Consider the following 125,805-nt stretch of genomic DNA (forward strand, 5'->3'; position numbering starts at 1 on the left):
AAATTGTATTTAGACAGGATTGTTTTCAGTTTTTATTAATTTTTTTCTTCCATCCAGTTTATGGATAGATATGTACATTTGGAGAGTTTTTCCAAAACAGCTCGGGCTATAGTTTGGAATCTTTAAATCCCATTGAGATATAGTGATATAGTGTTATACAAATCAACTCAATTTCCTCTAAGTTATGTGATGAATGTTGTTATGTAACCTTAATCATTCTTGTAATCAGTCGGTAAAACAGATGAACCCTCTTGGATGTGTAAAGATCTTCAAGATAAAAACAGCAGGTCCAATTGACTTTCATGTATTACTAATTTAGTTTTCTCACTGCGAAAAGAACTTCATGTGACCTCTTTAAGAGCCAATAAAGACACTTGAATGAACAGCACATGTAGTTCTCTTTGAGGTAGTAATTATCGATGTAAGATAGCAGGAGATCCATTGTGTTAAAACCTGCTATGTCACTTATGGTACAAAAGCTGAAGGCTAATACTGTTGTTATGAGGGCCACAGAGTATAATATATTTTTAAAATTCATTAGAAATGCAATTTTAATAAAGAATTTTTCAACACTGTAGGGAACTGAAAACAAAAGTTGTTTTTTTTTACTCTTAGAGGCCCTCCTGTCTTTGTCTTTGCACAGCTTGACATTATTGGTTTGAGAACATGGCAGATGGAAGGGGCCATGGTAACCAATCTGTTTTCCCCCTCCATGTGTGTTTTCTCCATCCATGTTCGAGCAGTTCTGCAAAAAATGGGGGATGGTTGATTAACCCCACAAGGAAATGTTTGCACCCCCCACCTCACATCTATTGCAGCTATATTGAATGGAAAGCTGTTTTGGCATGTAAACTAATCAATTTCAACCTTAGAGGTATCTTGCATTAAATCGACTGATTAAAGTGAAGAATAAAACAGAATCCCTTCATTCTTCCTTTTTTATATTGTACTGCCGATTACAGTACATGTTTTCTTCTTATCACGCACCCTTTTAGACCCTGACAGACCACTTAAAATAAGGTTACTGGAGAAGTGGGCTACTGTGAGCCTATTGAATGTTTCAATCAAACTATTACCTTAACCTGGTTATGCTTTGTATTCTTAGCTTTGGTTATGTCATACTGAATGTTATAGTGCTACATTCACCCTGGTGAGGCAGAGGTTACATAGAGGTTGTTGAATGAATACTGAATTGAAAGCTTGAAATAATGAACTCAGTGTTATCAAGTAATCTCCTTTCCTCTCCAACTGTGACATTGCATGCATCTTTTCAGCTCCTGTGGATAAACAAAAACATAAATGTTTAAGAAATGGATTGACTGACTGTCACTCTCAGTCATGCATGCACACGAATACACACACACACACACACACACACACACACACACACACACACACACACACACACACAGGGCAGATGTATTGTGGTATGTATTTGACCCTTTACTGTAATTCCACCTCCATATTTTTAAGGTGATAATATGTTTACAAATGATTTCCTGTTTCTTCATTTGCATATCTGCCAGTCAAAGCAGGGGTCGCGCTGTGCTGCTGTCAACAAATCAGCACTCCATGGTACAATTACATCATGTTTATTTTTGCATTGCTTATGATAAAAAAGCCACACTTCTTTATTTTCTGTTCTAAAAGGGCAGCATATTTTCAAATCCCCAATTTCTACTACTGCATGTATCCAACTCACTGCTAACAGAAATCCTTAGGAAAAACATAAACGTAAATGCACATGTAATAAATGCCACACTTACACCTTGGTCAAGTAGAAAATGTACAATGGATAAACAAGAAAAAAGGTCTTCGTCATAGTAGCAGAGGTTGAGCAGTTATTTGATATACCTTGTGGTGCAACTTAGACACATTGCCACATCTTGAAGAACCTTTGGTCATCAGATGATTCAGGTCTTGACATCAGACACCCTTACCCATATGACCCCACCAGGGATAATCAAACCCCAACTTGTGTCTAGGTACCAGAGACCAGAGACAACAGGAAGCCTTTTGAATGACTTCCAAGATGTTCCCAATGACTTTTTTCTTTGCAGCCTTCATGTCCCCAAGAGTCCCAGGATCCAGTTTAGAGACTGGTCTCCTATAAAGGAGCCTGAAAACAACTCTATGTTGGCAGCAGACCAAAAAACCTGTCAATGTTACGATCTGCTGGTTCTTGGATGTTCTGGGCCTAGCTCCTCCTCTGTTTCACCAAGTGCTGTATCAGATAAGGACACTGTGCATTGCACCATTTGCTCCTTCCTCAAGCAACCCATCTTGGTCTGGTGGATTTTTAAGACCTCTTGGGTTTTTGCCAACCTTGCTGCATCTACACTCGTAGTCATTTGCTCATTAGCTTGAGTTGTTACCAGTATATCTGTCTGTTTGGGGTGTTAATCCTGTCCTCCTCTTATCAGGCACCCTAGGTGGTAATTCCCTCAAGAGCTGCAGCTGGGTTGCTTACCCTCCTTAACCTGGATGCTGTCTCTCCAGTCATCACCACACGGTTTGTGGTTGTCATCCAGCCTTTTCCTGGATGTCATTGGCATTGCCATGCTGAGTTACATTTACTTGTGTTCATACACCTTATATGATGAACATTATAACAAAGATAAAATAATTAAGAAGAATACACATCATAGACAAGGACAAGGATACATGAGTTACAGATAAAATGTGAAAAATACATGAAAAACACCTTTTATTTATCTGTGTTTCTTCTATATGGAGCAAAGCTGCATAGATCTATCTATACCCAACAGGAGTTCACATTGTACTCATTTCAATATGGCCTGTCACACAAACTGTTGATGATCACCTCCCATAATATTTGTCAGCCTGTGCTTCATGAATAGATTGTGACAGGCAGTGTGTGGGATGTCCCTTTGATGAATCTGGACTTGTGTTCTCCCAGCAACCGCTTATTACTGCCAGAGTAAAAAGGGTGACAATACATTACGGTTTCTATTTTATCACATTTGGTGATCTGCAGTGTTTCTGGCTGAATTGGTAGTCACCTGAGTCATATTGTCATTAGAACAAAACAAATATAGCTGGTAGATAAATATTTATTAATCTATGACATAGCAAAGAATTAATATGTTATAATATTTAACAACCTCGCATATACATTAACCTCTTGACCACTTTAAAATCAGACTTTCTAACTGTGGACATTTTGAGTTGTTGTTAATCTAATTAGTGACACCTGTACCTCTCTTGCTATGACAAGTTAAAATGTTGAACAAGAGAAATCTCTCTGCAAATGCACCAAGATCAGTAAGGTTACATTTTGAGATACAGTAGTGAACAGTAGGCTAATGGCAGAGATGAATCAGTATTAAAAAGAATATTCAAAGATATCTGAGCGACACAAGTGACTCACTGCCATGGCTTACTGATTCCAACAGAGCCATCATTAGTGCTATTTGTTGCATCCATGCAAAATGTCCAAGAAATGACTCTTAACAGTGTTGCTGTGGTCATTATCATAGCAATCTCTTTCCTTAACATAACATCCATTTTATCTGGAGTACAAAATAGGAGCAGAGAAAAAGTCCAAATGAAATGTTCACAGGCGTAGGTACAAGTAATTACTGGCTTTTTGAAGTGTTTTGTTTTAATTACGTTGCTGTAAGTACGATGAAAAAGGTGCATGCATGATTGCTCTGCTGTTTGGTGTAATTTGCATCTCAACAAAGACAATAATCTATCATAAAGTTTATGTTAATGTTTTGTGGTAATTGTCATACTTGCTGTTGGATTGTCACATTAAGATTTTATATATTGACCATACTGACATCATTTTTTTTTACCAATAGTTTCAATGGCATACTTACATGTGGCTCATACAGTATACTAGACAAACCTGTCTAGGGTCTCTCTACAAGTTGTGTCATGCTGGAAAGGCTGAGTGCACCCACATTTCAAAGGTCTATGTTAATCTCCATAGCACAGGTTACTAGTGTTTACTGAAGTTATCAGACCATTTGTTTTTCTGCTGAATTTACGTTGTAGGTGTATTCTGACAGGACGAACATGATTGGCTGATATTTACCCTTGCCCTGTTTAACTAAGAAAGACCACCAGTGTGATGTAAAATGACAACAAGGCTTTATAAACATGCCAGCGTTAACCTGACAGGGGGGCTCTGGTGTTAACATGAGCTGTGGGCCCTTACTGACTTGACTGTTCTGCCCATTTTCTCTACATTATATATGAACCTGTCAAGTGCAGTCCATACAGCAGAAACATACCAACCAGAGCTCCTATTCTTGAACACCACCTAGTTTCATTCATTGATGTCTGTCATTATTTTTGCTGTCATTTTGTTGGAGTCAGAATCATCTTTATTGACCAAGTATATTTACAGATGCAAAGAAATGTTTAGTGGCTCTCAATGATTACTTACATACAATAACAATGCAACAATCTTCAGAAAGATACAAAAGGAGTGGCTATACACAAGTGAAAGTGTTTCTGTGCACTGAAAACAGGATACAAATAGTGCAAAGAGTTGCATATAGGCTAGTAGGTGGTTATTTGCAGATAATGCTTGTTGAGATACAAGAGTAGTGAGTGAAATGTATTGCACATTTTGTTGTTAACAGGCCCACATAAAGAACAAACTTGACACAGGGCTGTTGTACATGCTGCGCCACTATATTGGAAAATAATAACACGACTTTATAAAAAGTCTATAAACCAAACCATAAAAACGCCCTATTTATCTAAATAAACCATTTTCGGACTAGTTTCCCAACGGAGTGCTTTTTAGTTACACGGGAAGTGAGTATGTTACCAAGCAACGCCACCGTTGCCATGACAACAGCTCTTGTCTCCAAGCAAGTTTGAAGTTGGAGTAAAGATGGGCGTCGGTGTTTGGAACAATAAATATAGCTGAACTGTAAGCGATACTGTAGTAAATCAGTTAGCATCTTTTTTAAACAGCGGAATTTAAGTTGGGGTCAAGACTGTGTTCAAGTGTTTTTTTTTTCAGCGTCCGACGTCGCTCTCAGCTGTTCTGCTAACATTAGCTAAATGGAGTCGGAGCAGGGTGCGGGCAGAACAATGCATAAACACAACAACAACAGTGGGAACCATAAATGGCTGTTTCTCACCCCCATGGTAAATACCACTTATTATAGTCTTTTATCATTGCTTCAGTATAATGGGCTAACTTAGCTACAGTAACTTGAAAAATGTAGTGGGGGAAAAGTTTACGTTAATGTTAGTTGAAGTTTGTAGGCCAGCTGTGTTTTGATGTTTGAGCAGGATGTTTGTGCCTTGTTTATTTCAACACAGTTGACCAATTAGTAAAATATCTCTGCAGGTTAACAGCTGCAAGTTGCACCTTACAACTGTCAAATCATTAGCACCAGAGAAAGGCCAGAGGATGGTGAGTCATGGCCAGGACCACAGTGGAAGAAAAGCTAGTTAACGCTAATTGCTTACAGTTTTCAAATGGATAAGTTTTATCATGTTCACCGTTTTACAGACGGACTCTCATGATTTTGTAAAAGAAACAAATGCGTGTACAACCCAAACAATAAATCCTTCTCACCCAGGTAAGTTTGACCCTCACTCAGTCACTATCATATAGTCTACATATATGTTTCCTCATCTATACACCTCTTCAAATATTTGTGTATACATTTTTGAATTGATATTTATGCTTTGTTTTAACTCCTCATCCAGGCCACTTATCTTAAATTATAACCCCCTCACAGAACAGTTTTTGTATATTGCTCGGAAGTTAATTATTTATTGCTTTAGACATAATTGGTGCAGTCCTAAATTTGACTAGATCCACAAACCTCAAAGAATGTGTCTATATAGATATAGATGTTCATTATTTTTGGGGAACACAGAGGGAATATGAACAAACAACCAAACATGGCACCTGCATGATTTTAATAATAATCACAGTCTTATATAAAATATTTTTTATTTAAAGAGTGCAAAAGTGATTATACGTAGTTAAAAAAAGAATATATACAGCAAGGTGCTTTACATTGGACACAACACATTGGTCCACACCCTAAAAAAAAAAAATCAGTATGAGGGCCCAAAAGGCAAACTCATCTCCTCTTCCTTCATTATAAAATCTCAGTCTCTCCAGGTATAATGTGTTTGACATCTCTCTCAACTACAAATTATACATGGGTACAGAGTTCATTTTCCACACTTGCAAGATTAACTTCTGAGCAATTACCACTCCAAACCAAACAACCATATTTTCATACTTATTGGCCAAACATAAGAAGCTTGTTGTGCCAAGGATGGCTTTAAGAGGATCAGGTTCCCAAAGCTTCCCAAAAGCCTCAGCAAAACAATGAAAGATGCTTTTCCCAATATGAGTAAAGTTTACTGCATTACAAGAAAGAATGTGTTTAATTACTGATCATCACTGACAGGTGGTGCTCCAAGTCTTTCTGCGCATGAAGCTAGGGACAAATCCAAGAGACCAACCCACAGTGCAGGGGGCTCATGCTACCGTAATTCCTTAAACCTTCATAAACCAGCAGGTAAATATAGAAATATCACATGGTTGATGTTTAATTGGTTTTCTTGCTCACAAATTTAAAGCATTGCTTTTTATGCAATACACTATGATATTTCATGTATACTGAGTTCAGTGTGTTATGTCCATGTCAGGTGGCTCTGGAGTACATAAGTACAATGCAGTTCCTGGTTCTCTCCTCACTCGTTTGCAATGTGACAGTTTTGCATCCAATTTTCAACGAATGGACTTCGACAGGTACCCTTTCCCTCTTATACATTCACGTCCTTGACTGTGACTTTAAGAACTGTATCTGTATTAGTATAAAGCATGTTGGTTCAGCTGAATGTCAATATAAATTGTATGATAGACATGAGGTTTGTCATGGCAGGTCTATGTAAGCTTGCTTGCAATTTCTTTCTTATGTCTTCCATATGTCATTAAGTGTTGTTGGTTTCATGAACTCTGCCTGACCTTCACAGTATTTGTAGTAGACAAAATAAAACTTTCATTTAAAATGGTAAGTGCTTCAGATTACCACCAGGGAGCAGTAAAGTCCCTTAAAACACCCACCCCTTCCTCCAGAGATAAGTGCTTACTTAACAGTGGCAGAGCAATCAATATTTATATTGAAGCACTAAATCAGTCTTTTGCAATAAAATTAGCATGGCTTTAAAATTACATACACTTGTTATGTCATGAATTATTTAAGTGTAGAACTTTATAATTCATATTAAGCCCAAATCTTTTAAAATGTTTTTTTAATTATCCAGGCACAGTCTAGAAGAATGCCCCCAGCTTGGCTTTATGGATGAACTGCAACTTCTCAACCTCCAACACAATCTGATCACAAGGATCCAGCATCTGTCACATTTGCAACAGCTCGTTTTCCTGAACTTGTATGACAATCACATCTCTGAAATGACTGGCATTGAAGCTCTAAGCTCTCTCAGGATCCTTATGCTGGGGAAGAACAGGTTAGTAGTCGTCACCAAATTCACAAGCAAACAAACACATGAATGTGTCACATTTCTCTGAATGCCTGTGTTACATACAAGCTGCTCAGGCCACATTTGTAGAGCAAATATTGATTGAAAATATATTCAAGAATCCTGCTATTTGCATGTAGCATTTTATAGATTTTATACACCAGCCTGCTGCTAAATGGCAGGTTGCAGAGATGTGTGTCTTCAACTAGGTCCCTACTTTAATATGAAAACTATTAATCTTAAGACTATTAAGAAGCTTAAAGTTACAAATTACAGAATTTCATTAAGAAAATAGGCAAAATCTGGCATTTGTTTCATGCTTTAACATGATTGATGTCTTTTTAGACCCATTTCCAGGACCATGTGTGGTTTCTAAAGAATAAAGGTTACTTATGATTTAGATTTCCATTAGTATTGTCAAGAAGCTGCAGCCTTTCATCCTGAAGTGTAATTTGATCTAACTCCATATGCACAGACCTGAACAGTAAGTCACTGTAGACTACTATATGTTCACTATCCCCAGGTGAGGAATATAACCTTGAATATGCTTGTTGGTCACTTGGCTATCACTCTGCTTGGTAAAAAAAGATGAGTTATGCAGTTAATTAATTATATAATTGCAATTGGTACTTTCAGTAATGGGCACATGTGTTGTTAAGGGTTGACATAGTTTGTGACAGTCATCATTTACATTTTTTATCATATTTTTTTATTTCCAATTGTGTCACTTCTTTTTTCTTCATAGAATCCACAATATATGCTGCCTTGGAGGACTGTCCAAACTGAATATCCTGGATTTGCATGACAATCAGGTACCGCTTCCCTCTAATAATCCATCCCTCACTATCCTCCCACTTGCAGCTTCTAAATATTTAGTTGTGTTAATTTGGCCGCTCAAACTAAAACCAAATGAAGATCATGATTCAACTGTAGTTCAGCAGCAGGAGTGAACTGGCTTTTCTACCTCCTCCACACTGTTGATAACTAGTGGTTTTCTCTGTGTGATGCTGCACTCTAAAAGCTTGAGTCAAACAGACATGACAGCAGGAGGCCAGGCATGAGCATTCATGTACTCATGCTTGTTCTATCTTAATTCACTGGCCTAAAAATGGATGCCTACTCAAAGCACTCATTGTGGCCAAATTATACTGTTGTTACTGTCTAACATCCTCTTTAATGCTGTTGCTTGACTGTCCTAAACAGTGTCAGGAACAAACAGGTAATATTGAGAAATTAATCCAGAATCCTGATGGATGTTATGATCCTGATTTTTCTTTCCTCAGTTTTTAGTAACCTAACTTCAGAGTTTGTTTTAGTTCCCACCATCGTTAGAGAACAAAAGACTGAAAATCATCAAAACCCACAAGCTCTTGTCTAGGGTCCACTCCCACATCCATCTCCTCAGTGACCCTAGTATAATTTGTTCAGCAGACACAACAGTGTCTATGTTTTCTAGCTTTGGGAATGGGTTTGTGCTGTAGCAGATAAATGCTGTTCTTCGATTAATTTGAGTCTAAATCTATTATTGGGGACTGTTTAGTCAGCCTCCACAACAGAGCGTGGCTGAGAAATCCAATGATGTAAGATGAGGATTTTCACAGATCCTAGAAAGAGAAGATAAAATAGAATGGCCTCCTTTGGTCAAATTAGTGTTTTGCCAGCATGCCGCCCACACCGCTCCTCGGAGAGCTACTCTAGAGCCCTGGAAGGACTCCCTCCCTCTCTGATGTTGGCTGCTCTTTACATGAGCTGGAGTCCAAATTACTATTCAATTACAGCTACAGTGTTATGTCATTTTTTCTGATAGAGGTTACTTTTTTGTACAAACTACTGTCTATTTGTCATGTTTTCTTACCAGGTCTCTCAATTTACTCTAAACAATTTGTGACAAAAAAAATTCTTTCCTTTCTTGTACTATCCTTGTTGGTAAAAAGTACATTTCATTTTGCGGTAGCTGTTTGTTGGCAGGCAGCTATTGGAGAGCAGATGATAAATCTATTATTCCTACTGGTACAGGTTGTTTTTCAATCACTGACCTTAAAACCTTCTGTTTTGTGAGCTTAAATGACTGTTAACCTTTCTTCAACGTTTTCCAAACTCACCAGAGACCTGACCACCCAGATGTAATGTAAATTGCTTCCCAATGATAAAATAAGATGACAAATTTAATGAATGAAGCAAGCAATTTAATGGGTGAATTAATTAACCGTGAAACTACACGGCCATGGTTATTTTACCTAGACAAGTTGTTGTTTATTCACCACTGAACATTCATCACAGAACAGCAGATGCTTGTCCTCTTTCTTTATTGTATGTGCATGCCTTAACCACGATCAGTAAATCACTGTCATCATTTCTTTCTTACTGCCCTTTCACTTCCAACCTATCTTTTTACCCCTTTGTTTCTGTAGCAGGATGTTGTTTCATTTCCAGATAGCTGGAACTGTTCAAAAGGAGATATTCTCATTGGGAGTGTAACATCCAACCCACACTCAGTCTCAGTGACAAAGTGTGTAAAAAATGTCTAAAATGTGACCTGACACTGTTGAATAAGCGGTTAGTTAGTCAGACGGGGATGCTTTCCACTTGGGCAGTTCACAGGAGACAGTGGAGATTGCCTTACAGGGTCTATTAAACAAAAGGAAAAGTATCACCCAGTTAGAGAAGTTGGTGAAGTTCACATCCATGGTGGAAATCGTACGCCTTCTATAATTGGAGATGATGTTTTTAATCAAATTTGATTGAATCTGTCATACATGGTAAGCTTGGTTAGGGTTAACCTGGTACGGAGGACAGCTTCACTGTCATTAATGCCACCGCTAACGCAAGGTTAGTTGTGTCCTCTTCTTTGACAATGCAGGCCATTGTATGAATTATTTAAAATATGATTACTGTATTGCTTACAGGGAACATACCAAGAGCTGATGTTACTATCTCCTCTTCTTGGCATGTCCCTCTTAACAATGTCCTACTTCACATATCTCAAGTGTTAAAATGATATATTATTATTGTAGCATAGTAAAACCACCATACCATGTTCTAGGTGTGTGACCTGCATTGACAGGAAACACCTAATTTATGGTGTGTAACACAAGTTCCCAAATGTTAAATACAAATTAAGTCATCCATAGTGTAGAGATACTGTGTCTTTGTGTTGACAGGTGTCTAATATAGAGACGCCTCTCTTGCTTAGGTCACAGATTCCGAAGTCTGGGCCTGGGATAATGTTAACCTAGTGAGGAAATAGTATTATGTTCTTTTCTTTAGTTTTTTTTATACCTTTTTCCATCCACATTACATTCATTCACTTCATTTTGTATACTTGAACCTTCCTCTCACAAACCTTCACCTATAACCTTTGAGCTACCATTGTCAGTGTGATAGTGTGTTATAATTATCTGTTGACTGAGGGTATTCACTCCATTGGTGAGACACATCTATTGTGAAGGCCTTTGAATGCAGCACGATGACCTCACTCTCTCATATCCATCAACAGACGTATTTGGAGCGGACCTGACGAACTGTGTTTATTGTCATTTTCTTTTTACTTTGCTGCCACCTCTCCACCCACACACACTGTTAGTACACTTGGACAGTGACCTCAGACACTTCTTTAGTTAAAGCTGGCATCTGTAATGTAAAGTCTTTTCCTTTTAGGGAGACCAGTAAGCCTGCTTATTTCTATAGATGATGGAAATGTACCTGAACTTTAGTTGAATGTGGCTTACATTTTAACTCAACATTTGAATGGTTAGTGCTGCACAGTGTAGACTGAAAATGTACTTTTTTTCCATATCTACCTCTTACGCCGGCTTTATTTCCAGTTGACCTATTTGTGCATTTCATGGGTATTGTATTTGATGAAATCCTTGAACCCCTGGTTCCCTATAAACTCTTTATTCACATGTAAAGTGTGTACTAAAGGGGGAAACACATCATTCTCCTGATGTATTTAAAGTGTAACTTTTACATGGGCCCCTAAATACTCTTCACAGAAAGAAGGGTAAGATTTCACCATTGACTGACCCTCAACTATGTGTTTGTCATCATGATATCGGAGGTCAAAAAGGAGTCACAGCTTGATGTGGCCAACTGCATATTGTCATTCAAGATGCTCATAAGTGGTAGAGATTGTTGCTGTGAAATAGTTCACTCTGGGGTACATGAGATTAATGGAAATACCATTTTTCAGTTTTAGAGTCTATTTACAAAATGTCTAGCGTCAGGCATTGCAAAGAAATTTGAACCCACTGCTTTTTTTGCCCTCTTGCACCCCAAAAAATAGCTGTGTGCAGGGTAAGGAATTCTGAGTAGGTGAAGCATTGATGATTTTAAAATACAGGGTTGAATGGCAGAATGGACATTGAATGCCTCTCCTTCCTCTGTGTTTTTTTCCATATGCAGAACAGGATTATCTAGACTGCTGTTTTACATAATTCATCTTTGTCCTACTGTGCTTTCATCCAGATCTGCAGAATAGAAAACGTGTCACATCTGAGCGAGCTGCGGGTGTTGAACCTGGCAGGAAACAGGATCTCAAGAGTGGAAAACCTACAGGGCCTGGACTGTTTAAATGAGCTCAACCTACGACACAACTGCATCTCTATTGTGGTGAGGGGCCCCTTTTCAATTAGCGACGACTTAAACATTGTATTTAGTGCATGCTTCAGTCACCTAAAGAAAAAGGCAGTAACTGTTCACAGTGAAGAAAATCTCTTTGTCAACCTAGGCTTAAGTTTCTGAAGCCTTTTCAGTTTGTGCAGAATTAGCGCTCCTCTGTTTTCATCAGTTTGAATGTGCAAGTGGGAGTAAGAAATATCGTTAGAATGTGCTAGAAGATTTTTTTCTACTTGAAATGATTGCAATAATAGTGGCAGGATGTAATAATTTTTGTTTATGCGACTGCCATTGCATTGTGCCTCTAGTGTATGCACTCCATGGTCTAACAAATTGAGGCATCTGTGCTGTGTTTCATCTGTAGACATTTTACTGCATCATACAGATGTATCTCCTCAGGCTTGTAATTATCAAAACCTCCAAACATAGTGTAAACACTGAGCTGCCCTGTGGTTTGTAAGAGTTGAGAATGGAGTTCAGCTCAGGTGTTTAATGTCACCTGCACTGCTCAAGTTACAGCTGCCAATGATAATATGCAGCATGAATATTTTTCTGCATACTGATTAACACACGCGCACACACTGATAACTATTCCGCACTTGAAGCTAGTACCATGCTTTATCTTTCATCATCATATCATCCAGAATCAGTTTCCTCTGTTATGAAACCACATGTAGCAGTTTTTACTGTCATAAAATAACAAACAAAAATTACATCAATAGAATCTTTGTAAGAAAGTCCGTGGTGAAATATATCTTGTTGGCGTTACCTAGGGAGACGTAACTCATTACCCACAACCTCCCACCGTCTTTCTGGCTCAGTGAAAGAGAAACTGGATATTCTAAACACGGAAATTCACTCCCCTTGGTTTCTATAGTTTTAATCTGATAAACAGAACAGTGCATGCCAAAACAGGCCCCTTCATTTGTATGCAAATCCCCTAAGCCCTTTCCTGCTTTTTTGGGTAGAAAATACGAACGGAATCCAACATTGTGTTGTATGAAACCCCTTCCCATCACTCACTCTGTCCTCTGGCTGCAAACTCTGATCAAGAACCACTTCCAGTGCTAATTATCAGATGAGATGTTTTATTTGATACACAGGAGAGGAAAAATGCATCCTCTCAGCAGATTCTCCAGTCTCTGTCATTAGTTGTGTTTGCTGCCAAGTGGTTATAACAGGCACAAAGTAAATAACCATCTTCCAGGTGTCCAAGTCTACCTTTGATTCAAGGCAGATGAAAAGTGGAATTCTGGACCAGAAAAAAAGGCTGTGAGTGAATTTAAAAGTGAGTTTAAAACCTGTGTATGTGTTATTTTCGGTAGTCCACATCCACAATTGACATAAATCTCTCACATTCATTACATTTTCACAAAAAGTACAGTTTTGTCACTCTCTAATGCTGACAACACAACGGTGAGTCATCCTAAAGTGACTTCTGAAAACCTTTGCATTTTACACTTACTCCCAGGTTGGTCTTTCCTTTGAAGAAATCCTGTGGCAGTCTGTAAGTGATGCATTTTACATTTTTGGCAGCAGCAACAGTGGTTTGTTTGGAAGAGATGAACAAGGATAAAACAGACAAAGCAAAAAGGCATCACCCAGAGGCAGGCTGGCTTTATGGATTAGCAAGAAATTTTCCAATGGACTTGTCTTCATGTGAGGCCTATAATGAGTTAAGCCTCACTACAGTTGAAAACGTAAAAAAAAAAATACAATGCTGTTTGGTAGCTCTGCAGTAGATGAATCAGCTTTGTAGTCTGTGTATGTGTGTGTGATCGGATCTTAAGTTTCACTTGAATCCTTGATATCTCTCTGTACTAACATTACGTAGGTCTGTTCTATCTTTTCTCTATTTGAAATTTGAGACTCAGTGGATCTAATAAATATCCACAATGTGAAATTTACATCCAGAAAGCAGAGAAACGTTGTCATCTGATAAAACTGTACTTCATTGACAAGTGATTTATATTAAGTGCAGTGAAAACACAACACAGCAATGACCACTTGGAACACCAGATTTTATTCTCAAGTTGTGTACTTGTATACTGCACACCATCTATAGTTGCACAATACCTAAAGCTAGATGTGTGCCAAGCTCACATCTCCATGTCCATGCTATTGAAAGAACAGCCGCAAAACCCAACAGTTTATAATCTCTGAAAACTCAGCATCCACATGTACCTGTGTTTTGATCGAGCAGCTGTCAAGCTCTTTTGTGGCGTGTGTTGGTGCATGCAACAGAGACAGCGGTGATGAGAGGTAATTCTGTGTTTGTTGAGAAATGCCTCTGCCAGAGCTCAGAGTGTGAAAAATGAAGACACGCAAGCTGTCAGTGAGGGGAGGGTGGATCCAGGATAAAGAGGTGAAGGGAGGGGCAAGGCACGGGCACACACAGACACAAATAAATACACCTCCAGAAGCATACAGGCACACAACCTCACATCATCCTGTCAGCCTATTGGCTCTGATCAATTTTTTTTTGTTTTTTCTTTTGAAAAAGAGACCACATTGGTGGGCAGTTGTTATGCAGCACATCAGCTCAGTGATGACATCATTCTGTCTGAGGCAGGGCTATATTTAGTTTCAGACAGCGTGCAGTGGCTGCTGCTTCACTATCATCCATGCAGGGACTGGCAGAGAGACTCTGGGAGTGTGGTGGAGGATCAGTATTAGCTAGTACTGGATAGCATGACTTGCAATTTTGATTAAAGAACGAAACAGAACAAAATAACAACAACATTACACTACAAATATAATGAAAAATCCTCACCCATTCTTAGTCTCAATACAAATTTTGTATTTATTCAATATATCAATATGTTGTCGTCATAAGAACTCTAATGTGCTTCTCCATACATCGGAAATTACTTCTAAAGTCATTTTGTTTTCGCCTAAGGAGCAAAAAGACTCCAAAATCATAACAGCAGGTCCCTGATGTATTATTGGCAAATCAAGTGCTCATGGCAAACATATTGACATACAGTTGTATATTACGTTCATCAGAACGACATTAGCACCACATTTTATTTGTGTATCAAGCCATTTGAAAAATATAATTCCAATATTTTTTACTTGACATTAATCTCAGGTTCGGTTGATCTCCACCGACTCCTGAGATAAATGTTAGTCCTCTTCCATTTACCATCACTTTGTGCTGCATAGGTAGTTTGTATCAAAAATATAGCTTATTGGCATTAAATAGATGGAAAATAGCCAATTATGTTGTTGACACACATTAGCATACTGCAAAGTATCCCTGTCAGATTTATTAGTTACTCCATGAGAGTAGTACTTAGCATTTTTTTCTTGTTTCATACTGCAGAGAACTGAGGAGCAGTAGATTAAATGTACTGAAAACACCTTTCATCAAAACTAATCTCTTAAACAGTGTAGGAGAAAGATAGAGAAAGAATGCTTAGTTGGATATCAACTCTGTCTTTCTTATTTGAAGATTGATTGTATTTTAAATTCTGCTAATTTGCCTGTCTACCTGTCTACTGACTCACTGTGAAGATGCTCATTTTACTAATGACTCTGAGCTGCACCACTTAAAAGTTAACCTACATTTTTTTGTGTGTGGCTTCATTATTCTATATGCTTCCAAAAAATATCAGAGGGGCAGAGCTGCTCAAAACATTATACACCACAAAAAAGTTTGCATAAATCTCATTCAGTGTTGCGTGTGATGCCAGAGATGTGCCTGGACTGTCTCATAAAATAAACAACTAATCAAGGAAACTCATAACAACATTACCCCGATGAATCATTCCTAGTCAGCGCAGCCCAGATTCAGTAAATAGATAGTCTAGAATGATAGTTTAAATAGCAGGGGAGCAAAGCTTTCTCATTTCCATTGATGCCCTGCAAATACACAAAACAACCATATAACAAAACGTGTAAAATCAACAATCCTATACAAAACAGAAACACAACAAAAGACAAATGACTTACAAAACACTAAGAAATGGACAGTTAAATCAGTCAAAATCAAGAGCATTCATTATATAAAACATAGTTCAACAGAATCTTAAAATGTTCTAGGGAAACTTTTTTTTAATTGTTCTGTGTTCATATATGGGATATCCAGGGTAATGGATTCTTGTAAATGAGTGTGGCATTCCATAAGTTTAAAAAGTGATGATAACTAAAAAGGTAGCTTATTTAGCATTGCTTTAGGAGAACTTATATACTGTACAGCATCAAAAGATTTGAGGGTATTGGCAAAGGTATCCATGTAAATTACAACTATATTAGTCAAGCACTGATAAAAATGTCTTTACAATCTACAGTCTACTGCTAAAAGAGTACCACTTATTTCTAGAAAAGAAATCCAATAAAGAAATCCAATTTAAATTTAAGCTTTTAAAGTTAAGTTCCTCAGCATGAGTTTTTAAAAGATTATTTTTCATCTAACCAGATACCCAGGTACTTATAATACTATTTTATACAAGACTATTTTAAGATGGGCCCAAGACATTGTACTTATAGTCAAATAAGAGGGTTTTTCATTTGGGATCTGGAGGATGTCATTATTCTTATCTGGATGTGACAGTGTTTATATGAAACAGCCCCCGCTACCCTCAGACATGGAGCTGAGTGGCTCGCTGGTTGCTTGTTTATTCAAAATGTATTAAACATTCTGTGTGTCCAAATAACTTCACACTTGACACTGCACTTCATTAGATCCTCAGCAGTACACCCGTTAAGTGTGAAGTCAAGTCAGAGCCCTGAAGCCCCACCCTGCTCTGATGGGATGGTCTTTATATTAAACAACCCCCACTGCACTCAGAGCTGAGCGGCTTGCTGTTTGTTTATTTATTCAAAGCTTATTAATATTAAACATGTCGCATGTCCCAATTGTACCAAAATAGCGCATGTCTCCACAGTAAATCACCTGTTGAGTGTTGGATGGTTGTTTATTTGTGCTTTAGGATGTAACTATCAGAATATAATGTTATATTTCTGTCATTCACAGGCTTTCTCTCTCTCAGAGAAAGCTTTCCAGCGCTGTCTCTCTGTTGCTTGTGCACTCAGTTCGCTTGTCCTCTCTCTCTATATTTTTCACTTTTCTTTTTTAGAATAAGTTGGGAAATGGGAAACCCATAACAAAGGCTAACTTTTAAAGTTATCGAACAAAAAGGGTTGTCATCTGCTGGTCTCTTTCATGGCAGTCACAGAGTCCAGAAGCACAGCTCTGCTCCTGCAGACGCACAAGCAGGTATTCCTTCATTTAGTAGATAGATGAATCAGATTGTATCATTTACCATCTTGCATGTTGCTGTCAAAGTGCTCTGTTCTGCTCTGAAACCAGATTGTTGAGAGTTTAAGACTTAGATTAAAAATATGTGTTAAGGGATAAGCTTTTATAGGTGCAGCCAGTAGTAAGAGTCTTGTATTCAAGAGGGCTATTCCAATAGCCTTTTTTTGGGTCAATTGAGCCCAGGCTATCAAAAACCTCTTCAACAAAGAATTGTCTCAGGGAAAGTCTTTCCCCAAAGGGGCTATTATTATTACAATTTCGCCCATCTTCAACTGAGGTAAGTGTAGTTGGTGTTGATTTTCAAACAGGTGACCAGAAGAAATAAAATGGGTATTAAAAATATCACAGATTTGCTCTTTCTCTGAGATAAAGACATAATCTAAAGAAAGATGTTTGGATAGGGAGTAAGCATGACCGTGATTTAGTGACTTAATTGTTTTCCAAAGTTTGGCTGGATTTCCATTATAATTGGATAGGGTATCTATAAAATATCACGACTTTCCACTTCTAACTGCCCTGACATGTTTGCTACTCATCTGCTTAAAGATCCACCAATCCATAAAGGACTTTGAGATTTGTAATTTGCCCACGCTGTATCCCTTTACCTTAACACCTCTGGGATTTCAGGTGTGAGCCAAGGATTTTATCTATTTTTACTCTGTAATTCTCAAAGGGAGCATCCTTATTTTCAAAGGAGTTAAAAACATCTGTGAAATGGCTTAGGGCAAATTCTGAATCAGGAATAATGCATAACCTTTTCATATCACTTAGAAATAAATCACACAGAAAAGGCCTCTCAGCAGAAGCAAAAGTATCTCTTTACAATAATATGTGATGAAATCTTTTTTGTATGGAAAATTGGACAATAATCACTTACATTTAATGCAAACACACCATTGGCTGTGAATTTTCTGGGTTTGTTTGTTCAGATTATATCTATCAGGGTTGACTTTTCTGGATTTCTGGCATCTGGTCGAGTAGTTAAAGAGGTTAGCTGACACTGAGCACAACACATTGACAGCAAAATAGTTTCTCAGAAAAATAACAACCATCTCCTTTTATGGTTCAGTCCACCCTATATATATATCCTAACTATCAAGTGCGACGACATCATTCTTAATTTTTGTCAGAATTAAAATATCTGGGTTGATTTATTGGCCCCCAGATTCTAACGGAGTCCAGTTTTGGTACCAAGCTTCTCACATTCATGTGTATTAACTCAAGACTTCTGGAGTGTAGGAAGTCCAGAAGAGTACCAACCAACTTGATCAGTACTGGTCATAAAACAGGTCACAGGGAATTAGCTTTAGATTGTCTGTATTCATACCATTTTGTCCATGTCTATCATGCCACAAGTTTGCAAGAGGTGATACTAACACTGGTGATAAAAATAGTAAATCTAGTATGAATATTTGCCTATTTTGTTAATCAAGCAGGTAAAGTCCTGCAGATAGACAAAGGCTCTCTAGCATTGCTCCTGACGTCATATTCTGTACTGTGGTCAGCACTTTGGGTACTGGAAAGGATGAAACAAGGATGGCTTATTGTGTACTATATTTATATAATTGTGGGGGTTTTCTAACCGATGAGACTTTGTGCTGCCGTGGTGTACTGTTCTCTGCAGACATGCTAGCATAGCCTTAAGTTTAGGCTAAAATACCATTTGAATGGAGACTGGCAACAGTGCTGGAGGAGGCTGTGAGGCGGTGGCTGCAATATGGGCGGATGCTGACGCAGCTCATTCATACTGCTGCTGGGAGTGTCCTCTCTGCTTTGCTTGCAGCATGTGCAACACCGGCCATCCACACGCATACACACATCCACACGCATAGACGTTGACACTATTCGTCTCCTCCACGCGTTGCCATCTGATTAGCAGAAACTGTTGGAGTTATGACATTGCCTACATCCCTGTTTGTCCTCTCCTGCTTGCCAACCGGCCAGCTGCTGCTCTTCTCCCCACCCCCTCACTACATTCTGCATTGATTTTGATGATGAATACCCAACACCCCCCGTCCTAGTCAGTTTTTATTGAATTTATTCCAGCCATTGTTGTAGCGTGATGAGGCACAGTAGCTAGCTGCTCGATGTGTGTGCGTTAGCCTGGATGTATATGTGTACCAGTGAGCAATCTGAGCTAGCCTCCTGCAGCAGGGGATCTCTGCATTAGCGCAGCACACACTCCTCTCTCCCACCCCTCCCCCATTCCACCTCATGCTCTCTCTCTCAATCTCTCTCTCTCTCTCCTGCCCCTCCTCTCCATGTGCAGTCAAGGCAGCGTGCTGTATGTGTGTGTGTGCATGCGCAGGATGGATGGGGATGCTGTGTGCTGGAGCTGAGAGCTGCAAGGTGACTGAGGGAATGGAGAGGCATAAAGAGCTCTGACGACAGTGACGATGCAGTGCCCTCTTCCCGAGCACCTTCTCTTCTTCACATCCCTCTATCTCTCTCTCTTTCCTTCCCCTCTTTCTCTTTCTCCTTCTAGACTGAGGTGGAACGCCTGCCCTGCTTGCAGCGCCTCTTTCTCAGCTGCAACAACATCACCAGGTAAGAGCTCATACCGCTTAACTCCCTCCTCCCCGCAGGGCAGGGACAGAGAAAGTGGCTGGACAGTGCCACGTCCCCTCCCTTGGCTCTTGGTAGGGCCTGGCCAACAAGCCGCAGACAGAGCACACACATCATGCACATCCACACAAACACACACTGTAGCCTGCACTTTCTGTAACCTAGAAAATAACCTGGATGTGTTCTTTACAGTTAGTAATTAGAATACTTTTACCTAAAAAAATGGGTGTGCCAGTTATTTAAAGTTATTCAGACAACAGAGAAGCAGGGTGAGAGCTGGTAGCTCCCTTCCATGGAAAATGAATGACAGATTTGCAGCTTGAGTGAATTCACGAGCATTATTGTAAGGGTGTGTAGAATGAGCGAGGGGTGTGTTTCGTTGCTTAGTACGAACGTCAACCTACTTTACACACTGTTCCCATTATCTGTGGTCTTGTTTTTTGTTGTTTTTTTGTTTTTTTTTGCTTCTCACTTTCTGAGCCAAGCACTTAATCAAGTTGTCAAGTATTTAATCAAGAGTTAACTTGTTAAAGCAGCATAGCCTTCTTTCTTTGCCTGGAGGAGGGGCCTGCATGTGGGATTCAGGGTGGGACAGTTTTCATTAGCCTCCTTGACGGTACTGAAGTCACCTTGTGCTGTGATAAATCAGACCTGATGTTTCAAGACAGTCCCACTGTTAAAATGTCTGTATGTTTCAGTACCTGACACACTTGTTACAGACACAGTCAAGACAGAGAAATGGGCAAATAATATGTTGACATTCTTAAAACCACTCTAAACCACTCCTTTGAATGTATGCTCATAATGGCAGTGTGAAACCTGGTGTGTGTACCTTTTTGTAGCCCTACAATGCTGATAGGAGAACAGCTGTGCTCTGTTGCTAGGTAGAGGGACAGAACACACTCATCCACTTGAGGCAGCCAGTTTGTCCAGTAGAGGATGTGACAGCAAAAATTATGTCCGTTTTATATTTTAGATTCTTTTTCTGCCTGAAATACATTCAGGCAGCAGGAAGGAGGCAGAACAAATAATGAGAAATCAGTAAACAAATGGTGTAGAGATTTGAATTGGAAGCTCCACAGTCCACATTCTGCACATAGCACACATATATGTTTGATATTCTCCTCTTATTGAACCTTTATATATAGACTTTTCACCACTACCCAACAGTACACTAGGCACTTTAATTATGAATGCAATACTTATGCAAAATGTATAACATGCAGTCCAAGAATTATAGGGATCTTCATGTAGTTTCTCATAATCACTGTGAAAAACACCCTGTCCATTATTACTATAATACATTTGTCTATAAGTTATTATATGGAATGACAGAATGTACTAGACATATATGGGAATTAATAACATATACAAATGACCCAGGTTACCGGTTCCTGTATGTATGTATGTATGACTAATAATAGTCTCAGATTGCCGGACCTACAACAGACTACATTGCAGTACAGAAGAGTCCAGTACAGAAGAGAGAGTCATTCTGAGATAAGAGTAAATACTCTCCCTTGTATCCATTTTTAAAATTGTATGAGTTGAGGATGTGACTCGGGAAATGTTGCATTGCCTTTAGACTTCCAATGCAATTAGCTTTTCTTGTGTGGCGTCTCTCAATTAGCTCTGCAATGCTAATGTTTGTTCCCGAATGGGTATATTTGCTTTAATAGTTGATCTGAGGTTACTATCTGACCCTGTTTTACAGCCAAAGAAACAGTGTACTGTGGTAGGTTCCCAAATAGTTTCAGGCAAATGACTCATCCACATTATTATCTCAAATTAGCAATGATAGAATCTCAACTACCTTATAGAGCATGACTGTGCTTTTTCATGTCTCCTTTTGCCACAGGGTGATTTCAAGAGTGTAGCAGATTTCACAGTTTTCATTGCCCCGAGTAATGTCACACTGCCAGTGTGCCTGTTAAATAGTCAATTTTCTGTCTTGTTTTAGCCTGGCTCCATTCTGTCAACCTGTAATTATGTGTGTGTTGTTTTTGCTCTTGATCTCATTCAAAGTGTTCTTTCTTTGTGTTTAGTTTTAATCAGCTAGCCTGCCTCGGAGAGTCGTGCTCCCTTTCTGAGCTCACCCTGGATGGGAATCCTGTAGCCCTGGAGACATGGTACAAGCAGGCCGTCCTGCGCTGTGTGCTTCATCTGAGACAGCTGGACATGAAGCGCATCACAGTAAGGCCGAACTCTTTAACTGTGTCTGTGTATGTTTACAAGAGGAAAACTGGCCACTGGCTAAATTCTGCTAATTATAGCCATACTTTCAGAATATAGTTATCCTGCGGATATTTTTCTATGCAGAAAATCACTTGTGGACTCATTTAATCCCTTACCATCCTTGTCTGCACTGCACTTTGTATTTACAAAAGCCTGTGTTACCATGGCAAACCTTGATCAGTTATTCACGCTCAGCAAATGACCCAAAAGTTTGTTGTTGTCCAAAATATAGTATATTGGTACTGCACATGTTGATTCATGAGAGTGACTCTGTGTTATCATTAATGCACACTTTATGTTGATTTCAAAACAAACCTTAGATAATACATACATAGACAGTTTTGCATTCACTGTCAGTGGAGCATCTCCAAGCTTTTGTACCTCTCAGTGATTCAATAGTCTCTGTTCACTGGAACTAGTATTGGCATCATTCATCATGTCCATGGTCGTGTATTGGAGGCAAAAACGTAAGGGGTATAATATCATATGCGTATGCATATAATATATGTATAGTTAATCTAACAAAACAATGATTATTCTCAAACGTAAACATGAGAACATTGTATTTATACAGTTTGTCAGAGAGGTGCTACAGTGAAATGTCAGCATGCTTTTAGAGGCTTTCAACCAAGGAGCACCCAGGTCTGAGCTTGTACTTTAAAGGCATCTTTAAGTACCACACACCTTGCCCTCAGAACATACTGCTCATATACTAGGGGAAAAAAGCCTTGTAACTCCAATTTCAACTATTTTCATGTATTTACTTGAATGTTAAGGCACATATGCAGTAGTCTTTAACAGGTTTTCCCAGCTACATGACCTCATTGCCCATTAAACCCCTTCAACAAACTCCTGTCTTGTAGCTGTCAATCCTGACAACAGAGCTTTTTTAAAAATTTCTGAAAGTTTACCTTTGGGAAATGCAAAGTTCTGATTTGACAACAAAGTCTCCATCTTATCAAACTGTGTTATACTAATATTGCTGAGGGGAAAATTCCTAGTAGTCACTGAAGTGAGATTTTTCCCCTCTAACTTAGAAAAAAAATATCCCTGTGCTCCGTGCTGTCACAAGAGGTGAGATCAGATTATTTGAGATAAAATCTCTGACTGCTGGAAGATTGTCCATTATTTATGAATGAAGTGAGAGTCAAGTCTGCAAATGAGGAGTTATAGTATGACTGTTCTGCTTTGAGGTAAATAAATAAATGCTGCTTCTCTGTCTCCTGGGGGGATATTTGTGCCAGAACTGTTTAGATTATTTAAAAAGCTAAGTGAAAAATGTTAAAACAACACATATACTGGAGAGTTTATAATCTTTATGTTTAATTATCATAGCATTTAAAAAAATATATTTTATTGAAGAAGACTGTATGTTTTTGAATATTGTTACTGATACAAGAAATACAGTATTATTTGCTCCTCACTAGCTGACATCAGTCCTTGATTGTATTGTAGTGAGGTTTGTATTTTTCCTCTATTGACCGACAGCTGAATATCCCCCAGCTCTCAGCTGGCACACTCAGATTGTGCTGGCAGCATTGCATTCTGGGAGTTTTGGCTATCCCCAACAGCTGGGCTCAGTTGATCCGAGACTGAAAATCAGACATATAATCCTGTGATGCAGCTGGCTGGTGTGAGAATCTCCCCCAGCCTCCACAGTGGTCCAGTTCTGGTGTACAGAACGGTCTCACTGACGACGTCTTTTGTGGTTCCCTGCTCTCTTGAATAATTCAGAACTCATGAATGGAGCGCCACTCTGATTGCCCTAGCTATCTTTTTCAGGACGAGGATCGGCGCATGGCTGGTGTGCAAGCTCGAAAAGAGGAGGAGAAGAAGAGGGAGAGTCACAAGCAGACCATTCATAAGGTACCACTCTGATCTGATTTACTTTTGTTATCTTCGTCTGCCTGGATTTAGACTTTGAATATGCAGCTAACAAACAATGACGGCCTACAGACAGCAGATGAACAAATGTCCTCTTAAGCCACTGGTGTTCTTTTTCATAAATTGGGTGTTGTATAATCATTATTCTTGGTAGGAAGATAATTAATAGTTGTAAAGGTTTAATGTTGGATTGGAGGTTTGAAAACTGCATAGTGTAGCATTGTAAAATCTTCACATATTAATGATGAAACTAACCTCTTTGGCATAGGTATTATATACTTACTTTATCTTTTGCACAGCTTACTCATTAAAACACCTTATTAGAAAGAACTTTTTATTTTTCTTCTGACTGATTGTTGTGACTGTGTCTTAGAGGGTCACTAAATACACTGTTGTAGCTTGATTTTTCAGCTTTCTACCTGTGTCAACATCAGTGCTGCGCAACATTAGTGCCTTTTGGAAACATTTTTAATTTATGGGTGAGGGATACACTACCCTCAGCAGCTCTATATTTGTAAATGGGTCTGTAAATTATATTTTATTTCTTTAAATGGTCTAAGATGTTCTCTCCCACACAAACAATTAATCTGTTTTGCAGTAAATGTGTTTGTGTGGATGTGCTCCTGCGGTCTCTGCGCTGCAGTGGTGTCTTTTGCTGAGAGATGGTCTCTGTGCAGAACTCATTCTCTCTCAGTAACCCAACTCCTGCTAACCGCTGGTGTTGAGAAAATGTTATATTGAATGCCTCAGCCAAGGGTTCACAAGGGCGTAGGATTCACCCTGAATCGATACTGACTCACTCCGGCATCAAGGAGTGGCACATTCCATAACCAAGCATATTGAAACTACAGCTTGACAAGTGAAAGACAGCAGGACTCCTCTCTCTTGCAGGGTTTGAATGTCATGTGTACTGCTGTAAGAGCCCAGATTTAAATCTGAGGTACCAGATGTAAATATATTGGGCTTACAAATTCAAATGCAATTTCAGATCTAGCTTAAGTCAGGTGGGGCATCTGGCATTAAAGCCAGTAAGTAGTTTTCATATACTGTTCAACATAAAATTGCAGCAAGGCAGGAGGTATCAGTTTGCCTCTGATTAGGTTAAGATAGACAGAGAGGTCCCATTAGCTTATATGCCCCCTGCATCTTGCTCAGGAGAATTGTCACTTGAAACCTTCTCTGTTCTCTGTTTGTGTTTGTGTGTGTTTGTGTGTGTGTGTGTGTGTGTGTGTGTGTGTGTGTGTGTGTGTGTGTGTGTGTGTGTGTGTGTGTCTTGCGATCATCAAGGAGAAACGGCGTCTGGCAATCCGTAATGCAGCACAGCAGTGGGAGGGTGTCAGGGCCTGCCTGGAACTGCCACCAACAAACGGAGCTAAAGACGATGTTAGTCCAGAAAACAGCCCTGCCCACACCCCTGCCCAGACCAACGGCCTTGTACAGGAGCCTTCTCCAGATGAGCCTAGGTACACACCACATCAGCCCATGGTTAAGTCACAATTATAGTAAATGTGTCACCAACTGGTATGTTACCAGCCTTTTTTGGGATTTATGTTCCTGTTGGTCCAAAGAGAATTACGGGTCTACATCTGCTGTACACATTGAATGAATACAGTAAATCAGTAGGACTCTGATGTAGCTCAAATGCGAATCTGAAAACATGAAGGATTACTGTATTTTACACTGGATTCGGATTACAGGGGATTTGATTTGGTATACTCCCGACTCTGTTGAAGAAGAGTAGATAAAATTGGAGCTGTTGACAGATTAATCTGAGGCACCCTGATAATTCTAAATTTACGAAAATATTGACAATTATGCCAGGGCTTTGCAAATGAATGCACAGTTGCCAATGAAATACAAGGTTATAAGGTCAAGGGATATAACGTTTAGATTAACAACCATGATGAGTCAGATGAGATGGAGAGAAGGAAATATGTCTTTCAATGTACACACCAAACACTTTATTGGGAACACCTGTGCAGTCTAATGAAATCCAATACAACAGCTCTGCCATAAATTCTACTTTTATGAAGCTTCTACATTTTCCCATTTTTGTTGACATTGTCAGAGAGGTGATAATTCTACTTTATGTTTATTAGTGAGGTCATCGTGGGTTGTGGTGGTGTACTGCAGTGCATTATATTGAAAAGTGTTTGTCCACCACGTTAACATACAATACCAGTCCAGTCAAATGTTTGGACACTTCCCATTTGAAACAGAACGTGTTCAGACTTTTGACTGCTACTGTACATGAGGAAGAACGATCCCCTGACTGACAATTCGAACAAAAACTGAAAAAAAAAAAAAAAAAAAAGCTTTGTGAAAGTAGAATTTATGCCTGAACTACTGTATTGGATTACATTGGAATGCACAGGAGTACTGTTTCTGATAAAGTGGTTGGTGAATGTATACCATAATTGTACGCATAAAAGGAAGATCTGGTGGAAAATCCATACCAACTAATAGTGAGAAAGCTATTTTGTGTTTGTGAGAGAGAGACAGTGGAGTGGGAGTGAGAGATAGAGAGGCATATATGAGGATGACATGAGTGTGTACTTTTCTCGTAAGATAATCTTTATGTTTTTAGTGTCTGATGATGGAGTTATTTCTAATCCTTGAGTAGGAGTATGTTTGTATTTAGAAAGCATTCAGGCGCCAGCTTTAAAGGGTTGTTTTCATAATCTGAGAGTTTTGAAGTGCTCTGTTGCTTTATGTTTTTTATCAGACGGGTAAGCCCAGGTTCTGGACCAGAAAGGCCACCAGGGGGAACAGAGAACAGACTCCGCACCAACAGCCGTCCAAACAGCCCACGAGATCCTAAGTAAGACCAAAATACACCACCAACTTGATGAATTTGTAACATTGTCTATATTGAATTTATAGTAACTTTATGAGACACATGCGATTGCTTTGCTGATGATGATTTAGAACTTGAGCTGAGCAATCCCCACTTCATCATTTAATCATAATTTTGCTCCTTTAAACGTTGCGTGAAGTAACATTAAAAAAGTTTTTACAAACATGCCAACAAGCAACCGACTAGAATTCTTAAAGTTTGAAGTTCAACAAGTTATTGATGACGTTCATTATGTTTAAAAATCAACTTCTTTCATTGACAAACGAGGCATGGAAACTGGCCCTCTATCATTCTGACACCGTTCCCAAGAAACAATTAGTTTCAGTTGAGCCTTGATTTAAGACTGAGCACAAAATAGACCAAGTCATCCATATCTGTCTGTTAGATCAGAGGTTAGCAGCTTCTCACTGCATCAGATAGGAATCTGAAAGATCTTTCACACATGTCTGACACTGCTGTTGCACAAAGCTGCTGCTGAATTTTCCAGTGTAATTTTTTGAGTGTTATGGTCATCAGTCTCTAACTATTTATCTTACAGTGCACTCACAGTTTCACCCCCACCTGCTCGAAAAAAAAACATTCATCCAGGCTGTCAGTTGGCTACCTGACCTCTTTGTCGTTTAAGCTGCACTACCCTATTTCTTTATTTATTGGTTGGCAGAGTGGCCTAGATTGTACACGCAAGATCACAACGACACGTGAGATCATCGAGGGTACAGATTTGATCCCTGCAGCAACTAGTGCATCAAACCAATCTTAAAATATCCTTGAACAAGACAGTGACCCCCTTACTTACTCTAGGGGCGTGAGTCTTGACTGCTCCTGAGCTCTCTGCTAAATCAGTAGGTCTAAGATGAACTTTCTTCTTCCACTGTTTATGATATGACTATGCAGAGTCTAATGTGACTCTGATAGATTCTCCTAGACAGCATGTGAAGCAGGTCTGGATGAGTTATGAGGAGGTGTGCAAGATGAAAGTCGGGGGAGGTTATGTCAAGGACTATTATTACATGTTTCAAAGACGGCCTTTCCTTCCTGCATCAGGATATGCAAATGCCCCGAAGCACAATCCTTCAATGGCTATGGCTTTCCTTTACAGGGTCTATTATAACTTCAGCTATGTGGCTTAACAGGTAATGCTGATGAACAGGACTCACGCAATTCAATCTCCAAGACTCTTAAAATGCGTTCAGATAAAAGGCAAGGCACATTTTAACCTCATGTTTACTCACCCCAAATAGCTAAAATACATTACTGTTCATTAGCTGTAAACTACCTAGCAACGGACATGTCTGTGGGTGTGTGCCCATGTATTTGTGTTAAGTTCAGCCTCTGACTGAACTGGCACAACCTAGGTATTTGCATGAGTGTGTCTGTCTGTCACCCTCCCTTCATCTATACTATATATTCTTTTAGAGTGTATCGTTCATCAGTGTGTGGGTTTATAGAAGGCTTTTAATTCCTACACAGTGTAGCCCAGATAACCTCACATAGGTGCTGAAGTACTACATGCTGAAGAAAATTGCACCATCCTCCCCCATGGTGAGCGTAAGGGGGCGGATGATGGATGAACTTGCCTCTCTTTTTTGAGGCCTGGGAATCAACACTCTTGCCTCACTATTGCTTGACATCACACATCAGGTCCTTGGGGGTGTGAATTCCCAGGAAATACTGACAGCAGGTGGAAGTTTCTTCTTTTTCATCCTGAAGAAACAGTGTATGGTTTGTTATAGGTCATTCATAATCCTGTTACTGCAGAATCTCAACAGATTCTTGGTTTCCCAGCCAGGTCACAGGCTAAACCTGGCCGGTCCATACATCTGGATCTGATGTATGGGAGCCAGGGAAGCATGGCAACATCTGTGTGTTTGTGTGTGTGTGTTTTCTCCCAGAACACAAACTGGGGACTGCCCTCCACATCTGTAACACTAATCCTGTTGTTGTTGTTCAATCAGAGAAGGCGGAAGAGTAAAACACAACTGCAGTTGATTAAGTTTATGGTTGTCAGAACAATGTGATTATTCTCAAGTTCAGAAAAATCTGGAAATGGAGAAAATGTTGTTGTGAGACTACATTAGACAACACAAGGTTAGACTTTTAAATAAGGTTTGTAGGAAGGTTTAACAAAGCATGAAATTAAGGAATTGTGTAAAGATGGAAAGCTTGTCAAATTCAGATATAAACTACATATACATTTCCAATTGCATGTGACACACAGTAATAACTTTAACTTAAAATTTCTAAATACAGAAATGTTGTTTCTATAATTCTTTTATGAACAGTGTTTGAATGGTTGGTATTCTTAAAATTCTACCTTTTAAAACTGCCAGTATTTAGACACTTTGCAATAGAAATAGTAATACTTAAATTACAAAAAACAAAACAAAAACAATCATAACAGTAAAACTAAATATTTTGTTACAGACAAGACTGCAAGGATTTAAAAACAGTTAAAGCCCAAATACACTGCCTCAGAATAATTGTATGAAATGAAGGATAAGGAAAAGGATGAATCTGCACTAATAAGTGTATTAATTGAATCAGTTAATTTCCAAAAAAGCTTGGAAGTTCACCAGTCTCTCTGAAATGTGGCCATTTGAATTCATGTTCCTCACTATTTCACAGTCCTTGTCAGAGCAGGATAAACCTTGGCTAACTTTTCTCACTTACATCAAGACTTTAAAACTTTCACAGTTGATATATAATACAAGTGAATGAGATGTGCACAATGACACTTTCTGGTTTTCTGTTCATCAGCATTAATTTCTAGAGTGGTAGATGCGGTATATTGGCTGGCCGTATATTAAATAAAACGCGTGATGTCATCTCTGGTCGGCATTGGCAGCTCAAGTTTGGTGACAAATTAGAGTGAGTGTGAAGTGAATGTTGACAGCAGATCCAGTTTGATATTATCCATATGCTATAGTTTGTATCTGTGCCACAGTATGACTTTGATGCAGTTCCAAGTTTAACAATTTAAGATTTTTCTGACCTCATTTCTCCAGAGAGATGGGAGTTGGGGAGCATGGCAGTGGAAGAGTTATTACTCAGAAATCCTATAGTGGAGTTGGTCACTATATGGCCAGATGGAAAGACCTTTGTGCTATTCATACATTCATTTAATAAAGAGTTGAGCTCAGATCCTGAACAGGTGGTTTGTCAAGCACATAAATCAGCTACATCCATAAGGGAGATAGAGAAGTTTAACAGGCCTCTCGAATGAAACACAAAAATCTAAAACCATCATACATCACAAACCATCACTAGAATCCCACAGCACAACAATCACACACAACACACTGCAAGACTCAACACCCACTATGACCAACATCTGTAACACAGAACCATTTGTTTTCACTTTGTAACAGAGAAATTATGAAACACTGTTTTGTAATGACAGCTCAGATAATAATGTTTCATATTTGACACTACCACACAGCACTTAGGCAATTGGAGACATGTGCATGCTACCAGCCATGTCTCTGTGGGGATTAAGTTGTTGAAAGATGACAGATGTCCTTTTTATAACTCCTGTAGGATTAAGTCAGATAGCCTTAATCAAATTAAGTTCTGAGACTAATAGGCCAGAGCAGGATCTATGTAATTGTGATAGATTCTTTAGTGTATCTTCACTGCCCTTTTCACCTCTTGTCTCAGCGTTGAGTTCATGTTAGGAAAAGATTTAAGGCCACCTGGCAGCCTTTCAGCTGTGATTATGGGAGAACAATATATGACACAGTGCAGAGTGTGTTGATGGCACACTTCCAGGCTTACAGAGGTTACTCCTATTCTTTATGTGACTTATCTACGTGTTTCGCTCCATCTCTTGAACCACTCTCCAGCTCCTGCTGATTTGCTGCCTTTGGCAATCTTAAATCTTGGAGGCGTGGCATGTACTGATGATTAAACTGCCTTTCAGTGTCTGGCGCCTCCCCGTCTATTGCTGGCCAAGTCCCATGTTTGTGCCTTTCTGTGTGATGGCTAATGGTTGATACTTTCATATCACACCTGCTGTCAGTCAATGTGGTTTTCAATTGAATATATTCTTTATTTTCTGGCATACTTACACTTAAACATTGATATTATAGTCACACCTGCTTGAGGCTTTCTGTGATTTCAGGTGATTTTTTTAGTTGCAGTTTGGTGACTGGTCACTGGGAATTATTGGCAGCACAGTTGCCACTTCTCTTAATATATTCATGGGATCCCATCTACTCTCTACCATGACCATCCGAATGGCTGTCATACTCGGTGCATGATGGATTATCCTCTGCAACATGTAAGAGTAATATGTCTGGATATAAATGCGATCATTGAGTGGGACATTCCCTGCCAGTCACTGGTCTGTTAGAAGAGGCTCAGACTGTATTACATGATTAATCTGGTATCAGGCTTACTGGCAAAAATAATTTGTGCGTTTTTTGTCAGGTTGTAGCTTTCTCAGAGCTTATTTAAAAGTAACTGAACTAATTAAAACTGAACTACGAGGCAGACTACGGCCTCAAAGCAAAAAATAACTTTGCATGTGTGTCTGTGTGTGTGTGTATATACACACTGTATACATGCAGCATTGATAGACTCACACAGGCAGACCACACAGACACAAAAAGTTTCCCAAAGGCCTCACAGTCATAGTCTGACCTGGACTTGTGTGTTACTATGTCCTGAGGCATCAGTCACCTGTCTTTTACAAAGGAAAGAGTCAGTGAAAGTAACTTGAGGCCAAAGTATCACCCACTGGGAACCTGATGTCAACATCATGTCACATTCCTCCTCCAACAGCTTAAATATAACAGAAGTGAAGGATGTGGGCTTCCTGGTACTGGTTAGCAATTATACATATTGGCCATGCTTACACCTATCACTTGAATCCAGAGTACTTGACTCTCTTCTCACATTGAATCACACTGGGAAAGGATTTGTGAAAGAAACAACTATGTGCATCTATAGGACAACTGTTTACATACAGTAAACACTGAAAAATGGATCTCACCATGAAGTTTAAAAAAGAAGAAGACCTAAACCTCCTCATTTATCTGGTTAGGTCAACCTATTATACCTCTGGTTTGGAAGATAGCCTTTAATTCTCAAGTTTAACTATTCGCCTTTGATCCCCTTGTTGCTGCTTAGGTAGGGGAGGAGACTGCTCCTTTTCTCAGGTACAGAGAGGAGTCTTCTCTGGGGATCAGGCTTACTGTACTTGCAGAGAAGGTAGCCTTTTCATAGAAGCTTGAGTTACAGTACTCTACAGCTTCACTGTTTCCCTATGTATGTACCTCTTTGTCTACAGTATGTCTGCTGTCCTTTTCTTTTCCTCTCTCTGTCCCTGATGCTCTTTCTCTCTTTATCTTACATCACTACTAAGACACACTTTCTAAAAATCAGTCTCAACAAGAATCTTGGATTAGAGTTCTGTAATCAAAGGATTAGTCCTCCAACCAATGTGGCTTACTCTTGCTGCGAGATTGGGAGGGTGTGAAATATGAATAGGGGTAATTAGTTTGTTGGCGGGCTGAACCCAAATGATCAGTGTTGTGTAGCGTGCAGCCAGTAGCCATCTGATGCCCTGCTATGCTGAAAAGTCCCCTGAGTGTCAGCAGACCCAAAAGGCTGAGCACATGGGCAGGGAGATTATGTCTCCTTGAGACTTGCCCAGATTCTCCACTCTCACGACTCTCTTATCAGGGAAAGGCACTTCAGCTGTTGTACAGGAGAACAGAAAGCAATTAGGTACTACAAGTAGGACATTGACTAGACCACTGAGGGCTCTGTAGCGATGTTGCTTTTTTCTTCTCTCTACACAATGCTGGCTTTTTAGAACAAATGTAACCACAACATTTTTAGCTGAAAGATATTCTTGATAACTCAGTGGCAGTGCTGTCCTCCAGAGGAGGGGTTAGCATCATTGTGTCTCTAATTCTACCCTGTCAATGTAAGTGTGTCTACACATGTAAAGACCCAAGAAACTATTACATCCACATTTGTATATTAGTTAGGTCTGAAGTATCACAAGGCCACACAATCAGGGCAATCATGAAAGACAGTATATAAGGACTGACTTACAAAGGGTGTTTGTGTGTATGTGTGCACTTTGCAGGCTTGTGGAGGCAGGGAGCGGCAGTGTTCAGAGTTTGTCGCTCTCTGACAATCACCTGGCAGAGCTAGATGGAGACACCCTGCGTTTATTTGGCCTGGGAGCCCTGGAGGCCCTGGAGAGGGGCTGGGGAGTTCAGACTGCTGGTGCTGTCACTGTAATAACCTTCCGCTACATCAACTTTGACGCCATTGTACCTACGCTGCCACGAATAAGGGTCAAGTTCCCCAATCTATCGGTGAGGGCTACAGCCACATGCCCTAATGAGCCATGGGACAGAAAGTGTTCGAATTGGCTGTAAATTGAGTTTCAAATTTTGTGATTACATACATTATATACTACATACAGTCAGCAAGTAATATTCTTTATATTTAACATTATAAATTAATAACTTTGCACATGTAATATATAATTAGGTGGACATTTTAATCTGAAGCAACTCACAGTTGCTTGGAGGAATACATGTTTTTATTGATAGACTTTTTTAGCTAAATAGTTGTACCTCACCGAAACCAACTTTTGCCTTCTTCTACAGCACCTAATCTTCTTGGAAACCAACATCAGCCGTCTGCCCCAGCTGGCGGCCCTGGCTCAGGTGAGGCGTCTGGATCAGCTGACCATCCACCCCGAAGGTAACCTAGTGGTCAGCTTGGCTCTGTGGCGCTCCTTTGTCATCTACCGCCTCCACCACCTCAACCTGCAGAGGATCAATGGCCAAGAGGTGAGAAGAACCAGATCAGTGAATTCATGGGGTCCTCCTGGTTTATAAAGGGGGCATCTCCTGCTGCCTCTGTAAGACCATAACTCCTGTATTGACCTACCTGAGGATGTGTCCATTAATTAGAACTCATTTGTGATTGGACGTGAGATACACATTGATTACTATTATATGTATATATGACATGTTTGTTTCTATATTCACGCTAGGTAACCATGAATGATGTGATTGCTGCAGAGCGTGTGTTTGGGACGTTGGGTCACATAGCAGCCACTGAAACTCCACGTTGCCGGCTCCTTCTGCTGCTAGAGGAGTCCAGGTGAGAACTTGATCTCAGACACAATTTACTGAAATTTATCAGGAACTTCCACTTCTTGAGTGTGTCCTGGGTTCTGTATGTTTTAATGTATGGATTATCAAATGTGTATATGTTTGAGTTATAACTCATGATGAGTGTGCAGGCTACATGTACATGCATGCCTGTCTGGAACATTGTGTGTGTACATTTGTATGTGGCAGTGCATGTTTGTGTGAGACAGCGAGACAGAGCCTGGCACCAAAGAGCCAGTGGAATTAGACTGTGTCTCTCAGGGTAAGGGTGGGTACTTGGCACTTGGACACAAACATTCCTCACTCTCCCCAGCCAAAGCTCCTCAGATCTGTCACTCTGGGTCAATGAAAAACATCCTTCCAAAGAAAAAATCTGCTGAATTTTTCATGCACAAGAAGGTTTTTTTCTAGAATGGTTATAATGCTGTGGTTGGTTATGGGCACTGGCTAGACTGTAAATTGTGAAAAGTAAAGCTTCTCGAAAGATTGGAAAACTGGCAGAGGCTGAATCAGATGACTGGCTAAGAGAGCTGTATTACTGTAAGTGCACTTTAGCTCCCATAACAACTGCTGTTATGATGGAGAAAATTATAGAACTGAATTGCTAGTAGTAGGGTAGTAGCAGTTTAACATCATATGAGTCTAGTAATAAAGTTGACCTGCTTCGGTGTCCTCAGTTGCTCCTTCAGAATCATGCTGAAAATGAACTGGTTAACTAACTGGCTCTTGGCTGCATCTCATCCTGATTCATACATATCTTGTTACGAATAGATAATACACAGCAGAATCATTGTCAATTGTATCCATTTGTTACACAAAGTGCTGTCAGATTTGACCTCTGATTTTTCAAAACCTTCCTTCTGTAGACTGTATATCCTATGAATTTTATTTTCTTATTTTGGTTAATTTTCCAGTCAGGTCAGTGTGTAGAGGAAAGCCCTAGCCTTCATGATTTCATTATGCTTAATTGAATTTAGTATAGAAGACTGTCAATTGTAGATTTTGCGACAATCAAACCACATTATAATCATAACTTCTGTTGCAATAATTACCTTATTAAGTGGCATCTAGTGGTGAGGTTGCAGGTTGCAACCAACTGAATACCCCTCCACTGTACCCCCCACCAAGCTTGTTGTTATAAAGGTGTCATTCTAAGGTAACGAAAACACAATTCTTATTTTCAAGTGATTATACACCAATCAAAACATAGCCTACTTGAATATTATCTTCCATTTTTGTTAATAGATGCCTGTAAATCTTACACACTGGTCCTTTGATGGATACATAAGATCCAACAAAAGGATACTTTTTCTGATCCCCACAAGATTCTCACAAACTCAACATGCACACAAATACTGTTTATGCAAAACACACACACATACACTTCTATTTTACTTAAACGTGTTTTTACAGTTCCTTGATAGTCAGCACAATGTGTGACTGACACAAGGCAATGCCTTTCGGCACAGACAAACACACACACGCAGGCACGCACTCACACACACACACAAAAACAGGCTTATCCTATATGGAATGTTTGCCTCCAGCCTCCTCTGCAGAGACTGTGTCAGCGTCCTGGCACTGGCCTGCGGAACATGTTGGTGCAGTAGAGTATCACATCAAATTTCATACTGATCAGTAGCAACATTTGATGTAGTTCCATTTAAAAGTCTCCTGCTGTTGTAAGTGTAAACATCCTGCTGCTGAGTGATATGGGTGAAAAACGCATCTTTCTTTCTTCTTCTCATGGTTCATGGAGAACGTGTAGGAGAAATGGATCTTGTGCTAAGTTGTGTATGATGTATGTGTTTGGACAACTTGCCCTGTAGGGACGTTTTTTGAATTGAAATTAAAACATTGGCATTTGGTGAAATGTATTGAAATTGCCGGGTTGGTAGCTGTCATATCATGAATTATAGTGTTGTAAAGAATTTCATGGCAGCCAGTCCTCTGAGCTGTCTGTGCTGTATCTGCTTTCCATTTAGATGGATTTCTTAATGGTGAAAAGTAAAAGTGTTATTTGATGGACACAGGAACACATGTTTATTACCCTGATGTCATTCACTTGCTGCCATTGTGCCCCTCTCCCCACCTCCTGTGTTGGTCAGTGACTAACTGTTCTCTCTCTTAACCCTGAAGGAAGCGTCAGCTGCAATTCCTATTGGAGGGGCGTGGCCGGCGGGCAGGACTGAGTCCGGAGGAGCTGCGAGACAACGGGAAGCTCCTAGGAGAAGGCCTGAGCAGAGCGTTGTTCAACTATCCAAGCCGAGACTGCAGTGCAGAGAGCCCCGAAGTCAGTTCTCTGTAGTTTTTTTCAAGACAGCTTGCTAAATTTACAGCCTAGTGGTTTCAGAACATGTTTTAAGTAACTGAAACGTTTGAATTTATATTAAAAAAAAACTCTGTCAACATTCACTGCCTAGGCTGACATGGCATATTAACCCTACATCCCTGACAACTGGCTCAATACTAGTTCTGGGATCTCAAAACCAACATCGTCAACAATACAGCTAACATGACCCACACTTACTCCTTGTCCCAAACATTACTTAGTTAAGTCAGAACTCACTCTCAGTATTCTCAACACTAAATTAATGGTATATGGTACGGTACAGCCCATTCAGCAGTTGTGAAGCTTAATTCTGTCAACAAACAATACCAATAATTTAAAGTAGAGCATTACAACATTTTAGGCACCATATGGCATCTGTCATGTTAGTGGTGGAAAGCCTGCAGCAGCACAAATGCAGATACAATTTTAATATGGCAGGCTTCCATAGAATTGCACTCATATTTTTGTTTCATCTTGTTCAGCTATAAATGTGCATCATGGTAACATTTTTAATGTGATTAAAGAAATAGTTTTTTTTTCTTTCTTTTTTCTTCTTACCTTTATACCTGTATAGAATCAAACTGTTTGGTTCCAAAATAATATATTTTCTGCTGTAACAGTCTAAATATCCTGGATCAAAAACCACACATAAACATTCATTTCACATTATGATAGATCTGCTGAGTGCACTCTCTCTGATACCCTACCTCCATAATTCCCAAATCCAATTATCTAGCTCTATATTGGTTCAAAATGTTGCTAAAAATGTAGTGAGCATACTTTACTGTGTCCTTCTGTGATTTTCCTACCTTTGCACATCATCTTAAAGTAATTATTACAGTCAGTTAAACCAAATCAACATAAATTATATTCTCTTCTTTTCCTCACAGGAGGGCACTGTGGAGTCATCAGAGCGTGCTGCCATGATACAGCAGTACCTCCAGGAGTTGGTCCAAAGGGCCTCAGACACCAATCTGAAGGGCGAGGCTCTTCACAAGCTCTGGCCCTCCATGTTTGCAGAGATGGTGAGGGACTGTGTGTTTGAGATGAGGGACCGAACGGCCTTCCGCCAAGCCAGCCTTGCAAAGCTCTCCGAGACCAAGTGAAGAGGACCAAAGGTTCACTCTTACACACACTCATGCACACATATGGACATGGCTTTCCCCGGGGCGCCCCTAGTGCTCCATCTTAAACTTCATCTACAGTATAACACATCATCACTTAGTGACTTTATCAGTTATTAACATCTTTGGAACTGAAGGGTATATTCCTGACTGGGAAGTTCTCTCTAAAGATGGATGTAGACTTATTTTAAAGAAATTCTGATGACAAAGGCATCTTGATTGAATGTAGATTTTCACTGAAAACACGCTGTCTGATTCGTCAATGCTTGGAGCTGTATTGTACTTGAAGAAAGTTAAAGGGACTTGCAGTGCATTGTGGTCCCTACTGAGCATCCTCTGCACTTTAAAAGCCTTCTGAATGACCCCTCTTCACCATCATCAGCTGGAAATGACTAGTGTCTCTTTTCTGGAGACTCTGATGATTTATCTGTGTCTTAAATCTTGTTTCATGCATCGTTCTCTCACTTTCTCCTGCCTGACATTAAAAGAGGGGCACACAAGGACATGGACTTTTCTTTGTTTACCACTGATTTTTCTGTATTGTACTTAGTATTAAAAGATTCTGTATTAACACTCAGTTGGCATACATGGTTTACATGGTTGTGTTCAATAGAAATGTGTCTACAGCAGGAGTGAAGAAGACAGACGTTTCTTTAATCAGTCCACTGTGTGATTGACTGGACCTTCAAATACAGCTTTCAAAAATGAAACTGTAAATGTACTGTCTTCTCTGGGTAGTGTGAACTCAGGAATGTCCCTGAAGGCGTAGATGCTTCGTCGAGTCCTCACCACCTGTTCTTGCTCTGCTCGCTCAGACCGTCCTGCAAAATATGTTTTTAACCCTTATTTAAATAGGCATGCCAGTTGAGAACAGAGCAGCAACCTGGAGGAGTAACTGCAGGGATGGAGTGTCAAAAAGCTCCACACACACACAACAAGAAGCTGATAGGTACTGCTGTCCAATGTCATCCACTGGAGATTAGTGCATTGTTCAATGGTGTTGAGCACTCAATGTAAAGTTGAACATTAAATTAGTTTGTAAATTAGTTTATCCCTTCTAAGAGCTGGGTTGTTTTTCTCCAAGTTTTCAATGACATTAAGACCAATAGTTAATGAGATATTGTTTTAACTTTCAGAGTATTCTTGAGCAGAGAAACTACTGCTTTAATCTTACTCATCCATCCTTTGCTCCACAAGATGCATATGTTTACTATCAAAAAGCTGCAGCGTGTTTATTTTGAGCAGCATCGCTTTGTACCAACACTCCCTGACATTTTTTGTAACAACGGGATGGCTGTCACCATTGTGAAAGGAGTCTAGTCCCAAATGACTGATAGAACTCCAGAACTAGTGACAGCATTCCTGGGAGATGTAGAGACAGAGAGCGACAGTGAGAGCAACGTCTCATCTTTAGGAAAGGAGCTTAGAAGCCCAGACAATGCAGTGCTTCCTGAAGCCCACACAGTCAAGAAGGCTCAACACATGTGTTGGTGAGTAATAACCCAAAATCAATCTGTTGCTTGAATTGAAAATAGTGTTTGTTCTTTATACAGCCTGACACTGACATCATGAATAAACATCTTTTTTTCCTTTTTGGCAGAGAGAAGACACCACATGAGCAACAGCCTCATTCTTATCATCATATTTTTGCTCTGTTAGCAGCAAGATAAGATACTGACAATTTATAGCCAGTTTCCTGTGAAATTAGGTATGAATCATGGTATGTTAGTCGTCAGAGAAGCATTCATATTATTTTAGATGGTCTTGCCTTTGATCCCTGACAGGATTTTGGGGAAAAAAGGCTAGATTTCTATTGAACTTAATTTTCACATTCACCTTTCTCCAGGCCACACAACAACCATCGGGCCAAAATTTCCAGCTGTAAATATCTCAAACCATAATGGTTAGATTGCCATTACATATACCTCACATACATTCATGATTTCTATTTCAGACACTATGAACCTTTTTCTAGTGCTAGCCCTAAAGCCAAAGTGTCAACTTTTGCACTTGATGCTCATATATAGTGATATACTTTGTCCTAGTAATGTGTTCTAATACTAACACTTTGTATGTGCAACTACATCCTAAAGTTCTGTATACAGTTACAGCTTTTTTGTTTTCTAGTCTTTTTACGATCTGTTGCCCGAAGCACCACTGTTTATCTTTAGCTGTTAGTTTATCCATTTCTTGCTTTGCTTATTACATGTTGATTGACACTACTTTTAAGTGAATTTAGTATTGATGCTGACATATTTTGGAAGTTGTTTGTGTTTTTTGATCCTTTTGCAACATCATTTTCGGCTTTGGTTTTGCCAACACACTGTGGAGATCAGCTAAGAGGGGCTCAGGTATTGAAAAGCAAAACAGTGTAATTGTGTTTGTGTGAAAATTGTCCCTTTTTTTCTACATATGCACTTTTTCAGTGATTATCTGCTTGAACGTACACACAGTGCAGCTTCACCCCTAAGTGCCTTTACACTCAACATCTGTAGTGCTTGGTTCATTATGTAACATAATTACATTTTCAGTTCACCCACTTTCCCTCAGTCTGATTTTACTACCTTTAAATTAGTTATACACATTTAACAGAACACTTAGCAATAACTGCCAGAAACATGTCTCAACCTGTTACAAAACATTTACAGTAGCATTAGTTTGCCTTCATCATTTTGCACACATACATATACTTTCATAGGGTAAGAACAGTGGAGTGAACTTAAAGACACATTACTAATTGCACTAAAATTGGACTTAGTAAGAAGCTTAATCCATGCAATATTATGTGTAAAATTTCGGTTTGGGTGAATAAAAAGCAATAAACCAAACCAAAGCACTGGTTTTGAGGCTGCAGTGTTGATGTGCTGGACCCTCTGATAGACTTTTGTGTAGTCTGGAGACAGGGCTGCCAATTTGTTCCACCTCACAGGACCAACTATTAGTTTCTCTTGGAACAAACCAAGTGCATTGTTTATTGTGAGCCATGCACTGCAAAAAATACAACCCTGCTTTCATTTTGGTTGGAGGCTTAAAATCAAGTTTTAATTTTTGCTTGCTTCTGAATTAACAAATTTACTGTGAATCAGATAACATCATCATAGTTATCAGTGCAGTAATCTATCTGGTTTGTTAAAGTATTATTTTAAACAATTAAATTCTCACTGCAAACAAGTGTAAGTTATGAATGCAGGGACACACAGGCAACTGTGCATTTTTGTCAGTGTAGTGTATGTCTAATGGCACATCACTGCACATTTTTGTCCAGTGTCAGACAACAATGACTCCCCTTTCCAAATAATATCTGGAGAGGCCTCCAATGGGTCATGTGTAACAGTAGTGGATTAATAATGCTTTAATTGAAGGCCAAAGACAGAAGGACCAGACAGTATCAGTGGGCGGGTCCTCAACCAGGTGCTGACCAACCAGTGTCAGGGTTCACAATGATATTGAATACATCCCTTGCTCAGTCTGTCATGCTTCCAGTAAGAAGTCCACCATCGTTCCGGTGCCCAAGAAAACAAGACCAGCCTGTATGGTTGCTGTCAAGCATCACTCAAATCTGTAGTAATGAAGTGCTTTTAATTGCTGGTTAAGGATTAAATCTGTTCCTAACTATCCAGCACACTGGACCCACTACACTTTGCTTACTGTCCTAACTGATCAACGGAAGACACCATAGCACATATCTTCCACAAATTATTGTTCATTAACTACAGTTGAGCTTTTAACATTGTAGTTCCCTCTGGGCTTGTCACAAAGCTCAAGGACCTGGAATTAAACACCTCACTGTGCATGTGAGTCCTTGGCTTCCTGACAGGCCCCCTGCTATACACCCTGTACACACACGATTGTGTAGCCACTTTTGACTCAAACACTATCATCAAGTTTGACGACATAGCTATGATGGGCCTGATCACAGATAACAATGAAAGGTCTACCTGAAGACCTGACCAATAGTGAAAAAATGAGCAATAACCATAAACTTTCCATGCAGCACATCAGTTCTATGCTCGGTATTGGAACTATGTCAAATTGCATCCCTATGAAATAAAATAAAAACCCAAATTCTAATTCCCTTCAAATACTAAGGAATTTTTTACTGTTGCACCACAGAGAGGCTCCTAACGGGGAACATTACTGCCTGGTACTGAAACAGCACCAAGGTTCAATTGGCTGAACACACAATAGGCGGTGCTCTACCCTGCCTAAAAGATATTTACACCAGGCGCTGCAAGAATAAGGCTAGCAGAATCATTAAGAATCCCAACACCTGGATAATGGCCTTTTCTCCCTGCTGCGGTCAGTAATAAGGTACCGGATACACCAGGCCAGCACTGAGAGGCTCAGGAATAGTTTCTACCCTCAGGCCACTAGGATCCTAAATCAGGTCACTGCTTAAGACTAAACACTAAGGCTTAACACTTGAACTCTGCCGATCCCCACCACCACCACCATTACCATCTGAATTTACCAAACTGATGGTGGTTGCTTGCAGTAAATTATAGACCAATATGGATGTTCCTCGTTCCCCTTCAGTCGTTTTTTATTTTACTTCTGAGATCATCATCCTTTTAGTGGCACAAAAATATACAGATGTGTTAACCTAGATTCAACACTTCTTGGAAATGTTTTCCTTCAATCTGATCTCAATGCTAATGTCCTATTGAAAAGTGAGGAGTTCTGCCTGCACTTGTGCAGAATCTTTTTTTTTAGTAAACTGACCCTTTAATCTTGCTGAATTTTAATAAATGGAATAGGAAAAAATACAATATTGTATTTTTATTCACGTGATTGCTGCTCTGTTTCTTGTTAAAAAATAATGCAGAATTAATCAAAAGTTACAATGCAAACTATCTTCTTATGTTAAACAGCAGAGATACGATTATTGGCCCCTTTGCCGTCGTGTGGTAGACTGTAAACCACTACAAAGTAGAAAAGTAATGAAGGCAGTTAACTGATCCTTACATAGGATTTTTTTTTTACTTTCTGAAATGCAAAAAAAAGTTGAGCTGCCAGGTGCAGCTTTGAGCTTGAACTGCAGCTGATAAATGAGATCACAATAGCTGCCTGTGGCTCCAATTTAGACATTCAATATGAGATGAACGTAAGAGTCAGTGGGACTGAGTATTTGGGAAAACTAAAACTTTCTCTCTTTCTGTCTTCCACACACACAGCCAAGCGCGCCACACAAGGGTTGGGAAAAGGAGGAGACTCGCACCTACATATTTACATGCCACACACACACACACACACACACACACAGAGAGGGAAAGAGAGCAGTAGTTGCAGCAGGGGGCGCACCAGATGGTGTCGTTTTCCAGCTTTCTGTCATTGTGTCTTTGTGCGTAAAAACAGAACCGCCGGAATCACCATGATGAGGGTCCGGAGTTTCTACTGCGCCAGGATTTGATGCACAGCTCTGGGTACGATATTACCGATTTTCATGGCTGAGCACCAAGTCTCTGGAGGGAAACCCTGCATTTCCACCTGGATTAATGTTTCGAGCATGAGGATACCTGCGCTTGGAAGGGAATCTTGCAGAGTAGGATAAATTGGTTAGAAACTACAGTGAAGTTACCTCTACTTCACCATACCCGCATCAGTGATCTACAGGTATGATGATATCTGGGCTGTGTACGTTGATAAATATTAACACTGTTATTATTAATCACTGTAATTTACACTGAATAGCTGATTTGAAATGAATGGAGAGTTTTGTTAATAATCCATTTGTGTTTACTGTGAAGCTCAAGCTTGTTTTTGTCTTGATTTGGACATTGTAAAATGTGCAGGACTTTTTGACTTTATGATCTTGTTTGGTTCAGTGAGTGAAGTGCAAAGTAGGGCAGAGTTATATGGTCTGAGGTGAGGGGTGAAAGTGTCTCCTCCAACTGGACCTTAGGGCTGCTGTCTAAGGGGGGTGCAATATTTCAGCAGGGGGGCTCCCTCATTAGGAGAGTAGAGGTCAGAGGTCAACACACATGGTCAAGTGGCAAGAAGTCGTTTATTTTTTTCCCTGAGTCGCTGTCTTCAGGGATTGTCAGGCAATTGAATGTAGTGGTAAAGTAAAAAGTGTCAGGATTTTTGACATCCAAGAGATAGCCTCCAGTGATAAAGTTTATATTCTAACACGTTTTGTTGTGTAGATAATTTGTGCCAGACTACAAAAGTGAGACTTTATTCTGTAGATGGGAGTTTATGTGGGTTTTACTCTCCGCTGCCTTGGGAGTTTGGCCACACAGGCGGCTGTTGTGTTGAAAATGTCACTAGCCCTCAGGTGTATGCTAATGTGAACTTCTCTATTTTCACTTCAGTGTCCAACCCGAAGAGTCCAGGAGCTATGCAGCAAAACTGTGTCTGGACTATCAGGTAATTTCAGAGGGATTGTTTCAATGATGGATTTACTAATTTAACAATAGCAGTATTTTAATATAATTACCGATATACATTCTTTGTCATGAACCAATCATGTAATTCGAGTAAAACTGCCAGTATAACCAGTAAACAATCCTGTCTGTTGTATGTAGAGTTTCTGTGCTGCTGCTGTTGCTTTGGCCGGACCCCCTAGACTGCCAACACACAACAGACCACAGGAAGGTAGGTGAGCAGCAGTTGTGTAGCAGGTGGTGTTACTGGAAAAGAACAAACCTTCCAACATGTGTGATCTGTCTGACATCTCTGCTCTCATGATGGCAGACTTCCCTTGAATATTTCCAGGAATTTCTTTCTTTGTCTTTGTTTTATCTATCAGTTTAATCACATGGTTGGCATAGGTTAGGGGAGTGCTTGTTTTCAAAAGTTGGCATGCATGATGGTATCTTGTTAACATAGTCGAATGTCACGATAAGTTATAGACTTTTATTCCTGCTCCTTCTGCCAATGACAATACTCCCAGGGGGAACCTGACCCAGGTGCTAATCTGTTAACTTGTAATGAGAGTGAGAGTGAACAGTTCTGTTGATTGCAGTGAAACAGAGACGGCCAGTGTCAGCTGTCAGCAAACCACCTTTTGAACTTTGGAGCCACAGGAGCCGAGTGGAAGAAACTAGCGGATACACCTAGCGGATGGCGCTGACTGACAGATCAACTCTCCAGTCAGTTTGGAGGGAGTTGGTGCGAGTCGGCTCTATGTGTTTCCACCGGGAGTCCAGCTGTGTGACCTATGGCTGACCCGAGACATGACAGTGGCGTTCAGTTACAAAGGCTGAAGCAGGGTGAAGGGGGTGGGGGGAGGTCTGAGTTCTCTCTGAATAGCTGCACAGGCTGATTGACAAGGAAAGAGTTGCCTGCCAACTCTCCCTACTGCTTCTGTATTCTCTTTCCATCCGCTAAAAGTCAAAGGCAGCTGAGCTTTTACTACAGCCATGTGTTTGCCCAAAGAAGTTGCTGTGAATGGAGACAAAGTGCTCCTTAAAGAGCAGGATTTCCACGCGGCTCCACGGATAAAGCCGGCTTGGCACAGGGCTCCTCCTGGCAGGTTCCTCAAACAGAGAGTGCAGTGATCATTGCTAATACGTCCCTGGCAAAGTTGCACACAGGGATAGAGTCAACAGTGAAAAACTCAGGTAGCCAATAGGGGATAGGCCACTAACAGACATTCACTAATCAGCCAAATCAAGGCTTTATAAATGTGAACAGTGGTCTATTTCATGAACAGTGGAGGGAGGCGGTGGGGCAGGATAGTCATGTTGATGGGATGAGGTCACCGACTTGAGCTTTTGTACAAGGCCATGATCTGGGGAGATTAATGTCTTGCTGATGGAGGTTTTCCACCAATCCTTGGCAATCACTTTTTGTGGCACAACCCTGCGTCTTTGCACTCTGTGGTGTCTCTAATTGAGGTTGTTATGTCTCCATACAGGTTCCTCAGAGGGCAGAGCCCCAACAGGAGTTCAGGGCAGAGCATGGAGAAATTCAGGGCTCCTGGGGCTCCTGGGGTTCCTGGGGTCCCTGGTCAACCTGTTCCCGGACCTGTGGAGGAGGAGTACAAGAGCAGAGCAGGCACTGCCTACCTGTTTACACTCCACCTCAATACCCTTCTGTAAGAGCAGGCATTCACCACCACCAGCCTGGCCATGTCATTTCAGCCCTGCGGCCCACAGTTCCTCTGCACCGTGACACAGTCAGGTCCTCCAACAGCAGCAGCAGCCGTGGAGAGCTGGGGAGAACCAGGCCTGGTGGACGCAGGTACGGACAACTGAAATGTTTAAATCACTGTTTTTACAACTGGAATTCCCAAACTTTACAAGGCTGTATGTTTAGATATATATGTATATACTGTATGTAAAAAACAGGAAAATGAGTGAAGAAAAAGAATGACTGGTTTGATGAATATTAAAAGATGTTGGACTGACCTTTACCACCATCATCAAAACACCAAATGAGTGAAAATCTTTGGAAGAATGATGTTGATCTCTTTAGGAGAGTTGGAGCAGCAGCTCTGCTTGTTCAATACATAATTAAGAGACTTGTATATGTTTTCCTTTCATTTGTCACCCATCTGCAGTAGGATTCTAACGTTTGTTTTCATTATTGAATAATCCCTTGATCACTGTTTCCTAAAGCCCAGGGTGACATCCTCAAATGTCCTCTTTGAGGGTATTCAGAATACTCTCAAAGACAAAATATTTCCATTTGAAAAGCTGGTAGCAGGGAATTCTTCCCTAAAAAAATGACTCAAAAAATCAATTAATCATCAAAATAGCTGCCGCTCCAATCTGTTGCTTACTACAAAAAGTGCTGAGCACATAGGTGCAAAAGAAAAACGTATTTGAATTATTATTATTATTATTATCATAATTCATAATTACTTATTTAACCTGAGTGCTACATTTTTAAGAACTTTTCTAAGAAGAAATACTGTCAAAAAAAGATGTCTACGTCTAATGGAAATAATTAACTGCAATTATGTTCAGTGAAGAACATTCTGTATTTTTTCCGTATCATAGCGCTCATCTTTGTTGAGATCTGGACGTCTTTAAAGAGCCTGTACATCTGTGCTGCATGCTGAGCGGCCTGGTCTAAAAGTTACTCTTTGGAGCCATCACCGTGGGCCATCCGACTGCCCACCAGAGGAAAGACAGTCTTTTATGGATGAAGTCAAAGGCTCGGCTTGTGCTTGGCAGCTTTGTGACCTTCTTCCTGTTGTGCTTGCCTTTAAACAAATAGTGCTGACAGCTGAGTAATGGGGGGTTGTTTGAGTTGGAATCAAGAGGAGCCAAATAACGACAAAAGCTCCCAGAAGTCTGCTACTAGTGCTTCTCAGAAGTCCTAGTTTCAGTTGGAGTGCCTTAATGGATTCCTTAATGAAAGACAACATTTAGCTAAAACATACACAATAAAAGAAGAAATTAATCCAAATGTTCCGGATGACCTTTGTTGTTAAATCGTGGTTTTTGAAGCGTAGGTTGTAAAAATGAGCAGTTGAGACATGCTGTAGCTGGACTCATTTCAAACAAGTAGACATATAGTACCAGTCAAAGGTTTGGACACACTTTCTCATCCAAGTAAATAGGAAAATGTGTCCAGACTTTTGACTGGTACTGTATGTGTGGGTCCAGAGATGGAGGTGATAACTAGTACACCATCTTTACTTCAAATGTTGATCTCCTTATGTTTGTGTCTTGAGGAGGGTCAGTCACATCAGTCCAGGGAGGTACGGCTATGGGAGAGCACCTTATGTTGCTCCGTTGCAGACGGAGGCGGACCAGAGCTCTGGGATGACTCGCCCCCACAGACAGAGACGCTCTGCTGCGGCAGATGCCCATCAACTCACTGCTGGAGGCCACGGTGGCCACAGGTCAAACAACCTGGATCCCTCCAACAACCTCCGCCACTACAGCCGACCCTACATGCAGCCCATAAATAACCAAATCTGGGCCCCCCTCTACCAGCCTGGCTCAGCCCACCAGACTGAGGTACAGCAGGAGGTACCATCAGGTGGCCAGACCTCTGGACCTCAGCAGCACCAAGAGAGACCATACAACCCCCTGCCCACTTCCCACTGTACAGGAGAGCAGGCTCACTACCAAGTCTGCAACAGTAATGTATGCACTTCTTGTTACTCTCAGCTTGCTGGCTGGAGATCAGCTGTTAAAGCATTTTATGATGTCCACATACGTCTGTGATTTTGCTTATTGCTCTGATTTCTCACCGTTTCCTTTATCATCTTTGTTGATCAGTTGGTGAACCAACATGTTGCAAAATTATTAGATTTAAATCTGGAAAAGATTACTCCTTTCAGACACTTTAAACTGTTTGAATATGTATTAACAAATATTATATATGCTCACCACTGAGTGTGAGATACTGAGATACTCTATAGTGGACTCTGGATAACCTTACGTCATCAAGACTAAAAATCAGATATGAGTTGAATAGGAAACCTTAACTTTGTGATGTTAAAATATTAGTTTTGGAGGACAATATAGAACTTGAACATAAACAGTGTGTGTTGTTTATTATAGTGTGATGGACTCAACTTCATGTGTGGCCATTTGTAAAGCTTAGGAAGAAAGCTGACTATTTCGGCAGAGGATTATTGTCCTCCATTACTGTCTTCAAGTTCAGGCTTTCCAACCGTGATGAGAATAAAAATCTGGTGGAAACAGCAGGGTTAGGTTTAGGGTTAACCCTAACACTTTTGAATTATTTTAGATTTAATATTTCTCAGAAGTCACAGCTGTTGAATATTGATATTAAATATTGTCCACTGGTAGCTTCAGAACAAAAATATCAGTAAAGCTATTAGCTTTACTAACCTCAGGAGTTAAACTCCAGCTATAATGTGCGAGGGTGAGGATGGGCTTTGCTTATCTGTGCCAAGGCTATGGAATCTATCCTGTGCATTAAAATAAATTCAAACTGTCTTCTTCTGTATATTGTCTCTGGTGTGCAATGACGCAGGCGTTCAAGCAAAGTAAAGCAGAGCAGGGGCTTGTTTAGACAAAGGAGGTACAGAGAGATGTCAGGAAGGTTGAGTTTCACTGGGGAGCTTTCAGAAATGCTGGAATCTTACTACTTCTGGCGAAAGTGCATGAGCTATAAGCACGAGGTTAAAACAGTTAAAACAGAAGAGGCTGACTCCAGCAGTCAATCAACTGCTACAGAGCATGACAATGAAAAATGTGGGCTCGCTGCAGTCACAAAAAGATTTACCTGTTCTACTCTGTGCCTTCATGGAAAATAAATGTTTGTGTGTGCGTGTGTGTGCGTGTGCGTTTGTGTGTGTGTGTGTGTGTGTGTGTGTGTGTGTGTGTGTGTGTGTGTCTGATCCATCCTCAGGCCTGTCCTCCATTCAGCAGACACATCAGGGCTGTTCAGTGTTCTTCATACAACAACCAGCCTTTCATGGGCAGACTGTACGAGTGGGAGCCTTTCAATGAGGGTAAGACATACACAATTCATACAAAAAAAATTCTAAATTCTAGCACAGTAATTCTATCTGTATATACATTATAAAATGATAAAAATCAAACATGAATTAAAGAGACTCAAAGAATGAATGAAAACAGTAACCGATTATAATATATGAGTGAAAATAGTGTCTGTCTGGATCTTAACCTTAAGGTCTTAAAGTCATGCCATTTCACAATTAATCACGTTTTCACTGTCACGTCTGACCTATGACCTATATAATCTAAGTAATGGTGTGATGTCAGTTCTGCAGTATGTCCCTTGTCTCTAGTCTCCCTGATTAATGTTCATTCATACAAAACCCATTGACCTCCCACACCTTAAGTATCCTGGCAACAGTCAAAACACCTCCCGAAATGCTGTTTCTGGAGGTGTTCTCTCTGAGAACACTAATGGAAACAACAGGCTCCAAATTAATATCCTGTCAAACAGATGTGTATCTGAGATGTCGTCTTTGCGCTGCACCCATGACTGGCGGGTTATGCAGACTTAAAGATTAAATAACCTCTGGTAAATGTACAAGGTTGAAAGTGGATTACTCGACACTCGTCTTGAACAGGGCTTAATCGTGCACTTGTACATCTGTTTAAGAAATGTCTGGCTTTTGGGCTCACAGTATATCAAATTAATAAAGCACTTGAACAAAATGGAAAGAACAGGGATCAAGATCTTTTTTGATCGCTTACTGTCGACTTTGTGGCACAAAATGAAACCTGTCAAAATGAAAGAGCTGGTTTCAAATTGATTTTAGCATGAGATTGTTTTATCCAAATGTTGTGCTAGTATTTAATACATTTCTCATTGCTGAAACTGTAACTTTAAGTAACTTTTGGGTAGTTAAACAGACTTACATTATTTCAAAGTTATTGTTAAGTTGCCAGTTTTAAAGCAGTAGTCTTGTCTCAATGGAGAAAATGCTATTTTTCAACTACTCAAATGCTTTTTAGCATTTTGTTGGGCTAAGATACTAGCTGCTTTGTGTATTGATTATGTTGGTTATAATAAGTCATAATATTGCCCTGTGCCCTGCATGGTGTAGTTATTGCACTGGCCTCTGAACTTTTCATTACTGCCACAATGTTTGAAATCATTATACTCCATAAATTACATATTTTAGGGCCAATGCTTCGGTATTCTTCTGCTACAAAACAGGCCTTTCCACATATACAGTTCTCCTTTGACTAGGCTCTACAAATTTAGCTATTCCCCATCGTTCACATTACTAAATATTGCTTGTTTATGTGAAGTTACATTTAATGAGATTTATCAATTTATACAATTGTAGATCAATTTATACAGTTGCTCAGACACTACATCTTAAGATGTAGATTAAGTTGTATTATGTAGTGTTCATCATATGTCTTTCATTGTGCTGTTGTAGTACTATGTTTTGCCTCTGTGTAAAACTACAATGTTATATGTGTCAATAATATGTTAAGTTTCTGGATACTTCTCACAGTGTTCTCAATCTCCTTCTAGTTAGTGAAGATCAGCACTGTGAACTCAACTGCCGGGCCGTAGGCTTCAGGTTCTACGTGCGACAGTCAGAAAAGGTGATCGATGGGACGCCCTGCGGACAGAACGATACCTCTCTCTGTGTGGTGGGAAAGTGTACGGTAGGCTTAATTTTTTTAATTTTCAGAAAAATAAAATATCCAGGAAATGGTTTTCTTTCATCATGCTTCATGTTAATGCCATTCTGTGTGTTTATTGTAAGAGCTTTTCCACCATAGGTCTAGTTTTCCACCATTAACTTCCTTTACAGAGCTTTACTAAAGCTGTTAGCTGCTGAGCACTTTTTAATGTACATGCTTAATTCATTTTGGGATTTGACCCACTAGCCTTTCATTTATAAGGTAACCTCTTTGCTTCCTTTAGGCTATTGCTGTCCATACCAAAAGTATGGTATTTGTGACAATGAATGTACACCTGAAAATAATACAGCCACATGTTTTGCTGTAAATATACATTATATATAGATATTCTATGAAAAAGTGTAACTTCTGTTTTTGGTATATCTGTACACACTAAGTAAACTCTGACCAAATTCTAATCCAACCTGAACCAGAACTGAGTGTGTGGATCACTGTGAACTATTGTAAAGTACATATTTAATTGGTGTAAAAGAATTTGGTATTTTGGTACATTTTTAGTATGACCATATTGTACACCTCAGGCGGCACACCTGACGTGTTCACAGCTGTGACCAGGAGAGGGCAGCACAGTATCACAGTAAGTTTTCCTATGTGATGTGGAGGAGTGAAGTGGAGGTCAGGAGGAAGTTTTTATCCCCTTGGGCCAAAGCAAGAGATCTGGGATCTCAATGTAGGACATATTTGTACTTCTGACCCCATATTTAATACACACCATGAAAACACACCTGTGAGTACAGAGTTGGAGAGGCATAAGTCGCTGTGTGGGCCTGTAACGTACGGCTGGCTATGTATTCAACTTGCTGGATTCACTTTAGCGCTCTTTTGATCAGGGTTTAACTCTGAGAAATATGTTGAAGTAGGAGCTTGTTTCCAGTTGGCCATGCTGACCTCACTGTGTATTTCCCATGCACTGTAATCCAGCGACAGTCTTTGCAACATTAAGATTTAATCAAGATAGAAAGCCCTCTGATCTCTCGTTTTGGCCTTGATCACATTTCCACTGTTAACACACACGACATGGTGATCTATCACTGTTGAATTATGATAATTAATGATGGGAACTGAACTGTGATCTATGAGTGGAAATCATGCAGTTGCATACATTTAGAAATAGTGAGAAAATATTGATAGATGATAAGTGTTAAGAATTTATTTTCCTGTGCCAGACTTTTTCAACTGATTCTTTTAGGATTCAAACACATTAGTAGTTTTTCAGGGAAGAGAGATTTTTCTCTCATCACTCTCCCCACTGAGATTTTCTCAGCTGGTCCAGCCATTCAAACTGGAGATCCCCCCCAGCTACAAGCCAAGAGATAATGTAAAAACATCTGGATAATTTTATACAAATCAGGGCTGCTCTCATCACTGAAATGAAATAATATTGTGGGAATTGATAAACTCTTGAAGTCAGCACCACAGGTACTTCTCTGCCCTCCAGAGGTAAGAGGACGCGGCAGATACTGTACATACCATAACATATGGAATATACATAATGATCAAAGCAAGAGATGTTTTTGCAAGTACAGTGCATTCAGAAGGTATTCAGACCCCTTCACTTTTTTCACATTTCTTTATGTTGCGGCCTTATGCTGAAATCATTTAAATTAATTTTTCCCACATCAATCTCCCCTCAATGCCTCATAATGACAAAGCAAAAAGAGAATTTTAGGTAAAAATGAAACATCACATTGTATTCAGAGCCTTTGCTATGACACTTGAAATTTGGCTCAGGTGCCCTCCATTTCTCTTGATCATCTTAGATGTTTCTACACCTTGATTGGAAGCCACCTGTGGTAAATTCAATTAATTGGACATGATTTGGAAACACACCTGTCTATAAAGTCTCAAAGCTGACCATGCAAATCAGAGCTGAAACCAAGTCATGAGATCGAAGGAACTGCCTGCAGAGCTCAGAGACAGGATTGTGTCGAGGGACAGATCTGGGAAAGGCTACAAAAACATTTCTGTTGCGTTGAAGGTTCCCAAGAGCACAGTGGCCCCCATAATTCTTATATGGAAGACGTTTGGAACAACCAGGACTCTTCCCGGCCAAACTGAGCAATCGGGGGAGAAGGGCCTTGGTAAGAGAGGTGACCAAGAACCCAATAGTCACTCTGGCTGAGCTTCAGAGATCCTGTGTGGAGATGGTAGAAACTTCCAGAAGGACAACCATCATTGCAACAATCCACCGATTTAGGCTTTATGGCAGAGTGGCCAGACTGAGGCCTCTCCTCAGTGAAAACCACAAAAAGGCCCACTTGGAATTACAAAAAAGCACCTAAAGGACTTTCTCTGGTCCAAGGGAACCAAGATTAAACTGTTTGGCCTCAAGTGTCATGTCTGGAAGAAACCAGGCATCACTCATCACTTGCCCAATACCATCCTATCATTTTTGAGAGGATCTGCAGAGAATAATGGCCAGTCCCCAAATCCAAGTGTGCAAAGCTTGTTGTGTCACACCCAAGAAGATTCAAACTGTAATTGCTGCCAAAGGTGCTTCAGCTAAGCACTGAGTAAAGAGTTAGAATCCTTATGTCAGTGAAATATTTCAGTTTTTCCTTTATTAATTCTCAAAAATGTCTAACATCCAGTTTTCCCTTTGTCATTATGGGGTACTGAGTGAAGATTGATGAGGGAAAATGGATTCAAATGATTTTAGCATAAGGCTGCAGTATAACAAAATCTGAAAAAAGAGAAGGGATTTGAATACTTCTTGAATGCATTGTGTATTAATAAAAAAGACAGTGACAGAAGGAGGCTGGTGCGGTAGAGGGAGTGCACAGCCATTCAGCAGCACGGAGCAGGAAGGAAACACGGGGAAGAACGAGGAGTTGGAAGCTCATACTGATTGTTTGAAGTGTCAGTCATCATTGGTGCCTGTTTTGGATCAGCTGATGGTCAGCTGGTTTGGTGCAGTTTGCTTGACTTAACATGATACTTCATAAGTTGTCAAAATACTATACTAAGGGATGGATCCAATTTTCACAAATGGTGTAAATTTAATCAGTTTTCAGATTATTATTTTTACATTGAAACACTTAATATATTAAAAATATAGGCTATGAATATAATAACTCATTAGAATTTTAAAAAGTAGTTACAACTTCATAGAAATGTGTAATTTCATGTGAATTGTTTGGGCATATTGGATATGAACATACACCTATCAGCCAGAACATTAAAACTACTGACAGGCAAAGTGAATAACATTAATTATCTTGTTACAATGGCACCTGTCAAGAGGTGGGCTATAAAAGGCAGCTCGTAAATAGTCGGTTCTTAAAATTGATGAGTTGATAGCAGGAAAAATGTTAAAGGGAGAGTGAAAGGACCTGAGCAAATTTGGGACTTTGACAAGTGCCAAATTGTGATGACAGAGCATCTCCAACACAGCAGGTCGTGTGGGGTCTTCTTGGTATGCAGTGGTCAGTACCTACCAAATGTAGTCCAAGGAAGGACAATTGATGACCCTCTGACAAACCTTGGGTCCACCAAAATATTGTTACAGACCAAGTGCACCCCTTTAAGTATTACCACGAAGGGGTGTATGTATCTTTTGGAGTCTATGACGAGTCACAGGTGTTTTGGTGGAATGAAGGGAGCCTACACAACATTAGGCAGGTGGTTTTAATGTTATGGCTGATCGGTGTAAATCACATTTTAAACACATTCTCAGATCACACGCCAGCCTCTTTGAGCTTTAGGCTGTTGTTCGTCAGGCTGCAAGTAGAATAAAGTGCACTGTTAAGATGTGGCCTTGTAGTCCTCCAGCTCTGGCCAGCATCTAACCAGCTGTTGAGGTCAGTGGATGAGGAAGGAGTGAAGCACAGTCCACTTGAAAAGTTTCATGGTTTCAAGTGCTGGAATTTTTATTCATATCATTAGTATTTTGACAGCTTTGCTTGGCGCATGCAGAGTGAATTGGCTGAATTCTTTGGGAAAGTCAAGCTGCATGAGTGAATTTTTCAACTGGGTCACTTTACAAGAGTAGTCCAGATTGTGTTTTACAACATGTTTCACACATTCATTATATATGATTGTGGCTTTCAGTTGTTTCTTGATGGTAAGGCCAGCTGTAGTTTACCCCCTTTCTGGCCTTAAAAAACAATAATGACAAACCAAGATGGATATTGTGTTTTAGGTCATTACCCTCCTGTGCAGCTCTGGTCTTCAGACGTTGAGTTTTCATAAGTCACTTTCTTTCTAAAGACTGTGTGTGTTTTATGTGTGTATTTGCTATTTTTATGGGATAATTTCTAGACCCAAATACCAGAGGTAAAAATGTAATGTGAAACTGAAGTGCAATAAACCCAACACTTGTTGATTATAGTCTTATGAAATAAAGCGCTATTACTCTAACTGGACCAGCTGGTATCTCACATACAGTTGCACCTACTTCACAAACGGTGCTGAGAAGTATTAATGATGTACTACCAGGGACTTTAATCCCCCTGATGATGACTATGTACCATATATTGTGAATGTTTTAATACAGTATACATCATTGCTTTGGTTTGTTTTTGACCAGGCCCACTTATTTTTGTCATGTACAGGGAATAAATGGTGTGTTTGATATATAGTCTGAATAAACTTATGCAAATTTTGCCTGCACTACACACTGACATGCTACTGGAGTTTTACTGTGGCCTACATTACCATTGTGACTTCTTTATTAACAACTTTTGAAGACTGACAGAGGTGGAAGTTTGAATTGATGTTACACACACAAATAGCAGCTCACAACTCTTCAGTATTTCCTTTGTGAGTTATTTGACTCAGCAGTGGTGTCTCGGGGTAATTTGAGTTTTGGCTTTCATACTGTATCAGACCCAATTCAGTTTCTTGCAAACTTGAAATAATAATGAAAAATGAACTGAAAACATTTGGACTGTACTTTTGCCTTAGCCATACAGGATGTGTGCCAGCAGTGGGGACACACCAATGCTGATTACAGAGGAAACACTGACACTGCCTACAGTTTGTGTGGTCCCTGATACTTCTTCCTGACACCTTCATGCCACATGAATAACAACCTAGCTCTATCCATTTGACCTTTGGCCCTTGGTGCCACTGCAGGTCTCCATATTTCTGAATCTGACATAGTGACAACCTCAAATTGGTTAGAGGGACACGACTCTATCAGGTTTTACAACCAACACTAATTGAGGTCCTCATCATGTCGTATAGTTTCGTTCTTCAGCAGCACTTTAGCTTTAGTCTTATTGGAGGGACTTATCCTCATCCTGCCTGGATTGTTGACTAACGGAGATTGTCTAGTGTTTTAACACCTGGGTGATTGTCCCCAAGTCTCTGAGATGGGTTTGGTGATGTAGTTGCTAGCCATTTGGACAGAATAAAACAAAGGTTATTGTGGACTGTGACCTGGACTGTGTCCATCAATAGGTCTGAGTCTATCCCCATGTGTAAAGTGCCCTGGGCATTTTGAAAGTACACAACAGAACATGGCAGATTTCAAGGTTACTCCGTTGTTTTTTCCATGTGTGTTCAGTTTGCCCACGCACATTGAAATGACCTGCCAATATTTTCTGGTTCCATTTTAGTGCCTGTGCTTACTCACAGACTGTCTTCATCCTGAATGTAAGAGAGTGCAGACAAGCCAAGCAGTTGCTCAGCGTTCAGAAAACACTCAGCTCTCTTTGTGTTTGCTGCGGGGGCATTGCTTTCCTTCATGATTTGTCCTTTATCTGATGTGAGAGTCTCCTTCCTAACTGCTGAGTAGTACTAAACTCCTAATTGGGGTGGCTCAGCACACATTAGATGAAATGAGTGAATGGGTTTGGACATACAGCCAATGCATTACCTTTTAAAAAATGCTAAAATGAGAACAAACCAAACCTCTTTCTGTCTCTCTCTCACCTCAGGATTGTTAAGAACATTAGATACTTTGGAGTAATTTTGTTGATGTTTGCACTATTGGACAGATCATTTAAAATACTAAAAACTCCAATGAATGGAGTTTCAGACTCTTTGCTTTCTTAATGAAACCATTGTGGAACTAATTGTGGAAATACCCATCCATCTGACACCAACATATAATACGATAAACCATACAAAGATTTAATGTGCCTCAAAAATATATTTATATCCAACTGGACTCCAGGTTAAAACAACTACAGTGTCACTACTTAATTATAATATCTGCATTATGCCACTTGTTGCATGTAAACTAAGAACTAAGAAAATAACTTTTAGAAGTGCAAACACTTCAACATTTTGTATGGATGTGTACACAATCATGTTGAGAAAGCCAGCTTTGAGTGACTGAAACCCCCTTGAATGCGGTCACTCATTTCACATGAACAGTGAAAGAAAGGTCCCTTTATGGTGGGAATTCCATTCAGCTGCGACTTCTCTCCCTTTATACCAAGGAAGTGCATTTGAGAAGGGTGTGTGTATTTTTAAAGGGCGATCACTGACCACACACTTCTCTGCTGGCGGTAGTGGGCCCAGCTGAGGATAAATATCCATCCAGACTGGCCTATTCTAGACACAGTAGTTTGTTGACACAACTTCCTATTGCTCTGCACAGCTAGGTAGGAGATGATGATGAAATAATAGAAAAAACAGTTATGAAAGTAGATGAAGCTGCAGTCTTGTTGATCTTTTCAGATTAAAAATGTGCAGAAGTTAGCCTCTAAAATGTTTGAATTTGGGTTTTACTGGAAGTAATTGCTTGCTGATAACAAATGCAATGCTGAACAGATAGATTTCAGCATGCATTGTGATGTTTTTCTCTCTCCAAATAAAGATGACAGATAAAATGCGGCTACCTCCAACTCACTCACAGCCACAGTCTTCCACCCTGACTGGCACATTTCCCAGCACCCAGAGTGTAGCTCAGGCTCAAACTCATCAAACAACAGCCAGGCCACTCCTCACTTCTCTCCTGTCTGACAGCTGCATCTGTTTTATGCATTCCCTGCTGTGGTGGACAGGCAGACTTGTTAAAAGGGGGATGAGTGCTCTGATATACAGCCTGCCTGGCACAGACTTGAGATACCTCAATCCCATCTCTGTCACGACAAGCCACAGCTGCACGCTCAGTGTGTTCCCCACCATTACCCACTGCAGATGGTTATGGATTCATGTCAGCAGAGCCGGAAAGACACTTTGTTTACAATTAGCACTTGTAATATCAGTCTGCAGATTATAATTTATATTGTGTAATTCTTCTGAACTTATTACTTTTTTAGAGCCATGGTCATATGATGAAGGTTTGTCCACCACTTTTAAATATCTCAACAGCTATTGAATGGATTACCATAAAATGTTGTAGAGACATTCATGGTTCCCAAATGATGAATGCTACGGACTTCTATCCCTTAAGGTCTCGTCTAGTGCAACGAGGTTCACATTTGTGGCTTTGAGTTAAATGACTCAACAACTACCAGATATTTCATGTTCTCCTCAGGATAGACTGTAGTGGCTCCGGTGTTCCTCTGACCCAGTTAACTCAAACATTTTATTTGCCTAGTCCATTTCTGAAATGAATGATACTCCTATTAGCCTCAGGTGTACTTCCTATTTATTACTAATTAGCAGATGTGAGCATGCACATGCTAAACTGAGATGTTGAACGCAGTAACTATTGTACCTGCTAAACGTAAGCATTTTGCCATAGTGGACTCATTAGCATGCTGGTGTTAGCATTTAGCTCCAAACACCACTGTGCAATCTCACAGAGCTCCTAGCATGACTGTAAACTCGTGTTAAATTGTCAAACCTACACTTTAACAGTTTGTCTGCAAACATACAAACTCACTTACAAAAGGCACTTTTTTTGAAACATTCTAGTGCAAGCTGTTCTTCTTAGACTACAAGTGTGCAATATGTTGGTTTAGCTAGTGCTTATTTTAAAGTGGAGCGTTACGGTGGCTTTGTCTGTAATGTTAAGAAAACAAAGCATAAATGAACAAAAATATCAACTTTTTTTTTTGGCGATACTCAGTTAATCCCTGTGATTTTCTCTTGCTCCCATCTCCAGGGAGGTCAGAGTTCAGGTTCAGCTGTAGAGCAGCAGCCCTGAAGCTACAGAGATACAGTATCCTGCCTAATGACACTTGTTAAGCTGCTAGCTCTTGACTCGCTGTCAAGAGGACTCGAATATGAGATTTCCAGTTGGAGGACAGTTAAAACAAATGGTAGCTGTGATGTTAAGATTTGAAGGAGATGACAGATTGATGTCTTAGTTTGGACTCAACTTCCTGGATGTTGATGGTCCCTGTTATCCCCCTACTAGCTTTCACTGGCCCACATCGGCCCTTGCTGGCTCCGGACGACCTGTGTAACTCCGGTAGGCTTGAGCACACTGGATGTGGGGGCCATTCTCCACCTCCACACCTCTGCTGGGTTCTGCTACAGCTCATAAAAGCTTTCTTCAGGGGACAGGCAGGGTGTTTAACCGTCTGAGTGGGGGCCTCGTTCAAGCTGTGAGAAAGCAAAGTGTCTGCATATGATGGGTTTCCAACACACTGGTGGTTCCTCTGTTCATATCCTGTATTTCGCATTTGGCCTGTTAATTGCCAGGGTCTGAATAATACTTATTTTTTGTTGAATTTTTCCTCAGACATTCCTTGCTTTACTGTAAAAATAGTTTGCCCATATGCAAAAATAGTGAACAAGTATAAATACATTTTTCTATGAGGGGTATTCATTTCTACACTCTGGCGTTTCTCATACATTTTCCAAGTAATCTTTGCGTTGTATCACATGGGACGATGAGACCAAGGGAAGAGTAAGTGTTCAACTGTGTTGGATTTCCATTTCCTGATTGTATTCTGGCAGTTCAGCACAACAACAGCTGCGCCAGTGGCTTCAAATATTGGTGTCAGCAGAAATGAGGAAAGTATTTCTGCAATCAGATCCTTGCACCTTTCCTGTTTATTCTTCTTCTTGGTTTAAAAATGTAAAAATACCTCCACTAGAAAAAGTACAGCAAAAAAGGAAAATAACAAATTGATGGTGGTGTGTAAATATTTTTGAATATTTGTAATATTAATCTTTGAATTTAGTTAGATTGTAGTTATAGTGGGTCATTTCTAGTTATTAGAGTTTTGTTTTGTTTCCTCTACACCGTACATCATCTTGTTAGAAATTGACTGCTGGTGTTTTTTTTCCATTTTTCCGGTGTGGCACTCTTCAGCCCTACTATGTCACAATCATAAGTATTTCCCTTCACAGCATGTTGACTCATGATATCATGATCATGATTAACAGAGCTCTATCGTCACAGTGATCTGGTTGGCCTAACGTGTGGTCATGCAGGAGATTGGAAAGAAAGCACCATTTCTCAGCAGTAGTTTTGTAGTTTTGTGTGGACTAGACTGGGAGTCTCAGGGAGACTGAAATTTTCTAGATGGATGGATGATGCGATTTCAGGACAGCTGATGGTTAGCGAGCTAGGTAGCTGACATACGACAGGTCGAGCTCTGCATTGGAGTGTGTTTCAAGGGCAGAGAGCAGAGGATCCCAGTCCGGTCTCTGAGACAGATTTATGGGGGTATACTATATGGATACGAGGCTGTATTTTTAGCACTCGGCGATCACACAGGTCTTCCTCAGCCAGACGGCTGTTGACAGTGATTGGCTGCTATCTGGGTGGCTGTCAATTGAAGAGACAGTTGAGCACATTTTATGCCTCATCGGTTTGTTTGGAATGTCAGAGATCTGTGGGGCTCAATGTGTGGCCAGCGCTTGCTGGGCGCCTGGAATTTAGGGTCATTTGAGAATAAGATAAGAAACGGAAGTGTGAGTGTGTGCGTATGTCACATGTGTGTTTAGAATTATAGGTGTTTGAGAATGTTTGTGAGAACATATCTGTGTTTATGAGCAAAATCAATTTTATAAATGTGTGTGCTTGTCCGTGTGTGAATCTGTGACTAAGTGAGAGTGTTTGTGCTATAGGATTCCTGCTGTTCAGGGTCAAACCACTTTGTAAATTAAACTCTTATCTGATGGCGTCTAACAGCTTTATTAACAAAAGACCTCCAGCAGATGTATAAAGACACTAAACACAGACATAAAAGAGTTAACAGAACTTATCTTGTCTGTTTGTCCCTTGTCTTGTCAGTCAGTCGCAGTTAAAATGCCACTGGATGAGGTCAAGATTGTTAAGTAAGGAACAGCCTGTAGCCTCTACACAATGAACACAGAGGTCGTCACTGTTCAGGACCTTTATCCCATCAAGGTTGAAATCATATTTTAAGATGAAAGACAATGACACTATGAAAGATACAACTATGTGCTTTGGATTCGTTGCCACTTCAGGCTTGAATCCCAAAACCCCAGCTCCATCCAACAACTTTAAAAAGTCGCAATGTGTCACAGGCTATGAACAGAAAATCACATCTACATGCTTTCTTCTTACCCCACTGATGTGACATTGTTCTGTGAGTAATACTACATATGTGCAAAATTATAGCTGCACTCCACATATAAAGGTCAGTTTACTCAACTGGGGGAGCACCAGTCTTCTGAACACAGTTGTATTTTGTTTTTGTGGCTCAGCAGGGAGCCTTTTTTAATGTCTGACAGAAGTGATGTCATCATTTTTCATTTTAGAGAATACAAATTTATAATACAAAGCCTTTGTTATAAACAGACAGGGTCTAACATAATACATAAACTGCATTGTGGGAAGGATATTCCAGCCTTTGCTGTCTTGATTTTGACCATTTTTGTTTAAATCTGTTTCTGGCAAGCCACAGCTTTACGGAAGTCCAAAACTAAATCAGTGACACATTTGTTTCACGAATGATGTTTCCCAGTTCTCTACTGGAAAGTGCTGAAGAAATATATTGTAATTTAATTTATTGTATGCCTTTTTCCCCCTTTCTTCTCTTAGTTTTAAATGTCAATTAAAGCTATTTAATCACTATAGGATTAAAAATAAATACATGTTTTTCTTATTCCAATCAGAGCCTCTCTTATTTCCCACAGATGGTCAGACTGGCTGCTATTTGCTAAGCTAAGTGTTCAATTCAGGCTTCACTGCTGATAGAGAAGTCACAGTGCTGTATGTGCAATAGATAGCCATGATGTTTATCCAAAGACTACAGGCAGGAATGGGGAACTACTGTTTGATATTAATGAATGGTGGAAATCCACTGACATGTAATAGCTGTGTTCTTGGATCAGGATGGCACATGGTAGGAGACTTCTCATGTACCGTGACTATTTTATATCTCCTCTGCAGGATCAGTCTGTCATCCACTGTCAGCTGGTCTTTTGAATGAAGTAGACAAATAGAAACAGCAGCTTTCCTCAGCCACACCTTGCCCTTCCCAGACCAAATCCCCTCTCGACCTGCTATATACATCAACCTGCCCTCCTCCACTTTCGCTCCTGTCGTCCTCAGTCAAATACATTGCTCGAAGGAAACAATCATGGGACCTACATGCTTGGCCTTGCTGACTAATATGTATCCCAGATGCACAAAAATCATGTGTTTTCTTTCTTCCTCCTTTCTGCCTTTTCTACAGATTAAAAGTGTAGACCATTTGGAAGAGGGAGATAAAAATCCTCCTGCAATTTATTTTTAAGCCCTGAGTGAGAGAATGTATGGATCATGATGTAAGGTGGCTTAATGACAGAGGCGTTCCGGCTGCCAGGTAGATTGTTTCCCACTGAGGCCACACCTGCTAAAAATGGTTGGAGTTCTGCTAATGAGCTTCATATTAAAATGTCCACCAAACAGCAAATGCCAAGAGAGGCTGGAAACATGACAGAGAATTAGAACAGGAGTTGAATACTGCTATTGTATGAGCGTATGTCTGCCAGACCCTGACAGTGTACAGTCATGTCGAGCCCACCTGCTGTAGAGCATGACTCTGACGTGTGTGGGTTGGAGACTGTAGGAATCAGCCGGCTGGAGCCAAGGTTGCTTAAGGGCTGACCCACTTGTTGAAGGAAACAAAGACCCCAGGGTGTACTGGAGAGTAAGTCTGGCCTCACCCGACCTCTGGGCGCTATGCCGCCATAATGAGATCTGTCCAGATCAGAGGCGGATCAGGGTAGCAGGAGACGATGCCTGTACGTTTATCGTGACGGATGAGCTGCTGAAAAGAGCTGTTTCCCTCCTACATGTCTGCAGCTGTGATGTGTTCACTGCTGCAGATTGTTATCATTTAGCTGCTCACTGTGCACACTGTACATGCTGCTTCATGGTGTCTGTGTGTCCGTGATGTGGAAAGGATTTAACTATGATTCAGAGAGCCATTCATGAAATTCAGTGCAGTGCTGTTTTGTTTTGGAGAAAGACACATGCTACTGGCAGGATGAACTAGGCCAGGAAGATTTGTGTGTGTGTGTGTACGTCGCAGCTCACACTGTTCCAGCAAAAGCTGAGCCAGTTGCAGGTGTGCAGATACTTGTTTCTTTCCACTCTAGTGCACTCAGTGCCTTTGCTTGCTCCTTGAAAAGTGCTTTATATCATATTGGAAAATATAATATAATGGGAGAAGGGTGTGATTTATTGAGTATGGTGCCAACATGCTACCAGGCAAATGTGTTACAGGTGTGAGTGCATACAGATATTATTATAGTAGCTGTTAATTTTATTGTGAGCATGGTTTTTAAAACATTGCAAATTTGCTGTCATAGGAAACCTGTATCTAATGATTCAGTATATTTTTACGTGTTTAGTAGGGACACTAACCCTAACCCTAACCCCATTTATGTCCTTCTTGATATCAAATCCGTTCCACCTTTAACAATTTCATGCATTCTGCCATTAACATCAGTAAAAGGCAAATATACATAAGTGCTTGCACAACCACAAAATAATGAATCAATGTCAAAAAGAGATCATTGCAATATGCTTACCGTTTTTTTCAAATTGGAGAAGTTATGAGCAAGCTACACAGTCCAAATTGTTAGAATACCTTCCAAACCTCATTTTAAATCAATGTATAAATTTGAATGTGTCATACTAGATGAATACAGTCATTTTTAGGAAAAGTAAGTAGCCATGTTTTTATTATTGCTCAATTTAATAAGAGTGAATAAAGTCTCACACACCTCTATAACATGAAGTGTTATTTAGTTGAGATCTACTAAAAAATACAATGTATGCTTTAAATTACTTTTCACACGCTAAGTTTGTAAAAGTCAAGGCACATGTTGATTGGTTGCAAGAGGACCTTGAGCAGTTTTATTGCTTCCTTCTTTTTTCCTATTGTATCATGTCAGTCCATTTCCCTCCCCCCTCCCCATACCCCCACCATGTGTGTTCTGGTTCTCGGCCCATCTGAGACGCAGCCTTTCAGTACATACAGTAGGCTTTCCTGCAGCCTGTTGTGGTCTCTACGTGCCACTTCAAAACAGTAAAGTTTTCATTTAACTCATGCATATTCTAGCCCCATGCTTGCACAAGTCTCTTTGTGCAGAAACAGGTCTAGCCACAATGTCCCCACTGCGCTCGGACTGTCGATATAATGTTATGAGAAAACCAACTGTCAGATATGAGGATGAAAAGTGTACTTACCTCAGTGTGTCCTGGTGAATTAGGGTTTAATGTCGTGGAAACAATGGTGGTGCAATAGGAAAACCATATGATGGTCGGGTCTTTTTGGCTGCAGCAGCCGTGCCTCCGGCAATGCAACGTGGCTTGTAATTAAGTACTTTAGGGGGCTCATGGAAGAAAAAAAGTAAAAGTATCTTATTGTTAAGTTATTGTTTTCTGTATATTGAGACTGTGCAGAAACAACATAAAAACATTTTTTTATATTGGGCTCTATAATTTCCGAATTTTCATGACACCACACAACCATATTATTTTACCCTTTTTCTGAGTTTTGTTGCTAAGGGAAGTATTATGTACAAGCGTGAAGGTGATCGCCCACGTTTCTGTTAAGGCTCTTTCAAAACTAATTTTGTTGACATCCTTGGAAGATGGCATGCCCACCTGCCAATTATTTCCACACAGTTTTAACCGCAGTGGTTTTGCTTATACATACATTTCAGCCCTGCAAGTTTCCTTCCTCTCTTATTTTTTCTGTCACATTGAAAATATTCCCCAAAACTTCCTCTCTGACTTCCAATTTACTGTCAGCAGTGGCTGCCACACTCTCCTCTCTGCCTCCTTTCCCTCTCCCGCCCCTCTCTCTCCCTCTTATTCATTTTCTACCTCTTACTCTCCCTCCTCTAAAAAAGCCCTGGTCCACCCCCCACCTCCCCCAGCTCAGTTTACAAGGGGAGCTCTTAGAGATCAGCTCTGTAGTGAGAGGGGTTTCTCTGGCATTCTCAGAGCTACAGAGGCGAGGAAGAGGCTGACAGGAGCAGCCACTGGACCCGTGTGGAAGCCTGAGTGACTGGTCTAACATTTCTGTGGCCACATGAGAGAATGCTGTCAGGACTGGCTCTGCTGCTGCTCGTCTGCCTCCACATGCGTGTGCAGGGGAAGCCGCGGTCACAGGTAGGACCCGCTTCACTTCTGATGGGCCCTGGAGGAACCTGGGGGAAAGTGGGGATTCCCATTGATCCAGGCACTCTGCCTGTAAAAGTTGCATTGCACTATGTGTAAGTTTGTTTTGGGCTCTCTCTCTCTTCGCAGTAAATGGTCAGTATGCCAATGCATGCTTGTCATCAAAAGAAATCCTTTAGCTCTGATTAAGATGTCTAAATCCACGGATGAAGATGCAAGTACACATCTCCAACCAGTTTCTAGTGGTTGTAAGTAGCACTGGTAAGTGGCACTCCATAACTTGGACTGTCAGAGTGGCCCCATGATCCTGTGGTCCATCTACTGAGTGGAAGTATTTACAGTATGGCTGTTTTCACTGTGGCTCTCCTTGCTCTCTGAGCTGTTTATTTTTCCACAGCGCATTCGCGGGCTGCTTGTGGGATTAGATTTCCCTCCCAGTGGAAGACTCGTTGAGCCAGGCCTGTCCTGGGACTATAAAGATGTACTTGGAACTCTATTAGGGATGAACCGCGAGCTTGAATTAGCCCGTCGCCGCCTGCAGCTCAGCTCAACTAGTTGTAGTTCACCTGTGTGCTGATGATTAATGAGGCGAGTGTGTGAGGTGCCTGAGGTCGTTAATGAAAGCCTGTGAAGTGGCGGGGTCTTGTTGTCGATGTCTTTGCCAGTTTTATATGACTCTTTGACTACATTACGATCAGTTTTATATAAATGTTGGAATCTGCCAATGCATGAGATGGGGTTTGAGTTTCAAAGCCTCCGTCCTCTTAACATCACCATCAACAGGACAGCTGACATCACCTGCTAAATAAGAATGGCATGTATATAAATATCTTTGGGTTATCTTTATCTGATGTCTTTCATGTATTTTTGTTAAGTGTGGCTCGCCATTATATGTTAATTCATTTTTTATTTTATTTTAACAGAGCCAGAGTTAGAGCTGCTCCTGTCAAAGTACCAGTGCTCGTCTAACTGTCCGTGTAGATACAGTACTTTGACACTAGGGTTAACTACACGAATAACATATTGAAAGCCATCATTCTATGTCTCTGGTGGATGTTTTAATCAAAAGCACTTAAGCACTAGCCTAGGCAGGCCCCAGCGGGAATCAAACCCATTACCTCGCAATGTTAATCCTCAGTGGAGTCTTCAGTCATTCTGTTCCCAAAACAGTCCATCCAAATCAGACCAGTGATGTCAGGAGAAACCCAATGCGTTTTAATGGCTGTAGATTCACCACACTCAGTGCTATTTCTGTGTGTTTTACAAGCACGGGGCTTTTACGAAGACGCTGTGGCCTTCGCCCTGAGCTGTGAGGGCAGTTTGTGGTGTGGATGAGGCCTCTTTTTACTGTCGGGATCAAAGGTCTCCCCCACTCAGGCCTACGTCTCTTTTCTCTGCTTGGCTACAAGTGCTCATGAGCTTGCAGCTTGTAAGATATCCTGTTGCAGAATGAGGATGTCCACTTTGTGACTTTTAGTCCTGCGGTCTTGCTATTTACCAACAATTTTACAATATTATGTGGGTATACTTGTTGATGTCATTGTTTGCTTCTGTCTATTTCAGTGAAAGCAGCTTGTAAATTTGATGGAACTACAGCCACCACTTGTCTTGTCCTCAGCTCATCTCTTCCTCATTACTGTAAATAATCTCATTTTGTCTGTATTCCCATTTTGGGTTGACACATGTTGCTATTGATTTCATGAAATGCTATGTTGTGGAGAGTCAAAAGCTGAGTGATTACTATCCAAAACACCAGCACTTGGTTTCTATTTGCGGTTACGAACCACAGTTAGTCTTCTAGTTAGCGTTCCCATTGTAGCAGAGCCAGAAGTGAAGGCTGAGGGGGAAGAATCAAATTGAATAAATCTGCTAGTTCTGAGCTATTCATGATGTCACATCTTTCATATAGTACATGGGCCAGAGTCAGAGTTGGAGATTGATTTCTTATGAGGCGGCCTGGGTTAAAAAAAAGTTATATTAAATGCATGACAGTCAGTTTAAGCTTTTTCTTCTTCTTAGTCTTAGTTTTTATTTATTTATTTATTAAAGTATTTGGACTTTAGGGGTGGTAACTCGAGTACTGTACTATACTACTGTACTTTCTATGTTCTACTTTCTACTCCACTACATTTATTTGACAGCTTTAGTTACTTTTCAGATGAAGATTTGACACAATGCAAATTGCAGGTGGCAATGCAGATAACATAACAAGCTTTTAAAATACAACAAATGTCTTACAAAAAGTGTGTCTTACACACCTTTTCATGGTGGACTACACAAAAAGGCGTGTAGTCCACCAAATAGTGTTTTTTCCCTTCAAACTTCTCACATGGTTTCATTTGTATGAGAACTTTTTACTTCTTCTTTCCTCTCCCATTTATCATCTCACAACACCTCAGATTTATCTGGTGACCCATTGGAGGGGCCTGACTCTTAGTTTGGGAACCACTGGACTCAACTAGCTAACTGTATATGAAGTACTTCAAACTACCTAATAATGTAATCTAATGATGTAATTTATAATAATAGATCAGTCAAAAGGATCAAACGAGTACTTGTACTTATATTTTTAGTACATTTTGCTGATAATACTCTTTATACTGTATATAATATACTCCAACATCCCCCCACTGTTGGATTCAAGCATTACACACAAGTATGATAGTGTATGATAATTGGTATATAATTGGGTGAGAGGAATCATCTATCTGATATTGAGTAGCAGTTTCTTGTGCAGCTGTATTGAAGCAAACATTTATTTCGTAATATTGGAATTCTTGATGAAGAAAATCAACACAGATGAATGGATGTGACCCGATTTCACCTCCTCAGTGCAAGCCTTGAAAAAACAGAATTTCTCAAATATTTTCCATTTACAGCGTGTATATTTTATACAGGATGTAACAGTAAATCAGGGCTAGTTTAATATCACTTTATTAGTGAGAATGTCACATGTGAACTCAATGGAAGTGTTGCTTCCTCACATACAGATGTGTTTCATGTGCTGAATCAAGTAAAGGCAGTGTTGCCTGCCCCATGCTCATTAAAAGCAGTTAAAGATCCACAACATCCCAGCATGTGGGAGACAGATGCTGGTAGCCGTCACAACCACACTGCACTTTCAGTAATTGAATGGGGGAATATCATTGTAACATACTGTAATCTTACTTAATCCTAATCTTATTTAATCACAGTTTTATCAGATTTTTTGTCTATGTGTGTAAAATCTTCCTAATATTGTTTCCAGACGCAGCATCATGTCTTGAGGTCACCTCCACTATAAATTCTTTGTCGTCGGGATGATGTTGCCTCAGTATTCTCAATGTAGAAGCCAAGTTAGGACTATATTGCATTTCCAGATGAGCCGGTGTGCCGGTGTGTCACAGCTGACCAAGTCATGATAACTTCACTGGACGTTTGCCAGTGAACATTATAACCTTCCTATGTGTGAAGAGCTGTAGAAATCCCAAACGTGTTCACCAAACAACCCTCTTTAACCCTACGCTCATAAATATGTTTTAAAATACTGCACTACCTCCATCCTGGGATGCATTTTTACAGTAGGAGCACAGATCATAGCGTGCCTTTATTCCCTGAAGTTTACAGTGAGGAGTACAAGCTTTGTCCGGTAGGAAGTCTGCTCTGTAATGCTCTAATGGAGCTTTTATTCATTTTTCCCCTCCAGTTTCAGTATAATTGGTATGGTACATTTGGAGATAGTGACAACATGTTTGGAAAGAAAGCATATTCCATGTCTTACAGTATTGCTTTTTGTTTAGCTTTTTGCGGTGATTAGGAAAGCTGAGAGAGAAAAAGCCAAGACACAGGTTAGAAGGTTCTGGTGGGATCTGAGCATCCGCCAGCATGGATTCATGTGGATTGAGACTTGGGGGGGCTTAACCACTGCACCATCCCCAGACTAAGAAAACATCCTTTTATTCATGCAGTAACCCCCTCTACTTTATTGTTTTTTTATGTAGCATTTGGATCAGCAGCATGTGAGTATTTCTGGGCAGGACTATCAGGCTTGAGAATTTTCATTTTAATATAAACTGCTATCAAAAGCTGCTGTGATACAGACTACATGACATTGGCTCCTTACATGTTGTTGATGTCAACATTCTTTATTGTTAGCCTTTGTAATGTTTCCATGATTGGGATACTGTGCTAACATATCATGGAAGCTTTGTATTCGGGTTGAGCTGTGTCTGTTATAAAGCTCCTTTATACAACATGACATTTTACTTTATGTTATGGGGGCTCTAAGATACTAATGTCATATGCTGTGTCATAAAACTTAATAAAATACATCAATTATATAGTAAGATAAATTACAGAGCTCAACGAAGAAGGAGGCAGAGCGATACATATTGTACCTTGTGCATATAGTGTCTTTAAACAGCTGCCCACATCTGGATGCAGCTGATGCATGTAGCTCTGCGGTCCAGACTGAAACGTCTGTTGCTTTTAGTTAGTTTAGCGTTGGCCTTGGGCTTCACGTGTCTGTCGGTGGAAGATTATTCTGTCTCAGTACCCCAAACATTGGCAGACAATGGAGAAATGCTAGCCACAGAAACTGGTGCCTTCACTTTCCAAACTAGCTCAAAAGCTTTGTAGTTTATAGATGGTTTACAGACACCCAACCACTGCCACTCAGCCTGTCTAAGTAACTGTGGAGCACGAATGTCATTTAAGCTGACAAAATAATGTAAGTAAGGCAGTGTAAGTTAATATATGACATAACTGTGATGCCCAAACATTTGAGTAATCGTGTAAAGACACAGATGAGATGAGAAAACCTCACATAATACTGAGCTGCTGTGTAGCTAATGGAGTTAATTTAAGGAACATACCTGTAAACACATTGACACTCTCTTCCAGCCCCGTGTAGAGCTTGTTTTTCACCACATCTCAACGTTAATTTACTACAGCTGAGCCGGTTAAAAAAGCCTGCATGTTTCATCTACCGCTGCTGTTAATTTAAGCATGATATCATTCTGGGCTTCAACTTTTTATTCATATTTGCATTCCTCATGTTGAACCGCAAACCATGCCCCCCCACTCAGATAAAAGCACTATTATTTCAAGGAAATTGTAACATTACACCAGAGCCGTCAGGCAGAGATTTAGTGCCTGTGCAATGATATATCTTGACATTGTGCATGTTTAGTATTAAGGAATGTTACAAATGTCTGATATTTGCTTTTTCTTCCCCCCTCAAGTTCTTTGATATTGGTTCAGACTGATGTTGGTTATCCACTGTCTCTAAATCTTTATTTCAGAGAAGAGCCTTCTCTGCACACATGCAAGTGAAACAGCAAACTGGGAATCATTTTTACAATTACACTTTAACAGACAGATCAAGGGGCCTGTGCAAACCATTACGTATTTCTATACTCAAAGTGTATTATGTGGTGTATACTTACACTAGTTGTTAGAGATGTTAGTTGCAATGTGTATTCAGTGCAGTATGTAATGTTTGAATGTTTTATTGCAGGTTTTATGTACACATTAGCAACTCTGTAGTTCTCTGCTTTACTGAGATTTTTTTTAGCATCTTTGAGCTCATTGTTTTGGTTTTTCAGCCCCTTACTTTACTGTTTGGGTTCACTTCACTTCACTTTGGTTCACTCTCATCAACCTCATTACCAGCAGTAGCAAGTTCTGATAAACCCACTGCACCTTACCTGCACTGCACCAAACAGCAGACAGAGTTGGTGACCAGCTGGAAAACATAGTGGAGCACTGCTGCTAAAGAGCCAGATGTTATTCTCAGAAGTTGGCGAAGACCAGAATGGAGATAAAAAGAGAGTGGATATTTTACTTACATTCGTCGGATGTCAAGAAACATTACTCCAAATGAATGCTAATGTTGCTCTGTGTCTGCGTACACGGGCAGTTGTTTTTTAACATGTTCGCCATTTGAACATTATATATTATGTCACAACTGTGTTTGCAGCTTGTTGCGTTGCTGCAAAAAGACCCATTACTGCTTTAAAATACTATTTTATGTTTAAAAGTAATAGTACCACTCACATGCCAAATGATGGCATTTCTGAGTGGCCTAACCTGTTCTACATTTCTTGATATGTTGCAGCCTTGAAATAAAGGAAGTGAAAGAAAGCTTTGGGTTCAAGAGGTTAAGTGAAATACAAGTGGAAGCCCCTTTCCTTTTATTATATCCAAATTCACATGACCCCAGAAATTAAAGGTTTGTTATTAATCTTAGGACCCAAAACACTAATTTAATGTTTTAAGATTAACATTTAGCCCTGCAACGCAAAGTTCACAGTTCACTTGGCGGGCTAAACCTTGGGGTTCATAACCCAAGGTTTAAAGTCTCTGTCTGCTCTTTAGAGTCTGTTCGATAAGTGAGAGTCTGAAACTCACCTCTCAGGATGTCTGTGTCTAATTCTAAATGTCTTGTTGTGTTTTCTGGAAGTAGAACAAATCTCCAGTGACAAGTGCCTTTGGCAAATCTGTGTGTGAGTCCAGTTTGTTACAAAAATTCTGCAATATGATGAGTTTAACCCAGCTGCATTGTGTGGGAAAATACCATCAGGATTTACTTTAAGATTATGTTGTTTTCAGTGTTCGTGGGGTTGACTTGGAGTCGACTCCACCGTCCTGACACATGTAACCATTTCCAGATGAAGGTGGGATCCAGCGACATTTTAAAAATCCTGTTATAGTTCCACTGAAAACAGGGTGATTTCCCTCACCAGATGGCACAAGCCACCCACAGAGTGAAGGTGAAAAAAGCATTGACGTGTTCTCCGAGTGAAGAAATTAGACCATGGTTGGGTTCTGCTCTTCCGCTACACCCACGGTTTTTGTCTCCTTGGCAAACTCAATATTTTAAAAGGTGTTTTATCGCAGCTGCAAGGCTTAAAATGCAATATTGGAAGATCCCTAGGTGTCCCACTGTGATGGAATGGATTGATGAAATGATTAAGATTTCATCATATGAGCACATGTTGGGAAGAACTATGGCAGGAATATTTGGAAGAAAATAATAGATATGGGTTCAAATTTTTATTTTCAATGTTAAACTGAATTAATAATGGAATGTAAATACATTTATGGTTTTATGGCTGTCTTCTTTTCTGTGTAAATGTCCAGTACTGTATCTGCTCTGTGATACGCTTCACTGCTCCAAAAAAAAAAGAGAAAAGAAAAGAAGAAAAAAAAAAGAAACTAGACTTAGCCTCCAAAGCTACCTCCTCATTCATCAACCGCTTTCTGTTTGAGTTCTGCTGGGAAGATTTCGTGGGGCTCTCGCTAAGCCGAGGCTGTGTTCATGTGTCCTGACACCAGCGACACCTCATTTTGATGGGTTCACAGTTAAGGTCATGTTTGTCACAGACAGCCTCGGGGGCAGATGTGACAGTTTGGGGGGATTATTCAGGGACAGATTAGGATGTTAGTGTTTTCTCCAGCATGCTACTGCAAAGCTGAAAAGTTTGTCTTGACAGTTTAGTGATTTTAATGGTGCAGCTGTCTAAATCACTAGATATCAAGCAGTCCCTTAACTCTCTAATGCTTCCTGATTTGTAGGCGTGAAATCTCTCGGCTCTTCCCATATCTAAAGACTGAAAACCCTGCGTGCTTTTTAGTCAACAGTCATATGATATTATATTGACAGTTTAGATTTTGGATCAATAAATTACATTGCCTCATAGTCTCCGCTCTATTAATATATTTTGGTTCAGACATTTTCCCATCCAAATGGCCACAGATAACCTCTCACCATGTCAGTCTCTGTTTTATGAGAGGAACATTTTTCCCTTTTTCAGGCAAATGCTGCCTAGCTGCTGTAATTGTGTTGTTTTAGGTTAAAGGGATTTATGGTGAAAATGGAGATGTGGAGGACATATTCATTGGTAGTCGTGTCACTGACAGCCCTCCCTGACTACATTTTTAGTTATTTTCCACCATCAAAATGTCTTTCAATGTGTTTTATCATGAATTACTTAACTCTTATCTCTGTAACATTCTGAGCTGCTTTATATTCGCTCATCTGTAAAGTGAGATCATGAAGCGCAGCAGTGCTTCCCTAAATGTTATCGTGTTATGTTTTATCCCGGCTTCGTCCAGCTCCATGCTGTACTGTGGCATAATTCCACACTGACCACAGAAGCGTTTGGCAGTAACTTTTTTTTTTTTTTTCTCAGTTCACTGTCTTTTTCTCACATCGCTTATTTCCTGTATGGAAGGAGGCACTTCATGTTTGTTTTGGCCCACGTGCTGTTTTGGCCCTGAACAGATTAAACTGCTACGGATGGGAGAGAGCCAGACTCTCTTGATTTCACCCCAACTGCCTCAGTCCACCCCTGACCACCATCTCCCTTGCTAATACCCTCTACCCCCCTTTTCTCTTTACCTTGTCCACTTCCTTATCCTCTTCTTCCTCTCCCCATCTGACTCCATTGGCTTGCAGCTGACTTACTGCTGCTCTAGCTCAGCTAAGCCCATGGAGAGGACCACGCTTTTTATGACTTATTAGACACTTCTTGTAAATTTGTTTTCGTCATACGTCTTCAGAGTTAGATTTGGCACCTCACAACCACATGTAAAGCCCAGTGTTGTTAAGGGAGTTACCGTATTGAACATGCTTTTTATTGATGTGAGGACCCAGTGCACACATTAATAAAGGGAAAAAATGTTTGCAACCAGGGAATCCACATGGAAGTCTTGTGAGAGCTACAAACTGTCTAGAAAGCCTGGCGATTGGCTGTTGTCCAGTCACAGAAAGATTTGTGTGATTGTGTCCTTCCCTCCCGGTGATGACCACTCTGTTGATTTGGTCCATTTGACACTACAATATCCACAACCTGCTGTTTTGGAGTGTACGGCAGCTCACTTCGACCACTTTTGGCTCCTGCCCCACCTGTTTGCACAGCGAGTTGCTTTTACTGCTGGTTTGAGTGAATTTATGGACTGCTGATGTTAACTGTTCTATATTTACCGTGCCCAGGTTTCCTGTAATTTATTACCACCAATGTGACACAGAAAACTCACACGCTGGAGAATTAAGAAGGAAATTCTGGGAGTGGTTCAAAGACAGTCGCACCAAAATGATGCCCTCTGGAAAGACACAAGATCCCTGCTAATTAGTTATTCTATTATTGTAGTTAATGTGAGCAACTTGGAGCAGCTTTGTAAACTCTTTTTTTATAGCTAATATGTTACTTTGTCTAAGCGTGGTCCATGTGCTTCCACACCAGTAAATTTTAAACAACTATTTCACATTTTAAAGACTTTTATTGCGCACTTTGATACTTAAGCTACAGCTGTTTCGTTTTGTAATGCTTGTCACTCTACGCTTCCTCATTTAAACTCTGTGGTGTCTACTGTCTCACAGAGTCTAGGCTGCGATGAGTATCTTGGATCAGGAAAGGTGATGGACAAGTGCGGCGTGTGTGGAGGCGATAACACAACCTGCAGGCTGGTCTCCGGAGTCTTCAAACACACTCTGTCCAAGATCGGCTACCACAAGATAGTGGAGATCCCAGAGGGAGCCACCAGGATCAACGTCACAGAGATGGTGAAGAGCCGAAACTACCTAGGTGGGGAATGAAAATTCAACATTGTAATCACTGATACTGATACTGTACAGCAGACAAGTTTGTAGTTTCACAACAGAGAAACCGTAGTTAATTATAGCAGAAGTCTTCATCCTTATTGCTTACAACTGATCTGATGTTTTTGTTCTAGCTTCTATTTTACATATGATTTAATTTTACAAAAACACAAAAGCAGGTTCACCATTTGACTGGGACTGAAAACTGCAAGCTAGTTCAAGCAGTCAACTCGAATCTGCCGCTACACTCACACTGCATACCATTCTCACTGCGACATACAGTATATCTACTCTTATGCAGGTGTACTATACTCTCAGTGTTGTGCTCACTCTGTCACAACTGCTTCCACACCACTTATGTGAAAGATATGTTGTCCTTGCTGCTTCACCTTCTGCTGTTCAAAAAAGATCTCATATTCACCCTGTATGGAAAGTTATCACTGTCACTCCCAATCCCTGCTGTGCTGAGCTTGGCGTTTTCTTCTGTGGAGCGATGAGGTCAGAGACTACACACCAAATATTAATGTACATATTCTGCATTCACATAATAATCCATTCCATGTGACCTGGCTGACTGAACTACACTTTGGGAAAGACTAGAAATGGTTTCTTAACAGTTAATATAGTAAATAAGCATTTCAGTATCAAAAACTTGTTTTTGATCATTTTGGTGTGTGTTTGCTTGAAAATATGGTTTTTAAGCCTGTGTTGCGAAAGAGTCTTGGCAGTTAGACGGGCTTGAAAATGGAAGGAGATCCAGAAGCTCTTAAAAGTGAGAGTTTTTATTGCATAACAGAATACAGTCCAGAAGGCACTGGTATTGATCAGTATCCTCCTTCTATTTGGTGCTCTGGGGCGGAAAATTGTGGTTACTTTTCTTGGTTAGCCCATAAAATAAAAGACCTTTTAGTGTTTGTTGATTGGAGTACTTGCTTCTTATTGTAGCTGTTTCAGTTTCCGTCCAGGTTTTATAGTTTCTTCAGTTGCAATCTGTTTAATCCCCATTTAAGTTCTGCCATCTTTCCAGCTCGCAAAACACGCACAAGAAATGGGAATCTCACCACACATAGTATTATGTTACAGATTAAATGCACGATACCAATGAAAAAAAGTTTATGGAAGGTCATGACAGGAATGTAAAAAAATGTTTGTCATTTGATACGATGACATTTGACACATTGATTCTACTTGTTTCAGCCGTGTACCCAGATGTAGGTAGCAGATGCTTGTATGATTAATTAGAATTGTCTGATTAAAAGGCAAATGAACCTGGTAGCAGCAGCGTCACTTTTTCAGATTTCTCCAGCTCGCAGCCTTTCATTGAAGCCATTGAGTGAAACGCACTACATAGACAAATGATGTCTTAATAGAGCTTCGGCAGTGGGACATAGAAGTGGGCTTTTTTCAGAAGTGACTGATGGAATTTCAGACATTGTTTAATGAGAGCCATGCCCCAACTCAGCAGTAGGTTCGGAGGAAGAAGGGAACGACTTGATTACCCCCGCAGCCGCTTCCCCCGAAGTGCATAAACATACTTTCATTAGAGGATCTTACCCTTCAAGCCTCACCATTCTTTTTAATTAAGGTGAGGAATTTCACCACTCCATAAAAAAACTAGGAATTCAGCTGCTACCTTTCAAATCCCAACTACTCAGTAGGCTCTGCTTTCTTAGATTTGAACCGGGGGTTATGTACAGCCACACACATGCATTCACACACACATTTACATTTAAATAAACGACATTCCCTTGCTTCCTCTCACACATCCAAACACACACACACACACACACACACACACACACACACACACACACACACACACACACACGCAAGTATTGCAATGTTACCAGCAACAATGTTTAAATATACGTCACAGCCTGGAAGTAAAGCGACCATTTGTTTGCTTTTGAAAACAGGAGTCATCATCAAATGTAATTTTTGAATTGACATTGACAAATTCCAGGTGCCAACTTTTTTTTTCTTCCAAAAATGGATTTATAGGTTTTGAAATTCAAGCAAGAACAGGACACAAAGGCAGGAATGTATCTGGATCCGCCAACTGTATCCTCACCACGTCCTTGATTTTCCCTCAGTTGGCCTCTGTTCTGTGTTGTGCATCTCTAATGTGCTTTTACTTGTCCAAACACTCCTTTACAAGCCTGTCTAATGTTACACTTCTAATGCTTTTCTAATGCCTTTTTGTACTTAATCCATGAAATCAGTGGAAAACATCTTGCAAGATTTTGTTACAAGAGTTGCTTGAAAGATTTGCCAGCACTAACAGATTGTCACGTTTATAAAATACACTGCTTTAAAACTGCGAGCGATGGCATTTATTCAGTTAGCTGTTATTATGTTGTTGGGTGGAGAAAGTTAGTCAGAGCTTTGTTTTACACTACAATTCTCATTATACAGTACCTAAATGGTTTTTACATTAAACAATAATTATGTGGAAGAGATTGTGGCAGTATTTTCCTTTTTGTTAGAATTCAGGGCTGTCAGTGGTGATTGTGTGGTTATTCTCTCTGTCCCTTCCAGCTCTCCGAAGCCGATCGGGACGATCCATCATTAATGGAAACTGGGCTATTGACCGGCCAGGGAAGTATGAGGGAGGGGGGACCATGTTCACTTACCGCAGGCCCAATGAAATCCGTAGTACAGCCGGGGAGTCCTTACTTGCTGAAGGGCCCACCAATGAGATCCTGGATGTTTATGTAAGTAACCAATCAGCGCAGACCTCCAGATTTTTACAAGAGTGTCTCCTCTTTAATTCATAATGAAAAACACAAGTTCAACCTGAGAAAATGGATTTGTCATGGTGTCTGAATTTTTCAAAGTAGATGTTTTCAATTTTGGAAGAGCACTCTTTAATATTTCAAGGTGAAGATTGTTATTTTAGGATCGTTTGACTGAGTCTCATCTACTTTACCTCAGATGATCTTCCAGCAGCCAAACCCTGGTGTTCACTACGAGTACATTCTGCCTTCTGAGAATCCAGTCCACCCTCAGCAACCAAACCACAGACCAGAAGGTACATGAGAGCCACTTTCTACCCTCATTTCCATAACTTTGTCTGATCGCTTGATACATCCATATATTCTCCTTAAAATGTCAATGTGCATGAAATATCTGACATCACTGTGACACCAATCTATTATTATGCTTATTAGTCTGTCTTAAACTCTCATGTCCATATCTTAGGGAATGCTGTGAATGGACAGAGTGGATCCGACCATCACAGCAATCCGCACCAGGAAAACTTCAACCCAGCAGGTGAGGGGAGGTACCCTCCTCCTCTCCCCGACAACCAGGTACCTGTCGTTGAGCCACCCAGACGTGAGAGAGAGTACAACTGGAAACTGGCTGGTGCTACAGAGTGCAGTGCCTCCTGTGGTAAAGGTTAGACAACGCGGTTTATGTTATGGATTTATGTTTTAGTTTTCAAACTGCAGACTATTAATGTAAAAGGGAAGTAAGCTTGAAATGCTTGCAGTACCTTACTTCTCTGTGTGCTTTTTAGGTTTCAGACACTCCATCTTTCATTGCGTCCACCGGCTGAACCATGTCCAGGTTTCAGATACTTTGTGTGACAGCAGCACCAGACCAACTCCACAGGAGGAGCCCTGCAACCTGCAGCCCTGCCCGGCATTGTGAGAGACAACACTCTGTTCTCACACTAGTGCACACTTCTGAATATTGCTGAATTTAAAAAAAACATTGTGTTCAGTGTTGAACCAATAGAATGCATACTCATTTTATGATGATTATACAGTTTACAAAGTTGTGAATCATATTTGCTAATGAGATGACAAATTTAATGCCACTAAGAAGTCAATTCTCATGTTATGTACATTTTAACATCAGTGTCAAATGACAGCATCTGGCTTCAGTTTCAAAAACAGCAGCAATGCTGTTGAATTGTCATAAACAACAGCATGTGTATAGTATAAATTGTCCTATCCTACGTATACTATATCTTCCTAATAACATGCTCTTGTGATTTCCTCCTGCGCAGCTGGGATATTGGAGAGTGGTCAGAATGCAGTAAGACCTGTGGCCTGGGGATGCAGCACCGGCAGGTACTGTGTCGCCAGGTTTATGCAAACCGCACCCTCAATGTTCACACAAGTCGCTGCCAACACCTGGAGCGGCCCGAAACCGCCAGTACCTGCCAGCTGAAGATCTGCAGTGAGTGGCAGATCCGCTCCGAGTGGACCGCAGTGAGTGGCAGCTGTCAGTCACAATATGACTGAATGACTTAACTGATCTGTCCCTGCAGTTAGTGTACAACATCTCCTTTAACAAGATAAACCTTGTATTAATTCCTGACTTCAGTACCATAATGTTTTCATTTTGTTAAAGCTATTGTTCAACATTTAGGGAAATGTGCTTATTTGCTTTTTAGCTATTGGATGCTTAGCTTTGCATAAGAACTGGAATCAGTTGAAACAACTAGCCTTGCTCTGTCCAGAGGTAACAAAACCCACATACCAGTCTCACTAATTAACACTTTATACCTCATGTGTTTAATCTGGAGAAACATTTAAGTGTAAAAACAACACTTTGCTTTTTCACAGAGGGTTATGTGTTAAACTACTCTGTGGCAGGAACCAGTTGCCAGGCAACCAGCAGAAACTCCAGGAAGTTACTGGTCCCAGCCAAGAAATATTCCAACCCAATACCGCAAATTACTTGTAAATCTATGTTAAATTGCTTGCTTACCTGTTAATGAGCTTAACAGGTGCTGGTTGTTGAGAAGCTGTTTTCAGTCTCTATGCTAAACTAAGCTAACTGGCTGCTTAAGGTAGTTTCATATTCACCATATGAATCTTCTCATCTAATTCTTGGCAGAAAAGCAAACAAACTTATTTTCCAAAATGTTTATTCTTTGGCTTGATTTTACTTTGATGATTCATATTTGAAGTATGAAATTGGTTAACAGAGTGAGCATTCAGGAATACTACTGCAGTGAGTGCACATTATTTCCTTTTAGTGGGACTGAGGTACATGGGAACATAAAACGTACAGTACACTGCACATGGAAGGAAGCAGAACAAAAAGGGAAAGTCCAGTTCTTATAGAAATACACTGGTGCACTAAATAAAGTCACACATATAAAAACATAAACAAGCAATCCAGTCTTTCTAGCTTCCTTCACACTTCCATTTAACCATGTGGTCTGTGTCCCTGTAGTGCTCGGTGCCATGTGGGCTGGGTCAAAGGTCACGGGATGTTCACTGTGTCAGCAATGTGGGTGACGTTGTTCTTGATGAGGAGTGCAACATGAATCTGCGGCCCATTGACGTAGAGAACTGTGACATGGGACCCTGTGCGAAGAGCTGGTTCTACACTGAGTGGGGCAATAGGGTAGGTATTACAGCCACAATCAATGGGAGACATAGTAACTTCTGCTGATGAACTTACAGCTGATTGATCATCATGCATCAATCAGCTGTAATCTTTTAATATAGATTTTGACTGCTAGAAAGACAGCAAAGCTTGGTAATTCCTGCATACACAGATTGTATGCATATGTGTATGTGCATGCATAATCTAGCCAGTAATCTTGATGCCGTTATTTGTACTGTTGAATGATCATCTAGAAACATGAGTGAATGAAATGAGTAAGATGTTTAAGATAGAGAATATTAGAATGGTTAGATACAGAAGGTAACATAAATAAGAGAGTGACTCAGAGAGGATGTGGAATCAGTTTCTTTATACATCCTAATTGAATCAGGTACCAGTATTTAAGTATTTTGCACACAAATAAAAGTAGCCAGTGGTGTTTTGAAATGCTGGAGACACAGATTTGTGAAAAGAAAAAGTGTGATTTGCCAGTCAGTAGCTGGTCAGTAAAAAACATGAAGTGTGAAATGAGTGTTTACTCCATAGTGCTCTGCTGAGTGTGGGATGGGTGTACGGACCCGAGGAATCCTCTGCTTGACCAACCACATCGGCAGCCTTCCTCTGGAGGGGTGTGGCAACGAGCGGCCTGCAGACTCTCAGGTCTGCAACAACGGCCCCTGTGAGAATCGCATTGAGTGGTACACAGGCCCCTGGAACCAGGTATGAGGATGACAGAAGGTCACAGTGGGCTTAAGGGGAAGTTGTCTGGAGCAGCTGAGTACCAGGGGTTTTACAGTGACTTTAAATTGAGATGTCACAGGATAGTTTTTTTCACTCTATATTTTTCAGTGTGTAATTAAATCCATATGGTTTATGCTATTTTTGTATGTGTGCCAGTGTTCTGCAGAGTGCGGCGCAGGCAGCCAGCAGAGGTCGGTGGTGTGTCTGATGAAATCAGAATCAGAGGAAGGATTCACAGTCATGCCACCATATGAGTGTTCGTCCCTGGACCGGCCCCTCAGTCAGCAGAGCTGCAACCTCAAGGCCTGTGGAGCAAAGTGGTACCACACTGACTGGAGTGCTGTGAGTAAGATATTTCAACCCCTCCCCTCTTTCTGTTTAGATGCACGTGAGCATGGCATCTACTTCTTACTCATCCCACTAGTTGCATTGTGCACAACAAGGTTGAAGCAGTAGTCTATATGGCTGTGTGATAATAGTTATTATGTAGATATTTGCAAACAACACAGACCATTCCAGGATTTAAATTATTTGATAAGAGACAGAAAAAGGTGACAAATAGTAAAGAGTGGAGGGTGTAGTTTTTATTAACCTGTGGTTCACAGCTGTCACTTACTCCTGTCCTTCCTCCAGTGTTCAAAAACATGTGAAGGAGGTTTCCGTGTACGGGAGGTGCGCTGCCTGTCTGATGACATGCTTTCCAGTGAGGACTGTGACGAGAAGATGAAACTAACAGAGAAGGAAGACTGCAACCCGGAGCCTTGCATACCTCACATAGGTCAGTCACCTCCTAAAGTGTTAATCTAAAGTTATATATTATTGACCTGCATCACTGGTTAAAACAAGGATTGTTATTGTGAAGAGTAAATGGATAGTTTGGTGTCTCTTTCCTGAATGCCTGAACCCCAAAGTTTGTTCAAGAGTAGAAATTCATGCAGCATTGTACAGCCAAGAATGTTGGCAATGCTTTAGCCAGGCTTTATTATCATTTGTTTGCTGTCAGCACTCTTGGTTAAATTAATGATCATCTAGTATTTGTGGGGAATTAGAAATATGAAAATGACCATTGTTTTTGTTTCAGATGAGAACTGCAGAGACAAGTACTTCAACTGCAATGTAGTGGTCCAGGCTCGCCTCTGTGTGTACGATTACTACAAGACTACATGCTGCGCTTCATGTTCGCGAGTGGCCCACAGACAGCCGATCCATCGGGCCCGCAGCTAACACTCTCTGCTAAGGTTGCTCAGCTCCATGCAGGGCCAGACGCAGTAACCACTGTAGGCTCCTGGACCAACCAGAGGAGTGGAGAGACTGGACCTTACCTAAAATGGACAATTGTTTTGTTTGCCTGGGATGGGAATGAAAGAGGAAACATTTCTGTTGGTTCATTGGGAGTCAGCTGCTGGGAGAAAGAAATACCTTAGAATAGTGGAGGAATCCACTCATTGGATTAACAGAGCCCTGGCAGGGTGAGAGACATCAGTAGCAAACCGAGGAGCCTACAAAACAATTAATGGATTTTAAACACATCTTTTTGTTTGTTTGTTTGTTTCATTGGAAGCAGTTTGCAGCCCTCTTTCACCTACAATATAATGGCTCTTGTGGATTACATAAGAAGAGGAGAGCTCTTGTAACTGTTAAACATGGACAGTATATAGACTGTGTATGTTCTAATATGGTTCTTTACACTACAACCTCGAGATTTTCATACACATGCTGCCATATAAAGTTGATACTGTCTCATCTATTATCAACTATTTAACACCCACTTTGTTGACCAAAGATATGTAACCTAATCATACTGAAGACAGTGATAGATAACTTTTTTTTTCCTAAGAAAAAAACCTGCATCAAACCCACCATGTTGCAGATGGTGTATCCTTTACGCAGCATTGCAATGAATGAACTCACAAAGAAAATATCTTTGTGGCCCAGATAGGATCTTTTTGATGGCCTAAGCAGTGGCAAACCACCTTTTACCAGCCTTCACAGCCATGAGGTGTAAATGCAACCTGTGTAATATGTATGTACATATGTATGTATGACAGAATGAATGATTGAGTTTTTTTAAGAGGTTCTCAGACAGTCCCTCCAGCAACTGAAGAGAAAAAAAGCCCTCTTTATTTATTTGTGTAGCTCCCCATGGAGGACACTGGTTTATCGGCCACCGGTGGCCCCTTTTTGGCTGCGGGGATAAAACCTTTGCTGCCTCTCCACCAATCACAGTCTCAAAACTGAATGTAGGCATTCCACAGCCTGCTGGATGGTAGAAGCAGATGGTGAAAAACCCTAACATATTTTTGTTGAGTTGAAAACAATCTGCATATATATAAAAACTGTATATATATTTTTCTTCTTTTTTTCTGTGGGAGATGATCATTCCACAATTGTATAATTCCTGCTCCAGATGAAATCACCAATCATCAATAATTGGCTGAAATATCAATATGTGATTGTAAAAAAAAAAATCATTACAGTATTTAAAACTATTGATCTGGTATGGTATGCATCAGGTTTATTTTAAAAGTAAATCTTTGTTTATGAACCAGCATCTTCCGGAGACTTGTTTTTTCAGCTAAATACACATCCTGCACACCGTACCTCTCAAATGTTCAACTGTTTTTGTGTGATGGCTGTTATCAATTCCCTTCAAGCACTATAAAATTACCTTTGGTCTGTAAGTACTGTTTGTACGTTTGTATGTATCATTGTTAAAGTTCAAGATGACTGACTTCCAGGTAGATGGCGGACTGAGTAGGAGTATAATCTAGTAAAATAAACCCACAAAGCTAGTGAATATGATGAATCTAGTTGCCTCACAAGGAAAGATGGTGATAGACCGATTCAATCACCTGCCACATATTTTTGAAAGTGCCTGCCCTTTTCCAGTTTCCATGGATGACTTCTCAAATGGTTCTGTGTAACTAACTATCTGGCACGTTAGGTTTCCAGATAGGGACATACCTGTGGCAGAAGGGAGGATGCGAGGAGTAGCAGCGCATAAAGGAGAAAGAATGAAGAGGCGGGATACAGTGGACATAGCAAGGGAAAAGCTACAAGACTTTCAGTGGAGATCTTAAAGACGTTTTACTTAAGGAAAACAATAAAACTGTGGATCAGGAAATATAGAGGTATGGTTAAAGACCAAGACAACATGATTAGGTAGAGAAGATATGATAAAAAGATTTAAATGGGCAAAGAATATTTGCCAAGAGTTGAATGGGACTTTGCCCACAAACTGGATTAAAATAACTATGATGCAGAAAAATGGATTGAGAATATTAGATTTCTTTAGTTTATATAATAAATTAAGAACCGACTGAGAGAGGTCAAGCTATTAAGTCTAGACATTAGGGACCCTACAAGTTGGATGTAGTTCTACATCTAGGGAGGGACTTTCTTCAGAGATGAGGATTTCCCCTGCACCCACCAGTAGGGATTTGGGTAGGGATTAATGATCACACCATATTTGGAAGTCCTCTATATATCTGATTTGAGTTGTGTTAATAACTTTTCATTATAAATGACTAACAATAAAGATAATGTTGCTGAGTGTGAATGGTCTTAACCACGCCAATGAAAAGGAAAAAAAGGGCTATGATAAAATTGAAAAAGGAAAAAGCACAAATCATATTCTTCCAAGGGACCCATTTATCCCAGTTAGAACATGGAAAACTAAAGCGGTATGGCTAGAGGAATTTATATTACCGTTCACATAAAGAGGGACGCAGAAGGGGAGTTGTAACTTTAATGTCAAATAGGACCCAATTCAATTATGAAAAGGAATTTAAAGATAAAGAAGAAAGGTATAGTAAAGGGATGATTAGAAAATGATAAATGTATATGCATGCCCAGGAAGCAATAAATATATTTTGAAGTCCCTTTTTGATGTCACAGCTGTAGAAACAGAGGGAACCTTAATTTTGTGGGTGGGGGGAGTTGGGAGGGACTAAATATTGTTATGAATCACATTGTGGACACAATGAGTCTCAAAAGAACCAAAATGCAGTTAACAAGACTCATAAATATGTCACTGGAAGAGATGGAGATGATAGATATATGGATAAACCTACACCCTTTGGAAAACAAAAAAAGATTTCAAACATTATTCAGCTGCTCGTAAAGTCTATTCAAGGATACTTTTTTTTTTAATGAATGTAAGTGTCAGCCACAGAATGAAAGAATGTAGGTTTGGAGAGGCAGATATATTGGACTATATTCTACTCTATTAAAAAATATGCCGAAACATCAGAATATGACATACAATATTGAGGTTCATTGTGGGACTACTGAAGAATGAATAAAGAAAGGTGAAGGTATAAGCAGGAATAAAAAGATGGGCTACATAGAGGAAAATAACAATGGAGCCGTAAACCTGACAATATTTAAGGACACCATTAGGGGAAAACTCATAGCAGAGAATGCACATGTAAAATGTGTTAAATTAGAGACATACAGAAAATGTACTGAAATATTAAGGGAACTGAAGCAGGGTTATCAGAATAGATGATCCAAAAGTATAGTGACAAATCAGGGTCCAAAAACAAAAATAAATTATACTAATAGATGAAGTGTAAAAAGAAACAAACCTACTATAAAGCAGGCTCAAGGGCCATTAAACTGCTAGCAAAATGAATACATAAACAACAAGTAATCAAAAATATACATAAAATCAGAGACCCTTTCACAGGTGAGTTACCAGAGGATACACAGAAAATCTTTCAGGGATTCTACAAGGAATTAAATACACAACCCACATTGGCATCAACTGTCTATCTACAAAATTATAAAAGAATAATTCATCTCCAGGTAATGATGGATACCCTGCAGAGTAGTATAATACATTCAGGGATGAGTTACTCCTAGCCTTTCAATTGAACACTTCAAAATGACAAAACAACACACGGATAAGGAACAAAGAAATACAGACCGATTCCATTACTAAATGTAGACTATCAAAAACATCCAAGATTGTAGACATGCAACTCCTATAAACTTAAAACAGGTGCAAGACCATTGAAGCAAAGAAAGATGAAGGTCCACACACTGTAGCTCCCTTAGATGTACTTTATTTGTAGTGAGACATCCACCAGTGACGTTTCAAGCTAAATGCTTTTCTTCAGATGTCTTTTAACATCACTGGTGGGTGTCTCAATGCAACTAATAGAGCTACAGTGTGCCAGACTTTAATCTTTCTTTGATAAATAAATGTATACCATTATTTCCAAACAACACCTTCATAACAGATAGAGGGAGATCAAACAGGATTTATAAGACTATGTCAGGATAATATTGGTTTATCTTCTACTTGCTCTTTTTATAGAACCTTTGGCTCAAGCAGTTCATCACAACAAAGAACTTAAAGGAGTTATATAAATAACATGTAAAATAAAATAAAACTATTTGCTGATGATGTTATAGCCCTCCTTGAACAACTGAATAAATCACCTCCTGCACTGATGAAGCTTGCACAAACATATTGACACCATTTGGGATATAAAGTGATTCAGAAGATTTATTTTTAACTGAAATCTAAAGAACATTTAATATTTGGTGATTACCATCACGAAAGAACTATCTAAACTATAATAAGATAAATCAAGAGAAGAAGACACTGACAGATGGTCTACTCTACTGCTAGATTTTAACTCCAGAATTGAGTGTGCTACCTATGCTTCTTTATTTATTCCAGTCCCTATCTATAGAGGTCCCTCAAACTCAACTTGTAACAAGGGACAGGATAAGACTAAGGTTTATTTGGGGAGACAAGAAGTATAGTTAGGTATGAAACTCTCCAGCTAACAAAAGATACAGGGGGTATGAGTGTCCCAAAACTGAAAGAATGCTTTTATGCTATACTGTATGTTGGTTGAGCCCAGTTTACACAGCAAAGTGGAAGGAAATGGAAAAAGAGTTATATGAGGAGAATATCCAATCCAGAATAGTACTGGAGATGAAGAGCATACAAGAAAACTAAGAATAATATGGACTCAATTACACTGTTTACTCTGGAATTGTGAGTCAGAATAATAATACAAAATTACAGGATAAATGAAGATACAAATTTGCTAAAATGGGTATCATTTGATAGTAATTTTAAACCGACAGGGTATGACAAATGATTCAGACTATGGGTAACCATGGGATTCACAGCATGTTGCACTTTAGAGAAGGACAGAGAGCTGGAGATTTTCCAGAATACACAAGATAAATATGATTTGGGTAGGCATGACTTCTATAGGTACCTGCAACTAAGGGACTATTTTATGAAGGAAATAAGAATAAACCTCTGTGGAAGTGAATAGTGTCATCCAAATTTTAACCAGTTTTTACAAAGAAAAAAAAAGGATTATATCCACACTATATTAGAAATTGATGACAAATAAGTATATTATCTAACTATATAAAAGACAAATGGGAATCAGCCTTTGACAAAAAAATTTCAGGTGATGATTAGTAAAACATGTGGAGAATACATCCAACATCCACCAATTCATGAATATGGAGGGAATTCTCTTGGAAAAGTCGGATCCTTTTTTAAAATTTGTATCACGTCCAAGGTCAAGAGCAAACATTTAAACATAAATCTACCATGCTGGAGAGAATGTGGAGTATTAAATGGAGACCACTTGTAAATTTGGAAATGCCGCAAAATAGTTATGTTTTAGAAAAGGTTTTGCAAAAGATACTAGGATATGATATCCATATGACCTAGATGGTACTCTATTTGTGTAATTTTAATGAAGAAAATGTATATACATATATATATATATATAAAGGATTGGTATAAGGGATCGGTATCTGGTCAAAATATTGTTCATAACTAGTGGAAAAGGTATCTACTTAATGGAAAGAAATATATCTATATATTGAAAAAACTGACTATTTGAAATTGCAAGAAGCACAGCTGGAAGAAAAGTTCAAGATGACTCAAGTTTACATTCATTTTTGATTGTTCCAGAATGATGGCTTGACTCTCTCTTTCTCAAAAAAAAACAAGATAAAGAATTGAGTAACAATACTAGAATCCATCAGTATTCAACATATAGCTGCAACTAATAAAAAATATGTTATCTGTATTTTACATTTTTAAGTGTTATACAGTTCATGAGGACTGTTTTTGAGAATTATTTGAATACATTACAGAATATTTTTCTTGTCTCATTCCTAAACTGATTCATGTGATACGGAGGGTCATCCATCTAGAGGACAAAGACAGTATTACAACTAAAGATTTATACTAGAAGTTGCACCTTCTGTAAATTATATACATGCTGATTTAATGAATCTTCATCTTCATGATTAATTAAATTTCTTTCACTTGGGGGCACAAAAATGAATTAACACTTTTGGATAAGTCGTTGAAAGCTCCAGAGGAAGCTGGTAAATGAACCTTGTGTAAAGTTAGTCAAGTGAAATAGTAAGGTTGACTACAAGTGTCTGTCTGAGGGTAGTCATTCAGCTTTTCTTACTGCTGGTGACAGGTCTCAATGAACAGAGTCGGATATGAACGTTTTGATCTCCTCCATGGTGCAAACTCATCACCCTCCAAAAGTAATAGATTTCCTATTTCCTATTTTCCTATTTTCCTACTTCTTAACTGGATTAAGTGAAATGTTAAGATGTGACTGAAATGTTTAAACTGATTAAATACATTTTGCCATCTCCTGTGGATCTGACTGTTGGTGGCACCAGCCATAAACATGGATTTTTAAAATGTACATGTATATCCACAGAGAAGTGACTAAGCATCTTATTCATATTCAGTGACATACTTCATATACTGACACCTTCTGCTGATGAGCACCCAGCACCTCAACTGGAGCTACTGTGAGTTGACTGTGCCTCCCCCACAACCTGAAACCATCTGTGGTTAGAGTTCAGGCAACATTTCACCTTCCCCTCTACACTGTCCTCATCCTGAACTTCCTGTAGCTAGGCTTCTTGTTGTTTGGTTATCACTTCTCAACTCAACTCAACTTTATTTATAAAGCACTTTAAAACAACCACAGCTGAAACAAAGTGTTGTACTGTACATAAATACATACATACTTCTGCACCAAATATCTCTATATCTTCATTATTGATAACAGAAACAGTAACTTGTTTTGTTCTTCTACTGTCTGGAGACTTTGAGTCATACAAACCTGACTATTGGTGGTTTGTGATGCAGGAAACTTCACAATTTAAGTACATTATTCTCACCACAAGGTAGCCTCCCATATTGTGCACATCACTGCCCAGCAGGTGCCCCAGGTCGTGAGGCATGAAGGAGCCATGTTGACCTTCGACATGCCCTCCAAGCTGTCATTCAGGATGCCGATTATCAGTTATTCAATACTACCATGATTATGAAGTATTATTAAGTCAAATAACTAACATATGTGATTCAAAGGCTAAACCTTTGTACAGCTTAAACATAATTTACAGATTTTTTCTGGCAATTAGTTTGTATGGACAGGAAATACAAAGTGGGAGCTTTTGAAGAAGTGCATACAAAGAAAACATGATACAAGATCAAAGCAACAGCAATAAAAAAAATGTTTAAAAAGCGTGTACTGACAAAGTTGAGAATTTAATACATGTTGAATGTTTTAAGGCTTATGAAAAGGTCAAACTCTTTATTCCAGTTTTGATTTTGTATCAGCAATAACAATAAGAATTTTCAAAAAAAAGGTAATCTACAACTGTCATACTGACCTATATGTAGTTTAATGTACTTGCACATGTACTGTGTAATATACAGTAATACAATGGAGATGTAGGAGGCTATATGATCATTTTGGGGCCCATGTTAACAGAGCAGCCACACAGCCTGCCTGAGCCACATGTCTCATGCACGGATGCTGTGGCACATCAACTAGAGTCTGGTTCTCGCCAATTTTTTCTGCATGTTGGCACAGTTCTCAGTACAAATAGACAGTGAAAATGATCTGTTGGTAGTCATATTGACAAAATTTCACTATAGTTTCAATGTCTATGTCATACGGCAGAATATTGTTTTGGATTTGTGTTAGCTTTGCATGTTAATTCTCTGCTCTGGTCTCTCCCTGGGTTGCTACACACTGCTCTCATTTGTTGCATGTAAAAAAAAAATCCAGTAGTATACATTCAAAGACAGTGTACTGCCTCGCTCTTCTTATAGGTCATTAATTGCACCCGGACTGAATTTAATTTCAAACAAACAGATTACAAACATTCATTAACACCTAACGAATACCTTTGACACAAAAGGCAAGCATGATTGATAAAAATGTCTCACAAATCTTCATCCATAATGATGCTGTAGGCTGACAGCTAAAACCCTTGCGTTTCACAGATAGTGTGAAATTAGTTTTGCAGTATGCTGGAACAGGCTGCAAGGAGGGAAAAAGCACTCCTTCAAAGAAAAACCCTAGCAAGAGAAAGGAAACTAAACAATTTCAGCACAGCGGAGATCAGAGAAAACACCTAATAGCTGAAGGGCTTTCACTGCCCTCTTTCCTGAATACTTTTAAAGAATTCATTCACTACTCAGTCATCAAACACTTCTATAGATCTCAATAGCATCACGGTGCTGTGTGGGGTGACAAGCCCATATTTCCTGGTTCCTCTCACACAGCAGAGGCAAAAAATGTGGACTATACTTCTGTACAGGTTTCACATGCTTTATGACCTACATAGAAAAGGGATATCAAGTATTTATTATGCAATACATGTTTAGAATGGGATTTATCAACAGAAAACTACAGCCAAATTAAGCCAAACTAATTTGAAAGAATGTTCACCATATACTCAATGTATGGTACTTCATGGGATATTCATGTAGCTAAATTACCACCAGATGGCGTCAAAGTTGGAACATTTCTAATCCTACTCTTTTTTTCCCCTGTGTGTAGGATGGTGCAACAGCTCAAAATACTTGACCCACTGTACATGTTACACATGAGGCTCCGGTCAGACACAAGACATAGCCTATAACACTTTGTGAAATCAAATGCTACGTGGGACACAGGCATTTAAAGTAAGGCCCATATTTTATATGTACAGTAGTTCAGGTCTGTAGAGTATTAATTAACTAGAAAGCAGTTTGAGAAACTATTGGACCATGGAGATGGAAACATTTCTTGCTGTTTTTTAAGCTTCTCACCCTCCCCTATCGTACCCTTTTATATTACAAAACTGGAGGACTTATCACTTGAGCAATGGCGCACAAAGGGTTAAAAACATTGGAAAGACTGATTTTCTGTTTTTACTGTACACCTCTACGAAGCGTAATGAGTGGAAAAAGATCAAAATGTGAAGTTTTGTGCAAATATAAAACAATACTTTATTGGTACAGCTTTTGGTTGATTTTGTTGATTATTGTTGTTTTGTTAATTGGTAGACTGAAAGATCCTGTATTAAGTTACAATTGACATCATTCATACAGCTTTAATCTTAATATGTTGAATTTTTGTCTCTCTAATACCTTCCTCAATCGTTACCCTGGCAGATGTAGTGCTGGACCTCAAACTCCATATCTGTCTCCAGAAGGCAGCTGCAGGAACAGACAGAACAGAAGTGAGACACCAGCTCTGTCATTACACTGCCATACGTTCACATTTCCTTTCTGATCCTTGTTATTATTACTCTTATGTTTTTTGGCAATAATAGCAGATGTTGCACCTTAAATTGCTGATAGTAGGATTTCTACAATAATAGATCCAAATCTATAACACAATAAACAGACCATTAATAAAGAGCCATGCAAGGAGGCATAGAAGTTCGACCAAGTCTTTCTTCCAAGGAGGTGTGCCTGCCTGAAAAGATTTCTTCCTTATTTTACAAAATGTCAATTAATCTGGAGGGTGCCAATTCTAATGCCAAGGACAACCTGGCATGCATGAAGTCCATTACATCTGTGTACCGTTGCTTCCAATGCTAAGAGGAAAAAACCCAAATTAAAATCCCTGCTTCTGATTGCAGACACACAATTACCTGACTGGGCAGCTTGTGAGAATTTGACTGAAGAAATGTTAAGGCCACTACGGAGGTCACTGCAATCTTTATTCTAGTCTGTGGGCTTTCCCAATTATATTTATCATGCATTAATTAATCAATTACCATTCCACAATGACTGGTTGTAAAAGAGTGTTGTTCACCTGGAAGAAAGAACGCCCAGAAAAATTATAAATCTGTAGAAAGAATTTTAGTTGTTCTTGAAATCAGCACTGCTTTTGATACAATAGATCAAGAACTTCATTTAAAACATTTGTTTGATTGGGTTGGTATATCAGGTCCTGCTTGACTACTGGTTTAAATGTGGTCTTTCTAAAAGAATATTCGCAGTACTGCTTGGTAGTTCCTCATTTTCCACTGCTTATATTACTTCAGGGGTGCCATAAGGTTCCATTCAGGGTCCTGTCCTTTATCACTATATGTTTCCATTAGGTCACGTAATGCAAAGACATAATGTGTCTTATCACTGTAATGCAGATGATACCCAGATATCAAGCACCCTAGATGACCAAAACTGAGCTTTTGCTGTCTCAAACTCTGGAATGCACTTCCTTTAGAGATCGGTAACAATGTACCAATGTTTTGTATGTGTGTTTATGCTTCTACATGTATATTTATGTTTTTGTATAGATTTGTATTCATGTGTGCACATATTTGCCTTTATTTGTTCTTGATTTACCTTACTACTGTTCTGTCTCAGTAATAGTTATTTTACTGTCTCTACTTTTATTTAATCTGAAGGATCTTAAACTCGCTGCTGGCCTGACACCACTTCAGGGTTACTAATGGATACATGGATGAATAAAAGCATATTCTTGCTAAATGTGTTGCATCTCCCATAGCAGACTCACAACTGCACTTGTTCCCAGAATCAACTGAAGTTAACAAAAAGTTAATCCACAAACTAACATGTATGCATTATAGAATTTAGTGAGTTTACTGGAAAACAAAAACAACTAGAAGTCTCAATAGCAGTTTGCTTGTTCCAGTTGTACATTTTAAGAGAGTTTTTTTAGTGAGCATTCTTCTTTCAAATGTAACCCATCTCTGTAGCTATCAAAACAATAGCTCGATTCAAACCTCAACTTTAAACATTACATAGTTCCACTGACTTACAGTAAAAGCATATTCTGGTTAGCGAAAGTGCTGTCAAAATATGGAAAACTCAACTTGCAGTGGTGATGCAGCCATGGTATAATGTAGTGCAAACAAGATGTTGCTGACTGGAGTCATGCTCCACTTTCAGCTGATTGGCATTGTTCTGCTTTCATATCTTCAGGGAAAAGAAACTTCACTAGTAAAACTACCTTCAAGAACAGTTTCTGAGGTAACCTTGCTGAAGTTTTCTGAGTGATGTACTTGGTGCATGCTGTGGGAATTTCTCAGATACATATTGTATTAAAAGAACATACTTTCCAATATTTCTTCTCAGGAAGCAAGCCAGGATTCAAGACTCTCAATATAGATACACAAAAGCAATGTCAAAAATTTGAATAGCTTTCTTTTTCTCCAGAGATATATTCATTGAGCAGACAAAACACAGATTCAGAATAAGAGTGAAGTTAAGATGCCGTGGGATAATAAGCAGAGCCAATAAATAAGGCAGTGATTAAATAATATCAATAATGTGTATTAGTATAGACTTTTTAATATCCCTATAGATTATTGTGGAAGGTAGAGTGCTGTTGGTGCATATTCTGGTACTAAAGATACCATGGTACCACGCAGGTTGGGAAACTACCAGTTATGGATTGATTACTTCCAAAATAAAATAATAATACAAATTTGAGATCATGCACATTACATTTAATGCTAGCTGTCTTTCTGCAGACCTCCGGCTGACATGAGATTGGTCTGTTACCTATCACATTTGATTAGGTATCATCTAGGTCTTCTACTATACCTAATTTCTCACTGAGTGTGAGATTGAAAAAAAATTTCAGGAGGGAAAAAGGCATTTCAAGATATTGCATCATTAGGTCAGTAACCTACATTCAAATGTTTGATGAGACAAGCCTATTAGTGTTACCTGGGCTAAGATGGATTTTCGGGCCAAATATTTGCAGTGACCTAATGTTTAGTGTGAAACATTTTAATTTCAACTGCCTATTGTGAAACATGCCAAGGAGAGCAATGCAACTTCTGGTTCACCAATTAAGGAGCTCAGCCGATCTCAAACAAACAGGATATTTCATATGAAGGTATTTGTGAGGTAAAGGACATTGTGTCAAGGACAAACATGAGACATTGTTTTTTTTGTGGTGGTTGCAGTTTATTCTTGATCACACTTGTTTAACCATGTTGGTGTCAAAGACTTGAACTGTTAATAGTTTTCATACATAGTGCATATATTTGTAAGATTGGACAGAACAGAGACAGTGTTCCTGCTATCTTGTTCGGTTCATTACATGTGACAAGTGTTCTCTAAATTGAAAGAAAATTTGATGTAGTACTTAATTCCAGAGTCACAGTAAACTACAGGGTAGTGGGTAGGATGTTATTACATGCCAGGACCAACAGAGGGCTGCACTGCAACCTGTTGTTTATGCATAGGTGAGTTATGTCAAGCCTTTGGCCTTTCTTAAACTGATGTCTCAGTTGAAGGTTTCCGAAACATGTGTTTCTAGTTGGAATAGTGTGTGTTTGAAAAATGTGAATGCTTGTTAGTTCCCAGAAGGAAGAAGAAAGTAAATAATAGAATTATGATGGCCTCTTAGAAGAAGAAGGATGACTCTAAATGGTTGTGTATTTCTGCTGTGAGCTGCTGTCTGTTCCAGTGAAGAATTACAGTGGCCCCTGGTGGCCAATACTTGTAAGAATTAACCTGTGAAAGACAGTACACGACTGTGGTGTGTGTGTGTTCTTTTTAGCCCCACAGCACCATTTAAAAGTATGTTTTTTTTTCCCCAGGGAAGCTCTGTGTTGCACCCAACACATATAAGACCCACGGTGAGGTTAACCTGTGGGAAGACGTTCTGAGTTATGCTGAAAGAGGCTTATTTCAGATAATCAAGACTGGTGGTGAGTCTGTCCCCGATGGGAAAAGGGTGGTTCCGTTTGCTTATGGCTTCAGAGACCAAGGAACTAATTTATGGTTGTGTACACAGGGTGAAATACTTTACTTACTTAGTTTCCACTTTTATCTTTTGACAATATTATCATACCCTATAATTGTTAAATAGGTACATAGTGTAGTTCATTTCTTGAACCTTAAACGTTACAGTAAATAGTTTATAAACCCACTTTCTCTGCCACAACATCCTTTTCATTAATCACATACAAAACATGTAGACCATAACTCTCAAACATTGAGCAGTCTTCTATTATAGCTGTCACCAGGTCCCTTCAAACACTTTCTCCACAACAGGTTAGCTAATCGGTTACAACAGTGATTTATCCTTGTTAAAAGTGAGGCAGCTTCGTGATACTGAAAGAAGCTTAAAGATAGCAGACCACCCCATTAACCCTGCTTCATGGTACAGACCCCTGATACATAAGTACGTTTATAAACTGAATGTATGTTTATATTCAGGCTGACTCAAGTATTCAATGGATTCAATCCAAGACAGAAATAACTATTCTTAATGTGTCAACATGACAACTTGACTTGATTTTTCCAAGAATTTTCTGAAATAAACATAATTATTAATTGGTATGCTTGACAGCATACTTTTCTAGTGGGATTCCTAAATTGCTTCTGTTTTTATATCAAATAGTGGATGATGTACAAAGACAAATATACAACAATACATGTTTAATTCTGCCAAATCTTCATAACATTATGACGATAAGAGGACTAATCTGGCAATTGTGTGGTTTGCAGAAACCTTGGGGCCCAATGTACTGATCTGTATATCCTTTAAGAAGAGTGTTTCAACAAAATACAAATTGAATTAGCAAATAAAAGCCTGCTACAAACATTAGCAAATTATTATTTTTTTATTTATTTCAATTTCACAACATATTTGAATCAATGTTTACAAAGAGGAATATAAGAATAAGAATCATTTAAAAAACATTTTTAAATGTATTTACCAAGAGGCACAGAAATTAATTATTAATACTATTGAAGTATTAAAAGATGAGTTTTCCCTTAAAGTGTTGTGTTGCTAATATTTAACACTATTTTAAAACCATTATGAAAGATTAGATGAGATACTGCATGAGATTTTTAAGTTTGCTTGCTTATGACAGTTATGTTAATTCTGTTGCTTTGGCTGAGTCTTGATTATGGATTTGCTGACATCACAGCTAACATCTTGGACTTTACTGAGAGTTGTCATTTCTCACTGCTGACGACGGGGCTGAAGTCTTTTGCAGAGTCGCTCATGAATGCCTCAATCTCCTCCACAGTACGAGGGACACAGGTCAGCAGCTCCATACCAGTCGCTGTTACTGCAATGTCATCTTCAATGCGAACCTGCACATAGAGATACAGTGATCAGTTCAACATGGTAGAATCAAGACTATCAAAGGCCAACGCATCATCAAATGTAATTATGTGAACAGACAACTTCTCATATTTTGAATTTGATCTGTAATAACATGGAAGTTAAATGGAGTTAAATGTGATCCTACTTTAAGCATTTATAGGAATGGTTATGTTTTTTGGACAATGTCATAATATTGGTCATCATTCCTATAATTTATGATAATTGACTGATTCACCTACATAATAGCTGAGGTCAGACACAGTGAAACCAACAGAGTAAAATACTCAAGTAATTAGATAACAAAAACCCTCTAAATTTATTGTATTTAAAAGTGAAAAAGTTAACACTGAACTCATGACTCAAACTGTCAAAATGTCTCTTTGATCAGGATTATTTGATCAGGACCTCTAAACTTGGGATTTGTTTCCAACCTGATATTTGTGCTATTTGCCATGTCAAATCCTAGAAATGAATTAAAGTAATTAAAGATTTAATTACTGAGTTTGCGTTACATGGTTTTAAGAGATTAATTAGTTAACCTTAATAAGGGTTAATAATGCGAGTTGTCAGTTCAGAAAGGTTTTTATGAGTTTTTGTTCAATAATGGCTGGATGCCTATTACTCATCAGGTCTTTTTAATGAATTCTCTTTACAATTCATCAGGTTCTCTGATATTTTGTATTTAAATCTACCTTAACATTTCCATATTACTCCCTAAACCCTGCAGTCTGTGACTTTAACATCTTCAAATCCATGTCTAATGCAGCAGAGTGCAGACAGTGAGACAAGGACAACAACACTAGATAGATATGACAGAGACTGCTTAAGGGATTGTAAGACATTTTGGGACATTTTGCCTTGCAACCTTGTGTGTGAATTGCAGTATTAGTGGGCTTTGTAGCACTAATCCTGTAGACAACTCGACTCATGTTTACTACCCCTCTGGTGAAACCAAACTGTGAAACAAACAAATAACAGTGTGCAGGCAAACTGACCCCTCCGAAGCCACGGAAACGAGCCAGCACTTGGTTGTTGATGAAGCAGCTCTGTGCAGGGTTGGCCAGGGCCTGATCCAGCAGGTGGTTGATGAAGTATATACCAGGCTCCACGGTGAGGACCATCCGCTCCTGCACCAAGCGGCCCATTCGAAGACTCCTCAGTCCAGGCTCATCTATACGCTCCACCCCCTGGACAACAAGACAGTTTAAAACTGCAGTTAAAAAATAAAACTTTGTTTTAAGTTTCCTGATATAGTTTTGGTTTGGAGACTGATACAAACCTGACTACTGTTGGTTTGTGTTGCAGGAAACTACAGAATCTAAGTCAATTGTTCTCACCTCAGGGTAGCCTCCCACATCGTGCACATCGATGCCCAGCAGGTGTCCCAGGCCGTGAGGCATGAAGACGGAGCCCATGTGGACCTTCATCATGTCCTCCAAGTTGCCATTCAGGATGCCGATCTTCACCAGCTCCTCCAGGTGAACCCGGTCAGCCAGGCGGTGCATGTCAGTCCACTTTACACCTTCAGAAGAAACACAACAGAACAAAAAATCATTGTTGTTAAAAATCATTGTTTAGTTTAACATACAACATGGAAAAGTATTCAGGTAATTATAGCTCAACCCATAAAAGGCATCACAAAATCTAACATTCTTAATAAAGATTTGTTTTGTTTACTGAAGAACCAAGGCACATAGTGAATGGAATGTCCACCTATTGGTGATACTGATAAATCTGTAGTAAGATCTTAAATAAGATTTGGACTTAGATACAACAATAAAGGTACTCATAAATTGCAACAAAATGAAGTGTAATTCACCTCTGTGCTGGTGGTACTTCAAATCAAAGATCAAATTGAAATACCCTTGCTCAGTTTACTTTATAGGTCTGTACTGTGACCTCAATAGTTGATAACTGAGATGATAACCTGGTTTGATGGCAGCCATGACGGCTAGGGAGGACTTGAGGACTGCCTCATAGATGGCTCTCTGGTCTGGAGTGAACTTCCCATTGGCTGGGAAGGAGCAGGTGATGTCTGAGGAGTAGCAATAGTACTCTCCACCCATGTCGAAGAGACTGCAGGGGACAAACCATCTCAACTGTTTAGATCAACTTTGATTTCAAAGTGCTTTGTGTTAAGAGTTAAAAAACGATCTACTCACCACATGTCTCCATCTACAATTGTCTTGTCATTGGGAGCTCCAGCATGACCATAGTGGAGAACAGAGGAATTATTGCCCCTGGTGATGAACAATGACATGATTACATTAATTAGAAAGACAGTACTAACTACATATCTACATGGTGGTAATTGCATAATGTATGACACATATAGCTACTACTAAAACAATTTTAAAGTAATAATGTATTTCAGTAAAGCATCAATGGCATTCCAGCCTTTTCAGTTCTCATCAATCTCCCTTTACCATTGACTAGAAAGCCTAGACATGTTGTCTCTTTGAAGAATAATTGTGATGGCTTGGTCCTAGTTTTTCAAGATCTTCATTTGAACAGGAAAACAACTTGCAATCACTGACCACTAATCCCCAGAAAATGCTCATTACACATGGCCTTTAATACAAAAGGTCAGAGCATGATTAGCGTTTCAAAATTCTTCATCCATAATGATGCTGCTAGCTGGCAACAGAGAATGATGCTTTGCTCTGTTTTCCAGAGCATCGTTTGGTTTGGCCAACAAGACCCCTGGGATACTTAGTGAGTGCCAATATCTCTACAACCAGCTACGCATCCTGATGATACTTTATGTTCAAACCCCTGAGGGTGGTGGAGTGCCACAGACACTTGAGGGTTAGAACAAGAAGCATGTCTGTCCAGTTACACATGAACCCTTTTAACTTTCATTGACAGTAGGGTCTTGATTGAACTTTGTGTTGTTGTTGTTGTTGTATTGGTTTGGACCATATTATTTCAGACATTTTTGTTTGTTCATTGATGTTCAGGTTAACATGTGCATACATAATTTGATCTCAAGATTTCAAATGGCAATTTCTCGAACATCAAAGCACACTGTAATAGATTGATGGCAATATTCTTATCCTAGACGGTGTGCAATTATTCAATTATGACATTAAGAAAACCAGTATGTAAGTAATTTAGCACATCAGAAATAAAACAGGCAAGGAATGTATTGTAAAGCTCTCACGTTCCACAGATGCAGGTGTACGAAGTGTGACGCATTCCTCCTTTGGTGTAGCAGTAGTGCTGGAACAGGCTGCAAGGGGAGGAAAAAAGCAAGTCAGCAAGGAAACTAAACAAGAACGGAAACCAAAAAAATGTCAGCACAGCAAAGATCAGAAAAAACACCAATTAGCTAAAGGACTTGCACTGCCCTCTTCCTGACTCCATGCTTTTAAAGAATTCATTCAGCACTCATTCTTTAATCATCACACGGCTGAGCACATCAAACACTTCGTCTCGACAGCATTGCAACGCTGTGTAGGATGACAAGCCCATGAATCAAAAAATTTTCTACAACATGTCTAAAAGCTTCGTTCTGAATCTATATCAATCTTCCATTTGATTATCACCCTGTTCCTTTAATAATGTATTGGCCTCTTATTTAATCTTAATTCAATTTAGGGATGTGTCTTTAAGACCGAATAATCGAATTGTCGTTTGCGGAGTCTAAAGTCGACTTTGTACAATGGTTGTTTTTTTTATTTATTGAAAAACCTTAGTAAAGAGTTGAGCTGTGTAGTCTACTATGAAGGGTTCATTAACAACTACTGCAGAGCAATTCTCACTTTCAGCCACTAGGGGGATCTCTAAGTTTTTGTAAAGCTCCTCCACCTTATTTTGAAGTAGTGTCTGACACAGAATTTTTACTCCTGCCCTTTGACTTGGTAGTAAGTTAGCCTGCTAGCTAGCTGACTGGAGGGAATATGATGCAGACAAAACCAGACAAAAGTCCAGCGTGGAAAAACGACCGACTCATCTGAAAAAGCTGCTGACGGTTACTAGTATGTAAACATTTGTGACAAAAGTCACTGAGAAAACTAACGTTATGTCTCTCACTACTAACATGATTGTAAAAAAAGGTTAAAATACTATTAATAAGGTAATGACACTCTAAAATGTTAGAGAGATCCACCAGGCATAGAAACTCATCATTCTTCCATTATCATAATATTCCGTGAAAACTCTGACCAATCATATCATTCGGTCCGAATGATATGATTGGCAGAGCGGCCTGCCTGTTTCCCCCTTTCGCATTACGTAATCACGCACACACCCCCACCCAGAAGAGAGTCTGTTGTGAATCCACAGCATTATAATACATCCATGATACACGGAGATAGCCGTAAACAGACAGTAGTGAATGACAATGACCGACAAAAGCGGGCCACGGCTTCCACCTCCAGCCGCTCCCACGGGGGAAAAAAAACTATATAAAAAAAACTATCGTAGTGCGCGTTCGCGGACGGGGAGTGCTGGGGTGGGACATAGGGAGGAGGGGTTGTTGCTGTTCAAGTTTTTTCAAAGTGCTGTGTGAAATGCAAGAAAGGTAAGAGTCGCTTTAATGAATGTGTTTCTGTAAATAATTAAGGGCTAATTATCATTTAAATTAATACAAGTGTGCGCAGTTAAAGCTTGCTGTTTATTATGAATATTGAAAGTTATTTTACACTCATTATATATATTTAGCCCCTGTGAATGTTGGCATGTAGCGAATATTGAATTAGTCGTCACTTATACCTACCAATTAGTCGACCCTGGCCCATGCATATTCCTAATTCAATTAATTAGAATGTGTGTCCAAACATTTGACTGGTACTGTAACTACAGTATACAGTCATTTCAGGTCAATCAGTGTCCTTATGGCCCCGTGAAGCGTGAAATAATGTAGTGCACTCACAATAAGCAAAAACTCTACGGTACTGATTTCATAACTCAATAATCATACGGTTACTTAACTGTCAACATGTACTGAGGCATGACATTTCTTTTGGCTCAAATTGCCAGTTCATCACTTTCATGATTAGGATTTAAGGACTTAACTCATTGACTAGAGAAGTTTTTATTTATTGATTGATTCAGTCCCAATATATAAGTATAAAGGGCATTCTATTTCGTGACTCCAAACATGCGCCTATAAAAGATGACCAACTGATAAAATGCATTACTTACCTCTCCATTTCATATTCTTTCTGTCCAGGTTTCACATGCTTCATGATCTACAAAAAAAGGTGAGTTAAGTGCCTAAGGTCATGTTTTTTGTGTAGTGTCATTTATTATTTTATTTTCACACAGAGTTTACATGCAAAAAGGCAATTATGAGCTTTTCCTGAAAGTTTCTTTTTCCCCCACTTAGTTTATTGGACATAATACTGTGAATTGTGGATTATTCCCTTCAGGATAGTCTACAGTTTTTATTCAAAGTGGACATGAAGAGTTCATAAGTGCCCTCACACAACTGCTGATAGAGAAGAACATTTTCTATTTTTATGCCAGAAAGGATGACACAAAACACCTGGTTCCACACCTCAGAAACTGTGTCTAATGATCACACTCTTAACAATAGGGAAACAGCAGGGGGAAAAATGTTGAATGCTGATGTGACAGTGAATTCCCAGGGCAGATCACATTAAGAGGTTAACTGCTCCACAGCCCCTGAAGAGGTTATTCATTGTGAGAAGTGAAATTTCTCTTCACAAGTGAAATATTGCTTTAATGTTACAGATTGTTGGTCAAAGGCTATCACAGTTAACTGCTACCCTCCAAGCTACTGGATGAAGATAAAATCTATAACATTTAAACAGTTTATAGCCTTAGAAGATTCTGACTTCTTGAATCATCTGGGCAAGTTTTAAACTCAATAAGCTTTACAGTTTGCTTTGATACTTTGGGTGTTTAATTTTAAGCTCTAAACTTTCCATTTCTTTCGTTTCCTTTCTCAAATTGTTTGGAAAATTCAAATATATCAATGTGAAAGTCCTTGCAGATTAATATATATTATCAATCTTACCATTTTGTGAGCTTCACTGGAAATCCTGTTGGTGTAGCGCAGGACCTCCAGCTCCATATCTGTCTTAGTCAGGCGGCTGCAGGAACACACAGAAACAAGAAGTGAAGAACCAGCTCTGCTGTTCATACATGCACATAAAGCACTAGCAGCATTTACATCCAAACAGCACAGAATTCATACCACCAGAACATTAAGAATGCAGTATCATGTGATGGGTGAAAGGAGACATTTTTGAATTGTATCTACACTGCTAATAACTGTCCTCCATCATTCACAGAAAGGTTGTACATACTGTACATAACACCTGTTGTTTCTTGAAATTCCAGAGGGAAACTTTCTCATTATCTACAATTACAGAGTTTCCACCAATTTCACTGATTTAAAACTGAGCTTCAGACAACATCAGAACTAAACTGAGGCCATTTCTTATTACTTATGAATGTGAATGCTTCACTTTAGATAGTAAGAAATGAAATAAATACTGGAGAGTATTCAGGATTCCTTCAATGATAGAACCAAATACAGCACACAGTGCAGTTAATAACACAAATCAAAGTTAAAAACCCCCCAAAACAAATCAAAAAAGACCATTAATAAAGAGCCATTTGAAGGGGCATAGGGGTTCAATCAAGTCTTTCTCCCCAGGAGGTGTGCCTGAAAAGCATTCCTCCTTATTTCACAAAATGTCAATTCATCTGGAGGGTGCCAACCCTAATGCCAAGGACAACCAGGCAAGCACGAAGTCCATTACATCTGTGTAGGCTGGCTTCTAACACTAAGGGAAAAAAAAACAACCCACAGAAAAGCCCTGCTTCTGATGGCAGACACACAATTACCTGACTGGGCAGCTGCAATTGCCAAGGTTTGCTAGTTACATGCAGCAGAATCTGACTGAGGGAATAATTTGGAAATGAAAGGAGACACTACAGTAATAATTCCTATCTTGAGTGGGCTTTCTCAATAATATTACTGAACATTTTAAGTACTTACCACTCCACAATGACTGGGTGTAAGAGAGTGTTGTTCACTTGGAAGCTGATTTTAAAACAAAACAAAAACAGCAAAATTATGAATATAAATGCAAGTTTATGCAAATGGTTATCCAACCATTGAAATAAATGTGATTACTTTTTCAAAAGTTGTCAGGTTCAGAGTGTAGAAAAGATAAAAGGCTGTAATATATACATGTTTAAAAAAAGAACAAAGAGCAGTAGTAAGGACAACAGGACAACATCACCGTTAAATGATAACCTACGAGCAAAAGCAAGATTGTTTACTTAATTAAACTATAATCAGAATTAGGTTAATCAGTAACAATTGGTATGCATGAGAGACTGGTGCATCCTTGGTTATAAAAGAAAAGAAAAACACAACAATAACCTCCCAGAACAAAGTATAATTATGTTAATGCAAATTGACTCCAATTAAACATACCGGCTAATTCCTTCAAAGGAAGCTTCACGGCAGATGCTCCCACTATCTGTGTTCTGTCCTCGCTGCATAGAAAAAAACAAACACGTGAAATGAAATCACACATGGGTCCAATGCTGTACATAGATTGGTCTGTGGCTGATCATCTATTCCATTGTCACAGAAAGACAAAACGTTTTTGAGAGCTTTTGGAATTAGTGAATCATTCTTAAACTGCACATTTTAGCACTCAGTACAATAACATTTTTTGACAATCTTAATATTTCAAACTTTAAATAGCAGGTATTCTGAGAATTGAGAGGATTCAGAGGATTTAGATTTGTGGCAATGTAACAAACAGCTTTGTGTTACATGACTTCAATAACCATAACCATGTTCTACGGCGATGCCGATGCTTCCTCATCCAGACGTAGCCTCCGAAGGGCCGACTGTGGGGCATCCAGCTTACTGTGATGCACTGTCCTAACTACACTCTGAATGAGAAAAACTAGAAATGGATACAAGAAGTAACTTAAATGTGGGGAAATAAACTGTATACCAGTGTTAGGAGAACTGCTGGACTCAGGTTGGTGAGGACATCAGCAATCTGTAAAGAAGCAGACAGGGAGTAATTAGAAGACTGAAACACACAGTAGAGCAGCAGATTAATCTGCTTTCAGGCTGCAGAATAAAGGTCACTCTGGCAGGCACCGTTGTGGCTCTGTGGCCTCTCTGGTCCTCAGCAGCACACTGAATGACAAACCTCAAGCGACTTTATTACTCCTCTGCTAACAGCGTAAATGTCAGGTAAAATATCCCTGGCTCAATGTTCACAGACACTGTGTTGATATTTGAGGATTGCTATTATTACCCAACTAAATCCAAGTTGAAGCTTCAATACATCAATGATTAGCTGCAACAATAACTTCAAAGTGTCAACTAACTTAATAAGTCACAAATTTGATATCTTCTCATTTTCACACATAGCCGAAAGTTTTTGACTGTTTATATGTATACCAAGCCTGTAGTACAAGTTTTTAATGGCTGGATGATATTTGTTCATTTTAAAAGCCATTTGTGTAACCCACTGGAGTAAAACACATTTGTCAGTCAAATAAAGCCGAGCAGAAGATTAAAGTTTGCAGAGCAAACAGAAATATACAAAACTTGGGAAAAACAAGGGTAAACAACAAACCTAACCTAACGAATATTTGCAAAAATTAAAGAACTTATTTACAGCCTAACAACATACTGTAGATCATGGCACATACTTAAACCTTAACAAAAGAAAGATAACCTGAAGCCTTTGAAGTTATTAAAAACATAGCATTCACATTTCAAGTCTTGACAAACCGTTGTCCTCTGCAGGGTGCACAGTGTAAATATAGAAATTTAAGTAAAATTATATGTGATTATTTCACATGAAAACTGACAGTCTGAATATGTTATTTTGATTTGTCAACTGGCACTTCTCCAAAATAGCTGGGGAGCTGTCATCCCTCCAATATCGCTCCCCTGGGAATCTGCTGTCAACACTGATATGAATGACTGTTTTCCAAAATTCTCAAAATAAGTAATCACAGCCATTTAACAAGTCTATGGATGCACTACTCAGTGACCTTATAGTCAAAGTTCAGTTACTGCACAGGGAAAAGGTCGGACACACACACACACACACACACACACACACACACACACACACACACACACACACACACACACACACACACACACACACACACACACACACACACACACACACACACACACACACACACACACACACACACACACACAGGTTGGATAGATGAGAATCAACAAAGGTAGACTTACATCACAGGCGTAGTGCACCTCATCAACAGCATACTTCTCCTTGAAGTGCTGTTTAGTATAGATCCTGTCAACAGATGCAAAACACACAAAGGTCAAATACAGTCCAGAGACAAAAAAAAGACCCAGACACAGGCATTTTAAGATTCGTTCTCTAAAAACATATCAGATGAGATAGAGTGCAGAACTAAAGATCGGAGGAAGGAAGCATAATTAATGAAGAACCTGGTACCTGGAACTTGCATAAAAGTGCCAATCAAGTAATTCCTCCCGAGTGAAAATACTGGTCAAAAGTCTGCACGTTACTTCCCTGTTTCCCAGTAATTATCCCCCGATTGATTAATCAACTAATCGTTGCTACTCTAGCCAAATGTGCAATTTATTTCTATTCATCTGCAAGTTCATGTCTTTTAAGTGGAATTTTAGGCCTTTTGCAGGAGGATTCATGATATTCAAAACAATCTACTTATTTGAGCTCATTTGTTCTCTTCTCACACATGTAGCATGTGGACTGGATGACTACGGCCTCTGTTTAGTCAAATATCGTTTATGTGTCGACAAAAATATAATGTCTTTAAGGGTTCTTGGCAGCATTTACAATGAATTAAATCATCATAAACCCTCTTACACACAGTGTAAACATGTTTTTGTATATTACTGTGTAGCACATGACCCTTTATTCAAGTTACAGCTAACAGCAAAAGGCCAGCGTGTGATGATTGTTGGCTATATACACCATGCTTTGAAGATTACTGTGACTCACTCTCCCATCCAAGTGGCATAGCTTTCAGGCAGTTTGGGAACAAAAAGCATGGATTTCCCTGAGTCCACATCAATGGCTCCGTAGCAGTCGGGCTCGGTTACTCCAAAAGACCAGTGGAAGAAAGACTCCTACAAAAGTCAGACAGTCAGTCAGGGCAATAGTGAGGGAGATTATAATAGTTAGCTTGAAGAAAGCAAAGTTAGAGATGATCAGATGATAATATAACATGTTGTGTTCTGATTAGGTCACATAAGTCCACACAGATGAATACAATACTTTCAATGTGTCCTTTGATTTTTGTTAAAAAACAACTACAGTTACAAGAATAGAGGCTAGTGTCACAGAACTGACATCATAAATACAAGAGTTTTCTCTGCAGGGTGTCTGGCCTACATATTTGTGACAGAGTGAGTGTAATAGTGCCAGAGAAACTCAGAACTGGTCCTCAAATTTGAGAGGAGCCAGGTGAAGTTTTTGGGGCACCTCAACAGAATGCCCCCTGGTGCCTTTCTTTAAGGAGAGGAGACCGAACCACGGCATTCTGAAGGAAACCTAAATTTACTGTTAGCTGAGAATCACCTGAGCATAATGGCTGCATGGATGGATAAATGTATGCAAGACCTTACCCCCACCCCAGTCTCAGTTTTTGCACCAATCCCAGAGTGACTACTTACCTGTCTGAAAAGGAGGTCTGTGTCCGTGCAGAACCTCTGTTTCTGCTCTCCTCCCTGCAGCACCACAACAGACTTTGACACCAATCCATCTTTGGCTTTCAGCCCGTTGCACAGTCTTCGACGGTTCTCAGCAAAGAGGGCAGCAGACACCCTCAGGGTCTCCTTACCCAGCCAGTAGACAGGTCTGAAAGGACAAGGAGACGTATGTTTGGAGTCCCAGTTTGGACTAGTGTTTGAAAAGAATAGCTATTAAATGGAAGACTTTGTGTCTAGATTAGGATTTCTGTGATGTGGTATCATCACTTTCTGTCAAGGACTGCAAGTTTTTCCAAATCAATACGTTTTAATCTCTCTATCTGGAATTATGGAGGTTGCACTAGAAAGTTATACGAAATTTTGTGAGAGAATTCAGGAGAATCATCATTTTAATTAAGACCCATGATATTTCAGTCATATCTCAAGTAATCCTTCAGATATGACTGAAACATAATGAGATTTGAGCCTGAAGATGTGTGTGAACTAGCCTTACCAGGCTGTCCTCAGAAAGCATTAAGACAAAATTAGTGATAGAGAACCTTGTAACGTGTTGGGTCTTGGTAGTAAATCTTGATCTCTGGCCTGTGGCTTTGCTGATAAGATAAACACATTCACTGTCGGCTGAGTGTAAAGGTGCATCTGTATCTGTAAAGATACAGCCACAGTGAGATGGTAGATGTTGTTATTGAAGAAGAGGAGTCACAATAAAGTACTATATTGCAATCCAACACCTTGCCATGGCATTAAAAAAAGACCTCATGATTCTTAATAATATCCAACTTTTTAATTTGTGTTAAAGTTCAATGTTCATTTTTCTGAGGGCATGGTTTCTGGCATTCTGAATTAACATCCTGTCATACAGTGTACTATCGTTTATTCTAGTCAGCAATTTGCAAGTTTATGACACATTTGTGATTATCTCAGCAGATCTGTGTGTGGTTTTATCTAATGGTCATCAGAAGTCGGTCTGCATTGTGTCATGATGACAATGGACTTTGTACTTTTGAGATCACAGGATAATCATAATCATTGAAACATAATTATTTTATGATATATAGCATGTTACCTGGATGAGAAAACAGAACATAATTATAACAAATCAGTTTTCCTGTACTGTTTATATGTATAGGTTACAATATTCATTTAACAGTTTTAGCAGACACAAATGTAATCTGGTACAGTGCCATATGCAATTTTGATTTCTGCAAATCTTCTTACTGCATCCTATGATAGTATATTAACTTCTGCTTATTTTTTAGAATTGGATACCAGACTTCATAAAGACAACACAATGAATCCAATACAAAAGCTAATAATAAGTATAACAGTAACAAAGGGACAGTGGGAGGCAATATTATCACTTTCAGAAAGTGGCAAGACAAATAAACATAACAAAAATGCAGATTTTGGACATATTTTTGTGTGTATATATGTTAAGTCAGTCACTCATTAGTAGTTCAGGCTACCAACAGGTGAATTTACTAAATTACTAAATGTGTCTCGAGGTCGGCTTATAAATTAAGACATTGGAAGCAAAACATTACATTTCTGAGGAGTTACAATATTAGACTGAAAGCAGTTAGAGGTCGGTAAGTTCCGTTTTTTAGTTCGCTAGTTCGAAACTGAAAGTGAGTCTTTTTTGAAAGTGAGAGAAAAAAAATCGTTGTTTTCAAATGTTTAAATATGTGTAGCATTCATATAAATAGTTGTTACACCCTTACAATTTGAACTGGTATGCTGGTTTGACAGACAGGGTAACTTGGTAACGGTGGATCTGGCTGGCAACAACTTATAAACCTGAGACATAAATGTTCCGGTGGTCCGGAGCTAACACGACTATTGATTATCTGACCTGGGATAAATACGTATTCTAGTCAATAAAATGCTGTTAGAGAGAAGAAAACACAACTCACTGTGGTGCTGCAGCCATGATGATGAACTGGTCCAGACTGTCACGTGAGTTTTGTACGTCTCATTAGCAGCTGACGTGCCCAGTGCTGCGTTCAAGACTTTAGGAATTACCAGAGTCTCGATAAAGTTGCGTTGAGGAGCTATTCTGAGGGTATTTTTCTATCTTTAGCAGTTTTTTATAAAGTGCAGTGACCAGTAGGAGCAAACAATAGCATTAAACAAGAACACGTAAAACAAAAAGCTAAGAAGAGGAGAGAGGGTCAACAATTTCAGGCCAGTTAACTTCTACCACAAATAATAGTGGAAATTCCTCAGTCCGTAAATGTCACATCATTTCATGTGACACCAGTCGTTTCTCCATTTATGACCACAATTATATGAAGATTGCATGATGTTAAACAAGTCAACAGGGCAAAGGTTTATCCACGAGCTTTGTTACTTGGATACAAAATTTCATATCATATATTTATTTGTATTCTCTCTCTCTCTCTCTCTCTCTCTCTCTCTCTCTCTCTCTCTTTCTCTCTGTCTCTCTCTCTCTCACACACACACACACACACACACACACACACACACACACACACACACACACACACACACACACACACACACACACAATTTATTTTAATCTCTTTAATTATTGTGCTAGTTTTGACAGAGGCTGTAGACAACTTTATCAGCAGGCCAAAAAAGTTAATCTGTGGCCACCTACCATCAGACTTCTACTTTTTAAAAGGAATTCATTTTAATGTACTTGCATCCACAATCTGTATAGGAATGCATTTTATTTATTGTTTTGCATATGGAATGACATTCACACACATACAAAAACAATATAGGTTTAGTTTAACATTGTTGCCTGTGACAAAAATTAAGACGAGGAGTCATGAACTCCAGTAGAGCTAATACTTAGTTGAGTAAAATGTGTGTCACAGCATGCAACACCTTTATCTGCTAGTGGATTAATAACCCCAAACTGCCCACTGTTGAACCACTGTGACTCCTCGTCCAGAGACACAGGACAATAAATGACTTTTAAAAAATCATCAAAAGCTTGACTATTCTTTAAATAAAAGAAGATTGTTGCTTTCTAACACACCACAGTAGTTATGTCACTGACAGCCATAAGTTGCACCCATGTCTCAGACAGTCTGATTTGGATATGAGAGCTTGGCTAAAAGAGAACAGCAACTAAACCTGGAGAGGACTAACGACCATCGTTGGCTACAAAAAACCATCACACCCCCACACTGCTGACAGTCAAGGACTGACACGGGTCACCTGGGACAGATTCACATTCCTCACTCAATTCACTCACTTCTCAGAAGCCAGTTCCACAATTCTACCTTGAAATTAGGATGTGTTGAGTGCTGATGACTTCACTAATTTAATGTACTCCAGTAAAGCTAATACTTCGTTGAGTAAAAACAAAAACACAGTGGATCAACAGTGGTCTGTTTGAGGTTATTCCATCCACTAGCAGATTTCTCCCCTTGTATCTCTGACAATCTGATAAATCCTAGCAGGTGATGGTAGCTCATGTAAAGGCACTATGACAAAATATTGTTTCCCTGAGACACAGGGCATGCAACACTACTCATCAAACACCGATCCATTATTGTAGTGTCAAACTTGGTCACACAACTAGTTACAATTATGTTTTTTCTGTCCGAATCAATGTATCCATATAGGAGTGTGAGTGTCGCTTCAAACCATTTAACAGGGGACCCGTGTCATTTTGATCAAACTAAGAGGGGACTTCAGTCACTCTGTACAATCCAAGAGGGGACCAACTTTTCTGTTTCAGAGCACTAATTTCAAAACAAAATTCTACACATGAAACTCTCTTTAAAACTCTGCTTCCTGTTTTTCTGGGTTTGAGAGAGGCTGTAGGTACTATCAGGGCCAAGTCATTTCAAGTTGTAAGGATGCTGAAGTACAGGAAAGTCATTATCATTTGCAAAGCCAGATTTACCTAGGCTGAATGTTCCTAAGTATCTTCCCATCACACAACAATAGTATCAAGCTCAACATGCCTAATGTATTCTGATGCATCGTTCATGTAATTGAGGGTAAATTAGTGCAGGTTGTTGTTTCAATGGCACACTCCAGACTGGTGCCTACAAACACATTTGTGTCTCAATAGCAAAGGGGCATGGTGTGGTAAAATTGTTGATTTCAGCCGATTGGATCATTGCCACACTGCCTCTATGAATTTCTCATTGCTTCTAACAATATACAGTATGTTGTAAAACATTTCCCTCTACATGCACCACTGCTGGTGGGTCTTCTGTTTCAAGAAAAAAATCTCAGCATTATTTTTTCTGCATAATCACAGAGTAGTTAAACAGTAGAGGTAGGGTTATCCCAGTATCTAGACCCATTTCTGCTCAGAATCAGAGTGAAATGAATACAGCTGAAATTGTGGCCCTTTGACTTTGTGCAAACTCTCAGATCCTTAGTCACAATATGTAAGGTTTGTCAGCATTCAAATGTGCGTTACCTCCTCTATTCACCAATGCATGTGTGTAATCTTTTTCTCTCTCTCACATACACACACACAAAAGCAATTTAGATTTAGTTTAATATTATTGTCTGTGACAAAAATGAAGACAGACAGTTCATGTAAAGGCTTTCTGTCTTCCTTCTGGACACATGGGGCCCGCTGTTTGAAACCTAGATAAGGGATTAAGCCGGCACATTTTGTTTATCTTGGCTGAATTTAGTGTCAGGTTGGTTGATACAAAGGAGGTTAAATTAATCCTGGTCAAGTGACTATTCAACCTACAATTACTCTCTGCAGCTAGCCTGCTCCAAACAGGCTTCTGATTCTGCTGTCCTATCTGTGAAGTCTGTAGTCACTCTGATCAGAAATCAATGCTTCATATTACATGTTCTGATGTACGCAATGATGACGTGATTTTTCAAACAAAATACATTTACAATACAGTACAAGTATAGTCATTATGGTCAACATTTTACAGGAGAGTATTTGGGCCTTAGTAAAGTTGTCTGCTTGAGTTTAGGGTGATAATGGGTTTCAACTCCTGCACCACATTAAACTTAAATCATTCATTTTCACTTTTATTCCTTTTTTCACAGCAGGCAGACAATAATTTAAACCAAGACACCTTCAGTTCTCTTGGCCCTGAATTTGCACATGTATGGCAGCATTAGGGATGTCCCATCGTCAGAACCAATCACTGCCCAGGTAGCTGGCCAGGACTGTATATATTCTGGGCTCCTTTACAGAAGGAGACAGTCTTTGGTGACTTTGGAGGTGTATATCACTTGCAAATTCCAGACGGACAAAAACTGACCTTTGTTTTTTCTACTATTTTTACTACAGATTTTTGAGTAAGTGTTGGAATTGCTGAGCAAATTACAACATTTGGGAAGACAAAATCCTAACTTGGATTTCTGTCCATTTTTTAACTACCTTTTTTTTTTAGGAAGTATCGACTAACATTTTAGAGGATAAAAATCTAACTTAGATTTCTTTCCTCTTCTTACCGTGGTGGTAACCTTGGCGACATTTTGGAGAACAAAAATCTATCTTAGAATTCTTTGAACATTTACCACTGTTTAATTCAGTATTGCGAGTCTTGACCACTTTTTGAGGACAACATCCAACCTTGAGATTTCTCTACTCTTTTTTGAGGCTAAAACAACAGGTAGGTCCCACATTTTAGCAAATTTCCTCTTTGTCATTCCTTTTAGTTTGTTGGTAAAACTATGCAAAAATGCTGATAGATTTGTATCTTTTCATGAAATCACCTAAGATAAAGGTAGAATTCATTTTATTTGTATCAACAGTCATCAAGTTGTTATGGGTCAAGACAGTGTGTCATGCCTAATATATATTTTTTTAATTTTTCACAGAAAAAATGAGGCCCAGAAGAGTTTGTCCTGAAAAGGAAGCTCTGCACTTCATTGCTTCTGGGAAGGACAAAGACATTTTTCAGAAGAAACTTATCAGCAGAGAGAAAGGTATGTTTTTGTTCAAGAATATACAATTTTACATTCACTACCCTCAAGTATGTACATCATTTGAAAATAAAGAATCCCAGTTTTGTTGCTATTGGAAATGGCAGTGAACTGCATATTGTTGGAGTCTGTGCATAACTTTATATGTTGCCATGTAAGGTTCAGACAGTTTAAAGACATGAAGTTAAATATGCCTACTTACTTTTTTTGTCAGGGTTAAATGCAAAGATCACTTCTAACCTCATGTTTTTCAGGTTTTGGAATTATTGCAACCAAAAACATTGAGCCAGGAGACTTCTTGCTGGAGTATGTTGGAAAACATATCACTGGCTTGGAAGGAGAGGCTCTGTATAAAGAGTACTCAGATGTAGATGCAGCATTTTTGTATTTCTACTCCTTCCGGGGACAAACCTTCTGGTGAAGTATAATTAAATGTCCTAACAATGAATACGTCTGTAAATAAGTGTATTCATATTATTTTAAACATATGAATATTTAACTTACTTACTTTCTTTTTGCAGCATTGATGGCAGTAAACATGTGGCACGACTTGGACGATTCATAAATGATGATCACATCAAATCAAACAGCAAAATTAAAATCGTAAGTAACACAGTCAGAAGTCACCCTGTTCATCTATTAAATGCTTTAATTATAAACTGACATTTGTGTCTGTGCTTATGTGACCAACAGATACTGGATGAGCAGAACAGCCCCCATCTGTGTGCATTTGCAATCAAAGAAATACTTGCAGGAGAAGAAATTGTCTATGACTATGGAGACCCTAACTGTCAATGGCGACAGGTATTTGGCGACTTTTATTAAATATACATTTTATTTTATATATTCCATGTTTTGTCACATGCCATTAGTCTCAAGGATTACATCATTGTCATCTCCTGTCATTGCTGATATTGTAAATGGGCAAACTGTCATAAATTCCTGTAAACATATTGTTAAAAACCAAAATGCAGAGTCGCCCTTTTAAATACTGCCAATGATTAACATGAACAAAATCTTGAATACTAATTTTATGCTCTAAATACCATTTGTTTTAGAGAACCACTGTGTCCTCTTGCAATGTGCACATAGAAGAGAAGGTAAAGTTTCTTTCTTCATTTGTATTAACTGAAGAAATTCCAGACTGCGATTTCCCCCAATATGTTAACACTGTGGTATACTTTTTATATTCTCTTGATTTTCCATTATCTCATTGTTTCTTTTTTATCAATTTTGAAGGAATCACGATGGAAGAGGTCACTAGAAAATCTTGACTCTAAGCCTGGTGTGATGGAAATTGATGGCCTCTTGTTTGACCCAAACATGAAGATTGCAAATGGATGCAATGCGGCAGAAATTTTCCCAGGAGTCTTCAACAACTGCCTTGTGGCAGTGAAACGAGTTGCTAAACACATTTCCAAAAACGAACTGGAAATGGCTAACCTTCTATGTTCAGAAAAATTGAAAGCAGAACATCTGTTGCAGCCCCTGTCTGTGTTGGAAGACGCTTACTTTGCCTATTTTGTCTCCCCTCTTTGTGAATATAGTCTCATGGACCTGATTGAAAATAAGGATTTTCCTGAGAGAGAAAACCTGACTGAGCAGCGGAGACTGGAGATCTGCCAGAACCTATTGATGGGACTTCAAGAACTCCACTCACATGGGATTTTGCACAGAGATCTGAAGCCCGAAAACATCTTGTTTGGTAAAAGAAGCATAATTGGTTTTGATTCACAAATATTGATAATGATCAAAATGCACATTATTTTTTATCTTGTGATGTTTAAATTTGTATATGACTAAGGATATTTTATTAATCTACAGATATCAACAACAAACTGTATATTGGGGACTTTGGAGCAAGCAAAAAACTGGACCTTGCACAAACCACATTGTTTTTGCAAATGGCTGGATCTTTATCCTGGTCCAGCTATGAGGATGTTGGTGGTCCAAAATACAAATACAAGAAGGAATCAGATATCCAAGTAAGTTGGCCATGAAAATTTTAATTTTATTGTATATGATGATGACATTTTGGTCAATCATCACAATGTTGTTTGGATTTTGTTTTAAAAAAATACACCATGGTAAAGTTACCATCTTTCAATATTCAAAGAAACTCATCACATATTATTATTATTGTAATTATAATTATTATTCACTCTGTACAGTTAGGCTAGATAATTGCCAGTAGTTAACTGCAAATAGTTGCCACGGTGACTGTTAGTGGACATTATTTTAATGCAATCCATTACATTTTAGGTAGCAGGCTGCTTGGTGCATTACATCCTGACTGATGGACATCATCCCTTTCAAACTACAATGCCCTACTCCAATGATCCCATTGGGCTATCTCAAAACGTCAGAATGGGAAACTTCATTCTTCAATGTGAGGAAAGTTGGAGTAGTCAAAAAGATGTCATTACCAAGATGCTGAGTAGATCATTTGAACAACGTCCCACCATTGAAGAATGCCTTAAGGCTGTCATGTGTAAGTACCATAGTTTTATATATAATATAAAATTTGGAATACTTGTCTTATATCACTTCCATGGAAATTGATGAGGCCTCTTTTGATTTATGTACAGGTTTGACACATCAGTCTGACAATAATGGAACCACTAGCAATGCTGGGAATGAGAATCAAAATAAAGTAAGTAGGTTAAGATTTTTCCACAGTGGAGATTTTGCCTTAATGTTCATTCCAATGTCTACATTTATATAGTGTCACTTTACATGCAGTATGAATTTATCCACTATTTTCTGTTGTTGTTGTTACAGGATGGAACCCATGCAGGAAATTGCCCCAAAACACCAGATGAGATGGACACTGCAGAGACCATTGTCAGTGATCAGGCTGAGATTACTGGCAGTAACCTGTTGTCGTCATCTTCTCCCACAGAAGAGGAATTGTCTGAGTGTGAAATGGTAAGTGGTGAAGAAATTTGTGATGTTGTGTAAAAAAGTGATGAATGTATGATATTGTGCTATTATTTGCAAAGTAATTAATTAAGTTACATTTTCTTTATTTCAGACCTACAAAGAACAGATTTCCCTTTGCTTGGAAATGTCAGATGAAGAAGAAGTTGAGGATCAACAATCAGAAGAAGAAGAAATGGAAGAAAAGGATGTAATCCATGGAAAACCACCTTCTAAAACTAAACAGAATTCACGTGGCAGTTACCCTCAACAACATAACATCACAGTTAAAATGTCTTCAAACACTGCACACCAACGAGTCTATGATAAGAGGAATTACTGCCTTTACTGTGAGAAGCCTTACACAAAAATCACAAGACATCTGAAACAGAAGCATTCAGATAAACCTGATGTGGCCAGGGCACTGGCTCATAGGAAAGGGTCAACAATGCACTGTCTGCTTTTGACCAAAGTAAGAAACATGGGAAACTACAACCATAACAATTCTGTCCTGTCCTCTGGAAAAGGACAAATCATCCCAAAAAGGCAAGCAATCTCTCCATCGGCCGCATCAGACTACCTGCCTTGCAAGTTTTGCTTTGCCATGTATGTCAGGACGGATCTCTGGAGACACATCAAACGTTGCAAACTCCAAAAACTGCTTTTTTGATAAGTCATATTTGTTACTACAACTGTTGCTACAAATATGTATATACTTAAATACTTGTGTTGTCATTTATTTACTGATAAATTATTGTCTAACAGCACTCATCAATGAGGGTGGAAAGTCTGCACTACCGCGGGGGGGGGGGGGGGGCTCTTATAGTGAGCTTATGAGATTTTTCATGTGATAAGCTGTCTTGATAGTTTATTATGTGGAAAGCCATTTCCGTCGTTAGGAGTGCAGCAAAAGCAAGTGAGAAACTCTCAATTTAGGAGTGTGTGATTGTATGTACTTCAGATCATGTCAAATAAATTTGTCAAACACAATGTTCTGCATTTTTGGACTTCTTTCTGAGTCTTGCTGAATACATGGATAAATGTTAAAAAACAAAAAGTTAACAGGTTAAGTATTGTTCAGTTCAAGTATCATTGTTCCCCACACACGTTAACTTCAAGTACATCACACATTTCAAGACTTTTCTGCAATGCAAAACAAAAAGTAAAATGCATAGAGATATAGGATGCAACTACATTAAAATGACCTAAAACCCTAAGTTTTAATTTAAATATTTTTCCCATAACAACATTACAGCGAAGGAGTATAAAAATGTGTGTTGCAGCAAATAGGCCTACACAGTACAGTTTAGTTTTGATGATGGACCTTTTTCTGCATTGTAAATCAACTAATAATTCCTAGAAATACAGATTGAAAACAGGTTTATTGTAAAATTGAAACCCTCTGCTGAAAAAACTGGACAAGCAACGGTCGCATGATCAATTCCTTTTTAAATGTTTAATCAAAACCCAAAAGAAATTATCTAAATGCTGACCATTCAATTTCAAAATTTTCACCATTTAAAATTTTTTATTATACCTAATATAGACATTCATTAAAACTAAACCTTTATATATTTTTTTACAAACAATGTTTCAAAGTACTGCTTTGTTCACGAAGCAGCCTGTTTGACAGCCTCTCTACAGTCTGAAAGGCTGCTGGGGCTGCAAGTCGTTCACACCTATGGAGGAGTGTAAGAAACGACGTGTGTGAATGGGTCGTCAAAATCCCTGCCCCAGCCTGGAGAGGCACTGCTGAATATGGTATTTTACACACACACACACACACTCAGGTCCCCTCTTGGCAAAAGTTGAAAAAATTAACCAGAAGGTTTTTCACATGATTTTAACTTGATTAGATTGCATGATGTTAAACAAGTCAACAGGGCAAAGGTTTATCCACGAGCTTTGTTACTTGGATACAAAATTTCATATCATATATTTATTTGTATTCTCTCTCTCTCTCTCTCTCTCTCTGTCTCTCTGTCTATATCTGTCTCTCTGTCACACACACACACACACAAACACACACACACACACACACACGTCTAAGAAAAACTGATTAATAAAGGTTTCTTCGATTTAAAGCAATTGTTATTATTTTAGTCGTAATTCGTGCGCTTAAAAATACATAAAAATGCTTACTCTATCATGATCGTTTTGACTGCTCCCCCCTCCCTTCTCATGCAATGGACTATTCAATGTTAGTGCGCATGTGCACGCTTGATTCAGGAAGACGGTTACAAAACAAACTTGTTGGCGCGGTTTTGAGAGGTTTTGAGTTGAGAAAAATCAAGCGGAGTGGAGCAGTGGAGCGGAGAAGAGGAGAAGGCGAGAGGAAAGTTTTTTATCAAAACTACAAAAGATGTCGACCTTTTTCACAGTGACACCATATCTAGGTACTCGACAAGCCACGGTTGGGGAGTAGCGGATTACATGTAATGGCGTTACGGGCATTACCTATTTAAAATACAAAATATGACTAACAAGGAGAAATTAACCTGGCAACTATTAACCTCTTAAACCTGAGAACCCCCGCCGGTGGGGGCAACAGCGCCCCCCATAAATTAAAAACGTCTCAGGGCAGTTAAACAAGCACAAATATAGTCATATGACACCGTGACTCGCAGAATAAAATCATAAAAGAAAAATCAAACAAACTTCCCATTGTAAATTTACAACTACAAATAATATCATACCTCTGCTGTTTTTATGGTTAAAAGTTGTGTCTGGGCTTAGTATTCCTAGTAACAGCTACTCCAACGTCTGCATCATTTTGAGTCATTCAAGCCAGTTTCCATTTATTTACATGGCATGGGGGATGAATTGTATGGAGGACTGAAAGTGCCAAAATGAAATAAATAAATACACCATTAAATCATTACTTAAATGTGTCATTAATTCATTAAATTTGGAATTAAATACATAAATGTTTTAAAAAATAAATGTGTTGCAGCGCACCATGAATTTATTTTATCTGTCAACCTCACCCATCAAAGTTAGTGGGCGGATTCCTAATATCTGATTGGTTACCCTGCAGATAATGGATTGACGCAGAGCTAGTGAACACACTCCTAAACACTGGGTGGCGCTATTCACATCTACGTTGGTTTTAGATACTCTGTCAAACCATAGACTGTAAAACAAAACTTTTTCTTCAACGCTAAAAGTCCAGAGCGTGCAAGGTGCAGGACAAGATGGCTAAATCTTGCCCAGAGCTGCTGAGAGAACCAGCACATTTGATAGAGCAAGCTCTGAGCAGAACTCCTGCCGGCTCCGGCGGCTCAGCCACAGCAAATACCTGCTGCGGCTCCATCACGTACACCTGTCCAAGGTAAGCTAATTAATTTCATGTTAGCCGATGTGCTACTAATCAATGACTCACGTTCGCTAATCAGCTAAGTAATGTTAGCTAGCAGTAACTTTTTTTTTAGGTAGCAGTAGCATCCCAAGATAAATTTAGCAGACTAGTGACCACTGAGTTGTGGCGTTTTTGTGTGTTGCAGCCGAGGTAGCAAGGCTCTTTGCGCTGTATAACGGTGGAGCCAGAAGGAATATGAAGAGACGACCAGCACAAGTCCAACTTAGTCAAACAAGCTACACACACACTGTGTGTTGTTTGGCTGAGCACAAGGCGGATAAAGTGCCAAGTGTACTGCTTCAAGCGGACCTTCTCACTTCAGGACTTGGAGAGCAAAGGGTGACATTTTCAGGTTAGTGGGAAACTAGGAATTTAATTCAAGCCAGTTTCCATTTATTTACATGGCATGGGGGATGAATTGCAGATAGCCTGCCTGTAGTCCTCAATGTGAACACAGTTTTTGTCTCCATCTAGTGGTTGAACTGTGATATTGCGACAGATTTAGCCAACTGCACTACTTTCTGGAGGGCTTGAGCTTTCTGCTGGAGCCCATTTTTTTCTTCATTCATCAATATTTAATAATAAAAATTTTAATTTTAATTTAATTTCTGAGCTGTGGAAATTAATAAAGGTAAAATAAATTGATGAATGTTGACTCCTGGATGCCATTTTTCTTTAAATTGTATCAGTTGCAGGACAAAACGTACCACATTTGTATTTTGTGTATTTGCATAAATTTTTCTCTGAAGACAGGAAGAAGATCGTTCTCTAAAGCAAGTCTTAACTAAAATCAGTGTCCCAGATAAACACGTTCAACTAAATGATTTTGAAGTAATCTAAAAGTATTTAGAATACATTACAGATTACATTTTAGGACATGTAATCAGTAATCTGTAGGGGAATACATTTTAAAAGTAACCCTCCCAACACTGGACAAGCAAGACGCTCTTGCTAGTAGTGGCACTGCTGTCAGTGTCAGCCGAGGGGGAGATGAAGTGGAGAGTGACACAAGTGGCCCTTTTCATCACGAAGATGTGAGTATTAAAGTGGGTGAAATGGAATGGTAAACTATATTCAATGCTGATTAATGTTCTTATCAATTACAGTAAAAGTGTTGAGATGATGATAATCCTCAAGAAAGATTTTAAGGACTTTATCTAGCTCAGGAAATAGGAGAGTTTTCTCAAATTCACACTTTTTAGTTGATTCAAAATCTTTGTTTGGTGTTAAATATTATTCACTGGACAAATTTTAGTCTGTCATGCACAGACATGACCTGAAAGAAAAAAAACCCCAACAAACCCAAATATGACCTGATGGTACAAGAGGAGAGGAAAGAAAAAGTGGAAGAACACAAAGTAGAAAAAAAAGGGAGACGAAGAAAACATCACAAAGAAAAAGGGAGAGAAAGAAAAAGAGAAAAGGGAGAAGGAAAGACAAAAGGTAAAATTGATAAAATTATAGTTAAAATGTTTGTTCTCATAATTAACCTTGTTAACTTTTGTGGTGTCTTTTTTTTTAGTAACATAAGATACAACAATATCTACTTGCTGCTGCCCACATAGAAGACCTTGTGTTGAGGTGAGAATAAAACTTTTGTCAGTGCAGTACGAGAATGTGGAGGGCCCCAATGACTGGGTTTACCTTGGGCCCCCAAATGACTAAACACGCCCCTACACACACACACACACACACACACACACACACACACAGACGCACACACACACACGCACACACACAACCTGTGTGCCCTGAATATAAATGAGCACACACCAAGATAATTAAAACTAGTTCTTCTGTACAATCCACTCTACATGGAACAGACAATTTGTTTATACTTTCACGTGCATACGAGGTGACACAATTATTTCATAATTTATTTAAATTTTGTAGTGGTGCTCAGCAAAGAGGGCTTGCTTAATTTCAATCATTTTTTACAAGTTAGAACTGTGCAATAAATCATTTTTCACAATAGAAAACACAAATTTTCAACCCAAGTGCTGTGGTGTTAGCAAACTAACCAAATCCCACAAGGCAGCATTAAAGTCAACTCCGAAGCATGGATCTCTGTTTTTCCAGACAATGGTGCAAGTTCAGAATAGCATTTGGTGAACACTGGGATATTTACTAGACATTTCGATTCCAAACAGTGGGGCAAGGAAGCTCAGTTGCTACAGTAGATCTTGTCCATATTAAAACATTAATGATGAGACCTTCAAACCACACGTACAATTTTTATATAGAGTATAGGTGCTTTTACAGTAAAAACAGTAGGGGGAGATGCAACTCTCTTTTGATTTGATTCTGCAATGGTGCTTTTACAGTAAAAACAGTAGGGGGAGATGCAACTCTCTTTTGGCACAATGCTGGAAATAATACATTATGAGTGACTGCAGTAAGTCTAAACAATGTGTGATGAAAGAAAGCATCCAGACATGGGTGACAGACGATCAAGACGGTGGTCTTTGCTCAGATTTCATGATGATAGGTAGATATATGAGTTATATCCAAACATTTATTTAATGGGGGTGGATGGGGGATTTACTGTAAACTGTCGACATGTCTAAACTGAAAGATAGAAAAGCGAACTTAATGCTTTGCTGAAAAAACTTATTTACATGACCAGATTTTATTAATAAGACCTTCTGACCACCCTTTCTGCCAGTGTGGCCTAAACTAAACAAGACCATTGCTCTCAGTAAGTTGTGCCCAATTTAAACACTAGGCAGTTTGTATTATACTCATGTATATATTCATATGTATATTTCCCACTTTTGAAAGGCCAGAGTATAATCCAAATATATTCATCCTTTTTCTTGCAAAATACAATAAACTTGGAAAAGTCAGGTTAGTTCATAAACCAATCCTTGGATTGATTCACACTCTTTCCAGACACACCATGAAAATATATGTATCCTCATGTTACACACTCATAAATTTGTTGTTCTCCCTTTGTGCCCCCCTAGCAGAGAGGGAGTGTTCCTGCTGGTAGTACAAAGGAAGACTTTGGGGCACCAGGCATCAAGCCACCACTGTCACTGTAGCCTGAGTGCCAATTCCCCTGCATCCAAAATTGTATCTCTACTGCCAGCTGGAAGTTTTATAGATACAGTTGAATTATCCAGCTTTGAACTCAAAACTTTAATTCTTGCAGGATTTGGACATATGTAATAGAAGAACGGGCATCTTCAAAGATACTTCTTTCAGGACAAATGGGGCCATAATTAATACATGTGTAGGCCAGCAAGAGAGCATGGTGGCTTGGGATACACACTAGCATATAATTTCTGGTAAATACATGAAAATAAGTACAATAACAATAACAAAAAGTTCAACAACGTTGCTGGTGTGAATACTCAAGCAGGTTCAGAAAGCAACTAGGTGTTCTAGCTCTCCTTGAGCAAGCTACGCAACCCTAAACAGTACAAGACTGAGCACTAATTGTGGAAGGACGCTGTAAATATGTCTTCCTTCTTCATTGTGCATTCTGCAGACCAGTTTTTCCCATAAATCCTTCCAGACAACATGTCCTGTTAAATAAAGCCTCAAAAATATTTCTTTGGATTTTGCATTAAATCCATACAGTGAGAGGGCAAGTTGTTTTAATTTTTCCTCTTAACCCACTATTCATTCCATCAGTAGGCTTATGCAGTAGGTTTGTAGTAAATTTGATGTAGTGCATTTCTCATGATTCCTGACCTACCAACTTTCTGCTTGTTTAATATTATCTTCAGAACTTTTTTTGATCTCAAGGTTCTGGCACCTAGTTTTGCTGTCTCTTTTAATGTGGTATCCCGCAGGCATCAATACTTGGACCACTATTTTTCTATTTAAATCCAACATCAGATTGGGTCTTATTATTGATGAGTCCAAATTGCCCAATTTGGCCTGCTTCTGTGGCTACTTGTGTGACAGTCTGAATCAATCTTGAGTATATTCATCTTAATGCACCTTCACAGGCTAATCTATCGCATGTCTAGATATTATTAAACAACACAATAGGGAGTCATCTGATTGATTTTCTTACATTGTATGTTTGTTTGTTAACATAGCACTTTGGACTTGAAGGGTTTTAATTAACATGTGGGACATACTGTATATATTTCCATCATACATAAAGACCATCACTTTAGAAGTGTACAATTATTTATGTGATGCCATTGGGTATAATACATAGACATAAACAAAGACAACAGAATACCATTCACACACAATGAAGTAGTATAGTATTCATGTACCCAAATGTAATCAATACTACCTCCCTACAAGACATTATCCTTCAATCTTTGACAGTCACTGGACTTGCATCCCCATGGGAGTAATGCTGGTGGCTCAAGTATGATGTGCCAATTCCTTTCCATCTGCAGACATGCCAGAGCAAGAGATGAATGGCTCAGCTTGTTTCCATCTTATTAATATGCCTCTGAGAGGCCCAGTGTGTAATCAGGATATCCACTAGAGGCTGATCTCCACTGTCTGGAACAAGACTATAGAAGGCATTGGAGACCTTTAGATCTGTGTAAATAACCCTGTAGAGGGTAGAGGACACGTTGTTGTGTGACTGTACATATTAATGCCACCAGATGGCACTGTCAATTGGGAGGACCCCCTGTGAAGGCAAAGGGTTTTGGAGAATGGCTTAGAACGGGAGCTGGAAATGAGATGACATCCTGTTTCGTGGTGACATGACTACACTATGTTAGCTGGACATTATGGACTGTTTTTGAAGGTAAATATCTTGTTAAATGTGACTGTTGGTACAGAATATCAAGTGGTACTCATTTAAAGTTAATGGATACAGTTTGTAAGATGGTGTACGCTAATGTGCCTGTATTTGTTTGACTTCTTTGAATACTCACATGCACTGTCCCAGATCCTTTGCTCTGCCCTTAAGCAGAAGACAGAAGTGGTATCTAATGCAAAAATGGCCATCAGAGAGGAGGCAGGGAACAAGAGTAGAGTAGCCAAAAATTGTACTCAAGTAAAAGTACTGTTACATCAGAATAATATGACTCAAGTAAAAGTAAAAAGTAGTCATCCAAATAATTACTTGAGAAAGAGTAAAAAAGTGCTTGGTGAAAAAACTACTCAAGTACTGAGTTACTTGAGTAACGTCTGATTTATTTGTTAACACAAGCATTCAATCAAACAAACAGACAAAATTAGACAGGCAAATTAGAGTTCATCAAACAGATAGATATATAGATATTAGAATGCAACAGTAATGCCATATATATTGTGCCTAGTCATGGTGTGTGTGTGTATTTGTTGGGAGGGGTCAGCAGTTTGTTAACACTTCTTGCTACATAAAACTAAATAAAATGATTTTGTTTATTACAATCATTAAGAGTTTGAAATGACACAAATTTGCTGCAGATTTCAGACAATTTTGGGTTATTTTGAAGGTGGGTAACTGCCTGGGCATTGCTGCTCTTATTCATTACTTGTTTTGTTTCCTCCAGAGCAGAGGGCTGGCAGTCAGCAGCATGTAAGCTGCAGCAAAAACAAGCTGTGTTTCTTAAATGACACCTCAGCTCTGGAGACCTTGGGGTAACAGCCACCTGACGTGTGTAAGAGTTATTTCAGGCATAAGGGAGTGTCAGTCAGTGCGACAGCCCTTTGCAGCATTCACAGACACACACACACACACACACACACACACACACACACACACTACTCTCATTAGCACAGAGCTGTAGAGGGGTTGAGTAAGTGCTTCTCTGTTCAGCTGTTCACACTCACTTCACTGCCTGTCAGAGCACAACTACATAGAGCACTCTGGGACAAGAGGTTTCTGTACAAAAAAATAAAAAAATGAATCAAATTTTAAAAAGTGTCTAAGGAGGAAACTTTTGCCATCACTATTTCCATCTTTACTATCCTGGAGACTTGAAGACAGGGAGAAAAGTTGTAATAGTGCACATTTTGCAGGCCAGACATATAATATCTCAGATAATGACAGATAAATCTGCAAACTCCACTGAACTGCATTAACAATTTGAGAACTAGTGTGGGCAAGGCTACTTTGGTCTTTGGTAAATACAAAGTAATTAGGGCAACCTGGCCAAAATGTAGGGCACCAAAGCTAAAACATATGGTGCAATAACAGTAAGTGATACATGTTATTACATTGTATTTAAAAACAGTACCTAAACTGTACACTAAATGTGAAATGTAAACACTTTTCTATGTTTTGTTTTTACAAATGTAAACAATTTATTATATTAACTGTTTTAAAACGATGTCTGTAAATGGGATAAGGGTGATGGAAAATGATCTGAACAAGTTTCAACAACCATGCAACTACGAGCATTTGGGTCTGGGATCATCAGAGCAGTGACAAAAATGACTTTACGCTTTTATTTAGTCCCATGGTAGTTTCACAAAATTGTATCTATAGATATGTGTACAAGGACACAAATTTGTTACACAGCATGACTTTAAAACTAATGTGTTCAAACTGTAAATATCTTTCATGCCTGAACTATGTTTTTTCTGCTAGTCGAGATTGGGAAATCTTTACAAATCACTGTCAAAGAATGATGTGTTGTGGTGTGACACTGCTGTGGTTAAGGGCTGGTTAGGTTCAGGCACCTAGTTACAGGAATGGTAGCCAACAACCATGGCAACATCAAGAACATGCCATCAGGAGGGAGTTTTTGTTGTTGTTTTTGTTTTCCATGACCCATTTATTTACCCAGACCCCAATATAAATCTTAAATTTCCATTGCACACTTTTTGTTGTATGCCTGCACTTATCTTCTACTGAAAATGTCTTGCTTCTCCAATGCACACTGGTTATTTAAATCGGTGTGA

At 39.3% G+C, this 125,805-nt stretch overlaps 3 protein-coding genes across 3 annotated transcripts; 2 read left to right on the forward strand and 1 right to left on the reverse strand.

The window, feature by feature from the left end:
• Window positions 1-5,046: 5,046 nt before the first annotated feature.
• LOC128355102 (leucine-rich repeat-containing protein 49) lies at window positions 5,047-37,498 on the forward strand. Its single transcript, XM_053315340.1, has 17 exons — window positions 5,047-5,133; window positions 5,339-5,426; window positions 6,411-6,533; window positions 6,664-6,766; window positions 7,282-7,485; window positions 8,243-8,309; window positions 11,965-12,108; window positions 19,863-19,924; window positions 21,988-22,135; window positions 23,960-24,043; window positions 25,349-25,524; window positions 26,787-26,882; window positions 33,016-33,250; window positions 33,548-33,733; window positions 33,940-34,049; window positions 36,200-36,353; window positions 37,283-37,498. Exons 1-17 carry the CDS (start codon window positions 5,047-5,049, stop codon window positions 37,496-37,498), a joined length of 2,283 nt encoding a protein of 760 aa, XP_053171315.1.
• Window positions 37,499-43,856: 6,358 nt separating this feature from the next.
• LOC128358754 (thrombospondin type-1 domain-containing protein 4-like) lies at window positions 43,857-81,926 on the forward strand. The gene is made up of 17 exons (XM_053319139.1): window positions 43,857-43,885; window positions 44,044-44,113; window positions 45,378-45,703; window positions 47,145-47,562; window positions 48,800-48,902; window positions 50,411-50,547; window positions 74,394-74,598; window positions 77,151-77,326; window positions 77,547-77,643; window positions 77,814-78,011; window positions 78,133-78,262; window positions 78,628-78,832; window positions 79,806-79,979; window positions 80,508-80,681; window positions 80,859-81,044; window positions 81,336-81,480; window positions 81,784-81,926. The coding sequence occupies exons 1-17, from the start codon at window positions 43,857-43,859 to the stop codon at window positions 81,924-81,926; spliced, it is 2,916 nt and encodes a 971-aa protein (XP_053175114.1).
• Window positions 81,927-95,622: 13,696 nt separating this feature from the next.
• LOC128358386 (xaa-Pro dipeptidase-like) lies at window positions 95,623-108,773 on the reverse strand. The gene is made up of 15 exons (XM_053318642.1): window positions 108,728-108,773; window positions 106,779-106,962; window positions 106,105-106,232; window positions 105,345-105,408; window positions 104,071-104,118; window positions 103,536-103,597; window positions 103,092-103,136; window positions 102,102-102,177; window positions 101,264-101,310; window positions 99,279-99,347; window positions 98,278-98,355; window positions 98,043-98,191; window positions 97,453-97,637; window positions 97,111-97,302; window positions 95,623-96,102 (listed from the first exon to the last, which is right to left on the reverse strand). The coding sequence occupies exons 1-15, from the start codon at window positions 108,742-108,744 to the stop codon at window positions 95,962-95,964; spliced, it is 1,485 nt and encodes a 494-aa protein (XP_053174617.1). The 5' UTR covers window positions 108,745-108,773; the 3' UTR covers window positions 95,623-95,961.
• Window positions 108,774-125,805: the final 17,032 nt, after the last annotated feature.

Source organism: Scomber japonicus, chromosome 1 (genome assembly GCF_027409825.1).
Source record: "Scomber japonicus isolate fScoJap1 chromosome 1, fScoJap1.pri, whole genome shotgun sequence".
Taxonomy (NCBI): Eukaryota; Metazoa; Chordata; class Actinopteri; order Scombriformes; family Scombridae; genus Scomber; species Scomber japonicus.

Coding starts and splice junctions, on each gene's coding strand:
- LOC128355102 (XM_053315340.1), top strand. CDS start 5,047: ATGGAGTCGGAGCAGGGTGCGGGCAGAACAATGCATAAACACAACAAC. Junction 8,310..11,964: donor TGGATTTGCATGACAATCAG/GTACCGCTTCCC, acceptor GCTTTCATCCAG/ATCTGCAGAATAGAAAACGT. Junction 25,525..26,786: donor CCTTCTCCAGATGAGCCTAG/GTACACACCACA, acceptor GTTTTTTATCAG/ACGGGTAAGCCCAGGTTCTG.
- LOC128358386 (XM_053318642.1), bottom strand. Junction 106,233..106,778: donor CAGACCTCCTTTTCAGACAG/GTAAGTAGTCAC, acceptor TGACTTTTGTAG/GAGTCTTTCTTCCACTGGTC. Junction 105,409..106,104: donor TATGCCACTTGGATGGGAGA/GTGAGTCACAGT, acceptor ATCTGTTGACAG/GATCTATACTAAACAGCACT.
- LOC128358754 (XM_053319139.1), top strand. CDS start 43,857: ATGCAGCAAAACTGTGTCTGGACTATCAG. Junction 74,599..77,150: donor GAAGAGCCGAAACTACCTAG/GTGGGGAATGAA, acceptor TGTCCCTTCCAG/CTCTCCGAAGCCGATCGGGA. Junction 78,012..78,132: donor CAGTGCCTCCTGTGGTAAAG/GTTAGACAACGC, acceptor TGTGCTTTTTAG/GTTTCAGACACTCCATCTTT.